General features: G+C 42.9%; 2 protein-coding genes across 9 annotated transcripts; one reads left to right on the forward strand and one right to left on the reverse strand.

The window, feature by feature from the left end:
* Positions 1–6,227: 6,227 nt before the first annotated feature.
* On the reverse strand, positions 6,228–11,658 carry LOC122491674 (5-hydroxytryptamine receptor 3C-like). Its single transcript, XM_043594771.1, has 9 exons — positions 11,592–11,658; positions 10,040–10,206; positions 9,613–9,657; positions 9,061–9,170; positions 8,622–8,791; positions 8,270–8,430; positions 7,257–7,461; positions 6,867–7,082; positions 6,228–6,737 (listed from the first exon to the last, which is right to left on the reverse strand). Exons 1-9 carry the CDS (start codon positions 11,656–11,658, stop codon positions 6,508–6,510), a joined length of 1,371 nt encoding a protein of 456 aa, XP_043450706.1. The 3' UTR covers positions 6,228–6,507.
* A 12,574-nt stretch (positions 11,659–24,232) lies between these two features.
* Positions 24,233–103,924, forward strand: ABCC5 (ATP binding cassette subfamily C member 5). Of its 8 annotated transcripts, none has more exons than XM_043594772.1 (30): positions 24,233–24,362; positions 28,176–28,359; positions 47,737–47,894; positions 48,086–48,241; positions 48,916–49,063; positions 53,982–54,215; positions 54,376–54,549; positions 55,326–55,473; positions 58,404–58,552; positions 58,946–59,053; positions 62,880–63,236; positions 66,255–66,326; positions 68,484–68,608; positions 68,731–68,803; positions 71,700–71,903; positions 72,754–72,897; positions 75,235–75,337; positions 78,017–78,201; positions 78,585–78,731; positions 79,038–79,167; positions 80,597–80,750; positions 80,835–80,963; positions 83,158–83,344; positions 84,631–84,720; positions 86,715–86,904; positions 90,400–90,559; positions 97,688–97,766; positions 98,988–99,101; positions 99,692–99,856; positions 102,468–103,924. In XM_043594772.1, the coding sequence occupies exons 2-30, from the start codon at positions 28,231–28,233 to the stop codon at positions 102,567–102,569; spliced, it is 4,314 nt and encodes a 1,437-aa protein (XP_043450707.1). In that variant the 5' UTR covers positions 24,233–24,362; positions 28,176–28,230; the 3' UTR covers positions 102,570–103,924. The 8 variants fall into 8 exon arrangements, with proteins under 8 accessions (XP_043450707.1, XP_043450713.1, XP_043450714.1 ...); XM_043594773.1 differs by lacking the exon at positions 24,233–24,362 and adding an exon at positions 26,410–26,516; XM_043594774.1 differs by lacking the exons at positions 24,233–24,362; positions 28,176–28,359; positions 47,737–47,894; positions 48,086–48,241; positions 48,916–49,063 and adding an exon at positions 53,414–53,535.
* The last annotated feature ends 4,367 nt before the right edge of the window (positions 103,925–108,291 follow it).

The raw sequence follows: 108,291 nt of genomic DNA on the forward strand, positions 1-108,291 counted from the left end.
CTCCAGGCAGGGGGGAAGGTAAGCCAAGACTAAGGGCAAAGCACCTGTTTGACAGGTCTGTGCTGAGATCAATAACAAAATAACTTGCCTTAATGAGAGGGTGTGGGCTGGGGAAGTAAGAATTAAATTCTTTTAAGGCCAGGGAATTTGCAGATTTGGAAAGGTGACAATATATAGTGATTTGGTTATGTATTCATTAGAGGTAACTGCAAGCATCAAATTATAAGGCTCTGTTCATGCCCTCATCATCTGTGGTCTATATTTTTCCAACAGCCCCTAACCAGATTTCCTCCTTTCAATCTCTCTGCCTTTCTGATTCATTTTACCTAAACCAAGTTTTCTATACATTTTTTACTTTGTGCATTGATTTCATGATAATAGAAGTTATAAAATTAAGGTAGCATAACCCTTTTTAATGTCTTCGTGTTGTCAGTAGTGTTATACATTATCATAAACTAGTAATCTCCGGTAACATCAATATTAATGGCATGTATCAATATTATGTCTTATGTGACATCTCTATAGAAAACACAATTGGACCGAATGAATAAATTGGAGCATTGTTATATTAAGTATCTTAGTTACATTTCCAGAAAGACTTGGAAATTTTTTTTTCTTGCAGAAAGGGGAAAGGATCAGACCTAGAGTACAAAAGAAACTTTGTTTAGATGGAAGATCATGACAGCCCTAAATAGAAAGTGCTGAGGAAGACAGGAATGACCAAGGGGCCCAAAGTAGGAAAGCACAGGAGAGAGATATTTTCTGTCTAAGGTTTGAAATATCTGCAGTGCTTCAGCCCCACTACCTCTGTAAGGCATTTCTTCCCTGTTTTAGAAACTTGGCCAGAGGATTGGGTCATGATGCCATGTAGGACCAAAGTATTACTGTGTCTATAGACACACCTGTGGGGCACTGGGCTCCTGGAATGGCTAAGAGTGAAGGTCTTTCAAGTACACCTTAGTTCCACAGGTAGGCTGGGCTACCAGACCTTGGGTCTCGGAAATGAGGGTTAACTTTAAGCCTCAATGAAAGACAGCTGATGACAATTGTGCACCTTGCTTTTATCAAGGTTGGCTAAAAAACTGGACCTAAATATATAGGTTGACTTAAAAGTAGGTTTGGCTTCTAGGAAGTGGATATGATAGAGGCAGGAGAGATAGAGCAGGCATCTCCTCTCCTGCTCTATAACCTCCTGGAAAGCGGGAAGCACATCTTGTCCTTCTCCCCACCACACTCCCCAACTCTGCCCAGTGTGTGGCATATAGTAGTTAGCAATCAATAAATGTTAGTTAAATATCTGGCCCATCAGTTCATTATGGATGGAGAGAGACACACAAGCCTTGGACAGATGTAAGAAAGGTGGTTGGGAACCTAATGGGGATCCTGAGGCCATATCAGAGAAGTTACTTGCTGCTCCCATGGTGTAGCTAAGGTGTGGGTTCCATCTTGGATGCGGTATGGTAGAGATGGGGGTTAGTGAAAGTAGCAGGTGGGATACAGAGGGCTGGAGCCAGGGCCCAGCCTTTTATTTCTGACTGCCCCCCTCTAAGTTTCCAATAAAGGTCTAACCAGAATGTCTATTTATTGAGTTTGTGTCATGTGCCCTACACTGGTGTTAGGCACTTTACTTACAGTCTTTTTTTTTTTTTAATGTTTATGTATTTGTTTTGAGAGAGAGAGCATGAGTGCGAGTGGGGAAGGGGCAGAGAGAGAGAGGGAGAGAGAATCCCAAGCAGTCTCCATGCTGTCAGCACAGAGCCTGATGCGCGGCTTGATTTCACAAACTGTGAGATCATAACCTGAGCCGAAATCAAGAGTTGGAGGCTTAACCAACAGAGCCACCTAGTATTCTTATCCTCACAACTGCTTTATGAGGTCAGTGGAATTTCTCCCATTTTACAGATTAGAAAACTGAGGTGCAAAAGGTCAAAACATCTTGCTCAATGTCCACCCAGGTAGAAATAGGTAGAATCCAGATTCAAACCCAGGTTTGATTCCATTGTTCTTTCCTTGCTCTTTTTATTACTCCATAGCTTGGAAGTCTTATGGCCTGGATTATTAGGACCCTAGTTTCCCACAAGTGAAATCCCTAGGCCTAGACAATGCTTGGATTCAGAGGTAAACAGTGGGGACAGGAGCTGTAACTTTGCAAGTCACAGACACCAATAACTTTCTCCTTAACTTATTCCAAGTAGGATCATGCTGCATGGTCCCACTCATCTGGTTTGGGAATATAGTTGTAACCTGGCAAGGGCAGAATTAAATGGTGGAAAGGGGAAATGAGGGCCATTGTTTTGCAGCACTGATGGATGGCAGTCACACACAGAGGCCATTGGCCAAAGCTAAGGATCCAAGAGTACAGAGGCAGTTGAAACATCCAAACTGCAGAGTGGGTCACTAGCTGGGGGTCAGGCTGGCTATGATGCCTGAAGCAGAAGAGAAGGAAGGTCCTGGGACTCTGAAATGCACCTAGGAAAAGAGTCCCATGGACAAGCATTCACCTTTGACCGGTTCAGGCTCTGATCCTGGGCTCTCTTAAAGTCTGACAACCCCACACTTATCACTTCCTTTTCCTCCACTTCATTTTTCTCACCTAAAAAATGAGTGGGTTGAACTAGAAAGTCAGTAATTCTTTATGTCTACTGCCTCTCACCCACAAGTCGATTTTGCACACTCTCAGTCTGCATGATAAATAGATGTTCTCTGGTGCGTCACGTTTGGTTTTCTAGTTTCTGTAAGCTTGTAAATGATTTTTAAATCCATATTTTAAAAATAATTTCATCTGTGCTGTTAGCTCAGCAACACAAATGGAATTTAAACATAAAGGGTGAAGCCACTTGTATAAGGTTTTACCCAACAAGTAATGCAGTCAGATTAGAACCCAAGGTTGCCAGATTCCCAAAGTCTCTCTGCTATACTATTTTCGTACTTGCCATTTGGAAGAAGCAGTACTAATGAGTGACCCAATAAGAGAGGTTACCAAAGGGAGGATCAGAAATTGGAGAGGAGGAAAAGGATGGGCTTGAAATGAAGTCTGTGACTTCACATCCTAGAGTAGACCTGGAGGAAGAGGAGAGAGAGCAAAGTTAGTAAGGAGATAATAAATTTTAATGTCAGGTTAATATGGAGCCAAGAGAAAATGTAGAAAAGTTGGAGAAACACTGCTTCTAATAGTTTAGAGAAAAAGGGAGTGAGCACAAATGCGTGGAAGAACCACAGGTAGCACTGCAGGTGAATGGCCAAGGTGAAGAGTGATCATCCAGACACAAGCCATCAGATGCAAGATAGCCCAAGCAGGAGCAGTTGCCTATCAGCAGATTTTTCTAAAGATTTTCCTAAATTTTTCTAAATTACCTTGCAAAGCCTTTCAGTGGTTTGCTCCATAACAAGAGGAAAGTCATTAGTACTAAGCATGCCTATAGGATTCTGTTATAGGTAGAATAGAAAGGCAGAAACCATATCTGTAAATTTTCTGGGAGAGTTCTGGTTTTAAGGTTCCTCATGATTATCGTTTGTGTATTAATATCGTGTGTTCATATTTTGCTTGTGGAGAAGATAAAATCACCATATCATGCCTTCTCTTGCTGAAAAGAGATCTAGCCTCCTAATTCACATTTCAAAAAAAATAAATTGTGTATCTTCTATTCAAATAAAACATAAAGTTATGTGTTAGAAAGCACGTGAAGAAAATAAGCAGAATAATATGTACCATGAAGATGGGTGGGAAAACCAAAATGCCACAAATTGATCTTAAATAATTTCAGAACCTCGCAAAAGCTGGGTAAATGGGCTGTTTAGCAAAGTCAAGGATGAGTTTCCAGGTGAGATGACTATCCTGGAATAAGGCATAGGAGTAGATATCCAAAAAAAAATCATAGAATATGTATCAGCAGCAAAAATCTAAATCCACAGAGAATACAAAGGGAAGGTGGATTTCCCAGGTGAGATCTGGGAAAATGCATGCTACGGAAAGGAGTGGAAAAAGTGCAAGTAGTGAACTTGGCCGGCTGTGGAGGGGGTGGAGGGGAGAGAGGAGGAGTGGGGAAGGCTGAGGGAGGGAGTTAAAAGAAATGTAAAAGAAAGTTTGTCTTTGGGACCCTGATCAGGGCCTTGCTTTTTCTGTTTGAATTCTCCTAAGGTGTTAGCCTGACATGGGACTCCATCCCATGACCCTGGGATCATGACCTGAACCGAAATCAAGAGTCAGATGCTCAACTAACTGAGCCACCCAGGTGCCCCTCTTCCTCAGTTTGGAGGGCAGTGTGGCAGGAGCTGAGAGGCCGGTGTCTGGAGTCAGCTGCCCCGCAGAACTCTCATGTAACTAGCTCAGAACACTGGGAGCCCACTCAGTGGCTGTCCCTTCACCTCTCTGTGCTTCATTTGCTTCATTTATTTTATCCCCTTTATTTGAATCTATAAAATGGGGATAATAATACAAAACCACAGTAATAAAACTTACAGAACTTTGAAAACCAAATGATTTTTCACAAATTATTTGGTGGCAAAAGATGACCTGGGCTGATGAGAGTCTATCCACGGTTTTGTTTCTGCTCCCTACTATGAATATTCATAGATCTCACTGCAGAAATAGTAATGTGTTTGATTTCAGGGTGCTGCCCCCTGCCCCATACAGTATGTGCATAAATATTTCCTTTTTAAAGTCTGAAAAATTCTAACTTCCAAAACGCATTTGACTCCAAGGGTTTGTGGATCTACAGTTCCCACTTCATAGAGTTACTGTAAGGATTAAATGTGGTTATTTATCTAAGACACTTAGGAGAGTGCCTGCTACATATTCATAACTTAATAAGTGTTGGTATTATTATTAGTATACTGCATCCTTTCTAAGGCCCCACATTGTAGCAAACTGTGAGTTGAGGAGTTGTGGAAATAATAACAGATACACTAATTTATTTAGGTGAATGTCAGGGCTCCTGATTTGAGCCTAGATTGTGTAGATGCTAGGTTTTGGACATTCCCGGAAGACTGGTGTTGGTGGGGAGGTGCTTGACAGGGCCCTAGAAGCTGAGAAGCCGAAGACCTTTCTGGGGAAAAAAATGCAGAGAAAAGAAAAGGAGAATTAAGGAACACAACTTGAGTTAGAAAACCATGGGCATGTGCGAGGAGTGATTTGTAGTTTAGCAGGGTGTTTCTGCCTCAGTGCCCCCAGATTCTCATGAAATCCTGTCTGAGTCCTTGTGGAAGGAGACTGCAAGGAAAGAACAAGTGATATCTGGTCCTGGTGACTCAGCATTCAGCTGGGGATATCTGCCCCTGCTGGCTTGGTCTCCTGCAGCAAACACTGGGGAAGGACCCTGGGCCTGCACCACCAACAGCAACCTTTCTAGTGAGCATTGGTGGTCTTGCCACTCTTTAGGCATCTACGGTGACCAGAGGGAGCCAAAGAAGTTTGAGGAAGAGCAGTGGAGAGGAGGAACCAGGGAAATATTGTTCAGTGAAGACCACCATTAATCTCTTAGGCTTACAATAGAAAGTAGTAGAAGAGACAAAAGAAAAGAAAAGAAATGATTGCTAAAAATAAAAGATTTTGTATGAGTTGTAATTAATTTGCTCTCACATCTGTGCTTTTCTGAACCTGGGGTGTCCAACAAATCATGTCACGGCTCCATGGAACCTCTACCTCCCCCAGACAGCTAGTGGGAGAGATGGGCCAAAAGACAAACACTTGCAAAATCAGAAGGCAAGTTCCAGGAAGGGGAATTTTCCAGTTCATATGGGGGCATTTGTGTTATTCTCAAGTAAGGCAGATGCCATTTTCAAATGTGCTTTCCTTGGCTTCTGCTCTTTCCTTTGCATGATTAAGGGCAGTCAACTTTGATTACAGTGCAGACAGTTAACGGTAATTCGGGATTACGTTAACATCTAGATGCTTAAGGATGAATGAGTCATATGTCAGGCTGTGATGAAATGTTTCACTCTTTAAGTAAGAGATGCCTGATTCTGGCACATTATTAATTTCTAAAGCTTAAATCGGAAAATTGGATTTAGGAGATTTAGCTCTATTTTCTTATAATTCCTTGTAATGGGTTTTGAGCCCTTCTCTCCCCTCTCCTCACTTTCCTAAGTTGCATAATAGTCTTATAAAATCCTTTTTACTTTGTTAATGAGTAGTTTCTGCAAGAAGACTCTCAATCCAAGATTTCTGACACTGTAATATAAGGTAGGGAAGAGCCAATGCTTTCTGCAAAGGGGTTTATTGGGGATGATTCAAATCAAGAAAGTATTCCAGGAACTTGAATCCTGATGAGGCAGGCGACCATCACTTATGGGAGTGCTGACGGGAGCTGATGGAGTGCAGGAGCAAGGACCTAATCCTGGGAGGCATAGGCAATCATCCAGGTCTGGTCTGAAACTGGACAGAAGGATTGAGCAGAAAACAAGGTGGTTGCCAGGCCTGTGAGGCTGGGACTTGGACACACATGGGAGCTTGGATGGTTTCCAGAGGCAAGAGAAGCTCCAGACTGGAGCTTGCAGATGGGCATTTGCCTAGGTGTTCCAGAGGACGATGACTGTGATGATGGAGGTGGCCATGAAGAGCAGGTAGAGGCGGAAGAGCAGGGTGTCCATCATGTGGCTGAACTCTATCCACAGGTTGACCAAGTGCCGCTTCTGAGCCTCATATTCTTGTTGGGCCCTTGTTGACCCAGGGCACCCATTTAACTCTGCCTCTCTGGGACCTGGCACCTTCCCCACCAACTCCACAGGCTCCTTCACACCTACAGAGATAGAGACTCAGCCATGGGCCATGAAGTTTACCTGGGGAGTGAAGGGAACAGGGAAGGAGGCAGGAGCAGAGGAGTGGAGGTGTGGAAAGAGAATGTGTGGGCAGTGCTGACTCCCCTTACCAGGCAGATGGGTGGGGGTGAGGCCTAGGCCCTTATTTCCCTTCTGGGGTGCAGTGGGGCAGCATTTTGTTGGGCTGGTACAGTAGAGGAGGAGAGAATGGAGCCACTGAGGCATGGGTGGGGGCTGGGTGGTGGCCAGGTGCAACAGGTAGGTGATGAAGATGGTCTCTAGTAGGCTGACCACCATCAGGGACAGACACAGGGCAAAGTAGACACCTGGAGGGAAGATGGGTCAATGTGAGGGCCAGAGGTACCTCCTAGGACTTTGTGTTTCCTCTTTCCCCAGAGGGTCCTTTTCCAGGATCCCTTTTCTGACCGGGTTCCACTGGTCTGTCTCCCTACCCCACGCCCACTTTGCTTTCATTCTCCTGATGGAGGAAGGGACCATACTGATGAGGGGGGTGCCAGTTGCAGGGAGTAAGTCATTCATCATGAGCAGGAAGACGTTGTAGCCCAGCAGAAGTGTCATCTTGAATGGGGCACGATTCTCACTTTCTATTGGCAGGTAGAAGCTGAGGGCGTCAATGGCAACCAGAAAGCCACTGGGCACCAGAAGGTTTATAACATAGAGTCTGGGCCTGCGCCTGATGGCAACCTGGGGGAAGGAGAGAGGGGTGCAAGTGAGGAGTAGGCTGGGAGGCTGCTGAGCCAGTTAAGAGAAAGAGTTAAGATATGTCCCAGACCACACTGTCTAGGAAGGAAATGTTGCCTCAAGTCCCTTTCACTGTCCTGTCTTTCAACAAAGTCATCTTAATCACCACTGTCTGCCTTTCCAGAGTTTGATTCTGCCATGCTGCCTACCACTGAAATGTATCTCATTCCTTCTTGACCCAAGGTGTCAACTTTCTCCACTTCCACTTTTAGCCCTACCAATGTGCTCTTAGCAGGACTGTGGGACCAGATTCTTAGGTATCATGTGCTTTTTATCTCTGTATTTCTGCTTGCTTTCTCATCAAGGTCTAATCGCTAGTGACTTTGCTGGTGTCCATTCAAGACCAGTGGAGGGAAGGCAAGACAGTGGCAGATAATTTTGAGGTCACCAAGATTTGAAAGCATAATATCCCTAAGACAGTGTTTCATAACTTTTACACCATCTCTTTTTCAAAATAAACTTAAAAACCCTTGCCTTCCATAGAGTTCTGATAGCCATGGGAGATGGAAAGCTCACTCTCACTATGAGTCACTGCCATAGGACCTTTGTTTTTTTCCCCAAGGAGGATTTATTCAATCAATATTTACTGAGTGCCAGGTTCTGTCCTAGGTAGTGGAAATTTATCAGTGAAAAAAGTGATAAAAATATCCACCCTCATGGAGCTTACTTTCTAGTGGGAGAGCTTACATTCTGGTGGAGGACATAAGTTATGCATCTTAGAGAAGATCACAGCCATGGCCCCTGAGCTCACATAGAAAATGATTTGGTCATACTGGTTGGTGCCCACAGTCATCTTCATCATTCTCTGGTGGATATCCAGAAGTACCCACTCCCCCTTGCTCCGAATGAGGTCCTGTGATGTGTTCGAAATCTCCTGCACTTTCTTCTCCATGCCCAGGAGCATGTTCTCCACTGCAAAAGAGACCCAGACAACTCAGCCTCCCAAATGTTCCCAAACTCCTTACCCAGACTTGCATTTCTTACCACTTAGCTTCCACACCCCTTTAGGGGAAATCCCCTCACCGTTCCCAGCTTCCTGGCCTCTTCTTTCTCAAAACACTTTCTCTGCCTCTCAGTCAGCTACTATACAGAGTCTCACTTACCTGTGTAGATGAATGAGCTGAAGGTGAGTGTGCAGTTCTGTTCATCAAAGGGGAAATAGAAGATGTCCAGGTTACAAATGCTGACCACCCGCATTGGCTTATCATATTTGATGAGACCTTCACTGTTGACATAAACCATGAGACCTGTAGCTGTCTGATCCATATCCATACTGTATGTGAGAAGAATGGGAAGGTGGGTACTGTGAGCTCTCTATCAGTCTTGGCCTTCTTTCTCTCTCAGATCACACCATTCCTGTGCTCTAACCCCACTCATCTGACTTCCCCCTTCCACCTGTCACTGTGTTCTGGGGGTTTTATAAACTCAATTCAGACACTGCTCCTTCTAAACTGAGTCTTTATGTGCCCCCTATTGGTTATATCATCCCATTCCTTGGAGATAGCGTTTCCTTCCTGCTGTTTTCTCAGTGCGGATACTCACAACTCCTCGATGAAGATATCCGGAAGCCAAAGATTCTCAGCTGCTATGCTGATCTTCCTGATGCCCCCACATTCCTCTGGGTTCCACGTGATGAATGGATTGTACCAGAACTATAGGAAAGCATGGTGTGAGACCAATAGGGTGGGAACTTGTTTTAGTCACACTCTGTCTCTTGCACTTTATATTTCCTTTTTCTCTCATTTCTTCACTCTCCTACCTCCTCTCTGGTGACAGATATCACAGTGCACTAACAAAGTCTTTCTTCTACTTCTCCCTTGATTCTTTCAAGGGAGACCTTGACCTCAACTTTGGAGTCCCTGGTATGGAGCCACTTAGGTATCATCTTCCATGACCTTTGTTTATGCTACCTTCTCCCTGTGCCCCAAGCTGACAGAATAATCAGGAAATTTTGTGTTTTCATTGTTGGTCTGCTTCCATTTGAATTTGTCTAATTTGTGGGTATTCTAAACTTTATCCATTGTAAACTGCAAAGTTGGACCCAGCAGTGGGAAAAGGGAGGTACCACAGTAAAGGGGAAAAAGTCTATCATACCATGTTTAGCCATAGGAAAGATGTCATCAGTTGAAGCTGTGCATCCTGAAAAAACAATTTTCACCTGGGATCATTGCCTCCATGAAGTCAAGTCCAATGCCACCATCCACCTCTTTCTCATTTCCATGGCTGTTCTATGTCACGATTATGATTTTTAATCATAAACCACTGAAAAATGTAGGTCAAATACTCCAGAGTACATGGAAAACATAGTTTAAAAAAAAGGCAGTATAAAAGTACATTGGGGTCATGTTTCTTATGGAATAGCCTGAAAAGGGACAGATTTTACCTGCTATGATGTCACTGAAACATGCCTTTCATATCTTCCCACCTCATGGAATGAGATTTTCATTTTACAAAATTCAAGTGAGGAACCCACCACCACTTGCCACTGATCAGCACATTGCAATGTTGAGCCAGGACTCACCACTTCCACAATGGCTGACATAGTGAAGGAGATGTTGACACGAGTGGGGATGCTATAGTTGATGACTGGACGGAAGGCCTTTCTGTCAAACACTGCTTGGAAGGCGACAGGATCCACTCCATGCCGGTCAAAGCCTGAGCAATTGATGGTGAATGTGTCTCCTCTTCCTGAAGAGAGCAGAGACCCTGTGAGAAGAGTGTCAGGACTGGGGGCTAGGTAGCATTTCTGCACAAAGAAAACAGGGGGCATGGGAGAAGTATGTGAGCTCCTCCTTCCTGGACCAGGGAGTGTGGGCTGGGCTGGTAGGCAAATGGTGGAAGTTGATGAGGTGAGCTGAGTCAGGGCTCCATCCTCAATTCCTTTGTTTCTGTCCACATGCAAAATTTTTCCAAACATGTAGGCAAACTCAGCCTTGACCACCACTTTTCAGTGTCCTGCTGAATCTCACCACAAACTTCTCCACCTTCACTCAGTGTCCTTCCATTGCTCATCTCTGTCCTTGAGCCATCTGGGTGATGTCAGTGACAATATTTGCAATCACAGTTCTCCTCACTATATTAATGCAGCATATATAATCATAAATTAATGATGAAGGCAATAATCAGGTAGGTAGTAGGAGGTATGTGGGACCCTAAGGAAGGAACTCAGTTTTTCAAGTTAATAAGGATTTACTGTATCTCCACTATGTGCTATGATTGTTCTCATCTAAAACACAGTGGTTATCACCAGTGAGACTACATTAAAGAGAGTTCCTTGATTCCCATCTTACACCTAACCCTTTTCTAGGGTTAGAACTACTTTGTGATGCAGAAATAGAGAATTATGTGATAACATCTTCTGGTAGAGTCTATTCATATCTATCTCTGATATTGTACTAACCCTTATCGTTCATTTTTTCTAGTTTATTTATTTTGAGAGAGAGAATGAGCGAGAGAGAGAGAGAGAGAGACAGGGGGAGAGAGAACCAGAAGGGGGAGGGGCAGAGAGAAGACAGAGGATCCGAAGTAGGCTCTGTGCTGACAGACGAAAGCCTGATGCGGGACTCAAACTCATAAGCTGTGAGATCATGATCTGAGCCAAAGTCAAATACTTAATGGACTGAGCCACCCAGGTACTCCCTCATCATTCATTTTCAATAATGAATGAGAAAAATAATCTACACTGAAAATTTTTACTAAAAATATTTCCCTTTTTCATGACAGACCTTCTCATCACCTTCTTCCCTTTAGAATTTTCTCTGTTCCATTTAATTTGATTCAAGAGAGCTGAGAAAGAATCTTCTTCTTTTTAACATTAGTTGATACTCAGAAACCATGTGGTTAGATTATATGCCTGGAAAGAGAAAGACATGAGAAAAGAGAAGAGGCCCAATAGAAACATAGGGACAGAAGGATCTTACAAAGAGGTACAAAGCTATCAGTGTCTTGAGTTTTCATTTTTACCTGGATGAACATCCAGACATTTACTATCTAGGAATAATAAAAATTAGTCTGGTTGGTCTGTTTCTTAGAAGTTGTATGCTTGCTTTGTTCTTGTTCTTGTCCCTTCTTACCTTGAAGCAGCAGGTGGAGAATGAGACAAAGGAAGAATCCATGTTCATGGAGCCAACCTCTTTCCATCTTCTTCTCTTTGGCTCTTCTCTGAGATAATGTTGATCTCTGGGGACTTAGTGATGATGTTGACCTTAAAAGACCACAGGCCACACCTTGAACCCTAGTTTTGAATAATACATGTATCAGGTGGCATTAGCCGTCTCTCTAACAAGCACCGCTGACAAGAGAGTGTCACAGAGGACTAGCCCACCCTGTGCCCTAACTGGGCCTGAATCTCATCTCCAAAAGTAATCTGGAAAATCAGTTAGGAGAGGGGGAAGAAAAAATATCTGATCACTGGAGCAGTGCTAATAGTCTCCTCATACTTTAGAATCACTGTGGCCTGCAATGCATCATAGACAAGGCACATGATAATTGCCATTGCTTTCAAGTGGCACATGCACTTATTTTAACCTTGCTACCATCTTTCAGAAAAACTGGGGCCTCCTTTTTATACTCAACTTCAGACTTTGAGGTTTTAAACGTGACTTCAGTACTGGCTAGTCTCAGCTTTTGATTTTGTGAGTGTGTCAAAAGCAACCCAGATCTCCTGGATGGAAGGAGTGATCAGTGAGGTAGAGGGGAGGTGGTAGAGACAATGCTATTTTTAGTAGAAGTTGACTGATGAGAACATGAAAGGAAAGCTTGCAAATTCATGTTGTTTAGACCCTGCTGTTTTTTATGAGAAATTAGTTAGTTGTCGACATTAAAAATTGGGAGATTTCGTGCAAGACCTATATTTCTGGCTTGATTTAAAAAGTAAGATCAACCAATACTGGGCTCACGTTTTTGCTTGGCAACAATTTGCCAAAGCTAATGGTTATGCTGTTTGGATGGAACATTCTCTCTAGATCATCACAGTCTGTCACCAACTATTGATTATTCCTGACCAGCTCCCCTCATGTATGTTACCTGCTTATCCTCTGTAGGTGTTTGAATTTGCCTCTGAGTGTTAAGATTTACTTTCTCGTGTAGTCTTAAAAGAGCCTTGGGAAGTAATTTCAACATACCATGCCATGCCTAGATGATCACAGGTCTTGTCAGATTTAGCATGTACAAATATTTGATTCATGGTGGAAACCAGACATGTTATGGTTAAGTGGGCCAAAGTCATCAGAGGGTTTAACCTCTTTTATTCTGGAATTAGTTCCATTAGAGAAGGCTCCAGAGAGAGTAATGAGTGGCTTAGAGAGCAAAGAGAGCAATTGCTTCAGTGAAGAAGTTTATGGCCTGAGCTGGAACAATAAGGTAGCAAAGGTTTCCTTATCTCTAATATTGGGGTTTTATGTGGTTAGGGATAATGTTTGTGTGTTACCTTTTCTGTTCTAAGCAATTACTGAATTGAAACGGAAATAACAGTAAAAATGGCAATAATAGTAGCTGTTATTGTTACCCTGGCTCTCTTGAGATTGTTCAGGTTGTTTCAGCCTGAATGGAATCTTCTGGATTCCAAATGTCTGGGTTGACTGAAGCAACCCTGGCTGCTGTGGGCATCAGTCTTTTCTCTCAGCCTCACTCAGCTGTAGGTTACCATAAAGGTCGTCCCTCACTCCGTAGGAGCCCTCTTCATCATTTGAGGATCCTTTCTCCTTTGGGAAGTTTCTTTTTTCTTTCTTTCTTTTTTTAAAAGATGGCTTTATTTGTTTGTTTGTTTGTTTAAAAGAGAGGGCACAGTGAGCAAAGGACAGAGAGAATCCCACAAGGGGCAGAAAGGGAGAGAGAGAGAGAAGCGGGGGCTCACCCGAAGCGAGGCTCATGCTCACCTGATGTGGGACTCTGACTCACGACCGTGAGATCATGATGTGAGCCGAAGTCCAATGCTTAACGACTGAGCCACCCAGGCACCCCTTTATAATTTTTTTTTTCAACGTTTATTTATTTTTTTGGGACAGAGAGAGACAGAGCATGAACGGGGGAGGGGCAGAGAGAGAGGGAGACACAGAATCGGAAACAGGCTCCAGGCTCTGAGCCATCAGCCCAGAGCCTGACGCGGGGCTCGAACTCACGGACCGCAAGATCGTGACCTGGCTGAAGTCGGACGCTTAACCGACTGCGCCACCCAGGCGCCCCTCCTCTGCCCATTTTATTTATTTATTTATTTAAAAAAAATTTTTTTTTCAACGTTGTTTTTATTTATTTTTGGGACAGAGAGAGACAGAGCATGAACGGGGGAGGGGCAGAGAGAGAGGGAGACACAGAATCGGAAACAGGCTCCAGGCTCTGAGCCATCAGCCCAGAGCCCAACGCGGGGCTCGAACTCACGGACCGCGAGATCGTGACCTGGCTGAAGTCGGACGCTTAACCGACTGCGCCACCCAGGCGCCCCCAGGCACCCCTTTAGATCAGTATTTCTCAAAACATTTTCTTGCAGAACACTAGTTCCACTGGATGTTAAATTCTTTTCTAAAAAAATTATTTTTGTTATTTAAACTTCAAAGAGGTCTGAGAAAACAATGAATTAAATAAAGCTAAGCAGAGGTTTTTTTTTTTTTTTTTTTTTTTTTTACTATAGGATTCCTCAGAGTATTTAGCTAAAATGTTAATGTGACTTGAATATCATATGTATAATTTCCCAGACTTAGTTGACTTTGAGAATTTCTTTTTCTCAGAATATCTTGCAGGAGTAGTACTTCATCTACTATTTTGGGGAAACAATGTTTTAGGTGAATAGAGTAAATGTAGAAGAAAAAAACTTGAAAATTCTATAGATAGGGTATAGAATGCAAGCAACATATGTATAAATCAATCAGGAAATTAAAGAAATAAACTAGATGAGTGTTTTCAAAAGTTTTTTCAGTCTTTATTTATTTTTGAGAAAGAGAGAGAGAGAGTGAGAGCAAGTGGGGGAGGAACAGAGAAAGAGAGGGAGACGCAGAATCCAAAGCAGGCTCCAGGCTCTGAGCTGTCAGCACAGAGTCCAGCCCGGGGCTCAAACTCATGAATCATGAGTTCATGACCTAGGCTGAAGTTGGACGCTTAATGGAGTAAGCCACCCAGATGCCCCAATAAGTATATTTTAGGTAAGTATTCTAAACATTTTTTTAATGCTTATTTATTTTTGAAGGAGAAAGAGACAGAGCATGAGCAGAGAAGGGACAGAGAGAGAAGGAGACACAGAATCTGAAGCAGGCTCCAAGCTTTGAGCTGTCAGCACAGAGACCCATGTGGGACTTCAACTCACAAACTGTGAGATCATGACCTGAGCCGAAGTCGGACACTTAACCAATGGAGCCAGCCAGGCGCCCCTTAGGTAAGTATACTAAAAACGTGAAGTTTGATTAGAACTGTAAGAACTTACAAGCAAATAGGAAGTAAAATAGATAAATTTTTAAGCTGTTTCTGATTCTGTTAGCAGTATAAACTTGACTGACTTGAAAAGGAATCTTTTTCTTTCTTTTCCTTTAGATCAATTACCTACCAGCTGTGTAGATCACATGTCATTCGCCTAGATCCAATTTTAGAATGAGAGTTTAAAAACGTATTTTGGGGGGCAGTTGGCGGGCTCAGGATTGTGAGTTCAAGCTTCATGTTGGGTGTAGAGATTACTTAAAAAATAAAATAAAGTATTAAAAAATAAATTAATTAAATAGATAAAATGTCTTGGTATTGTTACTTCTCAAATGTGCTCAGACAGTAACATTTTATTTTTTATTTGATTTATTATTATTATTATTATTATTTTATTTTAGAGAGAGTGAACAAGCGGTGGAGAGGAGCAGAGGGACAGAGAGAGAGAATCTTGAGCAAGCTTCACGCTCAGTGCAAAGCCTGATGTGGGGCTTGACCTCACAACCCCAGGATCATGGCCTGAGCCGAAATGAAGAATCGGTTGCTCAACCAACTGAGCCATTCAGACACCCCCAAAGTAACATTTTAGTAGCTAAAAGCAATACTAATTTTTCTCATTGGTGGTCTTATAATCAATCAAGTATATAATTTGTGTTTTAAGAGTACATACTTTTTCCTCATGGTATTCAATAGACGAGTTACTTTGAGTGAAAAATAAATACAGCCTTCACAGATTTCTAGTTTTCCTAAACAAATATTCATGCCAAAAATGTTATCACAAACAGACTGAAGTGGTTTATCTCGTCTCATCAGAAGCCCATATTTATAAAGCAAAAACATGCAAGAAGTTTTGGGGAGTGACTGGGAGTGATTCCGGCAGCCTGTGACAGCCTGTTTTAGAAAGAAGGCTCCATTTTGGCTGCACTCTTTATTGGTTTGGCTCTTCTGGTTTAGTGGGACCCTGTTTAGTGGGTCCTCCCACGTTGGTGTCTGACAGGTGCCCACTCCATACTTCTCAATAATGTGGGAGAATCTCCCCTGCACATCTTACCAGGAGAGGCATCAGACATGCTGTCTGATTTTATTCAGTTGAGTAAGTAACCATTAGCTGTCATTCTGGGAGGTTTACAATCCTAACGCTGGTCTATGGGCTGTGATGCTTATTTTAGTTGAATATATTTAGGTGGTTGTTCCAGGTGGAAGGAACAGCTTAAGTAAAAACATGGAAATCACAGTGTTGTGAGGACCTCAGATTTGAGTAAGAGAGTAACAGGAAATGAAGCTGTGGTATTATGTGGTGCCAGATCACGGAAGGCTTTGTATACCTAGCTGAAATTTGGTTTTATTCTATCACTCAGTGGTTCCCAAAGTTGAATAAGATTCAGACCTCTTTTAAGAGAAACAAGGGGCGCCTTGATGGCTCAGTTGGTTGAGCATCTGACTTCAGCTCAGGTCATGATCTCATGGTCTGTGAGTTTGAGCTCCCCCCCCCCCCCGCCCCAGGCCCTGTGCTGACAGCTAGCCTGCTTCAGATTCTGTGTCTCCCTCTCTTCCTGCCCCTCCCCTGCTCACGCTGCCTCTCTCTCTCAAAGTAAATAAACATTAAAAAAAAAAATTTTTTTTAAAGAGAAACAAAACTCCTAAACCCCTGATGTTAACTTGAATTATTTATAATATCACTTAAATATTTATAATCATAAAATCATGTATAAAGTCCTTATACTTATAGCTCTTATAAGATAAAATTATATATTAGATATTCTACAAATTAGAATTTTTTTATTTGATTTATAAAAAATAAAATGTTACTGTCCGAGAACATTTGAGAAGTAACAATTCTAAAAATTAGATATTCTATAAATTAGAATAAATTTATAAATTATGTACATACAAGACTGTAGAATCAACAGAACATTAATGTGGTAGATAATATTGTTTTATTAAAATTAGATAACTGCTGTCCATTTCCCTATCTTTTTTACGAGGAGCTAGTTTTTGAACACCTATCTGTTATTTTATTGGGTCAATATGATAGTGCATGTCAATATAACTGTACTTAAAGCTTTTTTAAAGCAATTCTTCGTTTCTTTCTCACTACTACCTTTACTGCTAATTACTTGAGATGTTATTACTACGAAGGTGAGAAGTGTGTAATTCTTTCCTTCATAAAGTGGCTATGTGATATGACTTACCATAACGTGCCTCTACTGCTATGTACGGTATGAACACTCAGCTTCACCCACTGCAGTTATCTATTTGAAATACTGTGAAATCTTTGTCTATATAATATGCAATGTCATTTGGCTTTCATCTGGCATTGTTGACATCTTTTTTTTTTTAGTTTATTGAAAAAATTTTTTTTCAATTCCAGTATAATTAACATATTAGTTTTAGGCTATATTAGTCTTAGGCTATGTTGTGATTTGACAATTCTATATATTATTACTCAGTGCTCATCATGATAAGCATGCCCTTAATCCCCTTGACCTATTGCACCCACCCCCCTCCCCCACCTACCACCCCTCTGGCAACCACCAGTTCTCCATATTTAAGAGTCTGTTGTTTTGAGGGGGTGTCTGGATGGCTCAGTCAGTTAAATGTCCTACTCTTGGTCTTGGCTCAGGTCATGATCTTACAGTTCATGAGTTTGAGCCCCACATCCGACACCATGCTGACAGTGTGGCGCCTGCTTGGGATTCTCTTTCCCTCTCTCTGCCTCTCCCCTGCTTGCTCTCTCTGTCTTTCTCAAAATAAATAAGTAAACTTGAAAAAAAAAGGAGTCTGGTGTTTTGGGGCCACCTGGGTGGCTTAGTTGGTTAAACAACCTACTCTTGATATCAGTTCAGGTCAAGATCTCCCTATCGTGTGATTGAGCTGCGCATGGGGCTCTGCACTGAGTGTGCAGCCTGCTTGGGATTTGCTCTCTCCCTCTTTCTCTGCCCATCTCCCACTTGTGAGCATGCTTTCTCTCTCTGTGTCAGAATAAAAAACTAAACATTAAAAAAAAAATCTGACTTTTGGTGGTCTCTTTTTTCTTTGTTCATTTGTTTCTTAAATTCCACATACGAGTGAAATCATATGGTATTTGTCTTTCTCTGATTGACTCATGTCATTTAGCATTATACCCTCTAGATCCATCCATGTTGTTGTAAATGGCAAGATTTCATGCTTTTTTTATGGCTGAGCAATATTCCTTTATATATATACACCTATGTGTATATATGTATATATATGTGTATATGTATATATATGTATATATGAGTATATGTATGTATATGTGTATATTTGCATATATAATCTTCTATATAAATCTGTATATATATATTTATAATCTTCTATATTTATATTTATACTCTATATTTCTATTTTACATAAAATATAAAATCTTCTTTATGCATTCATTTATGGATGGACACTTGGGTTGTTTCCATATCCTGACTATTGTAAAAAATGCTACAATAAACATAGGGGTGTATATATCTTTTTGGAGGTGTTTCCATTTTCTTTGGGTAAATACCCCATAGTGGAATTAATGAATAATATGGTAACTTTATTTTTAATTTTTTTAATGTTTATTTTTGAGAGAGAGTGTGTGTGCAAACAGGAGAGAGGCAGAGAGTGAGAGAGGGAGACAGACTCTGAAACAGGCTCCAGGCTCTGAACTGTCAACACAAAGCCTGACATGGGGCACAAACTCACGAACCATGAGATCATGACCTAAGCTGGAGTCGGAAGCTCAACTGAGCCATTCAGGCGCTCCTGCTTTTAATTTTTTGAGGAAACTCCATACTGTTGTCCACAGTGGCTGCACCAATTTTGGAATTGTTGATATGTGAAATCCTTTTCTCTTTTCCAAGTTGCCAAGGGGGCACCTGAAAGGCTCAGTGGCTCAGGCCGTGATCTCACAGTTGTGAGTTTGAGCCCTGCATCAGGCTTGCTGTTGTCAGTGTGGAGCTTGCTTTGGATCCTCTGTCCACCCCCTCTCTCTGCCCTCCCCTGGCTCTCTCTCTCTCTCTCTCTCTCTCAAAAAATAAACATTTAGGGGCGCCTGGGTGGCCCAGTCAGTAGGCGTCCAACTTCGGCTCAGATCATTCCAACTTCGGCTCAGATCATGAGTTCGTGGGTTTGAGCCCCACGTCGGGCTCTGTGCTGACAGCTCAGAGACTGGAGCCTGTTTCAGATTCTCTGTCTCCCTCTCTCTCTCTGTCCCTACCCCGCTCCCTCTCTGGCTCTCTGTCTCTCTCTCAAAAATAAATAAACATTAAAAAAAAAAAAAAAGAATTCTCCAGGTGCCTGGGTGGCTTAGTCGGTTAAGTGACCAACTTCAGGTCACGTCATAATCTTTCAGTCTGTGAGTTCAAGCCCTTCATCCGGCTCTGTGCTGACAGCATAGCCTGGAGTCTGCTTCAGATTCTGTGTCTCCCTCTCTCTCTCTTCCCTTCCCCTGCTCACGCTCTGTCTCTCTGTCTCTCTCTCAAAAATAAATAAACATTAAAAAAAAAATTTAAGTTGCCAGAGACCGTTAAAGAGGTTTATTATTCTCTCACACTGCTGTTTCTGTGATGGCAAGTAAAATATTCACTTTATTAGCTAACTTGAAGAAAAAGTCTTATTTCTTGAAAATGACTTTCATTGTAAAATTGATCTGCAAAAGTGAAATTTTGTCTTCATAAGAATTCAACTGCGAATGCCACAGCAGATGTGGAGTGACCATTGCCATTTGGCATTAGGTCCTGGTAACCTGGGTAGAGGAAGCTACTGCAATAAAACACTTCTGTCAATGAGCAGCGGTACCACCATCCATCCAGTTCTGCAACCAGAAACCTAGGTGGTACCCTTGACACCTTTCTTTCTCACACCACTTTACCTACTCCATCACCAAGGTCTGCTGATTGTCTTCCCTTCTAGATACTTCTAACTCTTTCTCCAGTCTACCAGCCACAGTGCAGTTTTCAAAATGCAAATTTGATTTCTCAACCCTTAACCCACTCACCATTAAAAACCTTGTCGTGGTTGCCAGTTGCTCTTCCTCTGAGACCTGTAACATGGTCTACAAGGCCTTTGGAGATGTTCCCTTCCTTTTCCTTCTGCTTGGTCTTTGTTGTTCCCTCTGCTTGGAGTGCTCTCTGCTCTGCCCACCTCCACATGTTCACCTTACTAACGCCCACTGTCCTTCAGGCACAAGTCATACCTTCCTTGTCTAGTACCTACTCCAGTTATAATTTAACTTTGGACTCAAGTTTATTTGGAACTCTAAGCCCCATAAGGACAGGAAACGTCTCTGTTTTCCCTCCATTATATCTCCATCAAATATTGAATGAATATTTTTAGTGGATTACACAAAATAAGTATTATTTTTAAAATATGTACAAGTGTGGGTTTACATAGATTCTCTACTCTAGCCCCTTGCCTGAGGATTGGAGAATATCACTCCCCCAAACATCTCACAACACAAAATCATTTTAAGGAGGGGATGCTTTGCAATCAGTATCATGTAAATAAGTAGAAGTCTAATTATACTTATAAGTAAGTGTAAGTTAAGTACAATTCTTTGGCCCAGGCTATCTGTGGACAGACAGAGATAAGACCTTAGGGTATTGAGGCTTGGCACCAGGTCTGCGCAATGGTCGTCTATTATTGTTTTTTTTTTCTCTTTTAACCTATGATCAATATATTTGGAGTATTTGAGGAAGATTTTTAGAAGCTTTTGATTTTATATTAAAGTATCAGATTTGCAGCTTTGGGGTTCTACGGTGTTTGAGGCATGGTAGGAATTGCTAGTTGGCTTGAGATGTGCTGAGGAGGTTTATCTTATGCAACCAGATGGCCACAGGCGCTTCAGGAATTCTCATCAGCAGATATAGATATAGCGACCTGCAAGATTCTTTGGCTCAAGTGCATATAGTCCCAGTGAGAGGAGATATGGTTTGTTCCTATGACACTAAAACATTTTTATTATGAAATACTTAAAGCCACCAAAACGTACAGCAAATGATATTAGAAGGACCTGTGTAACCACTCCAAACCTCGTTAAAATGAACATTTATAAGTCATTAAATTTTTTTAATGTATATTCATTTTTTAAGAGAGCGAGAGAGACAGAGCATGAGCAGGGGAGGGGCAGAGAGAGGGGGAGACACAGAATCTGAAGCAGGCTCCAGGCTCTGAGCTGTCAGCACAGACCCTGACGCGGGGCTCCATCCATGAACCGCGAGATCATGACTTGAGCTGAAGTCGGATGCTCAACCAAAAGAGCCACCCAGGCGCCCCTATAAATCATTTTTAAAAGAAATAAAATATTACAGAAACAGATGAAGCTCCTGTGTCTCCCTCTCTGATCTTATTCTTGTACCTCCAACACCAGCTATATCTCCAATTACACCTTGAAATTGTTGTTCATCATGCCCACGTATTTTTTATATTTTTAAGTACATATATGTGTATTCATAAACAACATATCACATTTTTACATATTTACAAAATAAATACAAATTGGGGTTATACAATTTGAGTCTTTTTGTAACTTATCTGTGCTCAACATTGTTTTTGAAACTTATACATAGTGATACATTATAGCCCATGTTCTTTAACTGCTGTATAGTAGCTCATTATACAAACACCATAATCTAGTTATCTGTTCTCTTGTTAATGGAATTTAGATTCTTTCCACTACTACAGACAATGCACAATGAATATATCTCCTTGTGTATATATGTGGGAGGCCCTTTAGAGCCTCTTTTCTCAGCTAATTGCATTAAGCCCTGATGCCCTAAAGCATTCACTGTGTGTAATGAATTAACTTCTCTCTTGGACATCTAGAATGATACTAGATATGTGTTATCCTTGGGAGAACTGAGAAAATAATCACTCAAATAATTCTTTTTAGGGCTTAATTCACTTGCAGAAGCCTCCATAGAGAAAGGCTACCCTACAGCATATATGTAGAAGTGGAATTTCTGGGTTCAAGGATAGGCATATGAGGTGGAAACCATTAGTTTCCACTGAAATCTGTTCTTTCCTTCTGCCATTGTAATGGAATTGTAGATGGCTCATAGCTTCCCAGCTGAGGATTGCACTTCCCAGTTTTCCTCTCACTTAGATGTGCCCAGATGATTAAATTGTCACTAGTAGAATGTGAATGGAAATGATGTATATTGCTTCCCTGCTGGTGCCTCAAGATCAGGTCACACATCTCCATATTCTTCCTTCCTTCCACCCGGGTGACTCGTAATAGCAATGAGTAGAAAAATTTTGGAGCTATATGTTGAACCTGACAGAGCCACCATACCCTTGGTCTCTGACTGCCTGCAGGAAGCAGGACTACACTACTGATCTGGGATACTTACCTAAGACTTTTATTTATGAGAGAAATAAACTTCTTGACTCCAAGCCACTAAATTTTAGGTGTCTGCCAGGGATCTAACAATACTGCCCTATATATAGCCCTTTTCCAATATACTAAATATGGCCAAACTGCTCTTTAATATGGTTCTATCAGTTGATACACTGCCAGCAATGTGCAAAATATCCTGTTTTTCCAGATCCTCGACAATAGTCGGTGTTGTCAGGTTTTTATGTTTTCCCATGAGAAGGGCATAAAACAGTATCTCATTGCTATTTTAACTTGAATTTCCCTGTTGTTTTTTTTTTTTTCCTGATTGGGTGTCTTTGCATGCTTGAATGGTTGTTCAGGTTTCCTTTACAGTGTGTTCACTGTCTGTTCATATCATTTGCCTATTTTCCGACTGAGTGATTTGCCCTTTCTTATTGAGTTGTAGAAACGATTTGTATATTTTGTATCCAAAATTTTGTTGGTTATAATTTGTGGTTTTGCTTTTCAATTTATGGCTCTTGTACAGAAATTTAACGGGGCGCCTGGGTGGCGCAGTCGGTTAAGCGTCCGACTTCAGCCAGGTCACGATCTTGCGGTCCGTGAGTTTGAGCCCCGCGTCAGGCTCTGGGCTGATGGCTCAGAGCCTGGAGCCTGTTTCTGATTCTGTTGTCTCCCTCTCTCTCTGCCCCTCCCCCGTTCATGCTCTGTCTCTTTCTGTCCCAAAAATAAATAAACGTTGAAAAAAAAAATTTAAAAAAGAAATTTAAATTTAACTATAGTAAGAATGTATCAATCTTTCCTTTATTTTTTGTGTTTGCAACTTGTTTAAGAGGTTCTTCTCTACTCCCAAGGTCATGAAGTTATTTCACATTTTCTTCCCAACATTTTAAAGTTTTCCCTTTCACAGGTCGGTCTTTGATCTACCTGAAATCGATTTTTCTGTGTGGGCTGAAGTAGTAATCCCTGAGTTTTTAAAAATACAGATGACCTATTGTCCCAGCACTATTTATCCAAACTTCTTCCTTTCCCTACTGATCTGTAATGTTTTCTCAGTCACAGATCGTGTTTACACATATGCATGAGTCTGTTCCCAGCCTCTTTGTGGTGTTGCATAAGCCTACTAATCCATCCTCACTCAGGAACATCGTGTGAATTAATTATGATACTTTAGTGTCTTCAAACTAACTAGTTGTATAAAGATGAACAAGTCACTTTACCTTTTTACAAATAATCTCTGAAATGGAAAAGATATACCTACAGTGTGGTTGTGGAGATTAAAAGAAACAAGAATTTCATGTAAAGCACCACGTACAGAGTAGGTAGGCACTCAACAGAGAGTAGTGATGTTACGATCATGTTGAAGGTACAGATGAAACACAAAGAGAAATACTGTGATCAGTCTCTTTGGGAACCTCAGTTTGATTTACAAAAAGGAGTGAGTTGGTACATCGTTTCCAAGGCTCTTGCTACCGTAGAAATTGTGATCCTGGCGTTTCATTATCTAGAAACCAGGCAGCACAAGGTTATGTGACGGGCAATGGGATAAAACTGATAAAGGTGATATCAGCGCAGGATGCAGGTCGAATACTGAGCGAACAATCGTAAAATGTTAACTGCCATAAAAGACACGAGTTGGGGCTAGTTGATAGCTGATGACCTTCATGATATTTTCTGGTGCATAAATGGCCGCACACCGTCGGCTCCGTCCTGCCTGCAAACACCGAGCTGCGCCCCCCACCCTTCCCCAAGGGCTACTGTCAACCCTCCCGGCCACCCACTGGGGCACACGGCCTCAGAGAAGATTCCAGACAGGCTCGCATAAGCTCTGAGAAGGATGGTGCAGAGCCAGGAGCGCGGTGGAAAGGAGGAGCAGCCTGCACCTCCTCCGGGGCTTCTGCAGCGCTTCTGGGAAATATAGTCCTTTGCCGCGTGTCGAGCCTCGGGCTCCTAGAAGAGGGACTACAATTCCCTTCAGTCTTGGGGAGTCTTTGTGCAGCACGCCTGCGCAGTCTGGCGGCCAATGCCGCTATAAAGGCTTGTTTTGCTCCGGGGCTGATGCTCGGGAGCGTGGTCGAGTGGCCGGTGCGGCCGTCCTGGAGCCGGGGCACAGGTAGGTAGCAGCTAACGTCGCACCCCCTACTTCTCTGTTGGTTGTCACGGGGGTCACCCCTGTATGTTCCCACCCGAGGTAGCGGACTGGGATCGGGGATAAGAGGAGGTTCGGGGGGGAATCCGGAGACCTGAGAAGCGCAGCCTGGCCTCTTTCTAGTGTTCCGCCGCCCCCTCCTCGGGACGCAATCCCTGAGGGCTGGCTGGTGCTGAGGTCCTGGCGTCGGAAGGCAGGTAGGGTGGGCTGAGTGGTCGAGAGTGCTGGCTACATACCCGGATGCGGCCACCAGGGGGTGCTGCGTCCGCGGCCCGTGGGTGTGGGTCGCTGTGGCCTCGTCAGGCCCAAACTGGCCGTGGGAACGCCCAAGGGTCAAGGCATCCCAGGTGAAGCTGGCGAGAGAGAAGCCCCCATCCTCATGCTTGTGGGGAGGGCGGCCCGGGGCACACCCCGCTCAAGTCTTATACCAGCGATTCTGAGCTGCCAGCGCAGCGACCTTAAAAGTCATCCTCTCGTTTTCTGCAAACGGGTAAATGGAGGTTCGTGACACAAGTACGCACAGCAAACCCTGGGCAGAGCCAGGAATGGAGGGAGTCCTGATCTCTTGACTGTCATCAGTGCCTTTCCACTTCCACCACACAGAGCTGCATGTTGCTTTGTGTTTGTTGCACAGGGGTCATCTGGCTTCTGCACAGACGTGGGGAGGCAGGAGGCAGAAGGGCACAGGAATGATTGGCAAAGTTTCAGAAGGTTTTGAAGGACAAGATGGATAGGTTATACTGGAATCTGTTGCCTAAGTGAAGGGTGCGGAAGGTTGAAGCACAACAAGTGGATTATCAGAGGGTGGTAAATAGCTTCAGGTCTTCTTGTGCAGCTTCAGGGCCTGAATGAAATTCCTGAGGTTGGATACCTAAGGAATGTTGTAATGAAGGCAATTTGGAAACACCAGTCTGGCTAGTTCCAGTTCTTGCAATCCCCCTCCCCCATGCAGTTTCCTCTGCATCATTGTGCAGGGAGAATGTCTACACTTTTACCACTGGAAGGGGAACCTTGATTTAAAAAAAAAAAAAAAAAAAAAAAAAAAAGGCAGTTGTCTGGCCTCAACTCTGTTGATTTTGAATCTGGACACTTCTTTGGGGTTCTACCACTTTGGCTGTTCTGCTAATGTCGTTGTATAGCTCTGACTCAAAAAAGAAAAAAAATCCTTTCCTTTTTTCCGTTCTTGACAGCTGAGTCAAGTTAGCATTGCAAAACAACTTTTTAACACCCAAAAGGAGAACAGAAGAAAATAGGGAAGTACAAATAGAGTCAAAAAGAGTCAAGCCTATAGTGATCCTTTCTTGGTTGCTTTATTCAGACTTGGGCTTGTTTTTTTTCTAAAACTCATAGGGATTCCTAGCTCTTGGGTGGCCTCTATGTGGGGTGGCCGGTCTTATAATCCTGATACACAGAAGATGGAATTCTTATATTCAAGGCCAAGAGATAGTAACTTTGTGCATACTCAAGGCCTGCCTGCTCTCATGGCTATGCCTCTTTTCCCAGGAAGCTAAGAAACAAGAGTGTTAGAGGCAATGGAAACCTGCTCCCCACCTCCTTCGTACGTAGAATAACTTGAAATAAAATGATTGAAACACACTTTGGTTATCAAGAGTTCTTAGACAATTGGGATGAACTTTATGTTCTTCTTGATATGGCATTTGGAATTGTGAATTAGTTGGTTGGGCCGTGCCCCTTTCACACCCACTTCCTTCCTCTTGCCTTTTTTCAAAATGGGACTTATCTGTTCAGCTTCCACACAATCAGCTAGGTTAGGGAGCCTTTTGTGAGGAAGGTTGGACTTCAGTGATCCCTCTAACAAGAAGGATTACTCTGATCTGCAGCTGCAACCTGACATTGGGGACACAGGCAGATGCCCAGGTCTGTTTATAGTTTAGGCTTAATGAGGTCTCAGTGACGTGATTGCTGTGCTCTTGGTTGTAAGCCGGAGTGCTTTATGGTGCAGTTTGTCCTTGGACAAGGTGACTTTTTTTTTTTTTTTTTTTTTTAAGATACGTAATTTAGCAGTATCGACTCAGGGTAGTTGAACTAGACTTCTGAAAGGCAAGAAGTGTGCTGGAAACACGTCTGTATGGAGGAGATTTAGTTCTTTTTTATTTAGTAAGTATTCTCCTTTTCTCTGATACCTTAGAAAAATGAATTGTAGTGGTCAGAATTTTGTCTGCAGAGTAGTACTTTTAAGACCCAGTGATAGCTAGGAAGTTATGGAATCCAAAAGGCAACACAGCTACACTTCTTTAATTTCTAGTGAGGCTGGTGCGAAAGGCGTTTTCTCAGCTTGTATCTGGGAAACTTTGAGCCATCTCAGAGTGGGGGAAATGTGTGTGTTTTATTTTTTCAGAATTAACCAGAGTTGATGCAGTATATTGATCAAAGTTAGCCAGGCAAGCAGAGGTTTAGAACAGAGTTTCAGGTAAATATTAGGTAAGATTTTGTTGGACAGGATGGGGAATTTCTTTTTGTTATTGTTTTCTAATAACGGCTTTGTTGAGATATAAATTATATACCATTAAATGCACCCCTTTAAAGTATTACAACTCAGTTTTGGGTTAGTACATTCACAGGCTTGGGCAACCATCACCACTGTCTAGTTTTAGAACACTTTTGGTACCCCAAGGGGAATTTGTTTTTAAAGTTAAGGTGTATTATTGTTGGGGCAACTGGGTGGCTCAGTCAGTTAAGCATCCTACTTCCGCTTAGGTCATGATTTCACAGCTCAGGAGTTTGAGCCCTGTGTCGGGCTCTGTGCTGAGAGTTCAGAACCTGGACCCTGCTTCAGATTCGGTGCCTCTATTTCTCTCTGCCCCTCCCCTGTTCGTGCTGTCTCTGTCTCTCTCTTAAGAATAAATAAACATTAAAATTTTTTTTTCTAAGTTAAGGTGTGATAATATTGTTTTGTTTTGCATTTCAAGTATAAATTTGTTTTGTATTTGTATTTATGTAACTTCATGGAGCTTTAAAATAACAAACCAATTACCCTATTATAAAAACGCAGAGGGGCGCCTGGGTGGCGCAGTCGGTTAAGCGTCCGACTTCAGCCAGGTCACGATCTCGCGGTCCGTGAGTTCGAGCCCCGCGTCGGGCTCTGGGCTGATGGCTGGGAGCCTGGAGCCTGTTTCCGATTCTTTGTCTCCCTCTCTCTCTGCCCCTCCCCCGTTCATGCTCTGTCTCTCTCTGTCCCAAAAATAAATAAACGTTGAAAAAAAAAATTAAAAAAAAAAAAACGCAGAGGTGGGATATATCATTGGTAGAATAAGTGCTTTGTAAATTTTCATTTAGTAACATTTAGTAGGAGAAATAATATCCATTTTAAAATTGTGGAGTTTATAATGCTTGGAACAAACTTAAAAGATGTCTTTTTTTTTTTTTTTTTGAAAGACTTATCTGAATGCTCCTTCCATGGGTTTGAGCTTAGTTGAAGGTGATGATATCTCTTTACTAGTGTGTTTATTTTTTTCTAATCTTTTTTTCCCCCTTAGGGGTGGGAGGTGGTAATCCTTGGTTCTATTACACTGATATTTTTTTCTTTAAAAAAAATGAAATGGCACTTTAAACATTTCTGAAAAATTATTTTTATAGGTATGATGGTAGTAAACTTTAATGCTTTTGCCCTTTTTTTTTTTCTAGTTTAAAGTACTTTTGCATATGATTAAGTACAAATTTAGGAAATCTCTTTCCTTAAGGAAATAAAGAAAATTTTTAAAAAATTCTGGTATAATTAACATATAGTGTTATTCTTTGATGAATTTTTAATTTCAGAAATTCTCAAGTGAAACCAAAAGTCTGTGAGCCCTGGCACCTCTACTCAGAGAAGATGAAGGATATCGACATAGGAAAAGAGTATATCATCCCCAGTCCTGGTTATAGAAACGTGAGAGAGAGAACCAGCACTTCCGGGCAGCACAGAGACCGAGAGGACTCCAAATATAAGAGAAATCGACCGGTCAGTATTCCTTTTCCTGAATTCCTTTTCTTACCTACTTGTTGTATTAGACTACACCTTCTTTTTTCATATAATGCATAATTAAAACGAAATTTCATTTTTGTTGTTGGCTTTATTTTTTTATTAAAAAATTTTTTTTTAATGTTTATTTATTTTTGAGAGAGAGACAGAGCACGAGCAGGGGAGGGGCAGAGAGAGAGGGAGACACAGAATCCAAAGCAGGGTCCAGGCTCTGAGCTGTCAGCACAGAGCCCGATGCCAGGCTCAAACCCACAAACCGTGAGATCATGACCTGAGCTGAAGTTGGAAGCTCAACCCACTGAGCCACCCAGGCATCCCTGTTGTTGGCTTTAGATCACTGGTAAGAATTTATGGTTACATATAAAAAAGGAGCGGTCAGTTGGCTTCAGCCTGCCACCTATTTCTCCTTTTGAGTTCTCCTCTCTCCTGCTTGTACCGCCCTGTGGTGAATTCTGAAAAGGCTTTGCTTGAGAGAAGTCACCTTGTAGGGGTGGGGGTGGGGGTGCTGAAGAGGGAAGAGAGGAAATATGAACCATTAAACTTCATTCGTGTACTTAGGGGCACCTGGGTGGCTCAGTCGGTTGAGCATCAGACTTAATCTTAGCTCCTGGTCCCAGGGTTGTGGGATCAAGCCCCTTGTTGGGCTCAGTGCTGAGTGTGGAGCCTGCTTAAGATCTTCTCTCTCCCTCTCCCTGTCTCTCCTTTTGCCCTGCTCATGTTCTCTTTCTCTCTCTCTCTCTCTCAAATAAAACAAAACAAAACAGAAACAAACCCCCCCCCCCAACTTCATTCATGTACTTAAAATTGGTTTGTTTGTTTTTTTGCCTCTGCCTCTGTTGTCTGTGTTTAAAATGTGAATCCTTTGGAGGGACTCCTGCAGATTTCAGAGTACTGGAACAATTCTACACTGTGGTAGTATGATAAGTAAGTTTTCCAAGGAAATCCATGGATGTGAAGGAGTCTTTAGATAAGAATTTTGTTTTCTCCAAGGGAAATAATTAAAATACATTTTAAAAATTTTTTAGTTTTTTTATTTTTATTAAAAAAAAATTTTTTTTTAACGTTTATTTATTTTTGAGACAGAGCATGAACGGGGGAGGGTCAGAGAGAGGGAGACACAGAATCTGAAATAGGCTCCTGGCTCTGAGCTGTCAGCACAGAGCCCGACGCGGGGCTTGAACTCACGGACCACGAGATCATGACCTGAGCCAAAGTCGGCCACTTAACTGACTGAGCCACCCAGGTGCCCCTTAATTAGTTTTTTTAAATGTTTATTTATTTTGAGAGAAAGAGACAGAGACAGAGACCGAGTGTGAGTGGGGGAGGGGCAGAAAGAGAGGGAGACAGAATCCGAAGCAGGCTCCAGGCTCTGAATTGTGAGCACAGAGCCCCATGCGGGGCTCACACGTACAGGTGTGAGATCAAGACCTGAGCTGAAGTCGACACCTAACCAACTGAGATGCCCAGGTGTGCCATGAGTATACATTTTAAAATGGAAGAAATATCTTTCTTCTGAAAAAAAAAAAAATTATACCTTTTATTCAATTGCAAAGGAAGAATGGGGGTGACTGGGTTTAGGAAGGTAAGGTTTGTATTCATGTACAGTATTTGTTATGTGAAAACTTGAGAATCAGAAAAACTTTGCAGCTGACACTGGAGTTTCATTAGCCTGACATTACCTGTCCTTCTTTGGTATCTGAAAACTGTTGCCTTATTAAACAACATTTTCTCAGTAATAGGTATTTTCTGTCCCCACCGTATATATATTTTTTAAGGTTATTTATTTTGAGAGAGAGAGAGAGGGAGGGAGGGAGGGTAGGGGCAGAGACAGGGAGAGAGAGAATCCCAAGTAGGCTGTGTGCTGCCAGCTCAGAGTCTGATATGGGACTTGAACCTACGAACTGTGAGATCATGACCTGAGCCAAAATAGAGTTGGATGCTTTACTGAATGAGCCACCCAGGTGCTCCATCCCCACTGTTTATTATATAGTGCTTTCCTACTCAAGCTGAACTTTGGAAAACAGTCAGTGTAATCACTGTCAAATCCTTACGGTGCCAGTTTTATAACTTGTTTGTGGTTTGTGTTGTTTGTCTAAGCCTTATGTTAATTAACCGTGTGGTGAGTATCTTTTGAGTGCCAGGCACTGTCAGTATGCACTTAACTCTAGAAAAAGTCACAAAGGTGACATTGGAGCAGGACTTTGAAGGATGATTAGGTAGGGATGCTTTCAAGTTACTATGTCATCTGTGGTTTGATGGTTTATGAATAAAATGGTATTGATAGTAGAACGTGACTCATGGGATTATTGAAGATTAAATGAGATAATGCATATAAAATGCTTAGACTGATGCCTGCCATTCTAAGATGGCGTTCTAACATTCTAAATGTTAGATCTTAGAACCAGTTGTCTAGAGCTTAGGATGTGAAAGAGAAAATTCTGCATGTCATGCTAAGGAATCTTTTACTATGGGCACTGGGGAACTATTGGAAGTTATTGAGGAGGGTTTTTGTCCCCCCCTTTTTATTTAGAGATAACTATGCAAAGAAATTCTGTATACACTTTATCCACCTTCCCTCAGTGGTAACTTCTTGCAGAAAACTATAGCACCATAGGGGCACCTGGGTCACTCAGTTGGTTAAGTGTCCGACTTCGGCTCAGGTCGTGATCTCCCTGCTTGTGGGTTCGAGCCCTGCAGCTCAGCGCCTGGAGCCTGCTTCAGATTCTGTGTTGTCCCTCTCTCTTTGCTCCTACCCTGCTTGTGCTCTCTTTCTCTCAAAAATAAACATAAAAAACAAAACTATAGCACCATATCTCAACATTAAAACAATCCACCCACCTTATTAAGACTTCCCCAGTTTTATGGTTTTGTGTATACTCATTTGCATGTGTATATTCTGTGCAGTTTTTTCGCATGTGTAGATTTTTGTGACGATCACCACAGTCAGAACACAAAACAGCACCATCACAAGCATCTCTCGTGCTATTCTCACCTCCCTTGCAGCCATAGCCACCTCCCTTCCCCTTGCCCCCAGTCTCTGGCAACCTCTAATCTGTTCTCCACCTTGACAATTTTGTCATTTTAAGAATGCTATAGGGACACCTGGGTGGCCCAGTCGTTTGAGTGCCCGACTCTTGATTTTGGCTCAGGTCATGATCCCAGCATTGTGGGATTGAGCCCCATGTCAGGCCCTGCACTGAGCCTGAAGCCTTCTTGAGATTCTGTCCCTCTGCTCCTCTTCCCTGCTGCTTGCTCTGTCTTAAAAAAAAAAAAAAAAAAAAAGAATACTATATAAATGGAATCACGTGGCATGTAACTTTTGAGATTGGCTTTTTTCACTGTGCATAATTTCCTTGATATCCATCTCGTTTGATATGTGGATCAGTATTTTCTTTTTGTGAGTCGTACTCCATGTTTTAGGTAGTTCTTTCCTTTTCATTGTGAGTACTATTCTATGTTATAGAGGAACCATAGATTGCTTAACCATTCATTTGTTGAAGGGCATTTTGGGTTATTTCTAGTGTGTAGTTGTTACAAATAAAGCTGCCTTGAACATTTATATATAGGATTGTGTGTGAATAAGCTCTCATTTGTCTGGATAAATGCCCAGGAATGCAGTTGCTGGGTCATATGGTAAGTGCATGTTTCGGTGTATAAGGAACTTCAATACTCTTTTCCAGACTGGCTATATACTTTTCCATTCCCACCAGCAATATATGAGTGATCCAGTTTCTCTGCATTCTTGGCAGTATTTGGTGGTGTTGTTATTTTTATCTTAGCCATTCTGATAGGTATGTCTGATATCTCATTGTGGTTTTCATTTGTGTTACCCAAGGGCTAATGATATGGAGCTGAGAAGGGATTTTTAAGACTTGATTTTTATCTTAGGGAGATTAGTTTTGAGACAATGTAGAAAAAACCTGCATAGGAGAGAGAGAAAATATAGGGAGCGGTCGGGAGGCTCCTGTGCCAATCTATGTGAGAGAGGCCAGGAGTCTGCATCCAACCAAGCATAATAGTGAGGAGAGATGAGAGAGGAGAGACAGGGGCATCTCTGGAAGGAGAAGGAAGTATTGGGGGGTCTGGGATTGGTGGTAAGAGTTTAAAACTACTAATGGATGTATAGGAAGAGAAGAAGATTCAGGTGAGAATGAGTTTACTTTGAACATGTTGAATTTGAGTGCATCCAGATAAAATGATCAGAAGATAGAGCACAGGCAAGTAAGGTAGGAGAAGAAAAATTTGAAGTCATTAGTGCATCCATATAGATGAAGCCTTGGGAGTGAGCAAGGATGGCTTATAGCTCAGAAAAAAGGTGGAAGCTGGGAAGCTATTGTATGTGGGTAGTCTGGTGAAATTTCTGGAGACAGGGTCCCCACCCAGTTGGTTACAGTAGAAGTGACATTAGGACATACAGTGGCAACAGCCAGCTTTTCCTCTCCAGGTGGAGAAGAACTGTAAATAGAATCACTATTGTGCCCTTTGTCCCCTAACTTATTAAGTCAGGAGCCAGACAGCAAGTTTCCTTCATGTGATCGAGTCTTATCTTGAAGAAACAGGAAGGCTGTTACTACTTTTATAAAATGTCAAGAGTCCACATAAACTTTATTTTCACTATCCTTTCATGTTTCCCAGACTTTTAAATTTGAGTACTGTTTTCATGATTTTTATCTTATCCTTGTGCCCTCAGAACTTTTTTCTTACTTGAAGTATTTCTTTTAATCTGGATTTTTTATTTTTGCTCAGCCTTGACCTAAGCAATAAATAAATAAAATCGTAAGTTTATGCTGTCTGTTTTTTTATATATGTTAAAATGAATGCATAACTGTCAAGTGTTTTTAAAAGGTCACGTTCTGGGGTGCCTGGGTGGCTCAGGTCACGATCTCATGGTTCATGAGTTCGAGCCCCTTGTGGGGCTCTGTGCTGACAGCTCGGAGCCTGGAGCCTGCTTCAGATTCTGTGTCTCCCTCTCTCTCTGCCCTTCCCTCCACTCACGCTTTGTCTCTCTCTCTCTCTCTCAGAAATAAGTAAACATTAAAAAAAATTTTTTAAGTAAAAAAATAGCTTTGTCTAGTACATTATATTTTCAGATATTTGACTCTGAAAACTTTTCTGTATGGACTAAGGGTGTGTGAATTTGTCTATGCCCTTGTGTTTTCAGAGTCAGGAATATTACCTGTGAGTCTACTTGCTTTTTGGAAGGAGAGAGGGATGAAGGAGATTAGTATTTGCAGACTCTGCATTATTTTTCTCTTGATTGGTACTCGGTGATTCAGCAGATTTTCTGGACAGTCAGTGATAGGATGAGTAAGAACACCTGCTTTTTTTTTTTTTTTTTTTCCTTTTCTTTTCCCTGTCGGCATCCATAAAGCTTTATAAAGCTCAGTACGGGTGTGATACGGTTATCTGGCTTGGTGCCAGGTGTTGGTTTCCAATAGCAGCCCAGAGTCCTCTGCTGGAGATGACAACAGCACTCTTATTGGTGCAGAGCCCAGTGGCTTTCTTGCATGGTGAAATGAATCTACAGGGCCATGGGTCTCCTGAGGTTGGCCTGCTGCCGTGATCATGAGCTCTTTTACGCTGTCTGCAGTGAGGCTGCTGCTTCTTTCCTAGGAAATGCTGCTTCAGGGAAATAAATATAGCCTGTTGGCTGGAGCTGAAGGAGGCTTCTGTCAAAAGGGAAGAAGAATATTGAAACCAGCTTCCTGTATTCTAAGCAGTTTTAAATACCTAAGCCTTTATTTGGTTAAGATGTATGATCTGGATGTTACAAATGGTTAATGAAAACTTTTTTGATGAAATCTTGGTTCTGCTTTTAGGTAGCCTTCTGCTAATGGTTTCTTTAATGTCTCGCCATTCTTCCACTTTCTTTTAATCAGAAATAAACAGGTCAATGCCAGGAACAGGAAACTGGGCCTTCAGAGGTCTTTGTCAATGATCGAACTGGTGTCAATATCAAAATTACAGATTAATGTGAAGTTAATTTGGTGCACTGAAATTCACTAATTAGCAGAATTAAGCTTGTCTGTCCCTTCCCTTCTTATCCTCCCTTTAGGGAGTTAACCTATTTAGGTAATTAGATCTTACATATGTTTTAATTATTTAAGATTATTGTGTAAATTAGCTTTTCAAGGAATCAACTTCACTCTGTTATTAGGTATCAGATGAAAACTTGTGTTTACCAAAGCAGATATGGTGTTATATCTTGGTTTTCTTAAATGTTGTATTCTCACAGTAGAAAGCTAGCCAGACTGCCCCAATCTTCACTTCTTGCTTCTCACCACTGTCAGCAGTTGTAGGGGCTCTGCAGCACAGGAGTCACATGACAGAACCCTAACGTCATATACTAACATCTTATACTAAGCATTTAACATGGGTCTATGTATGGTACAAGGTGCTGAATGAAGTTTTTTGTTTTTGTTTTTTATGTTTATTTTTGAGAGAGGGAGACAGACAGAGAGAAGGAGACACAGAATCTGAAGCAGGCTCCAGGCTCTGAGCTGTCAGCACAGAGCCCGAAGCGGGGCTCAAACTCATGAACAGTGAGATCATGACCTGAGCTGAAGTCAGACACTTAACTGACTGAGCCACCCAGGTGCCCCTGGAGGAAGTTTTATTTGTGAATTATACTTTGGATAAAAAAAACCCCAAAACATTTATTTATTTATTTGAAAGAGAAAGTGGGGGGGGGGGAGGGCAGAGGGAGAGGGAGAGAAAGAATCCCAAGCAGGCCCCATGCTGTCAACACAGAGCCCTACATAGGGCTCGATCCCACAAACTGTGAGATCATGACCTAAGCCAAAATCAAGAGTCAGATGCTTAACTGACTGAGCCACCTAGGTGCCCAGATTTTTTTTTTTTTCCTAAAGCTAAAGCCTGACAGTCTTAAAGAGCTTTTGTCAAATGCAAAATATCAAAATTCTATCTAAATCTAAATCTCAGTCCGGACTGCATATGAAAATCACTTGAAGAACCGTTAAAAACCATACCTATGAAGGGCCCTAAACCAGACTGATTAAACCACTCTCTGGATTAGGGTTCCAGCATCCATGTTGTTGTAAATTTGCCCTGGTGATCGTAATGTAGCCAGCACAGAGAATCTCTGCTCTGGATCTCATGGAATAAAGTTTCTTCTATCCCCTCCACCAGTGGGGCTTTAAGTGTTTCCTGTAAGTCTTTTTCTCCCCTTCTGATTCATTTTCAGTTTAATCCTTTGAAACCTTATCATTGTAATAACAAAGTTAATCTCACTCCCCAGTGTAATAGAAACTTTGAATAAGTTCCTTGGAATTTAGCTTTATATAAAGCAGCTAAAAACTCTCAAATTCCTGCCAATTATTGGGTAATGCTAGATTATGAACTGCAGAAAAATACCTATTTGCCATGGTATTGGTGTTAAGTTATATCCATTGGTTTTATGGATGAATCCATGAAGGCTGCCTTCTAGAATTTTGCTATCCCTCTTGACTGAAGTGGCCACTATTGGACTAAGTTCTTAAGGGAAGAGCTTGAGATGGTCAGGATCATGTTCCTAACCTATTGCAGTAAGGATGGGATGAGAATTAGGAGAGGAAATGTCCTTTGTAGTTTTCTTTAACTTGTTGCAGGTAGGGAGGATGGGAATGCCTAAAGTCAGCTGGTCTTGGGAGGGCATCAACTTTTTTATTTCTTCTCTGATTTAAAAACACATTTTAATTTTTTTTTTTTTAATTTTTTTTTTCAACGTTTATTTATTTTTGGGACAGAGAGAGACAGAGCATGAACGGGGGAGGGGCAGAGAGAGAGGGAGACACAGAATTGGAAGCAGGCTCCAGGCTCTGAGCCATCAGCCCAGAGTCTGACGCGGGGCTCGAACTCACGGACCGCGAGATCGTGACCTGGCTGAAGTCGGACGCTTAACCGACTGCGCCACCCAGGCGCCCCTTTAATTTCTTTTTGATTTAATTTTTAATATTTTGAGTCTCTTGAAACCTGTGTCTGATCATACAAGAGTTCCCCTTAAAAAGTTTATCCATCTAGATGTTTGTCATAAAGGCAGTTTCAGGGGAGGGACATCTCAGAAAAACTTTTACTTGGGCCAGAAAAGTTTATAAGAGGCTACCCATTCTGTGTTTGTGAATTAAGATCTTGTGAATTAAGGAGATCTTGTGAATTAAGGAGAAGAGAGGGAGAATATGCTGTAGTGTCTGAGGCCAGTCTATTCTGATTGTACCCCAAATACTGCCTTTTTTTTAAGTTTATTTATTTATTTTTGAAAGAGAGAGTAGGGTAGGGGCAGAGAGGGGGACAGAGGATCTGAAGCAGGCTCTGTGCTGGCAGCAGAGGTTCGAACCCGCAAACCTAGAGATCATGACCTGAGCCAAAGTCGGATGCTTAACTGACTGAGCCACCCAGGCACCCCCAATTACTGCTTTCTTTGTGGAGTGTGCCAGACAGGAGTGCTGTAGCCTTTAATCCCCTTGAAAGCTGAGAGGCGCCTCTGAACTGCCAGTTGATTCCTGCTGTCCCCACATTCAGGAACAACTTGGATGAATCCTCAGCCCCCAGGCTTAGGAAGGCTGCCCTGCTGTTGTCCTGCTGTCAGGAAGGGATTGTTCAGCCTGGGGAATGATTTCTGGCCTCTAGTATCTTGTTCCAGGGGCCTCCATGCAGGGGACAGCCCATGGTTGCCCTGTCAGCAGACATTCCGCTCTGGCAGCCTGTTAAAATGAGATGGGACAAACTAGTTATGCGGTGGCCATGCTGTGCGATAGGTGTGCTAATTATCACAGCCACTGGGATGCTGTTAGTGTGCACAGCGGAGGGGAAGTCTCTTATGCAGTTATCTCCCTTTGCTTATGGATCAAATGTTCCTTGTTTCCCTCACCAGATGGGCATGAATATGACTGTGTGTTTCCCTGACCTTTATTTGAACCGTAGCAGAACCTGGATTTCATTGACCCCTTTTAGCTCCCCAATACCCCCCACTGTGCCCATCACCGTTGCCTTGGTAGGACAAAAAATGCTCAGTATCTTGTAGCTACATAATCCTCAGGAAGATATAAATGTCAGTAGTATTTCCTTGTTTAATGTTTTGTCAACTCCTGGATCAAGCAGTATTTTTCCCTTTGGAATGAATCGACTGCTGCAGAGGCCTTTCTCTGGCCGAGTCATCTGGCCATGGAAAGCCTTTCTGTCTGCAGTGCCTGTCAAGAGAAATAAGGAGAAATGGGCGCTCTTATCTCAGGAGAAACTGTAAAAAGTTACTTCTAAAAAGGATTTAAAATACTGTAACATAAAAAACAAATAGGCGTCATAAAATACACTCCCCCCTAGATCAGCATACGTCAAATACTAATGATATAATCTGTTTAGCTGTCTAGGACAACCTTAGCACTATTGACATTTGAGGCCAGATAATTCTTTGTTTGGGGGGGGGGGGGTAGTTCTCTGCATTGTAGGATGTTCGGCATCTCTGGCCTTTACCTACAGGACAAACTCTGGCCTTTACCTTTCAGGATTTGTGAAAACCAAATATGTCTCCAAACATTGCCACATGTCCCCTGGGCAAGCAAAATCACCCTCTCTTGAGAACTGTAGGGCTACATACACTATGTAATACTGCGGCCACATGTCACTGAGCATTTGAAATATGTGCAGTCTGAATTGAGATGTGCTAGATATATAAGATACACAGTGGGGATGCCTGGGTGGCTCAGTCGGTTAAGCGTTCGATTCTTGTTTGTGGCTCAAGTCATGATCTCGTGGTCGTGCTGATAGAGTGGAGCTGGAGCTGGCTTAGGATTCTCTTTCTCTCCCTCTTTCTCTGCCCCTCCCCTGCTCACACTCTCTCCCTCTCAAAATGAATAAACATTAAAAAAAATACACACTAGATTTCAGAGACTTGGTACAAAAAAAAGTTAAAACATCTCATTAGTAATTTTTATTATTATATTTTCACATTACATAATTAATGTAATATTTATTATATATTACATTCAAATGTAAATAACATTACATTATTACAATTTTATCAATGATGTATTTAAAAGATAATATTTTCTATTGGATTAAGTAAAATATATTATTAAAATTAATTTCACCTGTTTTTTTTACTCTTTTAATGTAGCTACTAGAAAAACTTAAATTACATTTGTGACTTGCATTATATTTCTATTGGACAGCACTGAACTGATCTAATTGATCAAATGTAGTTTAGCCATTAATTTTGTATTAGGTATTTCATACCCAATAAACCATTGGATTGAAATTATTTTTTTCTTTTGAAAATTTTCCTTCATACATTACTATTATAAAGACAGAGAATATGTAGAGTGTTACGTATCACCAGTTTGTTCTCCTCAGTACCTGCCAGTGGCATATTAAAAATCACTTCAATGTTCAGGGGCGCCTGGGTGGCTCAGTTGGTTAAGTGTCCAACTCTTGATTTCCACTCAGGTCATGATCTCATGGTTTGTGGGATTGAGCCCTGAGTCAGGCTCTGCACTGATAACGTGGAACCTGCTTGGGATTTTCTCCCTCTCTCTGCCCCTCTCCTGCATGCGTTCTCTCTCTCTCTCAATAAGCAAACAAGCATTAAAAAAAAAAAAAAAGAGCAAAAGGAAGACTGATTTTTAAAAAATCAGTTCAATATTCAGATGATGTATGTTTGTGTTAACACTTCCCTCCTTCTTGTATGGGAGGTATATAGAGTTGTATCTTAAAATATAATTTATTTCTCAATGACATTGCATTTAGAGGCTGAAAGAAGCTTTTGAACCAGTTTAGCAGACTGTTCTGAATTTCGACCTTTTGTGAATACTAGAAAGTAACCTGCATGAAGGCAGTGATTTAGAGGTGTGGGGTCTGTCCACTCTTGCATCCCTAGCACCTAGAGCAGTACCTGGCACATAGTAGGTCCTTCAGTAAGTATTTATTGAATGAATAGATTTAAAAAATCATATATTTTTCAGTAAAAACTGGCTGTTCAAATATATCAGTTACCTTGTCATTTCTTTAGCTTTATTCCCCTTCCCCTTAATGTTAATTTCATTATGCAAACATTTTCCTTTTTATATTTAAACTCATCCATCTTGCCTTTGATAAGTTTCTGGCTTTGGGGGAAAATGGAGACTATTTTCCTCCCATAGCTCAACTAAGTAAGCAATTTAATTCTCTTTCTTCTATTTATTTCATCTTTTTAATGTAACTTTTTGGGTTAATCCCAGATGGATTAATGTGTGGTATATCTTTTAGATGTTGGAGTTGCCAATTTCCAATGTGGGGGGCATTCCCCACCCCACCCCCCACCCCACAACACCAAGAAATTCTTGGATACCAGCAGGATGTCTGAGAGTTCAACTCAATTCTGACTCTCTCCCGAGACAGCATCAGATTCTACCTGTTAAGCGCTCAGACCTATAAGACTGCCCTCCATCTCTCAACTTTAGACACTAGTCGCCAGCCCCAGGTTGTTTGTTATCTTTACTTTTGACCCGACTGGCTATAGATTGAAGGTTCCACCAACTTCCTCGTTAAAGTTCTTTTAATTCACTAGAATAGCTCACAGAATTCAGGGAGACACTTACTTACATTTATCAGTTTATAAAAGACATGTTAAGAGATATGAATGAATAGCTAGACGAAGAGAAACACAGGGCGAGGTGTGGGGAAAGAGCATGGATCCCCAGGTGCACCAGTCTCCTGAAATCTCCATGTGTTCACCATCCTGGAAGCTCTCCAAACCCAGTCTTTTTGAGTTTTTACAGAGGTTTCATTACACAGTCATTATTGACTAAGTTATTGGCCATTGGCTGATTCAGCCTGCAGTCCCCTGGTAGGGGGCAAGACTGGAAGTTCCAACACTTTAATCACGTGGTTGGTCCTCCCAACATCCAGCCCCCAGCTTTGGATGAGGTCCAAAAGTCACTTTCATTAAGACAATAAAAGACACCTTCATCACTCTTGGCACTTAGGAAATGCTAAGGGGTTTTGGAGCTATGATCCAGTAACTATGGTTGAAGACCAAATATATATGAGAAATGTATTTTGGTTACGTGAGTGACCAAATATACATTTCTTATAAATCACAGTATCACAATGTGAAACCTGGATCTCAATGAATTCATCTTTAATCTGTTATTTGTTTTTCCCAACAATATTCACTGAATCATGTTTCTCTACCCTGTTATTTATGCTTTCATACAACAAACACTTATAGTTTGAATATGTTAAGTCTTTTCTCTTGGTTCATTTCCATCTTTAATCCATTCAAATTTAGAATGTCGATAACTCACTTTACAGGATGTTAATGTGGTGGGATAAGTTTATTTTTATCTTTAAACAGACATACTCTTTTATTCCTGGCCTGTTTGGCCAGGTAAGCTTTTTAGGAAGGCTAGAGAGGAGAAGTTAGGCCTACAATCAAATAGTTGGAAAGATGAGACATCTGTGTGGTTACTGACAGGGTGGTATAAAGATAATTTTATTTTGTTTCAGTATAAGTCTATAATGTGTCTGTGTTTAACATCTGTTCATCTTTGGTTTAAAAATAATGAGGAAGCACATTTTTAATTTTTGCAATTAAATAAAATAGTTTTTTTGCATTCTAGTATTCTAATCATGTACTTGTGACTTTGACTTTGAAACTACCATTTGCTTGTCATGAGGTTAGTTGAGAGAGTTAGAGTTAGAGAGTCATAGTTTATTTTAATCTGATACTCACCCTGGGGAAAAAGGAGAGCTGTTTATGAGGGTACATTTGAGGTCATCTTGTACAGTGATAGTTTATTTGCTTTTTTCGTTTGTTTGTTTGAAAGCGTCATAGCATAGTGATTAAGAGCCTCAACTCTGGAGCCTAGACTCAAATCCCTGCTGCCACTCAACATCTAAGTGCCTCCCTTTCCTCAGCTATAAAATAGGAGAAATAATAGTACCTACCTCATAGGGTTGTTATGAGGATTTAAATGAGTTAATACCTAAAAAGTATTTGAAACAATGCTTGGCACATAGAAATGCTGTGTTGACTTGTTATAAATTAATTTGCCCAGATATTCCTGTCATCTTCGGGTAAGTAAGCTGTTTGCCTTTACAGATAAATGCTAGTCATGAGATCTGGCTATAAACAAGGACAATTACTCTAGCTTCTTCTATTTCTTGCTAAAGTCCTGGGGTAGGTGGGATAGAGGCAGCTTTAGGTCAACAAAATAAAACTGAAATTACTAAAGCTAATAGTAGTGGGGGAAGAAGGTTCATCAAGAGGATGCAACTGCCAGTTGACCTGTGAACTGGACCCTTACAATTGGAAGCTCCTCACTCCCTCCCCCACCCTTGGAATGTGGCTTCCACTTGCCTTCCCCTCTCCCAGAAGCTTCCTGAGGAACACAGCCTTGAGATAATAATGTGTTGTTGAGACCATCTGTCTGGACTGTATACATGACTGAACCTGGTTAGGGCTTCTAAACTTTTAAGACTCTGGAAGGTGGGTGTGGAGATGTACTCATCTTGTCACTCAAGAAAAGTCTCATATGTAAATTCCCTTGCTTATCAAACCTGCCACCTACCAATCTGAGGTGGTTTGCCTCTTTCCTTGGTCTCTCCTTGCCCTGCATGTATGGGGGCCAGTTTACAAACCAACTGTTGGCAAGCCAGTCAGGAGACCAAAGAAATGGCCTTGGGAAAGAGGCATCCTCCTTGGGGGAAATCCCTGGTTGGCTATCTACATTGATGTGGGGAGTGGTGGCCTGTATGTTAGATGCTTGTGGACCACCATGTGAGTACTAGGACACCCTGAAAATGCCAGCAGGTCTGATACACATTTGAGAAACTACACATAGCACACTGTGCTCACTCTGCCCAGTGAGCATTCATTGTGAGCTGGCCTCTAGTCTGGGCAGCTCTGCTGGCCACTGATGCCCAATAAACTAGAGGCTGAAGCTTGGATCAGAAAGTTGGGTAAGGGCTGAAGTTAGAGAAGGACATGCAGTTGTCCACTATTCAGTTTTGGGACTGGCAGACTAGGTGGGAGAGCAGGATAATAAGTTGGAGACCTTAGTCTCCATTTTGCCATTTTGCCATTTTGCAAAGCTAGGAGGGTGTAGGCTTCTGTGGATTGAGGTCTGAGCACTTGTGACAAAGCCTGATTAGGACTCTAAGAGGTGGCTCAGTCGGTAGAGCATCTTACTCTTGATCCCAGGGTCCTCTTGAATCCCAGAGTCTTGAGTTCAAGGCCCATGTTGGGCATGGAACCTTCTTTAAAAAAAAAAAAAATGGATCTAAGAGTTGTAATTGCTGGAAAGTGAAGAGAATGAAGGGGAGAATATTATGGTGATTGGCAGTGAAATAGACAAAATGCCCAAGGCTGTCCAACCCTTAATACAGAGGAAAGTTCCAAATAGCAATTACTCAAAAAACTCCTAAGAGAAAACTTGTACTCTCTCTGCCCCTTAACGTTGTAAATTTTATCATGTCTTTGAAATGTAAACACCCCAGGAGATAACCAAAACACTGCCCACAGAGAGTGAATTTAAAAATAGGGAAAAAGAGGGGCGCCTGGGTGGCTCAGTCTGTTGAGTGTCTGACTTCGGCTCAGGTCGTGATCTCATGGATCATGGGTTTGAGCCCAATGTCAGGCTCTGTGCTGACAGCTCAGAGGCTGGAACCTGCTTTCAGGTTCTGTGTCTCCCTCTCTCCCTGCCCCTCTCCTGCTTGCGATCTGCCTCTTTCCCTCTCTCTCTCTCTCTCTCTCTCTCTCTCTCAAAAATAAATAAACATTAAATAATTTTTTTTTAAATAGGGAAAAAGAGGCTTTTCAAAATACTGACCGCTATAGAAGCTCCCTTGCCTCAGAAAGCTTTGGCCATGGAGCGCCTGATGGCTCAGTCGATTAAGCATCCCATCTCAGGTCAGGTCATGATCTCGCGGTTCATGAGTTTGAGCTCCACACTGGGCTCTGCTGACAGCGTGGAGCCCACTTCGGATCCTCTGTACCCTTCTCTCTCTGCCCCTTCCCAGCTTGTGCTCATGCGTACTCTCTCTCTCTCTTTCTCTCTCTCAAAAATAAGTAAACATTAAAAAAAAGAAGAAGAAAAAAAAAAAGCTTTGGCCGTGTGAGAAATACCTGATTCACAGCTAGAGTTTTGGAATGAAAGCTACAGGGTCTCTGTGTCTGCATGTTATGTAGGTCTATGGACATATATTACATATGTGGTGTTTTTCTACCTCCAGAGGGCATTGCCAAAATTACTATGTAAAAGAGTTCTATTTAATTGGCTTCAGGAAAAATAAATTTAAATATCAATAATATACTTCTGTAAAACTGAAAAAATTTTATTTCATCTGCTAAAAGGACAAAGTTTTCTTGAACTATTGGTTTGGTCTAGATGAGACTGTGAAAGGTTTTTCTTTACCTTTTAAGTAATCTGCCTAGAAAACAAAGATTCTATGGTTTATGAAAATAATTTATTGCACCTTATGTTACCTTTATTTTAGAAAACTGAGTCTTCTCTATTAAAAGAGCTAAGTTTTTTACAACTCTGTAGCTTTCTGTATTAGCTTTTGAAGTCTTTAATTGTCACTTTGGCAAAATGGGTAACTAAGTATTGTTTCATGGTGGCTGTAATCTAATCAAGTGTTTTAAGCCTTTTGATATTTTTGACAAACTTCCCCCAAATCAAATTCTTCTTTTTAATTTTTTTTTAATGTTTATTTGTTTTTGAGAGACAGAGAAAGACAGAGTACAAGCAGGAGAGGGGCAGAGAGAGCAGGAGGCACAGAGTCTGATGTGGGGTTCAAACCCATGAACCGTGAGATCATGACCTGAGCCGAAGTTGGATGGATGCTTAACTGAGTGAGCCACCCAGGTGCCCCACCCCAAATCTAATTCTAATAAAGTCTTGTTCACTTTGAACTAACTTTGGGATTTTTCAGAGGGTCCCTAGAAACATCTCAAAAGATGTATTCTCTGTACTTGTGAAAGGAAGACATTGAACTAATTAGGCTTAATTTGTTTGTTAAATTTCATGGGAAGCATTGTCAAATAAGAAGTAATGCTCAACTTTCTTTATGTTGTTCCAGAAATTGTACACAATTCCTAAAAATCTGATATGTCCTGGTTCAGTCATAATTCTAATTATTATTTTAAAAAGGATGTCACAGAAATAATAAAATTTCTTCCCCCAAGTTTTCACTTTTTCTTCTTTTCTAATACATGATAAAAAAATTTTTTTTAGATTTTTTATTACATTTATTTATTTTTGAGAGACAGAGAGACAGAGCACAAGTGGGGAGGGGCAGAAAGAGAAGGAGACAGAATCTGAAGGAGGCTCCAGGCTCTGAGCTGTCAGCACAGAGCCCGACGCGGGGCTCAAACTCACAAACTCTGAGATCATGACCTGAGCTGAAGTCGGACGCTCAACCGACTGAGCCACCCAGGCACCCCCCAAAAAATCTGTTTAATGTTTATTTAGTTTTGAGCGAGAGAGAGACAGACAGGGTCCGAGCAGGGAGGAACAGAGAGAAAGGGACACACAGAATCTGAAGCAGGCTCCAGGCTCCAGGCTACATGCTGTCAGCACAGAGCCTGATGCGGGACTGAGACTCACGAGCCGCGAGATTGTGACCTGAGCCAAAGTCAAATGCTTAACAGACTGAGCCACCCAGGCGCCCCTCTAATATATGATTTTAAAACGTTCACAGTTTTACTCCAAGTTCTGCTATAGCCCCATCACACAAATTTGGAAGTGCTATAATTTCTTAGCGTTTTGTTCAGAATATTTACTAATTTCCATTTTATATATTTAACTCATATTATTTAGAAGTGTGTTGGGGTGTCTGGGTGACTCAGTTGGTTAAGTGTCCAACTCTTGGTTTCGGCTTAGGTCATGATCTCACAATTTGTGGGTTCAAGCCCTGCATCGGTCGCCATGCTGACAGTGTGGAGCCTGCTTGGGATTCTTTCCCTCTCTCTCTGCCTCTCTCCTGCTTGCTTTCTATCTCTCTTTCCAGCTCGCTCTCTCTCTCTCTCTCTCAAAATAAATAAATAAACATAAAAAAAAAGAAGTATGTTGCATGATTTCTAAATATTTGGAGATTCTCTTGTGTTCTTTGTTACTGAATTTGAACTGAATTCCAAAGTGGTCAATGTATATACACCATGTGATGTCAGTCTTTTGAAATTTGTTGAGGTTTGCTTTAGGGCCCAGCATGTAGTCCGTTTTGGCAAATATCCAGTGTGCACTTGAAGTGGTATTATTTTAATTTTTATCTTCTTCTGAAGCTTTGGATATCCAACTAAGGCTGGTCCTCACAACATTCTATACCTATTCTGTATGTATTCCCAGTTTCTACTTCCTTATAGTAGGTGTGTTTGTATTTTTAGTATATCTTTCTCCTTTCTCAACCCAATGGCTTTCTTCTTGTTGTGGTTATAGGCAGCCTAAAAGTTAAAAACAAAAAAACAAAAAAACAAAAAACCTACCTTTGTTGTACTTAGTTTGTTATTAGGTTCCATAGTCCCTAACCACAAAATAAGTGTTCACCTAATACCTAAGTACTTTATAAAAGAGTTAATTCTGTGGCGCGTGGGTGGCTCAGTCGGTTAGGCATACAACTTTGGCTCAGGTCATGATCTCATGTTCTGTGAGTTCGAGCTCCACATCGGGCTCTGTGCTTACAGCTCAGAGCCTGGAGCCTACTTTGGATTCTGTGTCTCCCTTTCTCTCTGCCTCTCCCCCATTCACGCTCTGCCTTTCTCATTCTTAAAAAAATAAATAAACATTAAAAGAAATTTTTTTAAGTTAATTCGTTTCTTGGTATTGATTCATTTATTATGTTAATGTTGTTATGTTCTTGAAACTGGTCTACCTTGCCTTTATCAAAAGGGAAAAAATGTGTTTCCCAGTTGGGAAGGCTGTGTACTTTCCCAATACTAAGCAGTACCTTATCTTATCTGAAGATGCATAACTGTGTTGTGAACTAAAGCTATTGTATTTGAGGAGAGAGCCACCTAGGCATCCAGGTAACCTCCATGCATGAATTCATTTCCGCCAACATTTGAGTGGCCTCTGTTCTGTGTGGAAAAGAAGTGGTGCATAAAAACGGAGACTCTGCTTTGTGTAAGACGGTGTGTTAGGTGCTGCACTACTTAACTCTTCTTGATTTGGGGATCTATTCTTTCTTGCTGTTTCATAACCATTGCTGGAAATATTTGTGACAGTGTGAGAAAAGGATGATGTGCTTATAATCCATATCTGAGGAAAATAACACCTCTCTTCTGCAACAGGAAAGTGTCAACTTTTAATTACTTTTAGACTAGACAAGGATACAGGTGTTCAAATTCTTGGCCCACCGTCTTCTGCCTCAGTCAGACTTTGAATTACATGTATTTCTGTTAATGTGATTAAGTGGTATTTATAAAAGCTTTGTGGTAAATATGGTTGGTTAACTTTGTATTTCAACTCATGGGACCCTCAGCCTTATGCTGCAGATATCTGGGTATTGGAGCTCTTAGCTGTGCAGCCAGGTGAGAGCCCCTATTCTGCTCTCCCTGCTGCTGATAAAGGAGAAAGGGGGGAGACACGTGTACATACTGGCTTTTCTGTGTGACAAGGGCTGTTTAATTGGGGATGATTATGAAGTTCTTGTCATAGAAAATGGGCGACAGAATTTGCAGTTAGTAGTGAAATAACTGACTCTCAGTTATTGGAAAACGAAAGATAAAACATTTTGGTGATAAAAATATAAGTTTTAGGGGCGCCCGGATGGCTCAGTCAGTTAAGCATCCGACTCTTGGTTTTGGCTCAGGTCATGATCCCCGAGATCGAGCCCTGCATCAGACTCTGCGCCGGGCATGGAGCCTGATTGGGAGTCTCTCTCTCCCTCTCTCTCTCTGCTCCTCTCCCCTGCTCATGCTCTCTCTCTCAAAAATAAATACAATACACTTTAAAATATATATAAATTTTAGAATATATAGCACAAAGAGTGAATCTTAATGTAAATGATGGATTTTAGTCAATAGTAACATATCAGTATTGGTTCATCAATTTTAATAAATGTACCACCCTAATGGAAGGATGTTACTAGTGGAGGAAACAGATGGGGAAGAGGTGGGGAGATGAGGAGGTATGTGGGAACTCTCTGTACGTTTTGCTCAATTTTTATGAACCTAAAAGTGCTCAAGAGTTTGGAAGTTCTATGTAACTGGTTTAATGTTCCTCAGCAAATTCTTATCATACAAGTTAGTTTTAACCCCAAGTCTTGGGATTTCTCAGGTAAGACGAATCTGGTTTGCAGTTTGAGCTACTATGTCAGGTAGATTTGCCCCTCTGTTTTTGTAATGTTCATTAACTGTGCCCCTGCCTTCTCTATCTGTTAAAACAGTTGGAATGCCAAGATGCCTTGGAAACAGCAGCCCGAGCTGAGGGTCTTTCCCTGGATGCCTCCATGCATTCTCAGCTCAGAATCCTGGATGAGGAACATCCCAAGGGAAAGTACCATCACAGCTTAAGTGTTCTGAAGCCCATCCGGACCACTTCCAAGTAAGAGGCTCTGCCAGTTAATGACTTGTCTGTGAAGCACCAAAAGCATTTTTGAAAATTCGGGCTAAGATCAGACCATTTGGGAAGACCCATTTATAGTCAGGAACCGTTTGCTAAACAGTGTATTATAAATGCTGGCTAGCCTGTCTGTGTGCACTGACAATTTTGTGCTTTGGGTTTTCTCTCCTTAGACACCAGCACCCAGTGGACAATGCTGGGCTCTTCTCCTGCATGACTTTTTCTTGGCTTTCTCCTCTGGCCCGTGTGGCCCACAGGAAGGGAGAGCTCTCAATGGAGGACGTGTGGTCTTTGTCCAAACACGAGTCTTCCGATGTGAACTGCAGAAGGTAGGCGTCTCTGGTCCACCCTGGTCTCCCACATACTGGGTGTGTAGGGCCTGAGCTAGGAGGGTGGGTCCGGCAGTGTGACACCCTCAGCTCTGTGTTCATTTAGGATCTGAGCTGTCCTCTGGAGGGAGGGTAGCCTGGGGATGACTTTCTCTTTGCTCTTCTGCTTTATCTCCTATTTCACCTTTAATCCTGTTTTAACCACGGGCTTTCTCTCTCTCTCTCAGCCCCGCTTCTCTTCCTGAGTCGACAGGGAAATTATGTTGCTGCCTTGTGACAGAATACATTTTTGTGGTAGCTGATTATCATGATTAAAATCTAGCTTACAACTTTACATTTGACTACAGGATTCTTCAGAAAGGGTTGGGGACCCTTGAGGAAGGAGCTCTTAGCCATGAGCAAATTCTGTTCAGGGATAATTTTTCTGGGGGGAAGGAAGGACTTTTGTTCTCATTATTTTCTATGTCATGAGGGGCTCCCTATACAGGGTAAATATGTAGTTACCCAGGAAGGGTATTTTTTTCCCAGAAGGTGAAGTCCGTGTACACAGTTTAAAGGAGAGGTTCGTGTGAGTGGTGTCAAAGCCTGGAGGCAAAAAGCAATGGCAGGAGGGAATCTAGGGAGTGTCTGTTCACCTGGGGAGATGTGTAACGAGGACATGTGCCCTTGTTAAGACTAGAGAGACTGTGGCAAGAAGAGCTGAATGAAGTTGGGCCAGACGCCGCTTCCCTCCGAAGGGTTGTGTGGATCTTCTGCCGCACCAGGCTCATCCTCTCCATCGTGTGCCTGATGATCACACAGCTGGCTGGCTTCAGTGGACCAGTAAGTTCTAACCATCCTTTCTGACAGTCTCCAGGGGCCCGGCCATGGCCAGCTCTAACACTCTTGTTCTGTTGCAGGGGTTGTGCTCACCTTTGGGCTAGTTAGCAGCCTTAGAGTTGCCTCTAGGTCTGTTGAAAGGGAACAGTCGATTCTGGAGTGAATGGTGGCTTGTCAGCAGCTGGAAGGATGAGGGGCCATGTTGCCAGAGGAGAGCTGGACCTGGCTTGCTTTCCTGGGGCGGGTGAAAATGAATGATTCCAGCCCTGTGCAGGACTGTGCTTCTTTGCTGCGTGTCTACATGAAATGACAGTCTTGGTTTGGGGAGATGGTGTCTCACGGTGCTGTGAGTGGGCGAGAGCGGCGTTGTGTGGCGTAGGTTGCTGAGCCAGTGCTGGAGTCACACCGAATGCCTGGAGGCAGGGTTGTCACGTGTTTGGCGGTTCCGTGGCAAATGAGCCCGAAGAAACTAGAGGAGCGTTGAGGTTTTTAGAGTCTGACCTGGAGTCTGCTGAGTTCTGGTGTATGGTGTGAACTGTGCTGTAGGTGTCGGGGTGGTAGCCATGGTTTTTTCCTAGTGTGTACTGAAGCAGGGTAGGTAAGAGAGTGATGTTCACGCTGTTCTCTGGACACCTGTTTCTTACACCTGCTGTGCTTCCTTACACTTGAGACTTTGATTAAATCTATTCTCTGCATATTTGCCTTGAGGCATCGGAGCAGTAGTGCTACTTATACTGTGCATTTTCCGTGTGTGGGTAAGCTGGAGGTTCATGGTTTTGGTAAGTATATGCCTAAGATGCATGGTGATTAGGTAAAACTAATTTGCAGTTTTTCTGTGTTTTTTTTTTGTTGTCATTATTGTTGTTTGTTTGTTTTTTGTTTTTTGGTTTTTTTTTTAATGTTTGATGCCTTTTTAAAAGTTCTGATCTCTTTTCTGAAGCAGAGAACACTACTTTCCTGGTATTAGGTTTCTATATTAATTGACCAACTAACACACTTTTGTATAAGTTTTAAGTAAGAGAGACCATGTACCTGAATATTATGTTATTGACCAAAATGGCAAACATGTTCATAGGACCAGCTTCCCCCAAGAAGAGCTTCTGTCATTGTTTCACTACAGGGCTGGTGGCTGCTCTGGATCTTCTGTGGAATTCCTTGAGCTGGATAGCACAGTATACAGGCTTTCATGATTCCATTTGGCCAGTGCAAGAAGTTCATTGGCTCCCCCCCATACAAAAAAAAAAAAAAGAAAAAAAGAAAGAAAGAAAAAAGAAAAGAAAAGAAAGGAAGAAAGGGAAGAAATTCTATAGATTACTACAATTTTAAGTTTTTATTTGGGGAAAAAAAAGCTACCTATGCATGTTCAGTTTGGGGCCTACAGTCACTCCCTCGAGCATCTGCATATTCCTTAATCTCTCTTTTAAGGCACTGCGTACTGGATTGCTAACTCTAGTAAACTCTTCTAGATGCCAGGGAACACTGAGAGCCTTCCTTTAATAGGAAAACTGTAGCACGCCTTTCCTTCTCTCTACCCTCTTGGGGAAGAGCAACTTAAGGCCTGTGTTATTTCATGTGATTCCATCCTAGAACAATTGAGAAAGCAATGGTCCCACCCGTAGTCTAACTAAATGATAAAAAGATTTAAAACTATAAGCAAAGCAAACTTCTTTTTTTTTTTTTTTTTTTGGAGCTCCAGTTCTTATAAATTTTTTTTTTAATTGGAAATTGAAGAATCAGGCTGGTTTTGAGATTAGTACTAGCAATGAGCATACCTTCTGTTCTGTGGATTTAAATCCTTTCGAAGAACATCCATTTTAGATTTTTGGACATTTTCTAATGTGGCACGACTTTCAAACTGGCTCAGTCTGTTCTTCTAGAAATCTATGTAAGAACCGACTCCCCAAATATGGGGATATTTCTGATCTCCTCTCAGGCCTCACTGAACCTTGGTAGCCACATGCAGAATATATGAAACAATGAAGTTAATGTGTGTGTATGTTTTTTAACTGGCTGGACGTTTGTACATCGAGATGATCCAAGGTTTCAGTGATGCCGGTGGACCAGAGCTCTGTGCAGAGTGTCCAAAGGTCACAGTAGTGTTAACGGAGTAGCAGAACGTATATGGGTATGGTCCTGACCTAACATGAGTGGCCAGACTTGCTAAGGTCTTGCTAAAGTTGTGACCTCCTTGGATTCAAACAATTTAAAAAGACCAGGCCTGACCTGTGATTTTTTTGTGTAAAGAATTAGCATCCACCCTGTAGATCTGCAAGAGAAGACTACCTCCTGCAGCACTACATCTCGGTGAATGCTAACTCTGCTCCAGGGCCTTTTGGGGAAAGGGCAGTGAATAGCCTCTAGAGAGGTAAGTTTCCCACCCTCCCCACCTCTCCCCAGCTGCAGCTTGCTTGGTGCTGTCAGGATCTGGATTTGGGGGGAGTCTCTCTGTAGTGGAACCAGTGACAGAAGCTGTTCTTTAGAATTTTCAGGATGGCTGTATTCTGCGGTCAGAATGAGAGAGTCAAGCTGGGCAGAATCTCTCGCCAAGAGTTCAGGTAAGGTAATGTTTATTCACTGGGAATGCTTTCCACAGCCAGACAGCTATTCTGACAATCTCGAGTTTTCCTCCCAGTTTGTTTGCATTTAAATGATAAGTTTGTAACTTTTTAAAACTAAATTTTGGTTGGATTTTTCATGAAAAACCTTTTTTTCTTTATCCCATGCAAAATGGTTTGAAATGTAATTGTTTTTTTTTTGTTGTTTTTTTTTTAAACCCTGTGTGTTGGAAATTCTTTAATCTGCTGTTTCCTCTTTCCCCCCACCCTCTGAAAGTTTTACATAATGTAAGCCTTCATTATGTCTTTGACTTTCCCCCGGCTCCTCACCTCCGGGAGGTACTAATGCTATTGCCCGGTGCTGAAAGATGGCACTGTAAAGGTATGGGAAGGAAGGAACCCCAAACTACAACCTGCTGTCCTTTCACGCCTTCCTTTGGAGACTGTTCCATCAGTGCCGAGGTGTGTGAGAAAATGCTTTACTGCATCGCCATCTTACTGAGTTGCTTCACGTGAGGAAAAATGGGGTTTTGACCCTGCCACTCAGTGACTCAGTTCCACATTTTGGATTGCATACTGGAAAAGAAGCCAATCTTCTTGCTAGTAAACCAACAACCCAGCTGTATGCAGTGGTGACCCAAACAATGGATATAAACCTAAAAATCTGAGGGAGGGGAGAGGTGGAATACAATAGTGCTTGGAATCTGAAATCTCATTTATTTGATCAGGTTATTTGCCGACACTTGACAGAAATCTGATTGGTGGGGATCTCTTAGGATCTAGTGGACATCTGGTATTAATTTCCTTTCAGGAAAAATGAGAAATGCCAGTTAACCAGAGAGCGTCTGGGTTCTGGAATTCAGTATTAGCCGCCTCAGGACAATTGTGTCTGGCCTCCATTTTTGTCTGTCATTCAGAGCTGGCTTCCATCTACAGTACCTTTTGCTATAAGGATCCGGGGTAGTTGGGTGGATGGGTTTCTCATTAATTTTTTTTTTCTTCCTTCAGGGTGGGGGATTGGTTTGGCTTTCTTTTGTCGTGGCTTGTTTTCTTTCATTTTTGGCAAGATCGATTTTAGCTGCAAGGACTTGAAAAGACTCTGAAGGATCCCACCAGTTTTTCCTTGAGGCCTAGATTTTTGTATTCTGTCCTGAACAGAAGTCATTCATCACAGCCTGCTGAACCAATAGCGCCAGTGATTTTAAGCAGAGTTACCTCTTTGGGGAGTTTTTAGTTTTTTGTTTTTTTGTTTTTTAATTCTCTTTCCTTAGCAGCAAGGTCTTATTCCTGGAGAATCTCCTCCACTGCAGCCTCCCTGCAGCTTCAGGAGCCTTAATCGATTAAGTGCTGTCAGCTTGATGTACTACTCCGGACTCTGGAAACAGATATCGGTTCTATTCTGTATTTCCACTGTGTGTAGCTAAAACAACAGTCGGAGGCCCAATGACCTGTTAGACGGCTAGCCTTGTATAACTCGACTCTGTATGTTCCCATGTATGTTACCGCAATGCTCCTCCTGTTGTACAGTGTCTGTGAGATGCTCTTTGAAGATGGTACTTTTTTTTTTTTCATTTTCAATAAAAGTACATTACCTCCCACTTCCTGGTATTTAATCCTGTTGCTGAATGTGCCTTGTGTGAGTGTGTGCTCCGGCGTTGCAGGACCTCAGAGCTGGAGGTGGCACTCGGTGGTTCTTGGGGGCTGGCTGCCTTCCCTCACTGCAGGTGGTGTTAGACATATACTACCTGAGGTAACATGTTTTTGTTTTTGGGAGGGAATGGGGAGTGGGGAGGGTCCGTGGGAGGGTTTCTGGATTTTGGATAGTCTGCTTTGTTTGCTGTCTTCTGTACTATTAAACTGCCGATGTTTATTTTCAGGAATGTTTTGCAAATGCACTTCTCACTCTTCCCCAGTCCAACTGTAGGTACACTGTTCCTTTTTATCAAATAAGCACGTTTGAAACGATCCAAAAAAAAAAAAAAAAAGGTCTTAATTTCATTTAAAGAAATGTATCAGTGTGTGGAGATACTGGAGTAAGGTCAAATAGATACTTTTTAATGACCGTGTGTTTAGAATTAATTTCAGCTCATGGACAGGTTTATGTTACATTAGAAAGAGTAACGGTTTTGGTGGTGTCCTGAAGGAAGAAAATTTCAGATTAGACATACCTCCTGCGAAATGCCCTGAGTTAATACCCGCAGGCCACGTAGTCCGTAAGATTTGGTCCTTCAAGGTCTTTCTCTGCTTATGTACGTACGTACCACTGCACAGTGGAGCTGCTTCCTCTTTCTAACTTAACATAAAACTGTGGCGTGATGTGTGGGTGCTGTGGAGATGTTGACAGTGGGGTGTGTTTCTCCCTGTAGGCCTTCGTGGTGAAACACCTCTTGGAATACACCCAGGTCACAGACTCTAACCTCCGGTACAGCTTGCTCTTAGTCCTGGGCCTCCTCCTGACGGAAGTCGTGCGCTCCTGGTCACTTGCACTGACTTGGGCATTGAACTACCGAACGGGCGTCCGCTTGCGAGGGGCCATCCTAACCATGGCATTTAAGAAGATCCTTAAATTAAAGAACATTAAAGAGAAGTCCGTGGGGGAGGTGAGTACAGGGTGTTTGCTTCAGGGCAGAGGGAAAGCTCCCAGCTTGAGCTCTTTCTTTCCGTTGGATCTCTGCTTTGTCCTGCCTCTTCCTCCTGAGACGAGTGGCTGAGTGGCCAGCATCCTCGCGGGGTCCTCTCACTGCTCTCTATGTCTCGTAGCTCATCAACATGTGCTCCAATGACGGGCAGAGGATGTTTGAGGCAGCCGCCGTTGGCAGCTTGTTGGCTGGAGGACCCATTGTTGCCATCTTAGGCATGATTTATAATGTAATTATTCTAGGACCAACAGGCTTCCTAGGATCAGCTGTTTTTATCCTCTTTTACCCAGCAATGGTGAGTAAGATTCCTTCCCGTATTTTAGCAGCTTTTCCTTAAAATGAGTTATTTCCATTAGGTTTTATGTAGTAGGCACCACTGAGGCATCACATCTCTGACCGGAAATTTCCTCAAAGCAGGTACCTGGTTTGGAAAACTCTAAGGTGTCACTTGAATAAAGACCATGGCTCTTAATGAGATTTAAGAAAGATAATCTGGGTGCCTGGGTGGCTCAGTCATTTACACGTCTGACTCTTGGTTTCGGCTCAGGTCATGATCTCACGGTTCTTGAGTTTGAGCCCCCACATCAGGCTTTGTGCTGGCAGTGAGGAGCCTGCTTGGGATTCTCTCTCTCCTTCTCTCTCTGCCCCTCCTCTGCTCCTGCTCTCTCTGTCTTTCTCCTCAAAATAAATAAGTAAACTTAAAAAAAATTACAAAATAAAATAAAAAAGAGAATCTGAGTGAAGGAGGAGGCCTCCAGCTAACACGGGAGTGTTGAGTCTCTTCATCTCGAGTTGATACTAACTGATATGGCTCTTCTGCTTCCCTTTGGTAGCATTCAATATCTGTAATTACCATGAAAACAAATACTTGTCTTAACTTCCTTCCAAAGATGTAAGAATTAAATAATATTTTATTCTAATTTAATAGACCACTTTTATTAAAAAGCAGTACACCTACCTGATGCTCATTTTATTTATAATAATCTTGAGCAGATTTATTTCCCAGAAAGGCTGGACGGTTCTTAAGTTTGAATAAGCCCTGACTTGGCACAACATTGCTTTTCCTTTCAGATGTTTGTATCCCGGATCACTGCATATTTCAGGAGAAAATGTGTGACCACCACTGATGAACGTGTCCAGAAGATGAATGAAGTCCTCACTTACATTAAATTTATTAAAATGTATGCCTGGGTGAAAGCATTTTCTCAAATTGTACAAAGTGAGTTTAAGATTTTATATGTGCGTTTGGCAGAAGGGCTTTAGTGTCTTAGCTTCCTGAGCACATTAGCTGCTAGGAATCCTAATGTCATAGGATCATAATATCTTATATTCTTGTAATATCTTATGATCTTATATTGAAAGGGATCTTAGAGACTCGAACCCATAATCTCTTCTTACACAGGAGGAAATTAAGACCAGAAAATTGTGATTTTTCCCAAGATAACTAAGCCAGTTATGAGTAATTCATTCAGTTTCAAAGCCGCCTATCTATACTGTCATCCTGCCCATTATTTTGTGGCCTAGCCATGAAGACATTACAGAAAACAGTATCAAGTGGCTATTGAGGGCTTCGCCCTCCCCTCCCCACCACAGGTGCACGTACACCACAGGTAGTGAGTGAAGTGTAAGATCCTGGGGGAGCAGAAGTGCCGGGCAGGGGGTCAGGACAGCGGGGCTCTGGGTCTAGCTCAGCTCCTCACTCATCGTGGTTTTTGGTTTGTTGTTTTATTTTTATCTTTTCAAACAATTGACTTATGTTGAGTCACAAGGCCTGTCCTGGCCCTATCCTGGTTATCATGATCAGTAAATTCAATGCAGAGACTTGTCTAATATTTAAATGCCAAATGATGGACCTTAAAAAAGATGATCTTTAGGGGCGCCTGGGTGGCTTAGTTGGTTAAGCGTCTAACTTCTGCTCAGGTCATGATCTCACGATTCATGAGTTCGAGCCCCACTTCGGGCCATGTGCTGACAGTGCAGAGCCTGCTTGGGATTCTCTCTCTCCCTCTCTCTCTGCCCTTCTCCTACTTGTGAGTGCTCTCTCTCTCTCTCAAAATAATAAACTTTTTTAAAAAGGTGACATTTAAGAAGGATATATTTAAAGGCACTTTGGAGTTGAAAAAAGAAGATGTATTTACATTTAAACTTAATTTAAGTATCAAAAATGTGGGCTGTTAATTGACCATCACCTCATAGTGAGCTAACCTGAATACATTACAGTGACAAAAGTTAATGCAATTTTAGGTTGAATAGAAATACAGTGTTCAGAGCAAGGAAGCTATTTTAGTTTTACTGCTTGGTTTCTTGATTAAATCTTCAGGAACATTGTGTCCAGTTCACACGCTTATTTATCAGTGGTCATCAGGCGGAGGTGGCCACTCAGAGGTGTCCAGCAGTGGGTTAGGCAGCTTTGTTAAGTAGTGAATTCATTGCCAATAGAATGGAATAAATGGATGCTAACTGGATATCTGCCAAGCATGTTTTAGGCAAGGTGACTGCCCACGGTCCTTTCTGGCTCTCTCACTCTGTGGTCTCATAATTTTATTTCTGAGAGTCCACTCTTTCTTCAGCCCCTGACTCTGGTGTCTTTACCTGTGTGTGTTAGTTTGAAAAGAGCATTCTTGCTCATTATGGACTTAGGCAAGTTATACAGTAAATGTGAACGCAATGAGTTAGATTTGTAAAAATATGACTTAGGAGCTAGCTCTGAGGATAGTTCGCAATGTCTTGGGCAGTGGTAATACCTTTAAGGTCAGTGCAAAGCTTCTCAGAATTGCTTATATGTTTTAAAAAAATAGGGGTGCCGGGGTGGCTAAGTTGGTTAAGCATCCTACTCTTGATTTCGGCTCAGGTCTTGATCTCACATCTCACGGGATTGAGTCCTGAGTCGAGCTCCATGCTGACAGCATGGAGCCTACTTGGGATTCTTTCTTTCTCCGTGTCACTCTACCCCTCCCCTGCTCGCATGCATGCACACTTTCTCCCTCTCTCTCTCTGTCTCAAAAATAAACATTAAAAAAACCCTGCATACACAAAACGCACCACTTTGTTGTCATACTTCCTATTCCGTGGTCTTCAGTACTCCAGGGTTGCTCTGTTAATAAAGGTCGCAGTTTTGCAAATATTTAAGAAAAATCATTCTGCCTACCAAAGTTGTATTTCACTCACTTTCTCTCAATCATCCTCACTGCTTTTTGTGTGAAAGCCTTTACCCAGCACTGACATACAGTAGGCACTGTGGTAAACCTGAGTTCTTTTTTAATTCTCCATTACTGTGCTGGTCTTTTCTGTAATTACCTGGGCAGGAAATAAACAACACGCAGGTAAGCAAACAAAACTGCTGATTGCAGATGCAGTTACTCTGCTCATTCCTTTTAGATGTAAGATGTTTGCAAGAAAAATCAGACTAAGGCACGAGATGATCACTGCACTGATATGTAGGGACTGCTTTCTGTTAGATTTGTTCCTATGACTTGATCCCATTTCAGGCTTGTATACCAGCATTAATGGTAATAATTGATAGTCACGTTGACCTAGGTTTTTATATTATAGGTGTTAAAGAGTTGGTTTTTTTTTTTTTAATGCTTATTTATTTATTTATTTATTTATTTTTAAATGTTTATTTGTTTTTGAAAGAGAGAGACAGAGCACAGAGCACAAGTAGGGGAGGGGCAGAGAGAGAGGGAGGAAGACACAGAATCCAAAGCAGGTTCCAGCCTCTGAGCTGTCAGCCCAGAGCCCAACATGGGGCTCAAACCCACAGACTGTGAGATCATGATCTGAGCCAAAGTCAGATGCTCAACTGACTGAGCCAGTCAGACACTCCTTATTGCTTGTTTATTTTTGAGAGAGAGGGAGAGAGAGAGCGCGCTCATGTGCATGCTAGTGGGGGAGGGGCAAGGAGAGAGGTGGGCAGAGGATCCAAAGCAGGCTCTGCCCAGACAGTAGACAACCCGATGCAGGTCTCGAGCTCATGAACGAACCATGAGACCGTGACCTCAGCGAAAGTTAGACACTTAACCAACTGAGCCACCCAGGCACCCCAAAGAGTTGTTTTAAAACCTGTGTGGCTGAAGACCTACCAAGTCTTTGGTGACAGAGGAGCAAATTGGCTTGCTTTTCAGCATTTGGCTTGCTTTTTATTCTTAGAAATCCGAGAGGAGGAACGTCGGATATTGGAAAAAGCTGGATACTTTCAGAGCATCACTGTTGGTGTAGCTCCCATTGTGATGGTGATTGCCAGCGTGGTGACATTCTCTGTTCACATGACCCTTGGCTTTGACCTGACGGCAGCACAGGTCGGTGAGCCCTCAGGGCTTGGGAAAATATTAGAAATACCACATATAGAGATACTCTGGTCCTCTTGTTTCTGGATTTCGAGGTGCCCCCAATAATCAGAAGGTATTTTTTCTTTTATGTGATTAAACTGAGAAGTAAGAAGAGTAAAGACTCAGGTCTAAGCACAAATAAAGTTGTGGGTTATTTTTAAGCCAACCCAACTTCAGATTTAATTGTGAAAATACAGATCATCCTTTGGTTCAGATTTACTGAGAATTTTAATTGAAGGTCTCATAAAAGCTCTACCTTTAAAAAAAGCATATGTGACTCATACCAACTTGACAGTCAAGTTTCAGCCTCCTTTAAACCTGAAAGGAAAGTGATGATGTCTTGTTATTTTTTCCTATTTTCAGGCTTTCACAGTGGTGACCGTCTTCAATTCCATGACTTTTGCTTTGAAAGTAACACCATTCTCTGTAAAATCCCTCTCGGAAGCATCGGTTGCTGTTGACAGATTTAAGGTGAGTGGCTCCCTTCCCCTCCTCCATGTCAGGAGCCATCCCTGGCAAAGCTCACCGCTGCCTTTATTCCAATGGGCCACACAAGGCTGGCTGCACTTGGTTTTTCACCTTTTGGCAAGTTGGTAAGAAAGAGGGTAGTGGAGGAGAGTGAATTAAGGGACGAGACTAGTTACCTTTTCACGTGAACGTGAAATTTACCTTTTATTGATGACCCACCTAGTTCTGGGCTCCCAGGATTTGTGTTCCCCTTCAGAGCTGAGCCTTTCTTCCTGGCCCTTGTATGGGTATATGTCGTAACTTCCTAGGCCTTTCAGTGATTCATACCTGGAAGATCAGAAATGTTATGTGACTGTCAGCTTTTCTTCACCTCAGTCTAGCATCTACCTCTACCAAAATGCTGTTGTCATTTTGTTTGGTCAATACGCTAAGCCTTTTTTTGATACTTTTTTTCCCTGCCCTGTAGTTGCCACTCATGATGCAGGGAATGCAGTGATATGGGAATAGTCATAAAATGAGACCACGTTGCAAAGTGCAACTAAGGAGATAGCAGGGTTTTTCTGGGGGTGGTTAGTTGATCATGCCTCAGTTGTGTTCTTTGTGCCTTCAGAATAATACAAAGAGATGAGATATGTTGAGGAGGGTAGAGGGATATTTGAAAATCATGGTTAATACTTTTTAAAAAAGGAACAGCACCTGTGTGGGCTGCAATTCCTTGACAATGCCCCTGCGTGGAGTAGCTTCTGGACTCCTGCTAAGCCTTCTTGGCTAGTGAGAACAATGCAAAAGCAATGTTTGTTGCTTGAAGGTTTGGGGCTCAGATGTTTGAGGCATTGATATCCTCACCTTAGATATTCAGGAGAAAACAAATTTGGCATGATGGAGAATATGAAGAATGCAATATACCTTTCTGTGATTTATTTATATCCTATTTGTTTACAGTTAACAAGGCGAATTTTGTTTGAGCAAGAAAGTCAGTCCTCAAGAATGCGTCCCCAGCTCTGTGCCCTCCCTCATTCCAGCCTGGCTGCTAGAAGGCTAAGAGCCAGAGCTATATAAAAGAAATGGTCTAATTATAATCAGATCTTTATTTTGCCCAATCTACAGTATCTAGTCTTGGAAGAAAGTAAATGTTTTGACCATAAGTTTGTCCCTCTGTCCTTGTTAGTGGATGGATTTGGTAGCATCTTGGATGAAAGAATAGGAGTTTATAGTATAGGTTTGTCCTCCCCATGTTTTTCAAGAGCTTTCTTGTCTTCATTTACTGGTGAGGACTTGGTATTAGCAGGTGGCTTTTCACATCATAGCTCCTTCCTCTATCCAGGGAACTTCAGAGTTAATAATAGAAGCAAAATCACTCACAGCTGTATTATATGCCCCATGAGACTTCAGTTCCATTCTGTCTTATTCTTCTTAGCAGTCTCCTCCAGCCCCTCCTCTCTCTCACCTTCCCCTTACCCCTCCTTCTCCTCCTTCCAGGAGGATGATAACATGTAAAAAGGCAGTAAGAAGCCACCCTGTGACTTTTCTGATAAGATAGTCATCAGTATAGGGTTGCCAGTTTTAGCAAATGAAAAGACAAGACACCCAGTTAGTTAATAACTGCATGGGACATGCTTATACTATAAAATTACTCAATGGTTGTATAGAGTCAAAATTTAACTAGGTGTCCTATATTTTATCTGGCGACCCTCTGTCCCCTCTTCTGCTCAATAGATACATTCCAAGTGAATGAGGGTTGTGTTTTGATACTGTCCTATGATAAAGTTGAGGTTTATGGGTTTGGTGTTTTGTTTTGTTTTGTTTTTTTAATGTTTATTTATTTATTTTGAGAGAGAGCACATGTGCAAGGGAGGGGCAGAGGGAGAAGGAGAGAATCCCAAGCAGGCTCCGCACCTGCAGCACAGACCCCAACACCAGGTTTGATCTCATGATCTGTGAGATCATGACCTGAGCTGAAATCAAGAGTCAGACGTTCAACTGACTGAGCCACCCAGGCACCGAGGTCTATGGTTTATGTACCTCTAAGAGTCTGTTGTCCTGGTAGGTGCCAGTTCAGATAGATATAAATTCAAGTGTTATGAGGCCCTTGTGTGCCTCAGTATGTCTCAGGAGGAGGCAGGCTGCAGGGAGCCCATGGGAAGGAGATGTGGGGAAGGAGCTGTGCAAACTAGAGGCAAAGGCTTATTTTTTTAATCGTCCTTTGAGGCCTGAAAGAGCCTTTTAATATTTCCTTAGGGGAGAACAATGGTGGGAGATCTGTCAGCATATGGGTGTACTCTGTGAAGGTGGTCAAGATATTTGGCATGTTGTTCTTAGTTCGGTCTTTCTAGAAGGCTCTGAACAAATGAAACCAACAGCTGTTTTTGGAAATTAAACCTAAGGTTGATCAAGAGTGAAGACTATCAAGGATATTTAGAACCATGACACTTCTGGGAAGATTGGAGATTAGGAATGGATAGGAGGTGTTGGAATCAAAGGAAGGAAAAGAGGAAGCTACACGTTTAAGATCCAGGGGAAACGGCTCGCTCTTAGGGAAGGGGATTATATGTTACATTTAATAACACTGGCAAAAGGGTGCCTGGGTAGCTCGGTCAATTAAGCATCTGACTCTTGATTTCAGCTCAGTTCATATGATCTCACAGCTTTGTGAGTTTGACCCTGCGTTGAGCTCTGTGCTGACAGTGTGGAGCCTGCTTGGGATTCTCCCTCTCTCTCTGCCCCTCCCCCCACTCTTTCTCTGTCTCTTTCAAAATTAATTAATTAATTAAAAAAAATACCCACAAACTTTAAAATAGTTGGGGGTTCTCAGTAAATAAGCAGAATCCTGACCCTGAAAGTCACCTTTTTCTCTAAAGGTGCTTTCTTTGTAATGTTTAACCTTTTTTTATTAAAAAAATTATTTTTATCATATTGGAAATCCAACTGGGATAGCATTCTGTGATCTCCAGTTTAAGAGAGCTGTCAGAAGTGGATTCAAAATCATGGGCACATATAAGGTTTTTTGCAGTTAGTATTTTGAATCTAATTTCAGAAACACTCAGCTTTTCAATCATTCTTCTTTTCTTCCCCTAGCATAACTCAGAGGGTCTCTGGGAATAAGTGGGAGGAAAATCTTGTTGTTTCCCAAGGATGTTTCTGAGGGAGGAGATAGCCTTCACTTCCTCCCAAGTCTGTTCCTTTGGTTGTTTGAATCCTCTCAAGTTTCTAGGCAGGATTTTGAAGACATGAGAACTTGTTGCCAAGAAGAGGCATTCTGCCTGTGATATAGGCTTAGGTACTCCCTTCCGACCCATCAAGCTAGGTGTGGTCGTGATCTCAGCTCCCTCTTCCTGCCAGACATGAGCCATGTTGTAGGTGAGGGAAGAGCATAGGCTTTGAGGTTCCACAGGAGTGTTCTGGAAGGGAAACAGAGTGATGAGAGTCTGTCTGTTCAGGAGAGAAGCATGCCCTTTGGTTTTTCTGCTTGCATTTTACTACCTGCTGTTTGGCAAGTCATGGGTGAGAACGAGGGGCTGTAGACAGGTTAGTTAATTGTGCTTTGGCCACGATAGATTGGTAGAAAGGAAAAGGTAGGTTAGGATGTGATTGGCAGCGTGGAGCGCTGGGCCATTGAGACGGCTGCTGTCCCTTCTGAGGGTGTCCCCACACCCCTGTGACCTCTCGATGGGCCTGAGGCTGGGCTACACTAATGAGCTACCTTTTGCCCTTCAGCTTCCTTCCACTGTATAGCCTGATGTGTTTTGCTACGTGAGTGTGCGCCCTAGGCTTGTCCCCCTGGTCTTGATCCAGTGTCTCATCTTTGCACCTCTCTCACAACTCCTATCAGAGTTTGTTTCTGATGGAAGAGGTTCACATGATAAAGAAAAAACCAGCCAGCCCTCACATCAAGATAGAGGTGAGAAATGCCACCTTGGCATGGGACTCCTCCCACTGCAGTGTCCAGAACTCACCCAAGCTGACCCCCAAAACGAAAAAAGACAAGAGGGCTGCCAGGGGCAAGAAAGAGAAGGTGAGACAGCTGCAGCGCACTGAGCAGCAGGCGGTACTGGCAGAGCAGAAAGGCCACCTCCTCTTGGACAGCGACGAGAGGCCCAGTCCTGAGGAGGAGGAGGGCAAGCACATCCACCTGGGGATCCTCCGCTTGCAGAGGACCCTGTACAACATCGACCTGGAGATCGAAGAGGTAAGCCCTCCACCTCCCCCGTTCCCCACCTGCGCTCCATCCATCTGCAGGTGTCTGCGGGTGTCTCTTCCGGCCAGAGTAGGCAGCTGCTTTCCTTATAGCAAAGTCCTCTGTGGCTGGGGACTCATTTTGAGCTAAAGAGCAAATCTGGCCAGCTCCAACTCTACAAAGGCATATTTAGGCATCTAACAATAGAAATTAATATCAACTGATCTCATGAGATGCTCATTTTACAAGCAAGGAAATGAAGCATTCAAGTGGATTTTCCAAGATCTTGCTCTGAATAGATTCTAGTTGTTAGAGTTGTGTGTGAGCTGTAATAATTATTTCTGGTTATTATAACTCTGGGTGAGCTTCTCATTACCACCAAGCTGTGCATAGCACAGAACCTGGCCCATAGGAAGAACTCTCAGTGCTACTATTAGTGACAAATCTATTGTAATTTTTTATCTATTTGTATATACCCTTACGGAAGTATAATTAACAGCCAATGTTAAATTAGTTTCAGGCATACAACGTATTGATTCTGTAATTGTTTATTTTTAATGTAAATGAAGGATCATTATGGTGTATGATGTCACAGCCCAGGTAGCACAGGACTAGAGTCTCTCAGAGCGGTTCCTGCACAGAGTGGCTGGAACAGACTCCACTTCAGGGCTCTGCAAATACAGTCTATGACTGGTTCCCACCAGCACCATATTGAAGGGTGCACCATTTAGAGGGTCTGAGATGTGTGTGTGTGTGTGTGTGTGTGTGTGTGTGTGTGTGTGTACATACATACATATATTACATACATATGTATACACATACATACATTCATCAGCCATTTTTTTGAGTGCCAGCCTTCTGCCAGACACTGTTGTGGGGCTGGGGCTATAGCGGTGGAAAACCAAACCAACAAAAGTCCCTGTGCTCTTGGAGCTTATGTTTTAGTGGGCAAAGACAGATAATAAACAAGTAAAATACATGGTATGTCAGGTGGTGATAAAGGCTGTGTGAGGAAGATTGTGAATGCTGGGGCCTGGAGCAGGTGTGGTTACAATTTTAACAGCCTGCCTGAGGGAAGGCCTCATTTAAAAACTAATATATGAGCAAAAGGCAGGAGGGAGGTGGCGGACTGAGCCATATGGATATCTGGAGGAAGAAGAACATTCCAGGCAGAAGGAACAGAAGCACAAAGGCCCTGAGTCTGCAGTGTACTGAGTGGCACAGGAGAAAATAGTAGATGCTGAGGGCAGAGAGGCAGCTGGGGTGTCTGAGCCTCCTTACAGGACTTTGGCTTTACTCTGAGTGGGAGAGAATCCATTGGAGGCTTTGGAGAAGAATGATATGATCTGACTCATGTATGAAGAGAAATATTTTAGCCTCTGGAGTCAAAAGAGTGTGTAGGGAAACAAGAAAGGAGACCAGTTAACCCAGAAGTGTCTCTTGGACCAGGGGTGGTGGTGAGACTTTACCTACATAACTGGAGGTGGGGAGCAGTGGGTTTTAATGCAGTGTGTATCAAGTCAGCCACCGACTAACGTATGCTACACAGACCCAGAGATAGACTCTGAGAACAAAAGGCTCCCAGCTCTTGAAAGATATAAACAAGAGCAGGAGATGGTCCTTAGTGAAAACACCTGAAACCACTAGTGTAGTTTATCACTGGAGGCCACTGACATCAGTTCTTTACTTCAGTTAACTCTTGACAACAGACTTCTCATTTAATAATGATTTTGATTAGTGCGGCAGCTCTGTTACATTTCCAAACAGCCCTATTAGAGGATTACTCCTTATATTCAGCTGAAATGTACTCTTCTACTTTCTTTCGATCTTCATTCTGCCCTTTTAGAGCCCACTTTCACATGACAGACCTTTAGCTATTTGGAGAGGGATACCTTAATTCTTCCGGCCCCCCTCTTCAGGGAGGGGAAGGGAAGTTAATATTTGTCTGCACCCCGGGAGTGCACTTCCTTGTTGATATCTCTGTTAGTCGCCATTTAGTCTTGGGAACAGGGTTTTGTTTGCGTAAACCTAATTGACTTGAGCAGAGATTGATTGAACCCGTGACTTGGTCTCCTCATGACCACTAGGCTGTAATCTTTCAAACTCCAGGACAGCGTCAAAAACTTTGTCCAACATACTTTGTCTGAGACAAAGATACTTTGGTTGTACAAAGTACTTGGTTCTACAAAGTTAACGCCTTTCCTCCAGTTGCTCAAAGCCTAGTGAGAGACAGACGGTGTTAGTGTAAGTAACCAGACGTCGATCACACACTTGGCAGGTTCTAATGGAGCTGGGGTTCACAGCGAGACCTGTCTGCCTCCAGAATCCCTGTTCTTCTACATACCACTCTTCTTTCCTTTGCTGCGAGGCTTGAGCTGATGCAGGGTTGCTAAATAAGTGACCTTTTCAAAATCACCAGTCTGCCCTTGAAAACTTTTAGCACCACCTGTCAAGAGAATTCATAATTTTGCCTGAGGATATTCAGTTCATCACAGGCTTTTTTTCCCCCATTTTTAAGTGGGATTGATGGTATCAATATTCAGATTCTTGGAAATGTTTTGTAGAAAAATGGAAACAACAGTGCACATAGTTTTTGTTGAAAATAATTTATAGACCCTAGAGGAAAAAAATCGTATAAAATGAAAATCAACAAAATAATTTTTTAAGAGTCCTGCCCTTATTTCCAAAACAACAGCAAAAATAATCAAAAAACATGGGTTGCCAAAAAAAGTAGGAAAGAGGCTGAGCCTTTCTAAAAGTGATGTGGGAGACCTTCATGTGTGCGGCATATTTAATTTTTCTAAAAGGCTTACACATTTGTTACCTCCGTGTATCCCCACAGAAACCCTAGGAAGTAGGTGGCTGACAGGGAGGAAACAGAGGTAAGTGACATGCAGAGTCATCAGGATGATAGTTCCCATATTGTTGGCCTGTCGTTAATGTCTTTTTCCTTGAAGAAATCAGCAGTCCCTAGAGATAAGTGGTCAGTGGTCCTGTAATGACCCTCCTTTCTCTGTGTGCTTTGTGCAGGGTAAACTGGTTGGAATCTGTGGCAGTGTGGGAAGTGGAAAAACCTCTCTCATTTCAGCCATTTTAGGCCAGGTAATATTTTGTTATTGTCCTTGGCATTTTCTGCTTCTTTCTCTGGAATTGGCTTAACAAGAGTCTTGGGGAAAATGAACTACTTTTCTCGAAGAGAGGAAAGGCAGAAACAAAACGAACCCTTGGTCTGCGTTATGCCCTCTGCCCCCACCCCCACATTTCCACCCCTTAATGGTGTTGCATCTGGAAGCGGGCTCAGTGCACGCCTGACGAATGACTGGTTGATGTCTAGCTGGAGTCCTCTATTTCTCCTGCCTTCTTTTACTCGGCATGTATTTATTAAGTGGCATATGATGCCAGATGGTGTGTTGGGAGATGTCAGATATAAGAGGTGAACAAACCGAATACTGCCCACAAGCTGAAGAAGCTGGGCAGACCAGCCTTACCGGACTCCCTGTCAGAGAGATTGATATCAGGATTTGATCTAGAAGCAAAGCCGCACTCCTTTTTCAACCTAGCTGTGGAAAGAATTATGCCCTCAAGGAGCTGGTGGTCTAGTTGAGGAGCTATGCCTTCCAGACCCACAAGCATAGCCCAGGGCAGAGAGTGAATGGTATACCGAGAGGCCAGCCCAGGGCTGTCAGGGGCAAAGGTCATCCAGCTAAGGCAAATTATCTTTTACCGTGTTTTAAAACCAAATAATAGGGAAAAAACACAAGGTGCTTCCACCTGCTTTTAATCTTGAATTGAACCAGCTTGACTTACAAGGTTGAGATAAGGATAAACTTGAGCTTATTCTGACCCGCAGGTGGATGAGGTCCAATGAGTCATTTATCCATATTGAGGAGATTAAACTCATGTGAGATGGAGTTGGGGAAGAGTGTTTTGTAGCGTCCAATTATGGAATATTTTGTCTTGTTGAGTGTCACTGTCACAGTTGGTAGAGCGTGGCTCTCCTCGAGAGCCGTGGTACCTAGTGTGGTCTGAGGAAGGCTGCGTTCACATCATCTGGAATGACAACCCTCTCACCCCTCTGCTGTATGAGACTCTACTGATTAGGCTCAGCCCTTGGTCTTTGTAAAACGCCAAAACCTCTCCTAGATGTTCTGATAACTTAGGGGTCAGATTTAAGGGTCAATGATGAGAGACACAGAGGAAATGAAGGGGGCAGGGGGCAGTGGTGTTGAGTGGGTGGTGGTTAGGTTGAAAGCAGAGTGGGGCTTTGCTTTTAGACCAAATCTCTGACAGCGATCTCTTTGACAGGGAGGCTGGTAAAGCTGGTGGCCCTGGATTCTTTGGAGTTGAACTCTGTGTTGGCAGTCCGCAGTGTGGGTGTGGAGTTTCTGCGGTAGACCCTCCGTGGGTTTCGGAACACTTTGGGTGCATAGCGGCATGCTTACCAGTTTCTGGGCAGTTAATACCACTGTTATGGTCTGCGGTGGGTGCACCTCTCTCCATACACTGTCTGCTAACAGTGTCTGAGAGGACAAGCTTCGATGTGCAGGCTGGCTAATGAACCTTTGTTTCAAGCTATAACATCCCTAACTCAAGACAGATGTCTACTGCCAGTCCCAAAAGGAACCCCGAAAGAGGATAAAATGGATAAATCATATCAATCACTGTGAGTGAAAACACAACTCGAAACACATGGCTCATCATGCAGTGCCTTCGTGTTGAACGAGAGGGTCCATCCTCATCGTATGGATACTCTGCAATACTAGTTCATGTCTAACAAATTTTTTTCCTTTTGGTCCTCATTTTACAGAAGCAGCTGGTTTAGCCAACAGCCTGGAGTAATTAATTTTATAGATGAATTGGCCTGCCCCGGTCTTGAGGCAGGGACTAGCTCTAAATCCTTACAGCATCCTCCCCAGGGGAATTCTGAAAGGACCTTCCACTCTAGTGCTTCCCTTAGTTAAAACAGTTTTCAGTTAGGGAGACAGGATATCGAGTAGCTTATGGGTTGCTGAATGAAGTGTTTGTTCATTCAGGTCATGGGTTATGCTGGGTTCCCATCACACATAAGCAAGGAGAACTTTGATTTTCTTTGCTGCTGTAGCTCTCTCTGTGGAACAAAGGTGAGGTCTGGATTTGGGTCCAAAAGCATCCAAGAAGATTGCCAAAACTTTGAACTCCATTGTGCAATGTGGGGGGTTCTGTTGGCTTAGGGTGGTGTTTTTGCATCATGATGCCATTGGATGGTGTCTGTCTCCCTAGATGACACTTCTAGAGGGCAGCATTGCAGTCAGTGGAACCTTCGCTTATGTGGCCCAGCAGGCCTGGATCCTCAATGCCACTCTGAGAGACAACATCCTCTTTGGGAAGGAATTTGATGAAGAAAGGCAAGGAATGTTTGGTTTCTCTCATGCTTTCCCATCTTGGCCGTGTGAGACTCAAGGCAGCCCAAGGCAGCAGGCTCTACTCCAAACATGTCCCTGATGCTTAGTCTCTTTATGTCCTTCAGATACAACTCTGTGCTCAACAGCTGCTGCCTGAGGCCTGACCTGGCCATTCTTCCCAACAGTGACCTGACTGAGGTACAGGCCTTCTGCCCCTGTTGGGGCAATGTGTTTAACAGAGAGGATTCTGGAAGATGGGTTGCGGGGCTGTGCCAGAACCATCTACTAGTAATGCATCTTAAATGCAGGAGTACCCACACAGGGAGTTTTGCTTTCATTGAAACTTTATGTTAGGAAAGCATGTGTTCCTTAGGGAGGGGTTATCAACACTACTTGTTTTAAACGTATAAATATTTTATATGTCATTTGCATTTTTTCCCTATCTGCATATCATTTTATTTATTTATTTTTTATTTAAATCCAAGTTAGTTAACATATAGTGTAATAATGGTTTCAGGAGTAGAATTTAGTGATTCATCACTTCCATATAACACCCAGTGCTCATCCCCACAAGTGCCCTCCTTAATGCCCATCGCCCATTTAGCCCATCCCCCCACCTAATACCCCGCCAGCAACCCTCAGTTCTCTGTATTTAAGTCTGTATGGTTTGTCTCCCTCTCTGTTTTTATCTTAGTTTTGCTTCCCTTCTCCTATATTCATATGTTGCATTTCTCAAATTCCACTTATGAGTGAAATCATATGATATCTTTCTCTGACTTATTTCGCTCAGCATAATACCCTCTAGTTCCATCCACATTGTTGCAGATGGCAAGATTTCATTCTTTTTGATCACCGAGTAGTATTCCATTGTATATGTATATTATATATACATCTTCTTTACCTGTTCATCAGTCAATGGACATTTGGGCTCTTTTCATATTCTGGGTAGTGCTGCTATAAACATTGGGGTGCATGTGCCCTTTCAAATCAGCATTTTTGTATCTTTTGGATAAATACCTAGTAGTGCAATTGCTCGATCGTGCAATTTTTTGAGGAACCTCCATCGTGTTTTCCAGAGTGGCTGCACCAGTTTCCGTTCTCACCAGCAGTGCCAAAATGGTTCCCCTTTCTCTGCTTCCTCGCTAACATCTGTCATTGCCTGGGTTGTTAATTTTAGCCATTCTGTATGTCATACAAATTTTACACAAAATCCCATTGTTGGTTCAGAGTTCATGTTTTCCACACTATTCATTTAAAAAACCATAAGTCAAGCATGTGCTTGTTGAGCTTCTCTGAACTTCATTCTGCCGACCAGAATCCTGTATATCCTTACTGATATACAGTCTGCAGAGAGCCCTTTTCAATTAGAAAGAAAGAGGCCTTAGCACAAAGGCCTCTTTCTTTGGCTCTCTGCCCTGGAGCAGTTTGCAGAGGTGAGTCTTTGGAACTGGCTTGTGTCCTTCCCTGTTGATATTTGTCTCCCATGACCTACCCTGGAGGTCTTTGGGGCCTGCACTTTTTTTCATCTGACTTGAGTTAAATCCTTCAAACCAGAATGGTTTCTTTAGTTCACTGGTACTCAAATCTTAGTTCCCAGATTCATAGTGGATCAGCAGCAGCAGTGTTACTGGGAACTTGTTAGCAATGCAGATTCTTACACCTCACCCCACGCCTACTGAATCATAGGCGCAGGGTCCAACCATCTGTTTTAACAAGCCCTGCAGGTGATCTGATACATGCTCAAATTTGAAACCTCTGAATTCAATGAATGGTTTTTTAAGTACAGAGCCAGTTACCATTTGACGATTTATTCACGTGTTCATGTGCCAGCTACATAGACAGAAACGGCTGGGCACTGGGGAATTAAAGCAATAGGAGAATGATCTATACCCTCAAAAAGCTTATAGCTGGGAGGATGAGATACTTGAATAGGCACAAAATAAGCTGATGAAAGAGTCCCCTTTCAAAACTTAAAACAATTTTTTTTAATTAAAAAAAGAAAAAAGTCACCCCCTTTTTGGGTAGTAGTAGAGAAGAGGGTGGGAGATGTTTCACAGAGGAGAGGATGTCAGAACTGAGCAGATATGGTAACAGAAAAGGCATGACAGTAGTCGTGAGGGTTCAGATACACACGCAATTTAAAATGGCTTAGATCCCAGAGAGTAGAAGAGAGGGTTGGCGGTGGAGCCAGGTGGCAAAGGGCCTGCCTTCTGTGACATGTTTGTTTAGATTTTATTTCTTAGGGCTCTTGAAAAAGAGGTTTTTCTTTTCTTTTAATGTTTGTTTGTTTATTTATTTATTTATTTATTTATTTATTTATTTTTTCAACGTTTATTTATTTTTGGGACAGAGAGAGACAGAGCATGAACGGGGGAGGGGCAGAGAGAGAGGGAGACACAGAATCGGAAACAGGCTCCAGGCTCTGAGCCATCAGCCCAGAGCCTGACGCGGGGCTCGAACTCACGGACCGCGAGATCGTGACCTGGCTGAAGTTGGATGCTTAACCGACTGTGCCACCCAGGCGCCCCCCTTAATGTTTATTTATTTTAGTGAGAGAGAGACAGAGACAAGAGAGTGAGCAGGGGAGGAGTAGAGAGAGAGGGAGACACAGAATTTGAGGTAGTCTCCAGGCTCTGAGCTGTCAGCACAGAGCCCAACACGGGGCCTGAACCCACAGACTGTGAGATCATGGCCTGAGCTGAAGTCTGACACTTAACTGACCGAGTCACCCAGGCGCCCCTTGAAAGGGAGTTTTAAGCGAGAGTGGGGCATGGTCAGCTTTGTGTTTTGGAAAGATCTTTCTGCCCATAGATAATGGATTGGGATGGTATGTCAAGGGGGAGTGTAAAGCCAGAGGTAGTAAGGTTGAGTAGTAACCAGCTGGTTATGGGAGAGGAAGAGTTGTCTTCCTCTGGGCTGGCTTCCCCGGTTCTGGTGTGGGGCCTGGAGGATCAAGAGTTGCAGTTCATCCAGGTGGGGAATTCAGTAGAAGCAGCTGGTATGGATGGAACAGAGGAGCAGTGACTGGGGTGATCACTAAGTAAGGTACTGGACTTGAACTGGACGTTTCACTATGCTTTCTGGACTCCTGTAGATTGGCGAGCGAGGAGCGAACCTGAGTGGAGGACAGCGCCAAAGGATCAGCCTTGCCCGGGCCTTGTATAGTGACCGGGACATCTACATCCTGGATGATCCCCTCAGTGCCTTAGATGCCCATGTGGGCAACCACATCTTCAACAGTGCTATCCAGAAGCACTTAAAGTCTAAGACAGTTCTGTTTGTTACCCACCAGTTACAGGTATGGAGCATTCTTCCTCAGGCTGCCCACCTTGGCTTGGAAAATTAGAAACAGGGAGGTGGGCCTGGTCCAGGTACCTTCACGGGACTCCTTAGAGGTTCCTGGAGTCATCAGTGTTTATTTCCTCAGCAAATAGCTCCTGGCCCAATGTACCAATAAAACTCATTGTACTGGTGTACCAGATGGCCATCTGAATTAGAGATCCTTGGAGCATGTTAGCTTTTGCATGTAAATCAGTAAGTAAAAGGGCTAAGAGGAGTAGGCTAAAACTGGAGTTTGGGTATGAGATAGTTTGGAAAGCTTGTGTTAATATCTGTATGCAAGTGGGAACTGTTTAAGGAAAACAAGCTCTTCTCCCTCTGTCATTCCAAGACAAGCAGCCACTTTGGAGAGCAGCTCCAGGATGTTGCCATCTGCTTTGCATATGTCGTCAAGTTTAGGGGGCTAATCCCCCATTCTGCAACAGAAAGTCTGTAATTGTATGCACTTCTGAGTGCAACAAAAGGGTGTGAAGTTTAATGCAAGGCTTATGTGGCTCCATCAGCAGATTTATGCCAAAAATGGGAGATGTTTTTTGAACTACGTCACAAGCCACAATAAACTAAAGCAAGGGTTCTCTCGCTCTTGGTACTATTGACATTTGGGCCCAGAGAGCTCCTGGCCTCTATCCACTAGATAACAGCAGTACCCTGTCCCCAGTTGTGGCAACCAGAAAGGTTTCCAGATATTGCCAGATGTCCCCCGAGAGGCTCCATTGCCTCCAGCTAAGAACCTCTGAACTAAGGTATAGGTATTGAATGTATTTGCACAAATCTCAGCAACACTGTGTTGTCCCTGCCTTTGTCCCCAGTACCTGGCTGATTGTGATGAAGTGATCTTCATGAAAGAGGGCTGTATTACAGAAAGAGGCACCCATGAGGAGCTGATGAATTTAAATGGTGATTATGCTACCATTTTTAATAACCTGTTGCTGGGAGAGACACCCCCAGTTGAGGTAAGATTCTCATGGTGTTTGTGTGTGACCCCTCTTTTCTAGCAAGGGAGACACGACCATAGTGATTGATGGAGAGATCTCAGCTGAACTCAGTGTCTGTCTTATTGGAAGGGGCCCTATTTTCTGGTGACCAGACTGCTGTGCTGGTTCACATACTGTTTCTACTCTAGAAGAGCAGGATTATGTGGCTGGTGAGCCAGTGTCTTCTGCCACTGAGAACTTATTAATAAGGCAATGACAGGGAGATGGATATATGGGCTCAGTGTTGTTCAGTCATAACTTAGCTTCATAAACGCGACCGATCCTGATTGAAGCATTATGGAGCTCCTTTTTAAATAAACAAGAGAGAATAAGGAGTGAGGGAAGAGAAATTAAATATTGCATACATTTGAAAATGATCCGTGGTGCTTTGACTGCTGACTTGGCACTCACTAACTCACACCTACTGTGTCCCAATTACTGGATTAGACACATTATAGATGTCATCCCATTTAGTCATTTTAATAGAACTCTGTGGCAAAAGGGGATTATCCCCCACTTTTACAGCTGAGGGAATGGAAGATCTGAAAAGTTAAGCAGCTCACTAACAAGGGGGTGATTTGACTCCACGGTGCTGTTTCTGCCTTGCTACCCTGCCTCCTGTGGCAGCACAGAAAGACGGCGGCTTTCCATGGCTTTACTCCGGGCTGCAAGTTAGGCAAACACCAAAGACGTTGTTTGTCCTTCTTACCAACCTGCTTTCATATTGAACTCCTTACTCTGTGGTCACTTTGGGTCCTGGGGGTGCACTCAGGCTAGCCTAAAAGCAACTTCTTAGCTACCATTTTGATGTCTATGCATGATAAAAGCAGAGTTATTAGGGCCTTTTCTGGGAGTCCTATTTCAGTCTTTGGGTGTCATCCTCTTTGATTTCAGATACAGAACAACTAATTGTTCGTGACCAATGTATTTTAGGCCTCTGGGGATAACTCAAGCATTTCAGAGTGTCACCAGGAACTTCTATAGAGATGCCAGAATCTAGATTTGGATTTTATGATCTCTCCTTATGAGTCTTAGGGTACTTTAGACTCTTCAGAAGTTTTCCTCCTCACTGTAGACATGGAGGGGAAAATGAGAGGGAGAGAAGTTAAAATAGGAAATGTCTGAGGAATAAAAGAATATTGAGAGTGTATTGCAGCAAAGAGAACATACTTCCAATATGTCACTTAACTTTCCTGAGCTTCAGTTTCCTCATTTTTTTTTTCTTTTTTTTTCTTCAAATTTATTATTTTCAGAGAGAGAGAGAGAGAGAGCATACACACAAGCAGGGGAGGTGCAGAGAGAGAGGGATTCCCAAGCAGGCCCCACACTGCCAGCATGGAGCCCGATGTGAGGAGCCCAATGGGGGCTCGAGCTCATGAGCCATGAGATCATGACCTGAGCCAAAACCAAGAGTCAGACGCTTAACCCACTGAGCTACCCAGGTGCCCCTGATGAGTGTTTATATTAAGTCCATTTGTGCCCTATTATGGACAGTGCTTAGAGCTCGGCCCTGTGAACGTTGGTTATCACCATGAGTCCGACATCCTCTCCATCCCTGAGGGACTCACATTCTCCTAGGAAAGATCAATGCTCTTATGCTCTTACAGGGAACTGTAATACCAGGTCACATCTACAGCAGCATGCCTGGGAGAACAAGTGCCTGGGAGAACAGGGGAGGGGTGAGCTCTCTTCTGGAGGAGTCTAAGTTGTCTCAGGGAGGATATAAGATTTGAATCCCTCTGAATGGGAACAACTAACTGAGTTGGGATGAGGGGAGAGGTATTCCAAGTGAAAAACCCTTGTGGACAAAGGTCCAGAAGTAGAGAATGGCAGTGTGGTGTGAGGAATGGTATGAAATCCAATGTGGCTGTAGAGTAGAAGCCATGGGAATGGGAGAGAAACATGTAGAGTTAGGCTGGGGTGAGAATATGGAGGTTTTGCAAGATCAGGCTGAGAAGTTTGATTTTATCCTGTAGTAGCAGTGGGAAATGATCAGATCTATGATTTGATTTAGTAATGTGGAGATAAGAGGTGAGAGGAATGGAAATGACCCCAGCCCTAATACTTTGGGCAAGTTGGAGTGGCTGAGAACATTGGGGAGAGCAATGTCAATGGAATGACAAGGGTAGGAACCCAGATCTCAAAGATTGAAGGAGTTGAGGAAGCACAAGAAATGAGAATAGGTGGCCCTTTTGAGAGGTTTTGATGTATTCTCAAGAGTAGCAGCAGCTTGCCAGATGAATTCTCGAGTATGTCCTATGGACCTTTGTCTGAATGGCTGCCTTGTAACTGGAGACACTTTTTTTTTTTTATTAGATTAATTCAAAAAAAGAAACCAGCGGTTCACAGAAGAAATCACAAGACAAGGGTCCTAAAACAGGATCAGTAAAGAAGGAGAAAGCAGCGAAGCCAGAGGAAGGTAATGACCTTTTCTGACCTCTTAGATTTGTCATTAAAGTTTATTAGGAACTTTATGCCAAGTAGTGATTCATAATGTTTGATAGCATTGTGTGTTCTAGAGTCTCTGGCCTTTTACCTCTGGAATAACAAAGTCTTACAGAATATTGGGAGATCATGAGGTGCACCCTCTGTTTGCTTAAACAGACCAAAGCAGGAAGAAGGACCTTTAATCCTCTGCCTCCTGTCTCTGCAGTGTGGGTCAGGTGTCAACAATCAGCTGAGTCATCTTGAGTGAGGAAAAATGGAATAATGGCTAGAGATACACCCTTCCTCCTGCAATTCACCTCTGCTCTTTAGAAGTCAGTGCCAGTCTAGGCAGAGATGTTCCAGCACCAGCAGTGCCTGTATCCTCAGTAGCCCCCTCGTTAGGATGATACACTCCTGGCTTTTTCTGACAAGGCTGCAGCTGGGCTGTGGTGAAGAGTTGATAGCGTAGGTTTTTCCTGTTGCACTTTCCCCAGGGGGAGTCCTGGGGAAACAAGTCCTGGGGAGTCTTGTTTTGTTTGTTTGTTTTTTAAATCCTTTATCTTAGCAATAAAACAAATATTGAGAGTTAGGAAAGCTATTTACAATACCTTAGGTCTTTTCTTTCACCTTTGTGAATTTCAAGCTGCATATCAGTTTACCAATAAGAAAGGAAAGAAAGGAATGTGTCTGTTTTAAAGCTCTGGTTTTGTTGTGTCATCATGTCACCTAGTGTTCTGAATCCAGGACCTTCCCTGGGTTTGCTTGTGCTTTGGCCCTGGCCCGTTTTCACTTCCTTGTTCTTAAAGCTGTGGATGTTTGGTGTTGGGAGTTAACCACCCTGATTTAGTACACTCTGGAGCTTTTCTTCCTTTTCATAAACCATGTATGAGACTTTGAATTGGGGTGTGGTTTAAGTAAGATACCTCTACACAGGAAGCAAACATAGCACAGAAGCCTGAGTCATCTGTTGGTTCCTGCCATAGGCAGTATTAAAAAAACCCAGAATACCCTTAGGGAACATTTGTTCTCATCTGCAGAGCCCCTGACCTGGTTACTCATAACTCTTCAAGTAGTCCAGGCACACGAGGCTTGCTCCAAGATAATTAAACATTGACCATGATATAGAGGCGCTGGCTTTTTGTAGAGCTGTTTCTCTGTGTTAGTGCACCAGCATCAGTCACCTGATCCCTGGGAGCCGCTAGGAGAGACCGTTGAACTTTTCTCTCCTCCTCAGCCAATCACCATGTCTGAATGAATGTACCTCCTGAAACTCCATCCCCATTGCCACGGCCCTAGTTCTGGCCTTTATCATCTTGTACCTAGAGTATTATAGCTACTTCCTTTTAAATCTGTCCTCCATACAGACAGCTGAGAGATCTAGTTAAAAACAGGAGACCAACTAACTCACTTTCCCTCAGGAAGTCTTTTCAGGAGCCTCCCATTTCAAAGCAGTGTTTCCTAATCCTTGTCCTGATAGGGCATGCGTAGAAAATGCTGTTATTTGTACAGGGACAACAGGATGAGGTTTCTTGCTGCCTGAGGCGGCTGATCTGGCCATCCGTAGCCTGGGCAGGAGTCAAATCTCCACACACCTGTAGCCCATTCTCTTGAGAAGTTGTTTTTTTTTTTTTTAACGTTTATTCATTTTTGAGAGACAGAAACAGAGTGTGAGTGGGGGAGGGGCAGAGACAGAGGGAGACACAGAATCCAAAGCAGGCTCCAGGCTCTGAGCTGTCAGCACAGAGCCCGACACGGGGCTCGAACTCACAGACTGAGAGATCATGACCTGAGCTGAAGTTGGTCACTTAACCGACTAAGCCACCCAGGCACCTGGAGAAATTCTTTTTTTATTTTTTTATTATTTTTTTTTATGTTTATTTTTGAGAGAGAGACAGATATAGAGTACAAGTGGGGGAGGGGAAGAGAGAGAGGGAGACACAGAATCTGAAACAGGCTCCAGGCTCTGAACTATCAGCACAGAGCTGGATGCAGGGATGCTTAACCGACTGAGCCACCCAGGTGCCCTGCTGGGAGAAATTCTTATCTGAGGGATGAAGTTCAAATGCCTTTATCCTCTGACCACGGCCTCCCTACTAATCAACCTTATCTCCTGCTACTCTTAGCTGCACTTCATATTCTAGCCTTGCCGATTTGGCTGATTTGGTTGTGCTATTTTCCCACCTCTGGGCCAGTGCCCTTCTTTTCCCCACCTGGTCAAACCTGGCATACCTTTTGAGACCATACAGAAAGTCTTCCCTGAAACAGTTCCCCCAAATAGTTTAGGTACACCTGGATGTTCCCATGTTGCCCTGCATATGTCTCTAACATGGCATTTAGCACATTTTATTATAATTATGTGCTTGTTTTATCCGTCTGTCCTACCAGGCTGTGGAAGGATCCTCAGCCAGATTTTAAGGGCAGGGACATAGTCTTAATCCTCTTTACTGCTCCAGGGACTCATCTGGGGCCCGGTTGATAATAGGTGCTTAGTAAATGTTAAAGGGAATAATATTCTAATAAGGAGGAAATAATTCTGATCTAGAGCTATGTGAAACTATTGGTTTTCTTTGATTTTGCTCTTCTATAGGTGACTCAGTTTTAGAAAAGTAGCCTTTTTCTGCTGAGTTTATGGTGGTTTTTTTGTTTGTTTGTTTTTTTTTTTCCTACCTAGGGCAGCTGGTGCAACTGGAAGAAAAGGGGCAGGGTTCAGTGCCCTGGTCAGTATATGGTGTCTACATCCAGGCTGCTGGGGGCCCCTTGGCATTCCTAGTCATTATATCCCTTTTCATGCTGAATGTGGGCAGCACAGCTTTCAGCAATTGGTGGTTGAGTTACTGGATCAAGCAAGGAAGTGGGGTAAGGTTACTCATTAATGGGAAAATTATATGTCTAATAATGTGGCCATTTCTTTGTATTCTCTGGGTGTTCTTGGGGAAACTGCTCAGTTTTTGATTGAAAGAACCAATAAACAAGGATTACCCAGGATAAAAAAGACGAGTCCCTAATGTAACCTCACAAGATAGTTGCTCCCTAACCAGCTCATGCAGCAATAGGACACCTGAAAGCTGTCTGCCCTCATTTAGAAAAGAGAGAAGTGGGGGCCAAAGCCTGCCTGTGTTTGCCACAACCAGATCCCATGGTCATTATTCTGCACCTCCCCTTGAACTGAGAATGGCCCTGAGTAGGAGTTCTTTGCTGTCCATAGGAGTCTTGCCTCACACAGCCTTGCCTCCAAACAGAACACCACAGTGACACAAGGGAACAAGACCTCTATGAGCAGCAGCATGAAGGACAATCCTCTCATGCAGTACTATGCCAGCATCTACGCCCTCTCCATGGCAGTCATGCTGATCCTGAAAGCCATTCGAGGAGTTGTCTTTGTCAAGGTATGCAGTGGTGACTTCTGCTCATCCTCTCCCTGGTAACTCTGTGGTCAGACTTTGGCATGGCTTCTCTCAGGTCAATTCTGAGCAGGGGAGCATCTCTGAAGCAAGATGGCCCTAGCTGAAATGACCTGTATCCCATTAGCCCCAGCCTTTTCTTAGTACCCACCTCGTTCCTCCATGACCATTTGCCCTTCTCCAGCTTTGGGAGTGGATGTCCTGTGGAGTTGTGACCTGGATAAATAGGAACTGAGTCTGCCTGAGTCCCTGGGTCTCTGAGCCATGATCACTTTGTCCTCTGCTCTTTAGGGCACACTGCGAGCCTCTTCCCGGCTCCATGATGAACTTTTCCGAAGGATCCTTCGAAGCCCTATGAAATTTTTTGACACCACCCCCACAGGGAGGATTCTCAACAGGTTTTCCAAAGACATGGATGAAGGTATTTCTCACTTCTTCTTTTATGCTCTGGAGCCCAAGCTGCAGCTCCCTGTGCACTCCAGCCTTCTAGATGCTCACCAGGTGTGCACATCTATCCAGCCTTAGATTCTGAGAGCACAGGGGCTCTCACCAGGTGTGCTGGTGTCCACACCAGGAACATGTTAGTTTTGGCATTTTCTCCAGATTGCAACTTGTACTTAGGCTAAGGACCCATCTGATTTCTTACCTGCCATCTAACTTCTCATTTGATCTCATTAAACCTGAAAATAAGTTCTGAGGATTCAGTTGGCATAAATGCTTTGGATGGGAGCATCTGAGATTCCAAAACATGTTTACTTTGAGGGCAGTGTGTTGCTTCCTGGACACCTACAACCTCTGGCAGGTTTTCTGGATGTCACATGGGCTGTGCCAGCACCAGAGCTTAAATACTTCTCATAGCCCAGAATAATAGTAGTGGCACCTGATATTTATTGATGGCTTACTGTGTAACCAGCAGTGTACTGAATGTTTTAGATGGATTATCCTCATCTTCAGAGTAGCCCTCGGGGGGTGGGTATTGCTTCATCCACTGACTATATGGGAAAACTGATGTCTAGAAAGGTTAAACAACTTGCCCAAGATTACACAGCTATTAGATAACAAAACTGGGAATTGAGCCCAGATCTTTTCACCCTAGAGCTAATGCTTTTAACTGTCACCCTGTGTTGCCTCCAAGGACATGTTTCAGATGTTGATAAGCCAATGTAAAGCTATGACCAGAAGTAACAAGGGATCAGAACCATCACTAATATACAGAACTGATGCATGACACGATCCCATTTCTTCTACACACACACACACATACACACACACACACACACACACGGAGAAAAGATGGAAAGAAAAAAATCAGTGATATCAACATGTCTGGGATTTTTATGAAATACTCCAGCCAAAAACAAAAAAACAAAACAAAACAAAAAAACAGAAAAAGTTGGGAGAGGATATAACTAAAAGGAGATGAAGAAAATGTTGTTAACTGTTGAAGGTTCTATACTCCTTTGATTTTTGTGTACGTTTAAATTTTTTCATAATGAAAAATTTCTTAAATGTTAGCAGCAGTTTGTTGGTACTGGTAAGAATAAAGATCATTTTTATTTTCCTTCTTGAATATTTATTTTCTAAATATTTTGCAACAAGCATATTTATTTTGTAAAGGGAAAAAATGTTTAAAGTGATTGGGTGGCATGGTAAACCCAAAAGAGGGACTGGGGAAAGAAAGATCACTTAGAATTTCCTGGGACAAGAAAAATTAGAGCAACCAGGTTTCTAGATTTTTCTTTGATTTAAAAGACAACACACAAATTTCAGACAGAGAATTTGTGGAATCTTTTTGTGTTTTTTAAAAAATTTTTGGTCTCATTTTCCCTGTTCCTTTATGATTTCCGCAGTTGATGTCCGCCTGCCCTTCCAGGCTGAGATGTTCATCCAAAATGTCATCCTGGTGTTCTTCTGTGTTGGAATGATCGCTGGAGTTTTCCCATGGTTCCTGGTGGCGGTGGGGCCCCTCTTCATCCTCTTTTCAGTTCTGCACATTGTCTCCAGGTAAACAAGAAGTGTTTACATCTTCCAGCATGAAGCCAGAGTTGCTGGTCTACCACTCTGACATGGAACTCATTCTCTCTCCAGGGTGCTGATTCGAGAGCTGAAGCGTCTGGACAATATCACACAGTCACCTTTCCTCTCCCACATCACATCCAGCATACAGGGCCTTGCCACCATCCATGCCTACAATAAAGGGCAGGAATTTCTGCACAGGTTAGTGCTGATGGCGGCCAGAGGGCTCAAAGGGGGGGTTGAGCCCTTTTAATAAGGGCACCAGCATTTAATAAGTCCAAGAAGCCTTTCAGGGCCAGAGTTGGTGATTGTAAAGCTCATTACAAAAAAAGTATTAGTGATCTAATGGTCTCTGATTAAAATTCATTCACTCACTTGCGGGAACTCCTTTCTAAGCAAATGAGAAGGCAAAATACAGGTTTTGGAGTCTATTGGCTTTGGACTCTAAATGGCTATATATGAAGGAGTTTTCCTTTTTTCTTTTCTTTTTTTGAAACAGTAGAAGATGAACATTGACATTAGACTGACATTTTTATTTTAGCTGCTGAAGATTGTTTATATGAGAAATTTATCTACATAGATAGTCATTTTGGAGCTTTGTATTAACAAGAGACTGGAACTAACTTAAATGTCCTTCAATACAGAACTGATTAAGCAAGCTATGGTATACCCATATAGAATACTCTGTGGCCCTTAAGAAGAATAAGACAGTACTATAGGTACTGATATGGAATGATCTCTAAAATACATTAGTGAGGAGCGCCTGGGTGGCTCAGTTGGTTAAGCATCCAACTTAGGCTCGGGTCATGATCTCATGTTTGTGAGTTCGAGCCCCGCATCGGGCTCTGTGCTGAAAGCTCAGTCTGGAGCCTGCTTCAGATTCTGTGTTTCCCTCTGTCTCTCTGCCCTCCCCCACTCACATTCTGTCTGTCTCTCTGTCTCAAAAATTAACATTAAAAAAATAAATGAATAAAATACATTAGTGAAAGAGCAAGATACAGATGTGTGTGCATGGTATGCTCCCTTTTAAGTATATGTTTATATAGATGACATTTAGAATATCCTTGAAAGAGTGCGCAAGGAACTACTAGCTGCCACTGGAAAGGGGAACTGAGTAGCTGGAGGATGGGCGGGAGAAAGACTGACTTTTCATGGTAAAACTTTTTATGCCAGGGCTCCTGGGTGAATTAGTTGATTAAGTGTCCCACTTCGGCTCAGGTCATGATCTCACAGTTCAAGAATTTAGGCCCTGCGTCGGGCTCTGTGCTGACAGCTCAGAGCCTGGACCCTGCTTCAGATTTTCTGTCTCCCTCTCTGTCCCTCCCTCCCCTGCTTGTGCTCTCTCTCTCTCTCTTTCTCTCTCAAAAATAAATAAATATTAAAAAAAAAAAAACTTTTTTATGCCTTCTAAATCTTCTGTGCATATCTTGTCTACTCCAAAAATTAGGTAATTAATTAAAAGAAAATCTAGAATGGAAAGTCTAGGTTAAACGACTCAGAAAAATAATCCTAACTTTAAGAGAAAAACAGTAACATACACTGTATGTGTGTATATACACGCACACATAAATTTAAGTGTGTTAGAAAAAGTACTGAGAGAAGATATGGCAGAATATTAACCCTGGTTTTAACAGAGTGGTGAGAATACTGCGTTTTCTTCTTTACTACATTTTCTAGATTTTCTCCAAATATATAAGGAAGAAAAGAGATTTTTTTTTTTTTTTTTAAACAAAGCACATTTGCCTGGTAAGACTCCCTGCTCTGAAGTTGTAGTTGTATGTGACACACAAGCCTTTGGATGGTGTCTGATCTGCTCTCTAGGACCCCAGGTTCAGTAGTGTCTCACTCCTTCAGTGGCAAAGGTTGTCCAGGTCTTTTTTTTTTGCTGTGGTTTAGTTCCTGGTTCTGTGCTCTGTGGCCTTGGGAAACAAGCACCGTTTTGCCCAACATCAGTGCCCCAGCAGACATTTTCCATTTTACCATATTCACTTTGTGAGTTTATTTTTCCAGGCCCTAGGGCATTTCTGCAGTTTGCCTGTGTAACCTCTCTTTCTTTGAGGAAATGACCCCTGACCTAAGACATTTTGCTAAAGCTTAACCAGCCTCTTTATTTGGTCTCTTTTCCCCGTGCATTCCTTGTGCCGTTAACGTAGATATTTTTCCCTAACAAATTTAGTTTCTCTGAAGGAGTAAAACTGGAAAACCACAAGTTGTCCTGTGTATGGAGCCTGGAATACTCTGCAGTCCTTAGGTTTCCATAGCATTTTCCTGGTGACACACAGGAAGTACTTAAAAGTTAGCCCTCCATCCATAATCCACCAGAACTCTGACATCACCCCTCCCCAGGACTGTGTGGTGCTTTGTTGGCCTATTAGGTGTTCTGTCTCCCTCACAGGTACCAGGAGCTACTCGATAACAACCAAGGTCCTTTCTTCTTGTTCACGTGTGCAATGCGGTGGCTGGCTGTGCGGCTGGACCTGATCAGCATTGCCTTGATCACCACCACTGGGTTGATGATTGTTCTCATGCATGGGCAGATTCCCCCTGCCTACTCGGGTCTTGCCATCTCTTATGCTGTCCAGGTCAGTCTCTGGGGCGGAGCATTACCTCTCCTCACTTGAGTCCTGTGTTGCCCTAGGAGAGGCATGGTAGGGGGCTCTCCCTAAGCCTTTGACTCTTAGAGCTTCTGTCCATCTCTTTGTTAGTAACAACCTAGGCTTGGTTGGGCAGGGAGAATGGGAGAGAGATCCAAGTGCTATATAGGAACAAAGAGATTTAAGTCTGTTGCATGTGTTTAAGAAATAAGTGCTGTTTCTTCATAAATAAACATGATTTTGAAAATAGTGTGTTAATTGTAGGTTTCTACGTTCACCACCCTCCCATCTCTGGCCTTTTCCTGGTCTTCTAAAAAATACTGTGTCCTCAGTATGCTTCTTATATGCATTTTATTTTCAGGCCCCTGATTTTCCCAGTACTGTTACACGTGGAGACCTGGTCCCTAGGGGTAGTCTAAGGTCTTTGAAAAGCTCAAAGAACAATTGGGAACTTGGGCACTAAGTATTTGAAGCTGTTAAGGTGTCATCATGGTGTCGGACAATGGTATTGTGTTTTTAAAAGAGTCTTTATATGTTAGATGTAAGCTAAAGTATTTATGGATAAAATGATAGGATGTCTGGAATTTGCTTTCAAATAATACAGATGGGTTGCGTGGTATAAATGATACAATATTGCCTGTAAGTTGACAGTTTTTTAAGTACATGGGAGTTCATTATACTTCCCTTTCTACTCCTGTATCTGTTTGACATTTTTCCCTATGGGAAAGATCAAAATAAATAAGTAGCAAAAGAAAACCAAGAGGACATATGTATCTTCACAGATTCCCAAAGACGTCTGTCCGTGTTAGGCAGACTTACTTGATTATTGGGTGGGGAAGAATATGTGTTATATGTGCTGTGTTTGAGGGTCCTCAGTCTGAGGTACACAGGGGCTCTGCATTCTCACTCGTTCCTCTCAGGAGGAGAGGACTGCCAGAGCAGGTGCAGGTGCAAGTATGAAGCCCAGAAGTTACTCAGCTGCAGATATGTGTACTGGAAATGTAAAGATGGATGGAAATCCTTTGGATACAGGAAAGTTAGCGCGTGCAGTACCACAATGCCACCTACATTCACTGAGAATTGCAGTTGATTGGAGGATAATAGGCATTGTGTTACATGTTTAGAGAATGACTCGGTCCCTAAAACTAGCTGCTGCAGGTGCCCAGTTAGTTCGTATATTGAGCTCTAATCCCCTAGATGGAGCAGGTTTTCTATTGTTGGCCTGACATGTATTCATAATGAATTCTCCCTTGGCTTTTGCTTTCCATTATCAGCTAACGGGGCTGTTCCAGTTTACCGTCAGACTGGCATCCGAGACAGAAGCCCGCTTCACCTCAGTGGAGAGAATCAACCACTACATCAAGGTCAGGCTGAGAAGTCCTTTTACTGTGATGTGACCCTTCATGGGGTCCTTTTGCCCTTTTACTGCCTCAGCTGGATGTGCAGGGAGGATGCTTGTTTTCTCTGCCTTGTTCCACAGGGAGGACTCTTCAGCATGTGTGGAATGGAGAAGAGAATAGCTTAAGAGTTTCTAAATACTTTTGTGAATTGTGTCTGAGAACGTAGGTTCATCAGCTAACTTCTAAAATGTTCAGAATTTTGTTAGTTCGGTTAAGCTGACTACTGTAACGTTTTCTTTACCCTGTTTGAAACCACGTATTGTTTTAAATCTTAGCCTAGTTCACTTGCTCTTAACCAGGGAAGGCCATCGGTGTCCCCGACTGAGCTTTAGGCAGAGACAGATGTGGGCCTCATCTCTGGAGATTCCGATGCAGTAGGTCTGGGGTGAGACCCCAGCTTCTGAAGTTTTAGAAGCCCCCTAGTTAATTCTAAACTGCACTCATAGTTTAGAAACCAGTTAATTTAGTGGATACTGAGATGATCTAGTTCTTCCCACCTTCTCTGCAGTGCTGCCAGGAGACAGCCTCTTGCTGGTGTCCTAGCTGGAGCTCTGAAAGCAGTTTTCTATAGAGAGAAGCAGAGTCATGAGTAGTTAGGATTCGCAAATTTAACTCAGTTCTCAGGAGTTACCTATTTTGTGAACTGCTCAGAGACTTTATCATTGTTTACATGGGAAGAATATATCCCAACTTCCCAATAATTGACCTACAAGCATAGTGTTAAAAAACTACCCTTTCCATTGAGAACTAGTATATTATGTAAACTGCATTTGCCAGCACACATGCATCACTGAATTGTTTTGACAATGAGCCTCATTAATTGTAGGATACTTCTTAAGCTTACAAACTGTTATTCTCAGAATGGCAGATAACCATCTAATATATCTGCTAATAGCTGTTCCTTATGTTTATCTGTTAGCCTCGTTGCCCAGTGCTCATGTCTGTGGATAATATGTGGGTGTATATACGGGTGTGTAGTGTTTGATTTAATATTGCTGTTGGTGAGAGTCTCTTGCTGGAGAGGTCAGGGTGATGGTCAGCCATACCAGAGTGGACCCTGCACAAACCAGTCACGTTTCTGAGGACTGACCCCACTGCCAGTCCCCAACCTGGATGCCTGTGCCGGCATGGAGTCCTGCAGCTTGGAATTTGAGACTTCAGTCTCCACCCGCACCCCCCACCCCTACTGCTGCCCAGAGCACCACAGCCCTTGGCTTTCACTTCCCTATGAGGCTATAAAGCTCCATGACTAGTTGCCAGAGAATTTTCAAACATTACAAGGTGGGGCTGTTGGTAACAAACATCACCCAAGCAGTTACATTGAACACAGCATTTTAAAGCTGAATGGATTTCCACCATTCTTTAATCCAGTCCTCACGATTTATAGATGAGAAACTAAGACCTAGAGTGAAGAAGTGATATATCCAGGTCACACAGCTATTGGTGGCAAACTGGGATTACAGCCCATGTCTCCTGGGGTGACTGATACGTCAGAATGCCAGGATCTGATCAAGTATTTAGTAAATGGTAGTTTCCTTCCTTTGGGTTTAGGCCATTGGCTTTCAAATGGTGGAATCTTGTTTCAAGTAGAATATTTTCAAAGAATTCCAATCAAAACGGCTGTGTGTGAAGAGCCAGTGAAAGGTCTCATGCCCCACCATTAACCTCCAAGGTGGTTTTGTGGAGAAATTCCGTAAGACAGAAAACTGTTTGAGAGCTGCTGTCCTCCCCAAGATGCTGCTTAGTAGCCACTGTAAACTGCTAACTGAAAAGCTAGTAGCCATTGTGCACTGTCTGGTTTAGTGGTAATAAGCCCTTGCTCCCTTTCATAGGGCGGGGACAGGGTAGCAGCTGCCTCTGTGTGGCTGCTATGGTTGTCCTGATTTTACTTCTCTTTGAAGGCCTTTCAGCCCCCACAGAATCTGGTCAGTCTGATCCAGCCCCTTCTGTCTCCCCAGACTCTCTCTTTGGAAGCACCTGCCAGAATTAAGAACAAGGCTCCCTCCCCTGATTGGCCCCAGGAAGGAGAGGTGACCTTTGAGAATGCAGAGATGAGGTACCAAGAAAATCTCCCTCTGGTTCTGAAGAAAGTGTCCTTCACCATCAAACCTAAGGAGAAGATTGGCATTGTGGGGCGGACCGGATCAGGTAAGAATGCAAAGGCCTCTGGAGAAACATTTGAACCTATCTGAGTTAAGCTTGGGGCCCATGATTTGCTGTTTTATTGACTATCACTCTCATCCCTTCAAACCAGTTCTGTATTAGATGAGTAATGAGGAGAGGGGTGTCTCTGAAGCCATTTTCTAAATGTGTTCTTAACTCTGCTTTTGTAATATTTAGTGCTTTTTCTAATCATAAAAGTGTACTTTCTCAATGCAGAACACTTGGAGCATATAGCAAAGTGCAAAAGGGGGAAAAGCACCCATAACTCCACTACCCAGAGATATTTACTATTAATATTTTGGTGGGTATCTTGTCAGGCTTTTTCTATCAAAAAAATATGTTTACACAAATGGGGTCATTTTACACACACCATCTCATGAGCTGCTTTTAAGTCTACCAGTTATTTCTCTATGTCAATGAATAGCCTATGACATGAATTCTATGCAGCATGATAGAAAATTCTATTTTATGGATATACCATAATTTATATTTAACCAATCCCCGGTTGTGGGGAATTGAGGTGGTTGCCAATTTTTCACTATTATGAATAGTACTGCAGTGAACATCCTTATTTCTATGAGGTCAAAATACACAAAAAAGTTAAGTTTTCTGTGACATATTTCCAGTGTTGCCTCATATTTACCAGAAGCCAACACAGCTCTAAATAAGGAACCTGTGTCCCTTTGAAGACAGAAATTATTTTCTTAACCTGATATCGATTGCAAAGAAATTGAGAATTGGCCCTCATTTTAGGCGTTCTTCTTTGCCCTTAGTATCATATTACTTATGTGCCCTTTAGATTTCTAGGGTTAAGAACTGAGTAATTCATTTCTTTCCCTTTCCTTCCTGAATAACATTTCAAACATTGAGTCTTGTTTTGTTTTACTGACTGGTGTACCTGGTTTAAGCAGTCTCTCTAGTTCAGTTCTCATTAGCTTTTGGGGCTCCATGCTTCCCTGGCATCAGAACTCTTCCAGGTCTGTTTCTTTCCATTAAAGAAAAAAAAAAAGCCTTGTGTCTTTTCTGGCCAATTTACTTTAAAGAACCTGCTAAGAAGAGAGAGAAAAAAAAAAAGCGCCATTTCCTGCTTCCTGCTTGAAGGAATTATTTCATGTCAGAACAATGCAGTTTGTAGGTTTTTTTACACTGGCAGGAGGATGTTCAGCCAAGGAGGGTTGTCCTTGGCTTTAGGCTGTCCTAAAGCCTTGGCCAAGGCTTTAGGCTGTCCCTAAAGCTCTGCCTATGCTTTCCTCCCTCAAATTCCCTCTGCTACATTGGCTTCCAGGGGTACTCAGCTCCCCTGAAAGCTCTAACTGATATCCCCCCCTGTGATTCCCTTTGACACAGGTAAGACAGACTGAAGTATTCACTGAGACTTCATTGAGCCATAAGGAGTGACAGAAGAAAAATAAGAAAAAATAAAATAATTATAAATGGCCGACTTGCAAAATCTAGACTCTAATTCTAACAAGCTTCTGCAAAGACTGTTAGACCGGGACTCTGCCATGGCTATAGTCAAGGACATCACTGTGAGGACTTCATGGCCTCTTTTACTAGTACATTCCATCAGTGCAAAGGTAGTCTGGATTCAGAGAACTGTAGGATCTTCCAGTCCAGGTAGCATCTTTTGTTAAGGTGGAACAACTTGATCTATTTATTTGAGGAAAATTCCTCCCTTGGTTTAGATCTTAAAGCACTGCCTTGACACTAAGGGAGAGTCTCCCTGCCTTCCTTGTATGAGGGTACGGGACCAATAACCAGAGCCCCCCCCCCCCCCCCCCCAAATTCTGAACAAAGGCATTTACCTATAAGAGGAGAAGTCCTCCTTAAGAATCCTGCTGAGTGGACCCGGTTTCCCAGCTCATTTCTAATAGATGCATGTAAGGTTCACTGCTTCAGGAAGGTGGATATTTCTCAGGGTCCTCGTTAGTTATTTGACAGGGGTCTGCCTAGGGACAAACCCAGACAGTGGAGATGTGGCTGTAGACACTGGGGAGAAGGCAGGATATTTGTGCCCTCAGTGACTGCTAAATAGACAAAGTCATGAAGTTCTCACGAGAGGACTTTCAAAACATGGAGGCAGAAGAAGAGTAAGGGGGGGTCAAGAACCAGGCATCTGGCTAAGGAAAAGTCGTTGAAAAGCTAAAAACCTGTGGTTCTAAATCTAAACCACGGGTCTGAGTTTCAGAAAGGCAGACCTGACTGTGTCTTAAGTTTTTGGAGGGTGGGAACACTATAGCTTTTTAAATGTTTATATCCTTTGACATAGTAATTCTGAGAATGTCTTCCAAGGAAATCATCTGAGGTGGCAGCACAGTTTGAGCATGCCATAACATTATTATAGTATTAAATATGTTTCCAATGTTAGAGGACTGGTCAAGTAAGCAAGAGCACATCCACATGGTGGAATATATTGCAGCCAATAAAACTTTATTTTGAAAAAATTTTAACATGGTGAGTGCTTGTTATATAATAAGTGGGAAAAGGCGATTATATTATTGTATCTCTGGTGTGATCTCAATTCAGAGAAAAAGACTGAAAGGAAATGTATCAAAAATAACAGTAGTGAGATTATAGGAGATTAACATTATCTCCTTGAATTACTTATATGACTTTTAAAATGAAGATTCAATTAAGAAAAGCTATTCTGACCTCATCACTTTCTCCCTCAGACCTGCTTTTCTATCACAGTTCCTTATCGCAGTAGTTATCTACAGCCACTTACTTAAGCCGAAGCCTCCTTCCCTATGTGTTTACCCCAGAACTTCTTCCGTTCCCAGCTGCTGTGGCAGTGGTAGAAAGGCCTTGTCTTGTTTCTCTCTGGGCTGTGATACGGGGACAGAAAAGAGAGAAGACATCGTGTCCTCTGGTTTGCCCCACTAGTTCCTTGCTATAAGCTCTCTGTTCTTCTCACTTTGCCTGAGATGCATTTCAGCCTGTGTGCCCACCCCAAAGGTGAAAAGCAGGCCTTTTTCCAATTTACTCTTGTGAAATTCTGACAGTCCCTCAAACTCCTTCTCAGGCTGAAGCTGTGTGATTTAAATATATATGCTTGGTAGCTCTGGAAAGTGCATTTTTTTGCTATTTCTGGCAATCATTTTCTTTCTTTTTTTTCTTTTTTAATGTTTATTTATTTTTGAGAGAGAGAGAGAGAGACAGAGTACAAGCAGGTGAGGCACAGAGAGAGAGGGAGATAGAACCTGAAGCAGGCTTCAGACTCTGAGCTGTCAGCACAGAGCCCAACGTGGGGCTCAAACTCACCAACCATGAGATCATGACCTGAGCTGAAGTCACTTAACTGACTGAGCCACCCAGGTGCCCCTCTGGCTATCATTTTCCACATTATCTTAACTAATCAGATGAAATAGTGTTCGAATAGAACTAGAAAATTAGATGATTTTGCCCTGAGAATAAACCAGTTTTTGTCTTCACGGAATTTGCTAATTGAGCTACTTTTCTGCATGTCTTTTGACTCCTTAGGGAAGTCCTCTCTAGGGATGGCCCTCTTTCGTCTGGTGGAGTTATCTGGAGGCTGCATCAAGATTGATGGAGTGAGAATCAGTGACATTGGCCTTGCCGACCTGCGAAGCAAGCTTTCCATTATTCCTCAAGAGCCAGTGCTGTTCAGTGGCACTGTCAGGTAAGGACCTGAGCGCCCATGTGCTTCGTGCTGCATTTCGAGGCCAGATGGGCATGTTAGAGCCTCCATGTGGGACTGAGATCTAGTGACCTCTAGTCTAGTGCTTTTCGAACCACCCTGTGCTTCTTAGTGCAGAAGTGAGGGGCAGCTCCCCCGCACAAGCCACCTCATTAACGAAACAGAGCCCATGGGCCCTGCAGCATGGTGGTAAAGAAGTCAGCGAGATCTGGGCTCAGATCTCTGCCCTGTGACTAAGTTACCTGAACATACCTAACTAAGCTTGTTCCCTCATCTGTAAAATGGAGATTAAAAAACTTTTTTTGTTGTTCATTTATGTTTTTTTTGAGAGAGAGTGAGAGCCCACACACGTGGTGGGGAGGGGCAGAGAGAGAGGGAGAGAAAGAATCCCCAGCAGGCTTCATGCTCAGCGTGGAGCCCAGTGTGGGCTCAGTCTCACCAACCATAATACCATGACCTGAGCGGAAATCAAGAGTCAATGCTTAACTGACTGAGTCACCCAGGTGTCCCAAATGTGGGGATATATTAAATTAATATTAAATTAATTAAATGTGGGGATGATCTTCATTGTGAAGGTTGGATAGGTCCATATAAATTATATAAGCACTGAGCCTGGCAAACCGTGAGCATCCAATGAATAGTAGCAGCTCATCAGCCTCACCACCATCATCCTTCATCTTCCTCCCACTCCACGTTGTCATCTCCCCTAGCTATGCTCCAAGTTGCAGTTCTCGTGATGGTTTTCTGACCTTATTATTCCTCGTGTTTTTCTACCTCTGGAATGATGCCTCTCTGAAATCTGCCAGGATGCCTAAGATAAAATTCCTCTTCTCAACCTGTTAAAATAGTAACTAAGAAGGAAATAATATTTAAGCCCAATATCTTTCCTTATAAATTATCCCACCCTTGCCCTTAGCTTTAAGCTTTTGCCTCCTGGAAACAATGGCTTTCCATAATCCATGTCCATTTCTATTCAAGTTGCCTCTCCTTTGAACTAAAAATATCTTTAACTATATAGTTGACCTAGATTGGACTTCTTTTTTTTTTTTTTTTTTAGTCACTCTGAAAGTAGTATTGCCATTTCTTTCATTTTTAGTGGTCTTCAAAATAAAAAAATTGGTACCAACTTAATTTCAAATAACCACAGACTTATCTTTAAAATCAGGTCCCCTCCTTGGACGCCTGGGTGGCTCAGTCAATTAAGCGTCATATTCTTGATTTGGGCTGAGGTCATGATCTCACGGTTTGTGGGATTGAGCCCTGTGTCCGGCTTGGTGCTGACAGCACAGAGCCTGCTTGGGATTCTCTCTCTCTCTCACTCTCTCTTTCGCTCTCTCGCTCTCACTCTCTGACTCAAAATAAATAAATAACCATTAAAAAAAAACGAGGACCCCTCCCTTTCTTCGGAAATGGCACCTGAACTCACTGATTCAAAGAGGTTTGGTAGATAAAATGAATTCTCTCCTATACACATGTAGGGTCAACACTCTTGGGTGTGTTTATTTTGGCATTTTCTCTAACCACCAATGAATTTGGGCAGCATAGAATGGATCAGTCGTTCCCTTTAGGAACTGAGATAACAAAGTCAAACAAATGTCAGAAGAGAATTAGAATTTACTGAAGACTAGGGTCTAAAATGAAGAAATTGAGAGTTGTTGCCAAATCTGCTCTTCCTTTAGATGCCACAAGGAATGCCTTTGAGAATATAATTGGCCTTACAATTTTTGGCTCCGGACAAAAGAACCATTTTTTTTTTATCATCACTTGGAAAAACATTAAGAAACAAAGTGTGTTAAACTTGACTCTGTTAAGGACACTGCCACTGACATGCCTCATGTTTTATCTCCAAATTTTACAGCACTTCATTTGGGGCTGTGAATCAGGGGCTTCTAGAGTTGATGGTTAAGTGCTAGCTTTGGCAGCACATATGCTAGAATTAATGGTTAAGAACTGACCTGCTGGCATGGCAGCTGGTATTTGTAAACCCTCATGGAAGTGCAGCTTTTCTGGGAGTTGGGGCCGTTTGTTATCAACTCCAGAGACATGTTGCTGCTTGATGGACAAGCTTATGGCTGGTGTGCTACTGCCCTGAGTTTTTAGTTATTGTGCTCAGAGTGCTATTTGGGCAATCCACTGTACAAATTTAGGGAATCCTGTGAGTTTCATTTTCTGCCAGCTGTAATTTTGGCTTTTTAAGTCAATAGTAGATGCTGAGGTGAAATTAAATCACAGACCTATGATATTCTTCCTTTTATCTTCTCAGGTCTTACATAAGACCAGGTTTTATCCCAAGGAATATTCAGTTTTTGGTGTTCTTTTGCTTTTCTTAGACTATTAGAAAGCCTGGGGCACCTGGCTGGCTTAGTTGGTTGAGCAGCTGACTCTTGATTTCAGCTCACGTCATGATCTGAGGGTCACCGGATCGAACCCTGCATCAGGCTCTGCACTGAGCATGGAGCCTGCTTAAGATATTCTCTCTCTCTCTCTCTCTCTCTCTCTCTCTCTCTCAAATTAAAAAATAATAATAATAAAATAAATTTTAAGAAAGGGTGTCCCGTTCCTTTTTTTAATTTTTTTTATTTTGATAGTCTTAGTCCCTGTGGAACTTGGGATTTCCCAAAAGCTCCTTAGCGTCAACATCAGAAAGTAATGTTAAGTCTAGAATAATTGTATCAAGAACACTAGATGTTATCTAACATTTGCTGAAGTCATTCCAGAGAGAGGGGATATATGGGAAATCTTTACCTTCCTCTCAGTTCTGCTGTGAAGCTAAATTGGCTCTTAAAAAATTATCTTTAAAAAAAGGGGGGGGGTGGGAGGTCATTCTGTGCCAGATACTGTTGCTCTAAAGAACAACAGAACAGGATGTGGCAGATGTTGTCCAAAGCATTTTAATTGTATTAATTCATCAAATACTCAAAACCCCATGAGGTAGGTACTATTATTATGCCGATTTTATAGATGAAAAAAGTGAAACCCAGAGAAGTTAAGTAAGTTGCCCAAAGGTAGGAATCTGAACCTGGGCTGTCAGGGCTCTTATGTGCCACACTCACTGTTTTGCCTCCTGAAGTTATCACAACACCTGCTAATAATCATGACCTTGGGAGGTATCCTGTCTTTCCAAAAACCAGAGTTAGACCTGCTTCCTCAGGGGCCTTACTTTTAGTTACCTTTCTTTTCTAGCATCTTCAAAATCTCATCTGATTCCAGATTTGTACAGGCTTCCCTTATCTTGAAAAAAGAAAAATATGCACTCTCTGCTATTCTCTTGAGTCTTTTTCATTTACTCTACGTTCCCCATATCTCTTTTTCCACTTCTAACCTTTTTTCTATCTAATTTTACTCTTAACAACCAGTCCATATTTCTGAATAACTATCTAGAGCTCTCCTTTAGCTTCCTGATAGCAGAAGAAGGTCTGCAGGTCCCAAGTCCCCTGCTCTGAGGCCCCAGGCTGCTCAGGAGCCCCCTCACCCCCACCCCCACCGTGGCAGGACGGTGTGGCATAGCAGTGTCTTCCCATGTATGGGGGCGGAGGGGACTCCTGTATCTTCTCACACTCTCAGAGGTACTCTCAGCCTCATTTAGCCATGGCCACCAGGCAAGCTTAGAATACTGCTAAAAATAAAATATGAAAGACCAAAGATGAAAATGCACTTCTGGCAGCATTAGGACTCCAGGAGTTCTTCTTCTTTTTTTTTTTTAATGTTTATTTGTTTTTGAGAGTGAGATGGTGCTAATGGGAGAGGGGCAGAGAGAGAGGGAGACACAGATCAGAAGCAGACTAAGCTGTCAGCACAGAGCCTGATGTGGGACTCGAACCCATGAACTGCAAATTATGACCTGAGCCAAAGTCAGACACTTAACCACCAGAACCACCCAGGTACCCCAGGACTCCAGGAATTCTGACTATTACAAATAGGTGTCTTCATTCTCAGGTGCTTTTTTTCTCCATCCATCCATCCATCCATCCACCCATCCATCCGTCCAGCTACAACTTTTGATGTTGTGCTTGCGCAACTTTGCTTTTGCTTCTGTTTGTGTCTTAGACTCGGGGCCATCTGGCTTCTCTAATGACAGTGTATTTTTTTCTATTCCTGACTGAGCTCCCTGTTGAGATCAGTCTGGTCTGTCTTAATGTGTATGTACACCACCTACTGGTGTATGTAAATATTCCTTATATATCTGGAGCCCATTGCTCAGCCTTCGGCGGCTCCATCAGCTGGTGTGATGAGCCTCAGAGGGTTGAATGTGGAGCCTACCCATGTGTCCACTGAGTCTTCACCCACAGACAATCCGCTGGGGCAGGCTCCTCAGTGAGCAGGTAACTGTATCCCTTGTGTGCATACTCTGTGTCTGATAAGAGGTATGTGGTGAACTTCCTAGGTGTATTTGCTTCCTAGGGATGTCACAACAAAGCGCCACAAACTGGGTGGCTCAAAACAACAGGAATTTATTGTCTCACAGTTCTAGGGGCTAGCAGTCTGAAATCAAGGTATCAGCAGGATCATGCTTCCTCTGATCCTTCCCTTGTCTCTTCTACCCACTAGTGGTTTGCCAGCGATCTTTGATGCTCCTTGGCTTATAGATACATCATTCCAATCTCTGCCTCCATTGTCACCTGGCCTTCTCGTGACCCTGTCTCATAAGGACACCAGTCATGTTGGATTAAGGGCCCACTCTACTTTGCCACTCCAGAATGACCTCATTTTAACTAATTATACCTGCAATGACCCTATTTCCAAATAGGGTTACGTTCTTAGATACTGAGGGATAGGACTTCATGTCTTTTTGGAGAGGACACACTTCAACCCATAACAATAGGCATCACTGTACTGTTTTTTTCCCTAATGTTTTATTTATTTTGAAGAGCAAGAGAGAGCATGCATTCATGCGTGCACGCATATGCAGGGGAGGGACAGAGAGAGGGAGAGAGAATCCCAAGGAGGCTCTGCTGGCACAGTGCTCAAACTCACGAACAGTGAGATCTTGACCTCAGCTGAATCAAGAATTGGACCCTCGACCAACTGAGCCACCTAAGTCCCCTGGACTACCTTCTTCTTTAAGAGATATGCCCACAGAGATAATAGATATTAGATGGTATGCTTATAGAAGATTAGTCTTCCCCATCCAGACTTTTCACAGATAGGACTTTATCAGAACTCTTTCTGAGCCTGGTATTCAGGATCCTGGATTATTGTGTCCACTTGGAAAATGCATTGAATATATGAATCAGAAAGCCACCAAGCATTGGAATGAGACAGCTAATGTGTCCACATGTACCTTGTCTATTTAACAGCTGCCAGTGATTGAATGTCTGCCTTGTTCCAGGCACTGTAGGTATATTATCTCTAATGTTTACAGTAACTTACTGAGTCATGTCACTATATCCCCATTTTATAGAGCAGGAGACTGAGGAGTAATTTGCCCAAGGTCATGCAGATGGTAAGAAGCAGAGTGGGGATTTGAGCCCAATCTGCCTGGATTCTGTGTACTCACACCCTCCCTGCATCATACTGTTCTTCGCCTCTGTGATTACAGAAAATGCTTAAATTGTGACACACTAATGCCTCTTACCAGGAAGTCAAATAAGAATGTGTGTTCCTTTATTCTTACAACAAATAGTAGACAATATACATGGGTTTCAACAGTGAATAAGATCCAGACAAGGATCCTGATCTACTGGGGGAGACAGACAAATGAACAGAGAGACAAGTGCTTTTTTATTTAAGATGGGGATAAAAAAGTGAGGGAACTGAAGTATAGAGAAGTTAGGCTAACTTGGTCAGGGTCACACAGTTGTAATAGAAGCTGTACAGGAATCAGCAAGTCTGGTCCCAGAGCCCTTTCTTTTACCAGTGTCTCTCAAGCAAAAGGGTGGGGAGAGGTGCACATGTTCAAAGGGCATAAGAGAGCAGAGCCAGTTAGAGTCTCCCAGCAGAGTCCACAAGTGTCCCAAAGGGATGAGTGAGATCGGTGCCAGCCTGTGCTTCCTTCTGTCAGGTGGAGTTTTGGGATAATGTCCTGCTTGCATTTATGTGCCTGGAATTGCTAACCCCAGGCATGGAGACGGATGTGACACAGAGCTAAAGTTTTCCCAAAGACTTTCCTATTTCCTGTATGCCAAGTATAATTTTATGGACAAAGCAAATTATACCTAATACCTTTCAGGTTACTAGAACTATAAATGTCGTATTTAGATGGAGACAAGGCACTGCAAAATTCATGTAACATCCCAATTTCTATCAATTATCTGTTCCACCCCACCACTTTACCCTCATCCTCTAGGACAAAGAGCTGATTCCCCTGTCTTTTAAGATTTCCAGAAATGTCTAGACCAATTTTTTGGTATCATCTTTGATGTTCTTAAGGCAGATACTATTGGCACAGTAAGCAAGAATAGTCTCCAACCTGCTTTTCTGTTCCAGTAAACTCCTTCCTCTTGAGTTGCTGTTCACGCTCTTCTTTCTCCTCTACTGGATCAGCTCCTCCTCCTGGTCAGCCAGCTGACCTCGAGTCCCTGTTCAGTGACAGGCTCTCACCCTGGTGCATCAGGATGTTTTTCTAAGTTTGAACATACAGAGAGATGTATTTCAACATGTATATGTCGAAATGCTAACAGTGTTTGTTTCTGGGGGGTCAGATTAGAAGTGATTAAAATGTCAGTTGGCTTTGGTTTTGTGTTTCACATATCTGTATTTCTTAATTTTTCTGTAACTAACTTGTATTATTTACATAATAAAACAATAAAAGTTAAATAAAGTTTTATAAAGAAGACAGAGAGGCGGTGCCTAGGTGGCTCAGTTGGTTAAGCGCCGACTCTTCATTTCGGCTCAGGTCAGGATCCTGGGGCCGTGAGATTGAGTCCTGCATCTGGCTCCATGCTGGCACTGTGGAGCCTGCTTGGGCTTCTCTCTCCCTCCCTCTGCCCCTCCCCAACTTGGGCTTATGTGCACGCACGCTCTCTCTCTCTCTCTCTCTCAAAAATAAATAAACTTAAGAAGAAGACAGGTCTGGCCTGTTCCCATGTATGATCCTATGACAGATAACCTTTGCAAGATGGTCACTTACATGTTGGATCATTGTGAAATTCCTACTGTGTTTCTCTCCAGATCAAATTTGGATCCCTTCAACCAGTACACTGAAGACCAGATTTGGGATGCCCTAGAAAGGACACACATGAAAGAATGTGTAAGTAAAGCACAGAGGGAGCACTTTGCTGGAAATCTGGGGGCAGGGGGGGATTGCAGTGACACGTGTGTCCAGCCTGGCCTGTTGCTCTATTTCCAGGATGTCTGTGAAATCCTGTGAAGGAGCACTTTAGATAAGGCTTCCCAGGCATTTCAGAAAGGGCATAAAAGTTGATATCTCTGGACCATGGTCATATTGCCCTTTTGCTCCCTATTGATTAAAAAAGATATTAATGACAACCACTCAGATTCTGTAATGCTTTTAAGTTAATTTCTATTTTATTCATCATGACAGTATAACATGTTTTTGAAGCATCTGAATACGTATCAAGTCCACAAAAAGCATGCAGCATGCATATGGAGTCATAGACTTCTTGGGGTAACTCAGTATGTACCCTCCCAAGGCCACAGGTGATCCCCTTGACCTGGAGTAGATCTCTCATGCCCCTGAGTTGAGTAAAGCTCTGGATCCCCTGCCCTGACTCAACTAGATCAGCTGTGCCTTTATCACTTATATATTGACCTTCCTCAAATAATTTCATTTGAAGAGTAGGCTCAATAGCTTATTTTAAAGGCAAAATTTAACAGCCATGGACCTATAGCTTTGAAATTCAGAAAGAGTGATCTCTTTGCATGACCATATTTTCAGAACCAAAATTAGGGCCGCCATCGGACAGGATCTGGGGACATGAAAATACTGGAATTTCTAGGACCTTTTAATGGTATGAGGCTAACAGAATAATCTATCTGAAATATGGAATGTCCTAGAAAATGAGAGTCCTCAGGGCACCTGGGTGGCTCAGTCACTTAAGCGTCCAACTTCAGCTCAGGTCATGATCTCACGGTTTGTGAGTTTGAGCCCCGTGTCGGGCTCTGTGCTGACAGCTCAGGGCCTGGAGCCTGCTTTGGATTCTGCGTCTCCCTCTCTCTCTGCCCCTCCCCCACTAGCGCTCTGTGTCTCTCTCTCTCTTAAAAATAAATAAACATTAAAAAAAAATGAGGGTCCTCGTACATGTGATCGTAACACCTGTACCTTCTTTCTAGATGAGCCAGATTCGTGGCTAAAAATTGTTTCATCTATTTCAGAATAATTTATTTTTGCTACTGGAGTTTTGACAAAATTTAGTATAGTTTTTGTTTATTCGTTGGGGTTTGTTTTTTTTTTTTTTTTTTCAAAATTTACTTTTGGACTCTTCAAGTCCCGACCTTCCTTTCTCCTTAGATTGCTCAGCTACCTCTGAAACTTGAATCTGAAGTGATGGAGAACGGGGATAACTTCTCAGTGGGGGAACGGCAGCTCCTGTGCATCGCGAGAGCCTTGCTCCGTCACTGTAAGGTAGGTGGTTTGGTGAGCGGTGGGGAGGAAGAACAGCCTTTCTCTGTCATAAGAGAACCAAAGGCATTCCTGGCACGAAGCCCAGTGGAGCATTTTAGGAGCATGCCCAGAGAGGCTTCTAAATTAACCTTGACGCGATCTGGGTATACGAGTGTTTTTGAACCTTCAGACTTCCCTGAGCCTTTAATTTCCCAAGGTGACTTTTGTTTCTGACCAGTGAGTAGCTGTAGTACTGTTGGAAACCATAGACTTGGAGATATCCAGGCCATCAAATCCAGTCACCTTGTTTTGTAAACCAGAAGAGGAAGATCCAGAAAGATGTTTTTCCAAGTCACAGAGCAAGCAGGAGCCAGCATTTTGTTAGATCAGTGTTACACGCATTTCCTTTTATTTGTGGAAATGAAGGCGAACACATGGGTTTGAAGTTGTCTCCGTTCTAAGCAAAATGGTTCTTTTGCATATGTGTGTACTTACTTAGGAAAAACAGATTACGGTTTAAATAATAAAATACATTTTAGTGAAACCTAGATTAAGTAGAATGCTTAGGAAGAAATTGGTTGGATCTCTCTTTCTCCTCTCTTCTCTGGCAGATTTTGATTCTAGATGAAGCCACAGCCGCCATGGACACGGAGACAGACTTACTAATCCAAGAGACTATCCGAGAAGCATTTGCTGACTGCACCATGCTGACAATTGCCCATCGCCTACATACAGTCCTAGGCTCCGATAGGATTATGGTGCTGGCCCAGGGACAGGTACTGAGCCCCTGAAGGACCGTGGCTTGACATGTGGCCTTGTCTGGGAGGAAAACTGGCCCCTGGCAGGACTGGGCTGATTGCCATCTCAGGGCAATTCTTAGCTTTCAGATAAGCATCCTTAGCAGCTCTAACCTGGCGGCTGCACGGAGGGATACAGCCCCCTCAATCAAGAGATTGAGTAGGAGTACTCTTCCTGGGTTCTCATTGTACTTTACTACCTGTTTTTTTGTTGCTTGTAAAAGTGACACTTTGACTTAGGTCAGAAAGCATGTGTTCATACTAACTCACTCACGTAGGCAGGAATTGCCCGAGACATATTGAGACCAGCCACCTTCTGTTTGCTCTCTGCAATCATGTAGTGTTGCCAAACTTCTCATCTGGCTGTTCCAAACTTTCCCACAATCTGGCCCAGCCTAGCCGCCTTCATTTCCCCCTCTCTCCTTGCAGGTGCCGGTGGCTCTAACCAGTCTTGCATACCCTAAGCTGGTTCTCCTCTGTTCTTCCTTCACTTGGTTCCATCTACCTCCAGCACCTTTTCCTCTTGTCCCCTCGCCCACATCCCTACATCTGTCTGCATACAGCCTGCCTGTCTCTCAAGAAAGACACGGCTTAAATGCCCTGATTGCCTCTGCCACCTTAAACTTTATGTGTACCTCTTCTGCCTCCTCTGATGGTAACTGGCTAATGCTCTTTCTCCCCTATTAGACTGTAAGCTCTCTAGAGTCATGGGTCATACTTCATTCATCTTTGGGTCCCTGGCAGGGCTCTGTACTGTGTTCTTTGCACATGATAGACGTTAAGTATGTCACTTAAGATGATAAGTAGATTTGTGTTGGCTGGGTACCTCCTTTGTGTGCCCCTGGGATGGCAGCAAATTGATGGTAGCAGGAACAAGCCAGTTACGATATATAACTTGTCTTGTGTTATATGAGACAAGTTACCATAATACCACTTTCTACCATAATAGCCACTACCATAATAGCCACTTTCATTGGATGTTTATTATATGTCAGGCACCACACTAAGTGCTTTTATATACTGCCTCTCAATATATAACTAATCATCACAACCTCTGAGAAAGATACAGATATTTTAACCCTACCTTCCAGAAGAGGAGACAGGCTCAGGGAATTTAACCTGTCTCCAGTCCGCAGGAAGGGAGAGTTGGAGGCAAGGTAGGCCAGTGACTCCAAAACCATGCTTTCCACTACTGGACTGCACTATCCCTCTATTTGTAGAGAAATACTGAGAAAAACATCTAACACTGCAGATTTAGTCTGGGCTTCACAGCTTGGTTTGAGAGAACATAGGGTTAGTGATTTTTCTCCTCATATTGAAATTATGTTAACATTAATGGTTTTTTGTTACCATCTTTGTTTGCATTATCCTAAATGTTTAGTGAGATTCTGTTACACATTGGATATACAGAGCTACTACTCTGTACATAAGTATTAAATAGAATATAATGAAATAAAAGTAGATGGGACCAAGAACACCTTCTGGGAAATTCTTTCTTAAAGACACACATGCACACCACTTTGTTTCTATGAGTGGCTCAATGTTTTGGAATGGGGATTGATTGGCTCTTAATGAGGAACTCTGTCCTTCCCATCCCTTAATTTTTGTGTTCATTAAAATTCCTTGTAATTTTAGGAAAACATGGGGGGAAAAAAGCATAAAAGCAAAAATAAGTCATTTACGTCCCCAGGGATAAGCATCATTAATACATTAATTTGCACCCTGCCAGCATTTTTCATGCCTGTATGCACACAGACTCCAGCAGATAGGATGTGCTTTGCTGTAGACACACAATACCAGAATGAAAGAGGCTTGGATGGCAGGAGTTCATTATCCCATGGCAGGAGGCCTGATGGTTGATTATTCAGCAGCCCAGCAACGTCAGCTTCCAGCCAGCTCCTACCTTCCCTCCCCCTCATGGTGCAGGATGTCTGCTCTAGCTCCTAATGTCATATCCTCACACAGGCAATCCTGTGGAAGGCTTTGTCCTTATGTCTGTATCTAGTGGGCAGGACAGCCTTTCCTAGAAGCACCGCAGAGACTGCTCCTTGGTCAAGGCTATGCCCCATGTCTTGGCCCTGTAGCAAGAAAAGCTGGGAAAGTGAATATGTGACATTTTCTGCCTCTATGGTGGAAGGTAGGCTCTGCCAGCATATCATTCATTTTTTTGCTACAATATGATTTTCAGTGGCTACACTGAAGTCTGTCATAAGAATGGATAATCGACTGGATGGATCCCTTACTTCCTTTTTTATTCCACCGACCCAGTATTTTGGGCTGTTCTTTTTCCATCATTGGGTTGGGATCAGTTTTTATAACAAGATGAGATTTGCCTGCTATGCCATTGACTTGAGCTGTAATTTATTCCCCCCCCTGAGATTTATGTGAAGGAAGTCTGGATGTCTTTGTCCCTAACCTTTCCTTATACCCTCGTTAGTAAAAACAAAAAACCAAATGCAGAACCCATTTGGGCGTGGCAGGATTGATCAAAGTGTCACTGCGATTCTTTCCCAGGGGCACTTGGGGTTTGCCCCCTTCCTGGCAGTGGTCCTCTGAATGACCCCAAGTGATGTGTCTCTTTCCTTTGCAGGTGGTGGAGTTCGACACCCCATCAGTCCTTCTGTCCAATGACAGCTCCCGGTTCTATGCCATGTTTGCCGCTGTGGAGAACAAGGTCGCTGTCAAGGGCTAACTCCTCCCTGCTGCTGCCACATCTCTTTTCCTTGGAGCATTGCCATTCCCTGCCTAGGGCGGGCCCCTCATCACGTCCTCCTGCCGAAACCTTGCCTTTCCCAATTTTATCTTTCGCACAGCAGTTCAGGATTGGCTTATGTGTTTCAATTTTAGGGAGAGTCATATTTTGATTATCGTATTTATTCCATATTCATGTAAACAAAATTTAGTTTTTGTTCTTAATTGCACTCTAAAAGGTTCAGGGAACCGTTATTATAAATGTATCAGAGGCCTATAATGAAGCTTTATACGTGTAGCTATATCTATATATAATTCTGTACATAGCCTATATTTACAGTGAAAATGTAAGCTGTTTATTTTATATTAAAATAAGCACTGTGCTGATAACAGTGCAAATTCCTTTCTATCATTTTTGTACAGTTTGCTGTACTAGAGATCTGATTTTGCTATTAGATTGTAGGAAGGGTAGCATACTGTTCTTCAGCTGGTGGTTTCACGGTGCCGGGTTCTCTGGATGTCCAAAAGGAAGATGTGTGGCAATAGCAGGCCCTCCAGCGGCCCCCTCTGCGCCTCCGCCCAGCCACTCCCAGGTGGGGTAGAGGGGGCGGCTGGAGGCCATGCAGAGCGCCGTGAATTCTCAGGGCTCCTGCTTTCTGTCCTGTTGTCATTCACTGTTTCTGTCAGGAGAGCAGTGGGGTAAAGCCTCAGACCCCTTTTCACTCCCTCCGTCGGGAATGAGAATCACAGAAGAGCATTCCTTGGACAGGGGGCGTTTTTTTTCCTGCCTTCCTCTTTTTGCTGTTGTTTCTTAACCAGAATCAAGTCTATTCCGAGTGTCCCACTGCCTCAGGTTCCTAACGCTGGCCACTGCACAGAGCTCTCCAGCTCCTACACCCGCTGGCTCCAAACCCGGGAGCCAGCTGCTGCTTTCTTCAGTGGTACTTTTTCATTTGCCTGGTCCCACGCCTCCACGGTTCAGTGACAGGGTTCAGGAGTTTGTGGGTCTGTTCTCTCTCCCTGCAGTTGTCACACAGTCTCTGTCTCTCTCCAAAGTCTGCGACTTTAAGCAGCTCTTGCTAATCAGTGTCTCACACTGGTGTAGAAGTTTTTTGTACTGTAAAGAGACCTACCTCAGGTTGCTGATTGCTGTGTGGTTCCGTGTGTTCCCGCAAACCCCCTTTGTGCTGTGGGACCAGTAGCTCAGGTGGGCGTGGTCGCTGCTGTCATCAACTGAATGGTCAGAGTTGCATGTCGTGACCAACTAGACATTCTGTCTCCTTAGCATGTTTGCTGAACACCTCGTGGAAGCAAAAATCTGAAAAAGTGAATAAAATTATTTTGGATTTTGTAAAACTCTTGGTGTAGAAAATAGTTTTCTGGGAAGGGAGCAAGATGTCTTTGTAATGGCTTTGGTGTACAAGAGCCTTGGATCTGAATATCCAACGAGGGAGTCACGTGCCAGAAAGACCCGTAACGGAGTGGGCTGGTTGGCAAGGGGGGCGGGGCCTGGCATGCCTGGAATCCTCTGTGGTGGGCTTTAGTCCCTACAGCCTGTGTTCTTGGGCATGGTCACCAGACAAAGTTCCTGTGGGGCTAATAAGAGGTGCAGAAGGGCAGGGTGAATGGCTGTGGGGAGGTGGGAAATTGTGGTGAAGTAGATTTCAAATGAACAGTTAGTCGAGAATTCTCAGCAATTCAAACAATATGCAATCGCCCTTTCAGCCAGTTCATTCAGATTAACTCATTGAGAATTAAGTACCATTCAAAAGGTACTCATTGTAAAGTTTCTCGATATATTGTGTTGAATGCAGCCAAGAAAGCTTTTAAACTCTTTGTATTGGCTCTGCTGACCACCAGCGGAAATCGTATCTTAAGCCTAGCCATTTGTGTAAACTACTGGCTTAAAAATTCAGCTCCTTGGGGCTCCTGGGTGGCTCAGTCAGTTAAGCATCCAACTTCGGCTCAGGTCATGATCCCACATGACCTGTGAGATCGAGCCTGCATCGGGCTGTGTGCTGACAGTGCAGGACCTGCTTGGGGTTCTCTCTCCCTCTCTCTCTCTCTCTCTCTCTCTCTCTCTCAAAATAAATAAACTTTAAAATTAAAAAAATTCAGCTCCTTGTCACGTAGCAAGTGCTTGGTAGGCGCGTGTGGCCTGGACAGTGCAGGTATGGAACATTCCCATCATTGCAGAATGTTCCGTTGGATAGCACTAAGGTAAACAGCCACGTTTTTTGATTCCCTGAGTTTACCTTCCAAGAAGGTGACAGAGTCAGCAAGAAGAGCCCCTACACGGTCACCCTGTTGAAGCCCCCTGCTGCATGCAACCCTTCCTCCAGTGTCCCTCCTTTTGGTGCTGTTCTCTTATTTCTCTTGGTCTTTTCTCACCTCCCTCTCCCTGCTTTGCCCCTTAAATGGAGACGTTTCCTGCCTTTTCTCCCCTGCGTGGATCTTTCACTCTTACAGGCACAGTGACATACCTTCAGCTGCGGGCTTGGCCTGTCTTAGCGCCGAGCATCGCCACTGGCGTCCTCCAGGTGCCTCAAATAGCCTCTCGAAAGTCTAACAATGCTCCCTGTCTTAATTAGTAGTCCCAGGGCCTCCCTAGTCTAACAGACTAGAAGCCTTGAATTATTTCTGCTCTCCTGTCTCTTCCCAAATAAATTCTGTCATTCCAGGTCCTACATATCACCACCACTACCCCCTTCTCTCTCTCTCTGCCCTAATTAAGGCCCACCTCCCTTCTTTTTTTCATATTGTAGCTACAGCTCATAACTAGTCTCCCTGCCTCCTTGTCCTTCTAGTGCCCAAATGCTGACCAAAAATGCAAGTTGGTCAAATGCTTTACCCACCAAAAATCTTCAAGGAACAATTGCCTATAAAGTGGCCCATATTCCTTAGCTTGGCATTGAGGGTGTCCATTATCTGGCTCTAACCCTCCTTTTCTATTCAGTATTCCTAAAAATATTTTTCACACCTTTAAGTCTTGGCTATTAGCTTGGAATCTCTCTTATTTAAAAAAGCCATGTTTTGGAGCACCTCGCTGGCTCAGTCGGTAGAGCATGCAACTCTGGATGTTGGGGTCATGAGTTCAAGCCCCATGTTGGGCATAGAATGCACCTAAAGTAAATAAATAAACTATATATTTTAAAACTCTGGTCAACTATTATCTCCCCCACAAAACCTTTCTCTTCACATCCCTCTGGGTTCCTATAACCTTTTCCTTACGCATCTATTTTAGGGTTTGTTTCTGTTTTCTTGGCATATTATAATGGATCATTTTCTTATATTTCTGCCCATGAATATAAAATTCTTTTATTTTTTAAGTTTATTTATTTTGAGAGTGAGAGTACCAGTGGGGGAGGGGCAGAGAGAAAAGGAGAGAGATCCCAAGCAGGCCTCATGCTGACATTGCAGAGTCCAATGTGGGGCTCAAACCACAAACTGTGAGATCATGACCTAAGCTGAAGCCAAGAATCAGACGCTTAACTGACTGAGCCACCTATCTGAATATAAATTTAAAGGCAGCAAATCTTATTTTTGTATACTTTATAATTCCTGGCTTAAATACTATGTTTTACATATAGTGGGTGCTTAATAACTGTCATGCTACTCAGCTGACTCTTGAATAGTGCTGCCCTGCCTTTAAAGCTGAGGTTCAAAGAGAGCAGCTCCCTGTGGGGAAGCTTCCTGGAACACTCAGCAGAATTCTAAATGCCAAGTTCATTGCAAACTGTCAGATGTCACATCACTATTTCCCCTTCTAGAAAGGCTGGAGACTAGAGTCAGCAGTTGTAGAGTGTTTACAGGAAGCAGAGCAGATACTTGCAAGAGTGAAGGAAGGCACAAATAATAATAAAATGTGCAGGGGCGCCTGAAGGGCTCAGTTGGTTTAAGCGTCTGACTTTGGCTCGTGAGTTGGAGCCCCACGTTGGGCTCTGTGCTGGCAGCTCAGAGCCTGGAGCCTGCTTCAGATTCTGTCTCCATCTCTCTCTCTACCCCTCCCCTCTCTCTCTCCCCCCCCCCACACACACATATACTCTCTTAAAAATAAACATTAAAACAAAGTTTAATAATAAAATGTGCAAAACAGTGCCATGCCCTCTAGCACTGACCTTTGCCCTGGTTGCCTGGATATAGTGTCTGAGACTAGAATCCTTCCTTTGGTTAGAGGTCCCTGGGTCTTCCAACCCTCCCTAGTCATAGCTACAGTCCCTTGGGGACTTTACCTAACTGTCCAGGGCCAATCAGGCCACCTGTATTTGTTTCCATTCACTCCCATGAGACACTGGGGCACATTGCACAAGTTAAACACAAACAAGAAATAAAGGCCCCTCTTTGTTCAGGTGTATGGAGATAAGTTTGGGGACCTCTCCTGCCTCAACTCTCATTTCTTCCATCTCTAGTGGTCTCTGTATCTCCTGATACTTGGGTTCTTTCCCGTGGATGGAGATGTGGGGGGCAGGATGGAACATCCTCTAGGCACTGAACATGGATTAGGCACTGGATTTGGGTAGATCTAGAGGTGGGAGAAGCCACCTGAGCCCATCTATTGAGGTGGGGGCTGAGAGCTCTATAGTGGGGGGCAGTCTGTCACGGGAAATGGCTCCTGCCTGGGGCACAGCCCCCTGGGATGAGTCTGTGATGTGCACTCCTTATCCACTTTCTTCAAAGGCCACAGAAAGGGCTCTCACCTGGATGGAGGTCTGTGGGCAGAGAAGGGAGGCAGAGAGGAAAGGGCATTTTGGCTCTGAAGAAGGGGTTTCTGAGGCCAGCATCAGACAGGTGAGGCCTTGCAAAGGAGTCCCCTACAGCTGCATCAGAGCCTCTAGAAGCATGACTAGCTTCTAGAAAACATCTGTTTTCTGTTAGCCTTTAACAAACTTCGTTTTGAGTATGCAGGCTTGTCCCAGCTGGGAGGCAGCTGTAGAAAGAGAAAACTGAATTTGGAGACAGAAGATCTGGATTACTAAACAAATCAGTTCACCCTTCTAAGCCTTGCTTTCTTCATCTGTAAAGTGGGAAGCAGTTTTCTTCACAGTAGTATAGAGGGGACTGGTTTAGAAATTTGATGTGAAAATACTTCATGCAGGGAAGGTGCCCAGCCAAAACATCTTAGTTGATTTGAGTTGTTCCTAGAGGACCAAGAGAGAGGGGTCTGAGTTTTGTCCATGCTTGGCCTAGAATCCTAAAGAGAAAACAGGGGGCCCCGTGGCTTGGGTGGCAATGATGGCTAGAATCACAGGGAGACCGCCTATGAAGGTACAGCTTCAGGGTGGACTCCCACGGCGTCAGATATACTCTGCATGGGAGCTTCCCTTCAGGTGGGTACCTTGTGGCCCACCTCCACCATCTCACTCAGGAGCCCACAGCACACAGTCTGACACTGAGGGCCTTGGCCAAGAAATGAAGGAGTTGGTACCCTGCTGGGGTCTCCATTCCAGATCCGCGTCCCTGGACCTGCCATCCCTGGAATCTGAAGGCTGTCAGGCCTTGTGTGCTGGGTGTGTCTCTGGCTTAGGAGCTGCATCCCACCCTCAGCAGCCAGACAGTGTGACCTTGGGCAAGAGAAGAAGGAGGGGGAGTTTAAAGTTCAACACATCTGGGAACATTGAGTAGGCAAGCCTCCCACTAGGGTAATACATTTCTGCAACTTAAAGAAAAGTCCTCAAATGCCCTATCTGATTTTGAGGAGGTTTTGGACAATATTTCCGGCCAAG

The sequence above is a fragment of the Prionailurus bengalensis genome, chromosome C2 (genome assembly GCF_016509475.1).
Source record: "Prionailurus bengalensis isolate Pbe53 chromosome C2, Fcat_Pben_1.1_paternal_pri, whole genome shotgun sequence".
Taxonomy (NCBI): Eukaryota; Metazoa; Chordata; class Mammalia; order Carnivora; family Felidae; genus Prionailurus; species Prionailurus bengalensis.

Coding starts and splice junctions, on each gene's coding strand:
- ABCC5 (XM_043594772.1), top strand. CDS start 28,231: ATGAAGGATATCGACATAGGAAAAGAGTATATCATCCCCAGTCCTGGT. Junction 47,895..48,085: donor CCCATCCGGACCACTTCCAA/GTAAGAGGCTCT, acceptor TTCTCTCCTTAG/ACACCAGCACCCAGTGGACA. Junction 48,242..48,915: donor TCCGATGTGAACTGCAGAAG/GTAGGCGTCTCT, acceptor GCCCTTGTTAAG/ACTAGAGAGACTGTGGCAAG.
- LOC122491674 (XM_043594771.1), bottom strand. CDS start 11,658: ATGGAAAGAGGTTGGCTCCATGAACATGGATTCTTCCTTTGTCTCATT. Junction 8,431..8,621: donor CAGCTCATTCATCTACACAG/GTAAGTGAGACT, acceptor TCTCTTTTGCAG/TGGAGAACATGCTCCTGGGC. Junction 7,083..7,256: donor AACTGGCACCCCCCTCATCA/GTATGGTCCCTT, acceptor TCTTCCCTCCAG/GTGTCTACTTTGCCCTGTGT.